Source organism: Stegodyphus dumicola, chromosome 10 (genome assembly GCF_044657685.1).
Source record: "Stegodyphus dumicola isolate Sdum_Otavi_A_Nest chromosome 10, ASM4465768v1".
NCBI classification, from domain to species: Eukaryota; Metazoa; Arthropoda; class Arachnida; order Araneae; family Eresidae; genus Stegodyphus; species Stegodyphus dumicola.
Window position 1 is genome coordinate 111,877,732 of NC_140777.1, and position 144,179 is coordinate 112,021,910.

General features: G+C 33.2%; 2 protein-coding genes across 5 annotated transcripts in view; one reads left to right on the top strand and one right to left on the bottom strand.

Annotated features, from left to right (window-relative positions):
• Window positions 1–4,643: 4,643 nt before the first annotated feature.
• On the bottom strand, window positions 4,644–78,879 carry Ada2a (Transcriptional adapter 2A). 3 transcript variants are annotated; one of them, XM_085825383.1, is made up of 11 exons: window positions 78,731–78,749; window positions 66,706–66,885; window positions 54,463–54,554; window positions 53,464–53,561; window positions 50,876–50,932; window positions 39,069–39,230; window positions 36,994–37,212; window positions 25,437–25,597; window positions 23,726–23,810; window positions 11,840–11,913; window positions 4,644–4,944 (listed from the first exon to the last, which is right to left on the bottom strand). In XM_085825383.1, exons 2-11 carry the CDS (start codon window positions 66,865–66,867, stop codon window positions 4,756–4,758), a joined length of 1,299 nt encoding a protein of 432 aa, XP_085681509.1. In that variant the 5' UTR covers window positions 66,868–66,885; window positions 78,731–78,749; the 3' UTR covers window positions 4,644–4,755. The 3 variants fall into 3 exon arrangements, with proteins under 3 accessions (XP_085681509.1, XP_035234127.2, XP_085681510.1); XM_035378236.2 differs by lacking the exon at window positions 78,731–78,749 and adding an exon at window positions 78,586–78,722; XM_085825384.1 differs by lacking the exon at window positions 4,644–4,944 and adding an exon at window positions 4,951–6,848 and having other exon boundaries at window positions 78,729–78,879.
• Window positions 78,880–95,732: 16,853 nt separating this feature from the next.
• Window positions 95,733–144,179, top strand: part of LOC118204163 (WD repeat-containing protein 3) — a 195,433-nt gene continuing 146,986 nt past the window's right edge. For both annotated transcript variants that reach the window (XM_085825385.1, XM_085825386.1), the window contains exons 1-4: window positions 95,733–95,954; window positions 96,113–96,322; window positions 113,683–113,801; window positions 141,762–141,840. In XM_085825385.1, the coding sequence (XP_085681511.1) occupies window positions 95,787–95,954; window positions 96,113–96,322; window positions 113,683–113,801; window positions 141,762–141,840 (576 nt within the window). In that variant the 5' untranslated portion in view covers window positions 95,733–95,786. The remainder of the gene's footprint in view (window positions 95,955–96,112; window positions 96,323–113,682; window positions 113,802–141,761; window positions 141,841–144,179) is intronic.

The following is a 144,179-nucleotide window of genomic DNA, read 5'->3' on the forward strand; positions in this document are numbered from 1 at the left end:
TCTGACGAGTCCAGGTTTAGCTTGAAGTCTGATTCTCGCCGGACTTTCATATGGAGAGCTCCAGGTACCCGTTACCACCAAGAAAACATCATTGAACGACACCGTTACGATGGTGTAGGAGTGCTCGTTTGGGGTGGAATTATTCTGGGTTCCAGAACTGACCTGCATGTTCAAACTGGAACCATGACAAGCCAAATCTATCGGGACGTCATTCTGGAACAACATGTACGTTTGTTTTGGGGCGCCATGGGCGCACAATTTGTGTTTATGGATGACAACGCCCGTCCTCACCGTGCAAACATCGTAAGCGAATGCCTTCAATCGGAGGATATCACCCGTATGGACTGGCCAGCATTCTCACCGGACTTGAATCCAGTAGAGCACGTGTGGGATATGCTTGGCCGACGAGTCGCAGCCCATCACCCTCTTCCTACATGTCTACCGGAACTTCGGAGAGCATTGCTTTTTGAGTGGTGTAATATCCCCCAAGATCAGATCGATAATTTGATACTCAGCATGCCTAGGCGTTGTACGGACTGTATTGCATCGTCTGGGAGACATACAATGTATTAACAATCATACCAACCATGTAATATTGGTTTTTTGTAAATAGGTTTTTTTTTGTAATTTGCTTCAGGGAGAAAAAATCGCTAATTTTTTTAATAATATCAAACTTATAGCATCTTTTTTTGCTTGTTACCTTTTGTTTAATAAATAAGCTTTACAAATAAGTCAAATTTGTTTTGCTTCTAACCCTTCCTTTGCTTGATTTTGCATTATCCTTAATTTATGGACATGAGTGTATATGAAATGATATATGGTAAGGGCCGATTATAGAGCCGGTGTAGCAGAATTTTTAGAATTTAGTGACACACCGAGCAACAAAATCTAGAAAAAGGCAAAATTTTAGAATTTAAGATCCACGGAGTTTGCATCAGATAGGAAAATGCGTAGCGCCAGCCCTGCATATGATGCATTGAGACATATAAGATGAATCTTTTAAATTGTTAATTTTCAATTTCTTTATTGATAGCAAAAGTCCTTTCTATAAATGCCTGTCCATGTGATAAGATTAGAAGCATTTTTGATATTTTCTGTGCTTGTGTCTAGTGGAAAGTAGAGGAAACAAAAGGAAGATAAATATGCTAAAAAAAAAAAAAAAAAAAAAAAAAGACTTCTATTATCAGAAGTAAAATATTCAAATATTATGTTTTCATTGTTCTGAAAATTCTCCAAAAAGTAAAATTTCATCACAAACTTTCTATAAAATACATTCATTACGTGCTAATACCATGAACACATTTTTATGGAATCTTCTAGTTTTGTGGGTACATCTTGCCTTCAAATCTTTCTAAACTTTCCAAGTGTCAATGTCCGAAATTCTAAAGAAAAATTACCCCTACCAATTCTTTAACAGCAAAACGCCAGAAATATATTGAAAAAGAAATCAGAGGAAAAATGTTAAAAATTAACTTTATGGAGAAAACTGATGCATATTGAGACAATTAAATGAGAAAAACTCTAACCATGAAAAAATTAAAATGTAATATTTTTAATTAATTACTTAGCTATTTTTTTTGCCAAGAATTGTTTTGTAAACTGTGATAAAGCACAATTTAAGCATTATTGCCTTATTGTTTATTTTCTAGATTCAAAATATTCTATCACTAAAATGGAAAGTAATGTCACTTTATAATATGATAGCGAAAAATAAAAATGTTTCATTTTAATCTTATTTCTTGAATACAGTTTCAATATAAAAAAAACTCAGTGGCGTAACAGCCCTAATGGGCCAAAACCTGCAGTACCCGAAATCTGCTTTCTTGACTGTGGGCCCCGAGGTGCATAAGCATATGGCCCTGAGCAAGTGGTCAGCTTAAAAATCGCAGGACCCCCAGTGTTTAGTCCCCAAGCGAACTTGGTACTCATTTTATCGACCCAAGTGATGGAAATCAAGGGATGAAAGGCTGAGTTAACCTTGCCTAGCCCGGGACCTGTGGTGGTTCTGGGCTAGCCACCAGGCCTTCAAAATATTGTATCGCCTAAATGGAAAGTAATGTCAGTTTATAATATGATAGCGAAAAATAAAAATGTTTCATTTTAATGTTATTTCTTGAATACAGTTTCAATAAACTAGCATTATTTTAATGAAACTGATCAATGTTATAATGTTTAAAAAAAATATCGTAAAAAAATTCCTAGATTTCCAAATTAAAAATTTTCTATAGAAACTGATCTTAAAATTGTTGATAAGTCGCCAAACGTGGAACCGTTTAATAAAGAATTCACATTCTCAAAACCGCTTAATAAAAAATTCACATTCTCAAAAGCGAAAAGTTGTTTAAGAGCTCTTCATTAGAAAAAAATTAAATAATTTCAAAATGCTTATGTTTCACTTCTCAGAAACCTGAGTATTCAATTTTATAAACAGGAACAAATTATAATCTATGAACTTATCCACCCATTCAAAAAATAACTATATTTGTCAATAAATTGCTAAAAATATTTGCCCCAAATGCTAATTCACATTCAAAATGCCAGTCTTAAAAAAATACAGAAATTTTAGATGATTAAAATTAAGCACCTCCTGCCAAATTTGGTCGAAACTAAGGACTTTTAAGGAGCAAAAATAGATTTAAAAAAAAAAAAAAACTAAGGACTCTTAAGGACCGTACAAACCCTGTATTAAAATAATTTTTCAGTGACAGTTAATTATACAAATGTTAAAAAAAGGGGGGAAGGAAAGGAATTTGTTAAGTAATATAACCATTTTGAGAAGCATCTGGTCTCAGAAAGTAATATAAAATAAGTATTACATATGTACAAAAGTGCAAAATATTTATCACAATTCTTAGAAACAGTTTCATAGTATGCAGAAAGATGAATTTTAAGTAAAATGGTTACATTCTCCACACAGATATAAAAATAATCTGCATGTTTGCTAGGATAAATTAAATTTTCACAATTACATATGCAGATCCCCATTCTGCAGCAATTACTTTTGCAACATACGACAAACTATGACAGGATTTTTATGTTTTCTTCCCCCCCTTCCGCAACAGTTTTATATGTTATTATGTGAAAACAATATTACCTCTTTCAAGAAGTAAAAGAGAAATCCACACGGAGGATTATAATCTTTACATAAGTGCAAAATTTCTTCACCACTATTCAGTTTTGTCCATTTGCAGTATTAAGAAAGCAAATGATAGTATACAAAAGGAATAGGTAACAAGTTTGCAAATGACCTCTTACAGTATATAAGAAATACATCCTTTTACAATATTCACAGTGTGAAATAACATTTGCAGCAAAGTGCTGTTTAGAAGTCCAAATAAAATGGTATTTAAAAATGGCTACCTCAATGCTATATTGAGAAAGGTTGCTTTTATAATATCAAAGATAAATGAAATTTCTGTGTCACTAATTAGCAACAACTATTTACACAATGTCATATGATACAACATTAATAGCTCAAGCTCTACGCATGATTTGGTGACATTCCGTAGCTGACGCTTTGCAACAGAACTAGAAGTAAATGGTGGTTCTAATCTGACAATGTGATAGTTCCATTTCAGATACCTTACACTTAAAGATAATATTTTTTTTACAAATTTCACAAGACTGTATTCTAAGACAAGTCTCTTTCATTCAAATGCCAAAAATTGTTTGAAAAAATCTGATTAAGCAAGGCAACGTGAACTTTTTTGCAGCGATGAGAAACTTTTGTTAAAACCCAATATAATACACTAAAAATAATAGCACATATTCAAGGTATTAAAAAAGTTAAAACAATGCTTTTAAGGTTTGTTAGCATTAGCACTTTTTTACTACAACAGTAGAAACTTTTCATATAGATTTAAAAAGAGACTTACTCAATGATAGAAACAGTATACAAATATTTTTACTTAATTTGGTATGGTTGATATCTATCATGCTCAATATACTCTCCTTGGTGTAAAATAACACTATTCTATTATTTATTATTAATTCGAGGCATATTTGAAATTCTTGTCGGCAGATATCATAATTATGATTTCTAAAACAATCGCAATTGCTGTTTTGTACCCAAAATGCTTATCATTTAATTCAAACCAAAAAGCAAATGGAACTATAGGCGAGATACTTAATTTTCTCATTTACATAACTTTGCTGCTACTTGATACATGTAATTTTGCATTACTCTGGTAAAGCTTCCATTGATTTTTCTAAAAGTTTTTCTTTTTTTTTATTTAATGGGAGGAGGAAAAATCCTTTATCAGTGATTATGGTTACAAGTTTTATGACCTGTTCAATTAAAACATTGACAGAAGCAGGTATCCACTACACACTTCATAAAAACTAAATATGCAAAGCAGCCCCCCAAAAAAAGTTATGCATACTGGATTCAGATAACACAATTTTGTAATCTTTCTTATGCTAACCTGTTCCTTCTCAAAATGCACTTAAAAATATACTGTACCAACAGTATTTTTTCAAGGAAAGCACTGCAATTTTCTGGATTGAACAACCTGTGCATTTTTGCTCTTAAAATAAATTTTCTTTTTTGAATGGAATTTATAGAAATTCTAATATTAAGTAATAAAGCAATGTCATGTTATTGAAAATAATGAAAACCACCAAAAATTAAACACAGCCATTCATGGTTTTGAATCATATTTAATACATGAAAAATTTATAAATACACAACAAATTTTTATACAATGATGCACACACATCTAAACAGAAAAAAAGTAAACACATGAGTGTTTTTTCTCAGCTGCTTTTACTAACAAGGCCTTCTTCTAAAAGAAGATCATAAATTTTACGTGTTTTATTCACATCAATTTTAATCACAGTCCTAGCATTTGCTAGCCGTAAACTTCCCAGTTTCCTGTATTCATTTATTAATGTGTCTTTATAATTTAAAAAAGAATTAGGGAAAAGTCTCAAGTTCGCACACAGCTGAAAAAATATAAAATAAAGGATTATTTAAATTTCATATTAAAAAAACTGAAAGATTAAAAGAAATACAAAATAAAATGATTATTTAAATTTCATGTTTAAAAACTGAAAGTCTAAAAAAATATAATATCTATAAAATACAAGACCAATTACAAATTTTCACAATCTAATGTGAAACTCAAGATGCAAATAAGTTAACAATTTTTGGATGATGTAAACCTTGGATATTATCAGCATTTTAATTAAATTCTATAAAAAAGTTAGTTTATGTTGTGTACCGAAGCATACTCATACTTAAACACACTTAACACCAGCTGTAACATGATTCATCAGGATAAAAAGATAAGATACTGAAAATATTCCCATTAAAATACTCAATTTTTTTATTTATAAAGGAGTTTTAATTAATTTGTTTTAAATAATTTTGAATTGTCAAAGTTCACTAGCCTAAAAAATTTTTGAAAGTTTCTTACCATTACATGATACAGACTCTTAAAATATCATTAATCTGTACTTTATATTTTGCTTACATATTTTGCTGAATGAGAAATACAAAGCATCCTTAAAAACAGAGCACCTTAAAAACATCCATTTGTAAGGAAGTTTTTAAGGTTTAAAGCATCCTTTAAAACAGAGCACATTTAACACATAAGACAGATAAGATCTTTGAGAGGCAATATTTTTCTCATACATAGGGAAAATTTATTAAATGGATGAGAAACAAGCAATAACAACATTGGAAATATCTTAAAATTAAATTTCTAGAATTAAAAAAAAAAAAATCCATCAGTTAACATCAATTTGATTGCATTTTATGCATGACCAATTTGCATTTTAAATCACATTATTATTTAAAAAAAGTAATAATTAATTACCCATAACAATTATTCATTATACTGATGTCATTTAACAGCTTAAATAGTTCATAAGAATATTGCAAAAATAGATTTGTTAACAAGTAGTAACTGCACTGAACTAACAAATTATAAGGTTAGAAAATAATGCAGTTTAAAATGTAATAAAAAAAAAGCAATCTTAAAAAGCTTAAGCTTTAAAATCATCATCAAACAAACAATTTTACTGCTACTAGAATTTTACTGCTTTTACTACTGATTTAGCAATATCTTGACAAAGCTTCTCTTGATTCACCTATAATTTAAAGGTCTTATGCCTTTTGGGGGGGGAGAGAACAGGATCATGGTCTTTAATCAGTAATAATGGTTTCAACATTTATGACACATTCAATTCAAAACATATAAAATGGTAAAAAATAAATATGTTATTTAACATTGCTCAGTAAAAGATAAGCATGCTGGCTTTTGATGAAATGATTTTACAATACTGTTCAATTCTTGTTCAAAATGCAATTTCAGTTGTACAAAAGCAGCAATATTATTTCATAGAAAGCACTATCATTCTTTGGTGAACAACCAGTTTATTAACTTTTTTTTATATATTACAAGAAGCACATATTGATTTAATAGTGCAGTAAAATAATTTTTTTTGAATGTGATATAACAATATTTGTATTATTAAGTAATAAATTAATGTCATCTGAAGAAAGTATTGAAAATCATCAACAATTAAATATGTGCAATCAGTGACTCATATATTTAATAAATAAATAATTCTATAATACAGCATAAAATTTTTGTGCAGTAATGCAGGCAATATAAATAGAAATAAATACACTATAGGTATATGAATTTTTCTTCTCAGCTGTTCTTACTAACAAGGCCTTCTTCTAAAAGAAGGTCATAAATTCTACGTGTTTTATTTACATCAATTTTAATAACAGTCCTAGCATTTGCTAAACGTAAACTTCCCAGTTTTCTATATTCATTTATCAGTATTGCTTTATAATTTAAAAATAGTTCAGGAAAAACTCTCAAGTTTGCACATAGCTAAAAAGACATAAAATTATCATTTAAATTCCAAATTTAAAAAATGAAAGCTACAAAAGTTATATACATATAAAAACAAACAACCACTATACATTTTATATAAATCTCAAATAAAAATTCAGGAGCTAATAACCAAATTTTAGGATAATATAAACCTTGAATATTAACTGCACTTAAATTAAATTCTGCAAAGATGATAACTTATGTCATATTTCATGGCATACTATTACTTAAATATTCTTAACATGAGTTACAACATGGTTCATCAGGAGAAATAAATCTATCTAAAAGTACATACCTAAAAGGTTGAACATATATTGTAAGAAATTAGAGCTTTGAAATATATGGAAAATGTTCTCTGAAAATATTTGATTTTATCAATTCATAAAAGGATTTATATTTCCTTATAACTTTGTTGCCCAAATTCACATACCTCAAAAATTCAGCCTTGTTATGATTATGCTGTACAGATCTTTACAATCCTGTTAATCCACATTAATTGCTCAGCATTCCTTGAATGACAGATTTGAGTTCTCTTATGCTTGTGAAAGTTTGATACTGTCAGTATGTGTTACAGAGACATTTAATGACTTTTAATTTTCAATCGTAACAAAACAAAATACTTCAACTTCACAAATATTTACATGAAATTGTAAGGCGTATTAACCAGTGGTTGGTATTTCAGGCAATTTTGATCATAAAATTTTAATCACCCTCTACATAAAATTCTTAAAAATTAATCATTATAAATAATCAAAAAGATAACTCAATTTTATGCAGCTTTAAAAAATTATGTTGTATTTGTAATTGCAGGTGTCCCTTGCTTTACATATGTTTGCTTTTAAAAATAATACCTAAATTAATACATTTTTCAGTTCATGAAGGAAACCAGACAATGGGTTTCATATTAAATAGAATGACAAGAGGTGAAAGTATGGTTTATTATTTGCTTAACCTTTTAACTGTCATGCCCTAAATAATCTTGGGCACAGCATTGGTATTCCAAAATGTCACGCTCGAGAATTACTTGAGGTCATTTCTTTCTTTTTTCTTTGAGTGCATCGTATTGTTATAACTGAATATATATTGTGGGAAGTTTATTTCTACATCAATTTAACAGATGGCAGCACTTTACTGAAGGTTTCAAAGGATACAGGTTTATGTTAAAAGTGTGCGGCAATTTTTTTGATTGAGCGGCAAACATTTCATTAATTTGATTGAGCGGCAATTAAAAAAAAAATCGACAATTTATGCACCCAAATCATCAAAATAACTTGACAGTTAAAGGGTTGAAGTAATGATTGTAGAAAAATAAGATTAATTATGATGTAGTTTCCAGTGTAATGCAGTTTTTGCTTGCATATGAAGAACTGTACAGCAGGAAAAAATGTTTCAAACATAACAGCTGAGTATATAAACTTAACTTCAAGCCTTTTACATATCCCAAAGAACAATAAATTTTAATTTTTGACGTAAATGGGCACAGACAGTGTACACAAAATGATATGACAGGTACAAATAATATACACCACTGGCTCACTGCACCATTGCCACTGTCAGTATATTTAAGATTTCCTGTGTGTTTGTGCTTGTTTCAAACTTGAAACTATATTCTACATATGTTATTTCCATTTATATAATATATACAATTTTATATCATTATTTCTTTTACTTATTTGAATAATTACTTGCTATGATTTGAAAAGTTTTTCTTGAGACCTTGAAACAAAAACTTTTCCCATATCAAGAATCATAACTATTTCTGTGCTTTAATGCTACTTTGGCTTTAAGAAGGTTTTACTGGAACACTTTACATTGACGACACAAGGGAAAAGAGGAAGATCTGTATACTGACAATCACTTACATGAACAACAGCTTTTTTAAAACAATATTTTTTAATATTTGCCTGTTATAATGTTACAAACATCTTGGTAAAAATAAATAAATACTTTGCTTAAAAACAGTTTGTTTACTTATATATAGTATATATAAAATAGAAAACTTTTCAAGTCAGTTCACAATAAGGTATGACTAATCAAAATAGTGCAATGTGTATATAAACAGGGTTCATAGCCACATTTTAGTTAAAAAAATAAGCACCTATAAGCACTTTTCAAGCACATTTTAAGAAAAAAAATAAGCACCTGTCTAATTACATCATACACAACTGCATAACCTTAAAAATTAGAATTGTAATTTAAAATATGAGAAATGAAGTACTTATTAAGAGAGAATAAGCATTACCTAAACCATGGAAAATAGTTACTTTTTTTTTTTTTTTTTTTTTTTTTTTTTTTAAATTTTAAATAATAGTTCAATTTACAGAACTAGTTTACAATAAGAGGAAAAAAAAAACTATGAAGAACTAAACTATATTACAAGATTTAATGATGAAATTTCAGTTCAAAATAGAGAAAATAAATAATAATAAGGCATATTTATTGTATTTGCTTGGATCCTAATAAAAAATACAATTTATTTTCCCACTCATATTGATATTTAAATAATTTAAATCTAAATTCTGAACATTTTCTAAATTTTCATTGTATATCAGTTTTTCTCTTAACAGAAATTGCAAGCAAAGTAATTTAAGTAAAAAAGAGGAACATTTCTGAAATCAGAAGACAGAAATTTGCTTCATGCAGCCATCTTTAAGAGTAAAAAAGCTTAACTAACCCGCAAACTTGGAATTGGCGAATATTCGGACAGTCGAGCATAACTTGAAGGAGCGGAGGGTAGACTGTAGCCACTCTTTAGATTTTTCCGCTAATAAATGCTTTTGACATTTCAATATGTGCATCATATAAAAATAAACCAACGGAACTAAAAAATATTCTGCTTAGCAAGCACAGTAAAACTCTTTCAGTTAGTAAGTGTTCATAAACAAATCTCGGACTGAACATCAAAATTAATTATCTCTGCAAAATATCGCAAACGTTATTGCGCAATATGTGCGCCGTAATTCTTCCCTACGTGATATTATGCAATCGGAATCAACAACTGCCAGTATTGGGAGAATAAAGAATTAAATAACTGGGGTGTTTTTCATTCTAATTTTCAACAGACAGCGTTAAATTTCCGGAATAGAATCATTCTTCGCTTGGGTCTTTGACCAATAGAATGATGGGCACCTGTCTGTACTCTTCGTGCACACCAAAGGTTATGTTAATGCAGAGAAAGGGGGAAAAGCTATTTCCGGGAGTATGACTCACCATCTGACATTCCATATTAGGAAGAAAAGTTGTTTATTTAGTTTCGGCTTTGGTACGGGGAAAAATAGCGCGTTCATTAAAAAAAAAAAAAGACCTAAAAGCAAAAAATAAGCACTAAAAACAAACAAAAAAAAAAAAATAAGGACTTTAAAGAAAACATAAGCACCTATAAGGGCCTTTATATTTTATTTTCAAATATAAGGACTTATAAGCACTTATAAGGACCGCTACGAACCCTGATAAAATATAGAGCTTCAAATCAAAAGAAGCTAGTTTTCTCCTTAGGAAAGCTAAGATTTTACACTTGCCAATTTTTAGTCTTACACCCAATAAATCTACAAACAATTAAAAAGCACAAGTGCTAACCAAGCACAAAACAGAAAATTATAGTTTCATCTCATCTCTTACTAAAATATAATAGAGCTTTTCAATTATAACCTGTAGAATGTTCAAATATTCCCAATGAATGCAACTGTACTGAAATAATTCAGAAAGTGAAAGATAATAAAATGAATATCAGCTAAAGTGATGTAATGGTGTAACGTTAAAGTGAAAATAAACACAAGTTTAAAAATCACTAAAGAAATAATCAAAAACTGAAACTTTAATTGCACATAATGCCTTTATATGTGCATTATTTGGCATGTGACCTATGAAATTTTTTTGGTAATGATGCAGTATGTGATCTATGAATTTATTTCAAGATTAACAGTTCAACATTTTAAAGCAAAATAGGATCCTTTCGTATATCTGCCATGGTATCTTTGGTTCATGATGTTTTCTGCAATTAAAATTGTCTTAAGACAACCCCACAACTAATTCATCTCCAAGCAGCAAGCAACACTTGTTCTATTTCACCTTTCCCATAGAAGTTTTAGTGCCTGGTCCTCCAACACTGTAATCCCAAAAAGAGGGAGCGCCTTCTAGGTTGAAAAAGGGTGAGTTGGAGACTGGCTTTCGGTGGGAGAGGCCGAATGCTCAGTATGATCATTTTATAAATTTAAACAATTCTATCAATTGACGTATTTCTATTTGTACAAACTGTATATAATCTACATTTTGTGTTGTAAATAAATAAGAAGGTTAATCTGAGTTAATTAATTGCAGACAAGACTCCAACACCGGCCACGGTTGGATCGTACAGAACTGATTCATCAGAGTGTAATAGGTGCCCAGGGCCACCGCATGGTTGTCACTCATCACACATTTTTATGTAAACATAATGACATAAATTCTACCATTCACATACAGTACTATTTATTTTTGGCTGTAAGAATCTAGATAGTCACTTGGGCAGTACTGTAGCTCCAGTAATATATTAGTTAAATTTAACAAGTTATTAAACTAATTAATGGAATCATTTTCATTCATGTATTCTTAATTATTTATATTTATTTGCATATTTAAAAACAGTATAATAGTGATATCATCTATGAAATAAATAACCAACTAAAAGCAACAGATCACATACTGCATAAGTATTCATTATTCTTTAACTAGCTCATTTGACCATTATTCACAAAATTTACAACTAACTTCTTCAATTAAATTTTAATGGTATACATCTGATTAAAAAAAATTGTTTTGCATACAGGGAAGAAAGACACTTTAAATCAATTCTTAAAACTTAACTAAATTTTCCTTATATTATATTAAATGAAATTTGTGTTCTATAACAATCTGTAACTTTTTCATTTTTCTGGATGCGTAATGAAATTTATTATTTACACAAAACAATACTTGAAATGCAATGCTAACTTTAGGAAATTAGCAATTACCTCTCTTTCCTTGGTAGTCAATTTCTCATAACCAGGCATGCCTATAATATTAAGAGGTGGGGCTGAACGACGACCTGAAACATCAATGAATTCGTTATGGATAAAATCTGACATTAACATTCATAAAACAGGTCTGAAAACTGGTGCTGATAAAACCTAAAATACAAACCAAATAACTCGTTATTATTATTTTAATGTTAAAGTTTTATCTGCTTTTTGAGGAAGGAGGCATTTTGCACGAGATTTATAAGAGATATTTGCAGTACTATACTGCACATGATGAAAAATAACCCAACACTGCAGGAGATATATCTATTGCAATATTCAAGTTAACAGATTAATGAATTGTTCAGGCAAGCATGATCAGCATAATATGACATTTTAAGACTCATAACATCTAAATTTACTGCATTACTTGTAACAGCAGCTATAACAAAACTATTAAAATAAAGGACAGTATGTAATACCCTTGATTTTAAAAAGGCATGATTTATCCTTTCCTTTGATTACATTTCTTTTATGATCAACAGCTAAATCTGCGAATGTTAGATTCTAACATCTTGATTCATCTAGTATAAGTATTTTCTTAAGTATTTTATGCCCTTATGACATATGTAACTTTTAAAAGCTTTACATATAAGGTTATTCAAAATGATCTATGGTACTTTAAAAGGACTGCAAAAAATTCATTTTCAAACATAGACATATCAGAATGGATTTAAAAGGAAGGAAACCTCAATTTTTTTCTTTTCCTCGCAGCGTGTATTTAGTACAGATGGAGTGGTGGCACTGCAATCACTAGAAAGAAAAACACCACCTCGGGAAGAGAAAGCATTTTGCATTTTGCGAAGTCGGAATTTAATTTTGGTCAGCATGCCTTTCATAGATTATATGGGAAAGATAGTCTGACTGACAAAAGCATTCAAAAGTGACATTACGATTTTGAAGAAATAGACCGTCTTTCTAAAGGCATGCATGACCAATTTATACAATCAATACAGGAAGACAACGTGTTAGTAGTGAGGATGTAGAAAATATTAGAGCAATGTTTCTACACAGCCCAAAGTAATCAATTAACTTAATTGAGTTACGAACTGTAACTTCCACAAGCAAGGATGTGGTATGTTTTAAAAATATGATTGCAAATGAAACCTTACAGACTGCAGATGATTCAAGGTTTACTTCCTACAGACAAGGACCAAAGAATGGAGTTTTGTATGACCAAGCAGGATAAATCTAACCATGAGACTGTTCTTTTTTGTCCCCTAATATTCAGTGATGAGGCAACGTTCCATATAGAATAGTTAACCAGCATAATGTGCAAATCTGGGAGACAGAAAAACCTCAATGTATGGTGAAGCATGAATGAGATTCCACTAAAGTGAATGTTTTATGCTATTTCGGGAACCAAGTTGTAAAGGCCATCCTTTTTCATAAAACACAGTGAATGGCAACATATATCTTGATATGTTAGAAAAGAATTACAGGAAGATCTTTTACCAGAATTACAGGAAGAATAAAAAATTTCATCTTTCAGCAGAATGATGGGCCTCCATGCTGGAGGTGTGTGAGTTCCTCAACAAAATGATTCCCAATAGTTGGATTGGCTGCACCTGAGCAAATGATAAAATGTATTTCCTTGACCTTTCCCCCATATCACCTGATATTACCATATGCAAACTTTTCTTGTAGGCCTTTGTGAAAGACAAAATGTTATGTGCCATTACTGCCATGCAACTTGAAAGACTTATGAACATACATGGGTAATGTTCTGAGTTTAGTAACACAAGACATGCTCAAACGACTGAGGGAAGAAATGGACTATTGTCTGGATGTTGTCCGTGTGACTCAAGGAACTCATATTGAACATGTATAATGTTATAAAATAAAATTATTTGAGTTCTGCTAAGTGTTTGTTGATAACTGACAGTTATACTAATATGCTAAACTACCATACATAATTTTGAATAGTCTTGTGCGTTGATAGTTGATTATGAGAAATGTTTAACTATTCTGTGTTCTTTTTAAATTGCATATCTTTCTAAGCAAATATCAAAACTGAATTATGTAATTAATTTTAAAACATTAACAGATTTCAAATTTAAAGTTTTCATCCCATTATTCTATAAAAGTATAGTAATTTAATCTGTTTTATAAATAATAACTACCAGTGCTCTCTTATGATGTCACAATTAGCATACTGAACCAACTAACTGACAATCCTAAGTAGTGGATGATAACTGTTTAAAATTTTAATCAGGTAACTGGGAAACACCCCATCTCTTCCCATTTGCTTTTAGGTGAGAAGGAATTCAAGTTATTACAATTTTCCTTTCATACACTCTTGCATTATAACAGTCAAAATATATAGCTAGTTATCTGAAGATTCTAAGTTTAACACAAGGAAAAACAGACTGAATTTTTCAGACTTCTAACTCCCCAAATCCATCTTTGCAATTTTGGAAAGCATTTCCAGATTTAATGATACAGACTTCAAACTTTTAAACTGCTAAAATTTATAAAAGAAAGGGAATATAAATTATTACTGCAAAGTAAAACTTTCCAATTATTCTCAATAAACACTTTACAAGAAAAGTGTGCATTTTCATCCACACAGAAATGTATGACACTCTGCTCAAATACTGCGAATGAAATTCAATGATGATGTGCAAAATGCAGAATGTTGCAACTGCTCCAAATAACACAGAATGTAAATTTTTATTGGAATATGCAGACATGAACACAGGAAAGCACAATCCAATCAAATTTCAAAGCTTGCTATTGATTTATGACTACACTTGAACATTATAAAAAACATCTTGTAAGATAATAAATAATAGTACATATCATTGAAGAGGAAAGGGTTTCATTTTATTTCCACGGGAATTCATTTTACATAGCACAGAAGAGAACACAGTATTCAACACTACTAGACTAATATAAAAATTATTTCTTTGTAAAATGACCTTTAATTTTACATATGGAAAAAGCAACATAACCTGTGATGAAATCACCTATATTGACAATGCCTTCATATATTGCATAGCTTTTATTATTAGTGCACTGGGAACTTGATAGGAAGCTGCATGTATGTTTTAAAAATACCATGGAAATTTGGAAAACATGTCTTACAAGACCTTCAGAAACATAAATCACCAAATACAGTTCCAGTGATAAAAGATTTATCCAGCATATAATTTCTTGGATGAGGAATGTTTAAAAATTCAAAGTACAAGGGCATTTCTTTCTGTTACTTGATTTGTTGTAAATGAAACAAGACATGCCTATTCTACCAGCTCAAGCTTTTCTTGATTGTAGCACAGATATGCAAAGATAATGCAATTTAGCTAGCCCCAGACATTTATTATTTACAACATAAATTATTCACAAGGCAACTAAAAGAACGCATCAGATATCAGGCAGATAGTCAGGTGAACATTCATGACAGAATTTGCATTGTAAAGCTTTTTTCCCATACATAACCAATTATCATGCCCAAAACACTAACCAATAATGCACTACACTTAGCAATGGTCAGGCTACCTCACTGACATTATACTATTTTCATTTCAAAACATGTTGGATATTAACTTTGTAGCATGTACACTGCTCAAAAAAAAAAAAAAAAAAAAAAAAAAAAAAGGGGACAGTCCTATATCTCCCGATCTACTGGGTCGATTGACAAAATTCAAATTGCGTTCTTCATGTCTCGAAAGCGCGACTTAGGATATATATTAGATTTATATATAGCACTATTCTAACATAGGTATTTTGACACAAAATCGGACTTTTTCTGAAATAACATACCAATATTTTTACATATTTCGATTCTATGACTCAAATTACGCCTAAATATGAAATTTTGTAAAATTTGGAGCAAAATTTACGGAGAAATTCACAAATTTATGTTGGCACTTTTTTGTCAGTTTGCGCCAAGAATAGTTCACTTGGCGAACTTCTTAATATATGGCAACCTAGTTTCCTTTCCTGTGAGAGGGAAAAAAGTCACCATCGTACCTTTTTTCCAAATAATATTCTTTATATTATATTTTTAATTATAACTTATTATTTTAAGTAATTTTTTCTTTTTCGAATTTCATTTTAATTGTTTTAGTTGCATGATTTTTTTTCGAATAACTGTTTTAAAAATTTCTACTTACCTATTCGAACTGCGTAAATAAAGGTGCAGCGTTTATTTTTTTTTTTTTTTTCAAATAGTTCTCTTTATATATATTTTTTGTCATAGTTATTATTTTAGGTAATTTTTAAATTCTTAACTTTTATTTTAATTGTTTGTGTTGCATTGTCTCTTCAGATAACTGTTTTAAAATTTTCTATTTATTCCTTCGAATTGAGCATTTTAAATATATTTATTAATATAAATTTTCCAGAATTTGATTTTATTTATTTGAATTGCGTTTCTTTCGGAGGAATGCTTTGTAACCCAGACTACGATGCGTTTGAAAACTGCATATATTAAAAGAGAAAATATAGTAAAGCACAGTTAACACGCCTTTCACTGTTCTGTTCAGAAAAGATATATATAAATAAGAGAGAAATTTAACTTAGGATTGCGACATTTTAACTTAGGATGACTTGCACACTGCTTTAAACAGTTTTATCATTGTGCCCATTGCTTTACACAATTTTATCCTACATGTGGCTTCTTAAATGTTATTCATATTTTAGTCAAATATTTTATTTTTGAAATCGTAAGAATCAAATATCATAATATTAAAAAGTTTTAAATTTAAAAAAAAATACAAATACTAAATTTTACCATAAAATTAATTTTTTCTTCTCTTTTTCTTCAGGCAGTCTACTTTATTCTTGCTCTTTTTCTTTAGGCATTCCGCAAGTATATTAAAAAACATTCAAATTTTCGAAATATCTTGATATTTCTGACAATCATTTTAAATAAAGTTATCGCCTTCCATTTCATAAAGGCCCACAAACGGCCGAGAGGTAAAGTCGCTGAACACTGATAGTTCACTCCAGGGTTCGAATCCCGGTAAACGGGCTGATTGCATGGGCGTTTTCGTGGATTTTCTCATGTGTACCGTGTATGCCAGCTGATTTTCCTTAGAAAGTTCTTCACAAAGGCATCCTTCCTTTTAGGCAGATAGCCCTGCTTTGACGTAACTTAATAATTCAATTCAATCCATTCAGAGCCTTTATCAGTCTTTAGAGGCTAAACATTTTGAAGGTATGAGATGAAAGGAAAGACTGGCTTTATCAAGAGGTTTTGGTTTTTTTAATTATGACAAAGCACACTAGGGCTATCTGCCTAAGGAGAGGGATGCCTTCGTGGAGGACTTTCTAAGGGAAACTGGCTCGCATACACGTTACACATGGGGAAAACCACGAAAATGCCCATGCAGCCAGCCCGTTTGCGGGATTCGGACCTCAGACAGAACTACCAACGTTCAGCGACTTTATCGCTCGGCCGCTGTTTCATCAGGAGGAAAAAAAAATATCTTTAGGTGACATCCACATACATCACTGGATAAACTCCTGAATCTTCAAATAATTCGAATGAGAAAATCATACGATTCTCCATTTATAATACGATATGATGTTCTATAACGTAATTTAAATTTATACAACCATATAGTCGCTCTTCACTTTAATCTGCAATGATATCGTTTTTGTCTTTTCTGTTAACCAAAAGCTCAATTGATGGTATTTGCTGGTGTACACGTCCAAGTGTTTTTTCTTTGAACACCTAAATTCTTTGAAGTATCCTGAAAGTATATTCAAAAGCGTCCAACTTTTTGAAACATCTTGGTAAGTCTGACAGCCAAATTTTCCCTGCAAATTTTTGCTTACTTTTCTCCCTAATTTTCTTCTTTCCTTCTACAGTTATTTTCAGTGCACACACAAGAAAATTAAATTTTTCGATTGCTAGACTTCCATAAATTTTGCATTCTTGTCAATTTCTTAAAATATCAATTACATGAATTGCGTTTCAGCTGAAGACAGCTTTTCATTTTCTAGTCATTTTAACTATAAATAAAGTTTAATGCGAAGTCCAAAGGATAAATATTTTAATTAAAAGATTTTTGCTAAATGACAAAGAAATAACACAGTCCAGCAAGGTTTATTCTCTACCACCGAGTGACCCGATTCTTATATCGGCTGAAACAATCTAAATCATATTAAAGATCATGTTTTTTATAAAATCTAAAACGCGAGAGAATAATTAGCTTCTTAAAACATTCTTTCTAAGAGGATTAATATAAGAGATTATATTTATATATATATTTTTAAAGCTGGGACTTGAACCAAACTTTAAAATTTTTAAAGTTTAATTTACATGGTGGTTATAATTAAAGTTCTAATTTGAAATGGTCATGAAAGGAAAACTACCGTACCAAATGTTATCAAACTTGGGAATCATGTAAAGGAGGTTATGGGAATTTGTTTTCCGTGGAAAAAAAAAAAAAAAAAAGAGTTCAAAAACTCACCACCAGGAAAAATTGCGGTGTATACAAGATTGTTAAATGAAATAAGACACGAAAACATCTGTTGAAAATGTGTTTAATATTTTCCGATAATTTATAATTAAAGTTCCAATTTGAAATGGTCATAAAAGGAAAACTACCGTACCAAATGTTATCAAACTTGGGAATCGTGTAAAGGAGGTTATGAGAATTTATTTTCAGCGAGGAAAAAAATAGTTAAAAAAACTCATCACCAGGGGGAAAATGACGCTGTATACAAGATTCTTAAATGAAATAAGACACGAAAACATCTGTTTAAAATGTGTTTAATACTTTCCGAAACGTGTTACAAAGCATGTTCAATGTAGCGTCTAGCATTTTCCGAAAGCAAGTTAAATCCTGTTACTGCATTCTCAACAGCAGCTCTTAGCATATCGGGAGGAATGTTACGGACATGTCAGTGTTTAACATTTTTCATTTCTGCCAAATTGTTTAGATTATCACCATAAACAGTGCTTTTGAGAAAACCCCATAGCTAAAAGTCACAGAGGTTGAGGTCTGGTGGGAAGAGGGGAAATGTTGGCCTATAAGACATTCATTCGTGAAATGTTGCCTAAATAACTGTGCGACACACGTGAGGTGGGGCCCAGCCCTGCATAAAAATCGTAGTATCTAAAATGCCACGTTACTGCAGTTCATGTATCACGAAACATTTTAACATTGACTCTAAGTGAGCTGCAATCACAGTGGTCCAGCTGTCGACTGCTCTTCAGAGAAAAATGGTTCAGTTATAAAACTAGCTGTCTTCAACACTAAACGGTGGGAAATGACTGCTATGCAATCGAATGCAGTAGGAGAATGCAATGGAACTAGATAGATAACATGAGAGATTTCTTTGGCCCAAATCGATTAAAAGCGTTTTGAATCAGTATCTTCATGTTTTAGGGCCGAATTCAGGCTTCAAAAATTACAAATTAGCGATCTGTAAGAAAACAATTTCCAGATTGTACTTGTGCGAGTGATTTGCGATCTCACATTTTCTAATCGCTAATTCGTGGTTTCACGGACGAATTTCTCACTTACACGGATGGCGCACTCGACGTTTATTGAATTTAACGCCTTTAAATGGTAATTTGCTTACTTCAAAATTTCTTAAGGGTATACAACATATTAAACCCATGTAACAAAAGGTTAAGTTAAATTCCGACCCATATTTCGTTTAAAATTATTGCATACAGCACCATTTCCCCCCTGGTGGTGAGGTATGGAACTTCCTTTTTTTCGCGGAAAATAAATTCCTATGACCTCCTTTACACGATTACCAGGTTTGATAACATTTGATCCAGTAGTTTTCGTTTTATGACCGTTTCAATGTGGAACTTTAATTATAACCACTCCGTATATTATTAAATTTTCATTTGAAGCTATGCGTTATATGTATACCAAACGTAAATTTTTCGCTATTATGAAAAAATAAAGAATCGAAGCAAATATACTTAGGATAATGGAACAAAACTGAAAAAAATTTCCCCTCCCTTCGAAAATAAAATATTGAAATTCGACCTTGAATTTATTGGGTTATCGAAATATTTAATTTGACTTATCTTCTAAGTCCTAGTTCCGACAACAATTCCATCAAAAATCCCGAATTACTTAAGCTGAAGTAAAAGATTTAGTATACATTTACTGTATGTTAATAAAGTAATCAGAGTGTAACAAAAATAGATTATAGAATTTACACTGATGCAACTTTTTGTCTGACTGCACAACATGTGATGGAAGAGAAGGCTTGTAGAGATCTGTTTTTGACATGCCTCTAAAAGTAGATGTCATACTCCTTTTGTCTCTTCAATATCAAAAAACTTTCCTTTGAGAGGCAACTTTAGTTTTTGGGAAAGAAAAAAAAACCCACAAGAAGACAAATTTGAAAAACATGCAGGACGGTTGAGTACACATACCTATTTTCGGAACACAAGCGGTTCTCCGACTGGTTATTGAATAATGAAAAGATGCATTATCATGCAATACGAAACATTTGGAATATGTTGTCTGACTGAAAACGTAAGATTAAAAGTCATCTGCTTAATTCACCACCATTTACAAGTCAACTACTGGGGCAATTGCAGAATCATTTTAATCCTGAGCTTGTAAGACAAACCTTATATCACTGGATTTAAACACTTCTTTAATCTTCCGAGAACGTTCCTTCTTTAGCTCATATTCCAAGAATATTAAGTGAATACAATCATTGCAAAAGAAATTGAATATTCATTTGCACTTCGGCTTAGTAGTTTACTAACGAGTTAACAAAACTTAAATTCTGCTTTTTGTGTCTAAGTATACAACAATATTTTAAATATTTACAAATAAAATATTAAATTAGAGATTTAATTGGAGCCTCACCAGTTGCCTAGCATTTGAAGATTGTTAAATACTAATTGTGTGTTGCAAATTCTAACCCAGGCTGCATGGTTGGTTTTCGTAGTTTTTTAGGTTCTCCATGAAAGCATCTTAACCAAATAGCTCCCATGTTCTTTCTACGTTCAAATAACCAACTAACCTAGTTTAGGCGCGATTTCCAAATGAAGTTACTAGCAAAACCCGAATACTCATTAAAAATCATGTAGCTTGCCAATTGGGAGTAACATGAAAGATACGGCGGCAATAATTAAACTGCTGTTACGGTACGCTGTTTCTAAATTTAGATGGTCATTCCTTAATTAAATAGCCCACCAGCAGCCGAGCGGTAAAGACGCTGAGCACTGGTAGTTCGGTCTGAGGTTCGAATCCCGCGAACGGGCTGGCTGCATGGGCGGTTTCGTGGTTTTTCCCATGTGTAATGTGTATACGAGCCAGTTTACCTTAGAACGTCCTCCACAAAGGCATCCCTCCCTTTAAGCAGATAGCCCTCATGTGCTTTGCCATATTTAAATAATCCAATCCAATCCTTAATTAAATATAATTGATTTGTAAATTCTACTAGAGCTGACGGTAAAAATTGAAGTGCAAATAAATAATATCGTGTGCAATCTTGATTAATATAAAATTAAAAATTTTGCATAGAAAATATTTGCATTCATACATAAAGTTTTTTGAAATATTTGCAATTACTTTATAAGAAGGATTTATTAATAACCGTAATAATTACTTATTATATTATTGATAATTAGGATTCAGTTCTTGACAATTACATTCTAATTAGAATTTTAAGGATATAACGAAAATACGCTACGCACAAAAATACATTTTAGGATAAAAATGAGTTGATTTTTTATGTTTTAAAACTTCTTAAATTCGTTTAATAAACATCGTATCCTCGTTGTTAATTGAATCCAGAATGTTGTGTGTTGTTTATATAATTATTCCTACTTGTCCACAGAAGCTGCTGACTTATCCAGCCATTAAGTAGCTGCAAATCATTTCTACATAACCATTGAACTTCCACTAATTCAGTCTCTAGATGGTTGTATGTTTATATCATAATTTGACTTATATAAATGATTATTCTAAATCTTAGGTTTCTATAAAAATATACTGTGCTTTAAAAATATGGATGATAGTATCTGCCGCTCTTTCAGCCACTTCAAAAGCAACAGTTTGTTTAGAAATAAATTATGCAGTTGATGTCATAAAATATTTTCATAAAATTCAAATAAACATTAAACGAAAATTCTCAGTTTTAGACAATTCGATTTAAACGAAGTAAAGTTGCAGACGATAAAACGCCGAAGGTAAAAATTTACTCTTAGAAAAATGTACTCTTATTTTTTTTAAAAAAAAGGAAGAAAGAGAAAAATTAAAAAACATTGCTAAAATTTGAATAATATCATCTATAATTAAAAAAAAAATAGCTTTTCATATAGTATTAATAAATATTTATTACGCCTTATCGAGGGAAAATATTTCATATAATTAATTCGCGGTGAAATTTTACTTGAAATTTAAGGTTAAAAATAGCTGTGGCAATTCAGTGTAACAAAAATCCATAGACCACATTTGGCGTTATTATCGCTCAAAAAAAAAAGATGCTAAATTTCAAAACGCGAAAATATGTAAATTCGTGTATATCTTAGAAAATTTTGAATAAAAAAGTCTAATTTTTTGCAGATATACTTAAAAATACACCTACTTTATGATGATGGTAAAAATTTTATAGGTTATAATTCAAAATTTTTTTCGAAAAATTTATAAAAATTATTTAAAAATAGAAATTTAAAAAATAAAACACAAAAAATGGGTAAATTTTATTTGGAATGAACCTAAATTTCGAAATGTGAGAGAAAAAATCAAAAAAGTTTAATAAAAAAAGAGATATTAATAAATATTTGCCAAATTCAATTAACACTGAGGAGCTAAAAGTTTGAGAGCTAATATTTTAAAAACTAGTCGTACGATTTTTACAAAACTTGGTATTCTGGCAGATTTTGAGTCGTAGAATCGAAATATGGAAAAATATTTGTATGTTATTTCAGAAAAAGTCCGATTTTGTGTCAAAATACCTATGTTAGAATAGTGCTATATATAAATCTAATATATATCCTAAGTCGCGCTTTCGAGACATGAAAAACGCAGTTTGAATTTTGTCAATCGGCCCAGTAGAACAGGAGATATAGCACTGTCCCATTTTTTTTTTTTTTTTTTTTTTTTTTGAGCAGTGTACATATTGCAAAGAAATAAAAATAAGATGTGATGGCAAGCAAAAGTCAGGCCATCTTACGGACAACTTTCTACTTACATTTCAAAATGTGCTGGATATTAATTTGCAGTATGCACAAATTGTGATGAAACAAGATGTGATGATAATGTGTTTCTCATATGAACCTGGTACAAATACAACTAATGCATTCAGCACTTTATTCATTGATTACATTATCATAACATAAAGTGAAAATAATTGTGATTCTTGCTGCTTGAGTTCATAAAAATATATAATTAGAAACCACAGGATTGACCTGAGAATATACCATATATGTATTATGGTCACTAATTTTTTTATACCAATAAATAAGTTCATTGTTTATTATTATTTTTCATTTCTCTAGCTGCATATATCATATTTATCATTGATATCCCACATCTTTTTACTCTAATGATTTTCTGAAAAATTAGAAGTATCCAATATGTGTAGGCATGCAAACTTCCCAAAGATCTCTGTTAAGATATTGCTGATTTTTTATTATTAGGGTGACAGCAAAATCCACACTTTGCAGATCATCATTGCACTTCAGCTGCAATAGATGTCAGGAGGCGTGCATTTCTGTACAGGTCAAATCATGTGACTTCTTTGTTAGATAAAAAATGAAGTAAATGGTCTATGCATCACAAAGGTGGGAGCAAGGGGACTTAAAAAATACTTCTAAATACAAACCAGAAAATGAAATAAAGTAACTTGTATTCAAATAAAAATGGCATGACTAAATTTGTGAATGTAATCTATTCTTACCAACTCCTGCCATAGCATCAGAAACGCCTTGACTACTTTCTTTTAAAAACTGCCTTCGGATGAATTGATGACATGACGCTTCATCCTAAAAACACAGAAAAGAACCTATAAAAATCTAATGAAAACAGCTTAGAAGAGAGGCAAATTACAAAATTAAAAAGGAATAATTAATAATGTGACACACAGAAAGCAAAGAATGACATGTGTAAATTAACGATTTGGCATGTATAATTCAGGTGCTATAAAGCTTCCTTTATTGTATATAACTGAGATAAATTACTTTATAAGTGACCAAATGCATGGTTCCCGGAACCACTCGATTGTTCCCATTCTTAGTTCCATTCCTGCATACCAATCTCAATTCTCTATTTATTCCTAATCTTATTCACCAAGGTTATTTTTAGTGAGTGGTAGTGCCACAAAAAAGAAACAATTCAGTTCAGCGATCAAACGATTCTGATCAAATTCCTCAAAAGAGCAATTTTGCCCACTTGACAATGGTTCTATCAAATGAGCAAATCTAACAAAGGCTGCATCATTGTTTTTCGAAAATAGGTCAAACTTTACCAACAAACCGTCCAGGAGGAAGGTTGAATGACGACACAATCAAATAATACTATTACACTTTGGTTCCTACCAAGATGTCTGTAACTGACATGTGAACATATGCAGATCAGGGTTGGCAGAATCTTAGAAGGATATTATAACAATAAGAGCTACCATAATAAATACATTGATAACTTTGCTATCAGCTAATTTAGAATAGCTTACTCATGTCGCTTAAGACTGCAGTGTCATGATGTATTGTTGCAAAGCTTAAGAGGTTGGGCACCACTGCAACTTCTACCTCTAGCTCTTTGGGCATCATAACAATGCTTACTCTTGTGTTGCACTCACAAAGTGTAGAATGCATTAAACTGGACTAATAACTGCTCACTCAGTGATGAATCATGGTTTCTGCTTGACATGGATGACTGCAGGCATTAACGTGCTGAAAAAGTCTGGTCAATTCATTTTGTTTCTTTTTGTGGAGATGCATGACTTCTTCACTTTTCCTAAAGTTCTAAATTTGTTTTACTGGTTCTCAATTTTTAATTTTAGATTTTTGTAATATTTTTGAGGGTATCTTAGTATTAATTATAATCTTATTACAATATATATAATTATGATATAATAATTTAATAATTATATAAAATATCAAAGTTAACAGCCTAACTGGAAAAAAATACAAAAGAGGTGAACCAACTCATAATTATTCCAATACAATATAATAATAAAAATATAGTACAACAAAACAGATAGTTAAATAGTCTATCATTTTTTTCATAAGCAGAAAAGTATTTTTATTTAGTACTCATTATTTTTTCATGCAACACAAATTTAGCAGTTTTAACTATTAAATAACGAAGGAAAAAGTTATAATCGCTAGAATACTTTTTCTCAAAAATTAATTTTACTCATTACATACCATTATAGTTAAATTTTTGTTTTTATTAATTTTTTTTAAAAAGATTAAATAATACTCTATATATAAAACTATATAAACACTGCTGCATATTTTTATTAAGAAAAAGTGTTAGTTTAAATAAAAACAGATTTTACTGAGTTGCTCCAATAGCAAACTTAATCAGCCATAATTATCTAATATTATAGACAAGACACAAGAAAAATTCAATAAAATATTAGAAAAGAGGGAATAAAAGCATCTTGCCTTGATTTGCCCTAATACTTCATCCAGAGCAGTCTTGTATCTTCGCCGTTCTTCTCTCCGCCTTTTTAACTTCATATATGTTCCAATACTGTGCAAATGTGTTATTCCAGCATTACGACAATCCTGAAGCATTCTAATTCTCTGTTTCGTTTTTTGTTCCCCTATGGTATCCAATACATAGCAGACGCAATTAAGTAGGTTAGCATATGATGGAAAAACAAGATGTCAACATATTGGATAATAATAATACATTCAAAATTACTCTTCTGAAATGACTCTTAATTCTTAATGAATTAAGAATGAATTCTTAATGAAACATTAAAACAGCACATTATTTCAAAATAAACATAAACAAAAATTTTGATTCTTTATAAAATTAAAAAAAACTTTGATAAAAATACATATTATAAAAACACATTTTAAAATAATTCATAATGAATGCTGTGTAAAGAGAATTAAGAATTACTATTCCAGAATTTGAGCTTTCCAGGTTGGCACAGTATTAGGTTCTAAAATTAAAGGTAAGAATTTTCTTTAAGCTTTCAGTATCATACCAACTTTCTGATATAGAACTACTCAGTAGATCTTTGCTACGCACAGTTACAGTTTGCAGATGAATTAATTCAACAAAATCTTTAAAAAAATGTACAGTCTTATAAATAATTGCACCTCAAACAAAAGCTGAGTCACGAACTACTAAAATAATTTTTAAAGTCTGATAAATGTTGATAAATACTGAAGTAAGTAGCATACAGAAATATCTTCTGAAGCCAAGGATTTTAATTTATGAGATCACTAACAGAAAAATTCTCTTAAGAAAATTCGAACCCTGAAAAGAATTCACTAGCAACACACTACATGGTAAAAAATAGGTAACCAATAACATCAGCAAAATTAATTTATGTGGCAACTCAGGTATGCATGCATGTACAGTAGATGAATGGCCTGTTTGACCTTCAAACTTGAAAGCCACAACTGCTTGTTTTGTTACAGAATGAATTTTTTGTTTGTAAGGAATATAATCGGACTGTGGAGTTTCCTGGCTGACAAAAGAGAAAAAGAGAAAGAGCTATCTTTAGAAATATGGAATTTTACCCAACAATTAGGGAATGCAAGAATTCAGATTCCATGCAGTTCATAAATGATAGAATGTTATGGATCAAAATTTGTGCAATTTTCTGATTTTTTTTTAAAGCTAAAGTAGATCACTGTGTATATGGGAAGAACAATGTACACACACACACACACACACAAACACACACAAAAAAAAAAAAAAAAAAAAAAAAAAAAAGTGTTTTATTACGCATGCTTCTTGTGTTTTTAATTTTGTTAATTAGTTGCTGTTTTCTGTAATTCTTAATGCACCACCATTTTTGAAAATGGCTGTTGTTTTTGGGAAAAAATTAATAGCCAGTGGTTGGCAACTGTTATCAGAATTAGGGTTTATAATCAGAAACTATCAACAATTTAACATTAACACTTTGATTGGGAATAAATGGCAAATCTCCCATAACAGCCAGTGAAAATACACGTTGTTTCTGAGCAACTGTGCCAAGTAAAAAGGTAAAGGATCATCAGATCTTACTTACAAAATAAGGTAAACTGAAATTTAATTTTTTTTCTTTTTGGAAAGATCTATAAAAATTAACCTAAGCAAGTTCGTTTCACAGAAATATGATATATTTGACTAACTTTTTTTTTCCCCCTCTACTGTTGAATTTGCTACTATTTAGAAAGCAATTTAATACAGCAATGATAAAAATGACAATATAATGTTTGTATATTGTGAAACTATGCTAGTGAGAAGTATGGGGGAAAAATAAAGAGTTATTATTTCCATTAAAACAGCATGGCTAAGTTAGATAGATCACTGCTAATGAAGTCCCTCTAAATTCCTACCTCCCAAAAAAGATAGTTTTTCCCACAGTAATTAGATTATATAAAAAGAAAGAAAGAAAAATTTTTTGATGATTTTCATAACTTGATCAGTATTTTGGGGCAACTACAGCCATTAAATACTGAGAGTAAATGATGGAAATGTGCTGAAAGTATATTTCTAATATAACAGGTATGATTTTTTTTAAATCAAGGATATATCAATGAGATATTGTATGGCAATACAAATTTTAAAATGGTTCAAATGTATTTAGAAATATTTAGATAATTTATTGTGTACTCATGTTACTGATTAATATTGAAAGGATTTTAAAATATTCTGGTTATTGATGCAAGACTACGTGTGGTTGAAAAAACGATGTGAGAGCAATATACTAAATGTACCTATCTTAAAATGTAATGCATTATGGCATAACACTGGAGTGGTTAAAAACAATTTGTGTGTGTGTGCTAATGGAAATAATAACAAGGTTAAAAAGGTGGGCATTAGTTCTATCTAGATTCCAGATGACTGTAGTGCATAAACCAGAAGTAAAAAACTCAGATGCATTGGGGGGTGGAAGGGAGTGTACCATGAGATAAAATGTTAACTGTTGAAATGTCAAGGAACTATATTGGTATTATAATGCTTGTTTAGTATTATGTAACTCTAGAAAAGGACATTTTGGTATGTGCAGTTTTATGTTTTGCATATGGTTTTTTTTGGGGGGGAACGGGGGTACTGTTATTTTTTGATTCTCAATATGAAATCTTCTTAAGCTCTCTGATTTTAGTTCCCCCCCTAAACCTCTTCTAGGTAAGTTTCTTTTTTCAAATTTCTGACCGCTAAAAAAGCACTTTTTGTTTAATTGCTGAAAATTAATATATATTTTATCCTAAATTTGAAAATACTAAATTAAAAAAAAAATATATATATATATTATACTATATTTATTAACGCTCTCACTGCATATGTTTTTTTTTTTTTTTTATCAAAATAGGTTCAAAAATTGTGTATTTCAAAAATTGCGTAATATATTTTAGAGTTAAAATATACAAAAATTTTTTGTAAAAGAGTTTTTTTTCAATATAGAATTAGATCATAGAAAATGATTGTCAGAATCCTGAAATTGAAGAATAATGATATAAAAGGAAAAGTCAGAGTCGCTACAACTATTTTCAATATACTTGAAGTTAGAGTCAAAACTACTATCAGTGTTGAAAATATCATCAGGAATATAAGTTATATCACTCGCGAAACGCTTCCTACCAGACATCTTTGAATTCTGAAAAGCACGTGCAAAATGCTATATATATATATATATCTACATAAAAATAATTATTGAAATTATGTAAAAAAATGCTTCAGAAAATAGTTCTCAACCTTACCATTAAAACAGCTTTACAATCTGCCTGGGACATCAGAGCATAAAAACCACATTTATCACACACATACAAAAAAAAAAAAAAAAAAAAAAAAACCTAACTGATATAACACCTGCATGTCACATCACACTTACTGAGCTCATATCATCATCGTCTTCTGTTTCACTAGAGTCTGAAAAAATAGTATCTCCAGAGCCATCATCTTCGGGCTCAGAGATATTACATTCACTAACCTAAGATTCACTCTCTGAATCCATCATGAAAGCTTTGATACACAAAAACAACACTAATGAAAGTGTAATTACAGAAAGTACAAAATGATTTCAATTTCAAGGTGGGAAATCTCCCAGAGAAAATTGTGAAGATACAAGGACCAGTCGTGCCATCTCTTAGCAATAGTCAGGAATACAAAACTAATTGTGACAAATTCAGTTGCAGTAATGGAATTTTTCACTTCATCAAATCACTTTCAATTCATCACTTCATGCAACAGCGATCTTACAGGCACAAAAACGGTGAACATATGAGATGTAATGCTGACCTAGAAGGGGGTTTAATGCTGTGCCCAAGAGGAGAGGGATTTCCTTGATGGTTTCAGTTTTTTGACAAGAGTCAACTAATTATAAACTAGAGGAGATGTAAAATTTCCTTTAAGGGGAAGGGGAAAAAAAAAACTTTTTACAACTTTTTCTTTAGTGAGACAAAAGTGAAGAAAGTGATGTAGCATTTGTAAAAACTGGTCATGACGACTGGTGGGTTGAGTGAATATGGAGGGGAAGAGAAGAGGATGACTGGCTTGTTTGCCGCTGTCTGAGTATAGCTGAAAAAAGGGGTTTTCACATGCACAGCATATAAAAAAACTATGCTAGTGTTTTTATTTGTTTAGTGGTAATAAAGATATAAATTAAATTCCAAAGAGGTATTTGGCATTTCCATTGAAAAGAACTAGACTCCGAGTACGAGTCACACTGCTCATAACAAAGTTCAGTCATTTATTTCATTAAAAATTTCTCCACCCAAAATTTCTTTTTACAAAATCTAATGATGATCATAATATAAAATCTGAAAGCCTTCACATTTTATATTTTGCATATGCATCTTGTTCTATGAGGTTTCTTCCTTGTGCTACAAAATGTACACTGCCTGGATTTTCTAAATTTTACTGGTGTATGTCCAGTGTGATTTAGTTTCTTTTCATCCGGCACATGAAATTTGTGGTTTTTTGTGTTAATGGGGGGGGGGGGGCTCGGTCTTTTTGGCTTTGGTACGGATCATTTGTTTCCCATTTATATTTATTTTATTCGTATTTCATCCCAAAATATTTAGAAAATATTTTTTAATTTAAATAAAACTTTTACGCTATTTCTATTTTTAATTATAGCAAAGTATATTTACATTAAATTTAAACCACACCAAATAATTTATAAAATCACAATACTAGCTTGGGAAGCAAGTGTGTTGAGGTCAGAGAAAATCTCTGGTAAAGAAAGACCTTTTCACTGGGCAGGTGCGTGTATTCCTTAGTAATAAAATAACTCTATGTTTTCCAAACCCCTTATCAATTCCAGGTAAAAATAAACATTCCTATTTGAAAAGCAAGCAAACGGCATCATGAAGAGCAGTGGTTTCAAGGCGCGACCACCGAGCCTCTAGAGGATAGTGAGCATTGTGGCACAATGCTCTAGTGGTGCAGTGGTTGCACCCTGAAACCACAAAGCAAATGCCATAAATATAGATAGATTTTTTTTATATATATGAAGTTTAATTATTGTAATTTTTTATTGTTCACAATAGAAATCATGATGTGCAATTTAACTTTTGAAATTTAAAGTTCTTTATCTTAATAAAAGGAAGTTATATTGTCTCATTGAAAACGAATTTTAAAAGGCATTCGATTTGAAGTACTAAGACTTAAAACATGTATGATTCTGCAGCCATTTTGTGTTATTTAGAGGTCAAAGATCAGTAATCAATTGATTTTCACTCAGAAATTTCAGAAAGAGGGAAAAAAATTCGAAAATTGGTGGTTTCAGGGTGCAACCACCGTGCGTCAATGGGTTAACACCTTTAGAGTTTTTAGGTTTTCAAGTATCTAAACAGGGTTTAATACCTTTACCTGACAGGATGGACACCATTCAAAAACTTTCTAAACCAAACACCTTAATTCAGCTATCTCAGCATATTTAACTTTTATAGATGTTTTGTCCCAAGAACTTTGCATGTGTTAGTTCCCTTGAATAGGTTATTGGAAGGCTGAATTAATAACAAGAAACCTTCACAACGAAGCAAAATAAAAGAATGCCCTTTCGAATGGGAAAAAGAGGCAATTGTTGAGGCAACCCTTCTCAGACACCCAATTTCTGGTGCTCCTTGAAACTTTGTACTGATTGATTTGATGCTGTGGTCGGTAGCTAATTAATGCAATTGCATAATTAAGTTTGGGAATCCATTGCATTTCTATCTGTTAAACTCAGCAAAAGTCAAAGGAAATGATGAACTTACGACTGAGAACTATTGGCTATATATTTGTGCATTAGGAAATTCTGGCAGATGCTTGAAGGCAGGGCCTCTACAATCTAAACAGATCAAAAGCCCTTAATATATGCTTTTAAGCAAAAGCTCGAAAGTGTTCTATGTGACAACTTCGTCATCTTGATTTTATAGGCCAATTTTCTACTGACATACGATACATCAAAGGTAGTGACAATATCATTGCTGATGCCTTATCCATGGTATAAATAGATGCAGTATCTGATAATCAACACATTGATTACAAAAAATTATCTGAAGCACAGATTCAGGACTCCAAAATTTAAAATTCTTAATCTCAATCTTCACCAGTTTTTATATTGGAGAAACATTATTTTCTTTTAGAAGATGTTACTCTTTACTGCAATATGGACACAGGTATACAGATAGAGAACAAAATAATATGTTCGCAAACACCTGTGAAATAATGGAAAATCTTTATTAATAGGGGGTTGGGCCACCCTTTGACTGAAGAACAGATTGAATGTGACAAGTGATAGATGCATAAGGGTCATGGACAATATTTAAAGGAATCTTAAGCCATTCCTCCCGCAGAGCAGTCTCTAATTTCGAAAGTCCAGTTGGAGGTAGAAATCGGGAACGAAGTTTGGACTTCAACTATGCCCATGAATGTTCAATAATATTCAAGTTGGGTGACTAAGAGGGCCAAGCAAGATGTTCCATTGCATCATCATGCTCTTCGAACCATTCTTGGATACACCTAGCAGTGTGGACAGGGGTGTTGTTGTCTTGAAAAAGCGGTCGCTTACCAGGGAATGCAGTCTGGATAAAAGGGTGGACATAATCCCCTAGAATGCTTAGATAGTGATCCTCCCATGCAGAATAACAAGTGGCCCAAGACCACGCCAAAATATCGCACCCCATACCATAATGGCACACCCCCATGCTTCACAGTCGGCAAGAGGAAGTCAGGATGAAACGCTTCTTTGGGCATTCTCCAGACATAAACGCTTCTGGTCATCTGAATTAGGGCAAATGACAATTTATCTGACCATATTTCCTGTTGCCACTGCTGCGGCGGCCAGCCTTTATGATCTTTGCACCACTGGCATCACTTGAAGGCATTAGTTGCTGTCACCAAAGGTGTACGAATTGCCACTCTGCCATAAATGTTCGCAGCATGAAGTTCCCTTTTGACTGTTTTTGTTGAAACAGAGTCCTGGAGATGACTATTCATTTTGGATGTTATATCAGATAAAGATTGCTTGTGCTTTGGGGCTACTACGCGCTTCAAGACTCGCCTATCCCTATCAGCCAACTTTGACTTTCGCCCACTGTTGTGCTTTGAAGATGTCGTTTTCCCCTCTTTCGTGTATACTGGCATAACGGCTGATACCCTTCTCCTTGCACCCCCCCCCACAAAGTTTGCTCTTTCCATAACCGATGCTCCACTTAAACACACCCCAACTATCATTCCTCTTTGGAACTCTGACAGGTCTGACATTTCAACTTCTCACAGGCAGTTCGATCGAAGCATGCAACGCAGGTGACTGCTGTTGAGAGACTGACACCTTCCTCTTCATGCTCACTAGATGGCAAACTTCTGTTGCAGGTGTGAAATATGTCATACTTTTTCACAGGTGTTCCCATTATTTTGTCCTTCATCTGTACCTCGTCCATTCATTCCTGAATCTTTTCGCTATAACGTTTTTCCAGCAGATTTACTGTCTTTCTCATGCTGGTATTTCAACCTCAACAAAACTAATCGCTAAGCGATATTTTTAGCCTAATATGAAGAAATTTATTAAAATTGCTGTTTAAGCTTGCCTACAGTGTCAATGTTCTAAAATTCATAGACATTCAAAATCACCTTTGGCTACTTTTTCTTTGCTTGATGCAAGATTTACTCATATCCATATTGATTTTATAAGTCCTCTTCCACCATCTGAAGGTAACCTTTATTGCATGACAATTATTGACAGGTTTACCAGATGTCCAGAAGTTATACCTACTGCCGACAAGTCAGCTCAAACTACTTGTGAAGTATAACTGGATAACTAGAATAATGTATAACTGGATAGCTAGAATAGGCTGTATGGTATCAATAACAAATGATCAAGGTAAGAATTTTCAATTTCATTTATTTAAGAATTTAATGAAGATTTTTGGTACACATCGCATTAGAACTACTGCTTATCATTCTTAGTCTAATGGGCTAATTGAGAGATTTCATAGGCAACTTAAAAGTTCAATAATGGCTCATAACAATCTAAAATGGTCCGGAATTCTGCCTATAGTTCTATTGGGTATCAGATCTGCCATTAAAAAAGATATAAATGCTACTTGTGCTGAACTTATTTACGGTACAACACTCAGATTATCCTCAGATATGCTGAATGTTATTAACTTTGTACCTCCTTCTGAATCTTATGTGTCACAGCTTCGATCAGTCATGCATTCAGTTAGACCAATTCTAAACTCTAAATATGTTCAACCATCAATTTATGTATACCCAGCACTTCAAACCTGTTCTCATATATTTCTGCATATCGATTCTATTAAACCTCCTCTAACTCCACCTTACACTGGTCCTCATGCCATTGTTAAATGAATAGACAAAAATTTTATTATTGAGGTAAATAACAAAAAGACCACAGTTTCAATCGATCGCTTAAAACCAGCATATGTATTGTCAGAACCTATAGATTCACCTGTAATTCCTCAGATTTCACATAAAAAATTGTTCAAAAACAAGTAGTTACTAACAATGGACGTAGTGCTCATTTCCCTGATAAACTTATCACTGTAATACAATTAAAGTTTTTCTCTTGTGGTCTGCTGGAAAAAGTTATAGTACACACAAAGTCCAAAATCCGGACGTCCATTATCCGGAATGATCTAAAATCTGGGCCTCAAAGCCACAAACTTTATTTTTTGGTATGCTTTACGCATGCACATTTGATTTTTCCTTCCATAATGAAACATGCGGAGATTTTCACTTAAAAATTCCGATTCTTAATTTCACTTAGGCACTAAATAAAATACATCGTTATGAAAAACCAATCATGTAAGCATAAATTTGTGAGATTCACAATTTGGCTCCATAGCTGAGTGTCTGCTTGGCATTACATCTCAAACCGAAACATTCACTATTTTATATCCATGATGCCAACCTGGCGAGTCATTAGTTATTATATTTTGCTTTCATCACCACATGTTTATCAATACATGACAGCTTCAGTAGTAACTCATGCAGTGATGTCTAAACTTTTTTTTATATTAGTAATTGAATAACAAGAGTAAGGCAACTTTTTCTGCTAACTGCTTGCTGCTTGGCGATAATTATAGATTTTTTAAATGCTCTAAGAAATGTTGACGAGGAAAAATTCAATAAAAATTTCTTTTCATATGCTAAAAGTAGATTTTGTTAATGAAACTCATAGACTAAAAGATTACATTTAGTGCTATTTTAATTGAGAATAACTGATATGTTATTCACCATAAACCCAGAAGTGGCGGAAGAATATGGCCGCATCAGACGGCAGAATTTAGCGAAGACACAATTTTTGGAATTTGGAGAAGTACCGAGCAGCAAAATTAAGGGATGAGAAGTTTTTCATAATTTAGGGGGGAAAGCACTGGGATCCAAACTTTAGGCACGGCAAAAATTTAGAACTTAGGAAGGCCCTTTGTAGCAGAATTTAGAGACTGCACCCGGCAGTATCTAGCGCCAGCCCTAGATAAAGCCTTATGTATATGTGGGAGTTTATTTATTCAGGACTCAGATTAGTTTTAAGCATGTGCAAAAAATAAATTTAGGTATAGTAAATAACTAATACAGTTCAGGCTTAATTCAGTACGCAATAGGAGCAAGACAATATTTAGCAGAACAACTTGACTTTCATCGCCAATCTTGTGATACACAGCCAATAATGTATAACAGACGCTATTAAGCTAGGCTAAAATTATCTTAACTAATTCTAAGGTATTTCAGTTAATGTAGCGGACTGCGCTGCTCCTTAATCTTCTAATTTGATCCAGCTTATTATTTTTTGCAGACTGTTATTATTACAGCAAGTTCATAAAAATAAAGCTTGAACTTTTGATTACATCGAAAAGAGTATCCAGTTCTGGAGCTGCCAAAGGATCTACAAAACGAAACCATGTTTCGATGTCCATTAAACAAAAAGTGGAATTGCTGCAAAAAATGGATAAAGGCATATCCATCTCAAAATTATGTGAGGAGTATGGCACTGGAAAATCAACTGTCTATGACATACGAAAAAGGAACTTTTTGAATTTTTTATGTAAGCGACTTAAACAACTTACATTGAAAGAAATGTTTAATAAAGCAAACAAATATTAAGCTTTTTTTTTGTTGTAAATTTTGATACCCTTTATAATTGTTCTTTATTTCATAAATTATAATTTCATATTTTTAATTGTATAATTTCTGCATGCCATCTTACCAGATTTAAACTGATGATCTATTATCCGGAAAAATCCCAAACCCGAAATTGCCGAAGTCTCGACGAGTGTACGGATTTAGGACTTTGTACTGTGTGTATATATATATGTGTAAGAAAAATAAAGATTAAATTAGGATGTAAAAGATTAAATTAGCAGAGAAAATTAATTCCCTTCTGTTTTCTAAAAATAGTAACCTATTTGCACTGCGTCATTTTCAGAAAAATATAATTCTGATGATGTAAATGGAACTGAAACCCAAAATTTAACCAATTACAGTTTAGCTGTACTTTGTGCACCAATCTTGTATAAATAGCTAATAACTGCGTAGTTTCTATCTTTTTCGCCTCTTCGGCTGCGTGCTGACAGCTTGTCCCTCAGCCTCTACTAGCTATTCGTCATTATATAAAATGTAATTGCATAACTAAAGTTATGGGGCACGTTTAGCACCCCTAGTCTTCTACAGTTATGTATTAAGCCATTTGTCATTTCCAAGAATAAATGATGTTTAGTTATCAAGCTGGTCGTGCTTCTACAAATTCCATGCGATCATTCACTACAGCGTGATGTCCAGTCATCTACAAAACAGTTTTTCGGCCATGACTAAGTGAATTGTTTTCATCTTCCGCCAAAAAGTATGATTATTACATATATATACTCGATTAATTTCTTTTGCATACATTTGAGAGTTGCTCAAAATTCTTATTGTATTGTTATATGTTTCAATTATAATTTAAGTGTATTATTACTTGTATATTACTATTCATATATTTCGTATTTCTCCTTTTTTGCACATACATTTTAAAGTATAACTTTTATTTGAATGTATATATCTTAAATTGGAATTTTGCAATCAACCCATTTTGTATCATGACTGTGTCACTGGGGGGGATACTCTGAGAGTGAACATCTAAATGTCAAATTCATTTGTAAGTAGTAGAAATGAAGATAGCAACTAACTAATTAAAACCCATCTTGGAAATTATTCTCTAAATTAAGCTGCTTAAAAATATATAAAAAATATTAATAGCATTTTATTGTTAATCCTAATATGGGTAATTCCTCTTTCCTGTGGTTTTTTTAATTCTGTTGGATTAATAATTATTTTGATTAATCATAGATGTTGTCTTTGGTATTACCCCCTGTAAATGGGAGTCTAGTGTGTATAAAAAAGTCACTTAAGACAAATCTAAGGGGGGGGGGACTAAAGCACCTAAATTATTTAGTAATCCAATTTTTCTCTGTAAAACAGATCTTATTCAAAAAATATCCCAAATATCAACAGTGATTACTCAAGTTTTTAATTTTAAAAGAACTTTTAAATTTTAAAACAACTTACATAGGACACCTTCCAGAAATTTATAAAAGTCATCTGGAGCCAAAAGACGCATAAATGTTTTCATCTTATCAAGTATTGTTTTCCCCAGAATTGAGTACCTTTTCCAGTCTTCTAGATTGCGTTTCATGCTGATTAATCCATATGTCATAATAATCCACTTTTTTCGAGCTCGCTCCTTTAATCTTGATTGATAGATACTTAAAACTGCACTCTGCATTTCTGAAAAAGCATTTAATATCAAAATTCACATTAAAAAAAGGGGGGGACGACGTTAAAAAGAAGATTATCACATACATATATATATCAAATTACTCTTTCTTGTGTTGCTTTCAAATAATTAAACTATGTGCATTTATTCAACTCATATTCTAAGTAAAATTATACACTTTACAAGTAAGAAGACAATAACGTTTTGCGAAAAAAATCATATACAAACAGCTTTTATTATTCAGAATTTAAGTTCAAGATCAAAATGCAGTTAAAGAATGATATTTCTTTATAAATATTCATGTTTAATGGATCATGAGATTTCTTTTAAAGACAGTTAAAAATGCTCATTGCCCAGTCTTATGATTATCATTCGGGCACTCTGAGAAATAACCTACGTTTTAAAATTTTAGTCGCTCTGCCAATGGTTTGTTTCCAAAGAAAAAAATTGTACATATATTTATTTCTTGTAAAGTAGATATTAATTTAAGTTTATTTCTATTTGCTCCTATTGTGATATAATTTAGATAGTAAGTTAAGTAAAAGCTATTGTTTCACAACAGCAGTGAATTGGCTATTTATTACAGATCTGTTCTGTCTCACTATAATCACTGTTTTGTTGAGCATTGCAAATTTATATTATTTTAATGCCATAAAAAATAAAACTAAAGATTTCAGATTTTATAGTTATCCTCTGTTAAAAATCTTAGAAAATACATCAAGAAAAAGATCAGAAATATATTTTACACCATTTGAAATCACAGACAACACAGAGAGAGAATTCTATTAGTTTATAATTTAAATTTGTAGGATATTTTCAAAAGGTCAAATGACTCATTACTATGTCTTAATGTACAGTTTTAATTTTAATATAACCAAACAGTTTAAAACCTTTACTCAGAATTACATAACTTAATATTTGCAACAAAAATCACCCAAAATACTTGTTTTATAATAGTAATTAAAAGAGATAAAAGGCCAAATTAATTAAAAAGAATGACATTTCAGATATTGCAGAATTAATACCTTAATCATGGGATGGAAAAATTACACTTTTCTTAAATAAAAAGAATAAAGGAAGATTTTAGAGAATAAATTACAGTTGCATAAGTTACATAATTAGAGACAAAAACCTGTAATTAAGTAGCTTATAACAAAGTCACCTCTGCTGAAAAAGGAAAAGATGATACATTAATTTCCTCCTCAGGTGAATGCATTACTAAAGAAACTTCCCAAAGTGAAGTCCATTATTATATATGTAAGTCCACACAGGTGATTCATGGAATTTTTCAAACTTGAAAAAGGAGTCTTTTCAATCAGCCATTTTGTTAACTTGAATTTTTTAAAAGATATTACTTATTTTTATGGGAGTCTTCACAAACTGATCTGCATAGAATTCAGGGTATTTTCCTTCCCGGATTTTCATTAGGGCCTCTTATATTCCCATTTACTACTTAAATTAGACCGATATAGATTTCACAGAAATGTGTAGAAATTTTCTAATCCCAGACTGACAGATTCAATACAAGAAATAAAATTTTAAAAGATTATTAAAATGCTTCTAAAGAAAAGTTTAATTTTTTTTTTCAGTAAAACTAATAAAAAGTTATAACTAATCAGACAGCCTCAAATAGAATTAATTAAGATGCCTTAAAAAGTGTTAAAAACACTAAGGAGAAAGTCTACAAATTTTACATTCAATTCATAAAAGTAAGATCACCAAACTTTTGCTTTCTCAACCAAACATGAAAATATTTTTAATACTTATGTTGCAATATAATTATTTTTTTAACATATATTTCTTTTGTATTATATGTCAACAGTGCCATATTTCTGAAGATAAAGGTTTTAGTGACAGAAAGTCTTACCATTCCAAAATGGATCATCCTTTTCGTAACTCAAATCCTTGATATCTAATTCAGCATAATCATCATATTCTGATGAAAAATCACCCCGAGCAGGCATATAACCAGCCATTTCTTGATACATAGCTGAACCAATGACTGGACGAGGTGGATCTTGAGAAAAAGCTAAAACAAAAATTATTCAGTATATTTTTAATTTTATTAAGCCAAATTTCAGCATAAGAGATAACATTCAAAACTCAGATTCTACTTTGGTTATCTCTAGCATTGTACTGTAATAGTTTTAGTACAGCTACGCCTGGTTTAGGTAATATTTATTTATATAAATCAGTTTCTTATTTTCATTTTGATAATAAGTATGAACTTAAAAAAAAGGGGGAAAACTCAGTTAAACATTAGTAAGTTAGGCATATTTTAAGAAAACTGTTTGAAAAAGAATGTATCATGACTTCAAAAATAGATAAAGTTAAATAATCAATTACAAAACTAGGCAACTTTCCTAAACAGATCTTAATCTTTGGGGGGGGGGCAATGTATATTTCAACAAATAATTTGAGGTAAGTCTGTTTCTCTTTAAGTAGAGCTGTATTCAGCATATTCTGTATTTAAAAATAAACACCAGTCAGCATATGGTACAACCTACCCAAGAAAATCACAAAGGAGGAAGAGAAGATAAAGAACAAAAGCAAAACACCATGCATGCTACAGTTAAAGACCCATAAAGGCCAAGCATTGGATATGTGAAAATTCCAGTTTAACATATTAACCTTCTGACCAGCACAGGTTTTTGCTAACAAAGCCCAAATTTTCCAAAACTACTGTGAGAAAGAGGTATTTCCTTCATTTTAATGGCAAACTGCCCCTAATACTTTATACCCAGATTTATGTATTTTTAATATACTGCCTTAATTTTTGGACATAGTTCATGATGCACATATATATACTTTCCTAAAACTGGCAGCAAAAGTATTTTAGATAAAAACAATATGGCACTATATATATATATATATAAAACCCTGCCAGTCAGAGAGTAAAAAAATGCAAATGAAGGTAGAAATGCCAAATGAAAGGAAAAATAAATTTCTGGTCTAAAATTATAAAAAGTGTCATTTGTTTTCAACTTGAACATCAAAAGCTTACATTTAAATTATGTGAAATTAAACAGAGAAAAAAAAAAAAAAAAAAAAAAAAAAAGGCGCAATTTAGACATAAAAGCCAATGTATTGTTATGAAAATAAAACATCTTATCCAATCACAAAATTCCGTCCACCACGAAAACTGGCAGAGATCACACCAATTTGCATCAAGCATTCTGGCTTAGTTAGGTAATCAATATATACAAGTTAACATAACATAAGTATAGGCTGCCCTGCCTCATGAACTTAATCACATTACAGGTCCACTCCCCCTTTGGGGCACATCATAGAGGTTCAAATTCCACTATTACTCCTTCAGAAGAGCGACGCACCACCTGGAAATATTTTAATCTCCAGGCAGCACTGGTCGTCAATTGCTACCTGCCAGTCGCTTAAGTTACAAATATGACATATAAAAAACTTAAATTGCTTGTCATAATTTTTCACTCTGCACAGCCAGTGTTTATCGATTTTCAAATACAGTGGCTTATCATGCCCATTAACATACAATTTTCTCGATGCCAGGATCTCATAATTTTTTAAATATATTACGTGCTGTTCCATTGAAAGCAGGTCCTAAGTTTCAATCACTTTTTTTTTTTTTCCAATATGCTACGGGAGGGAGGGGAAAAAAAAAAAAAAGCAGTTAACGTACTTTGTTCTTTACAAAAATTAAATCAACTTCTAAAATATTAATTGCATTTACATAAAACCAAGGTGAAAATATGATTATGTCATGCTTATCCAAAACTGATAGTAAATCACACAGTTTGGCAAAAGTTTTTATTAGCTCTGCATTGTAGTCAATGCAGAGCTTCACAAGTTTCTTATTTGCTGTGACAAGAAACAGCTTCACAAGTTTCTTATTGGCTTAATTTTTAGTCAATTTTGGTGCTTAATTTTTAATTTCTAAAATTTGAAAATACTGTTTCTGCTCTCATATTCCCCTCCTCTAACTTTGGAATTTTATAATACAAAAACTGAGAGGAGAAAATTATGCAATTAATTAATTTTCCAAAGAATACAGTAGCAGTAAGAACAAAACAAATGAAAAGTATTCATGAATAAACTATCGGCAACTATCACAATATTATTTATTTAAAAAAAAACCTGCATTCTAATAAGAATAATATTAATTTTGTAACATTTAATGATATATCTTCATTTCTACTTCTCTGTATCTTGAATCCAGTCCTTTCTTATTGTTGTTCACTGCTAATTCCTAGGCTTTAAATCATTTAATGCTGCTCGAAGTGCTGTCATATGCTACAGCTTGCAAGTTGTTGCAAATGCATTCAAATTCCATGAGTAAATCAATTAGCAAGATGAAAAAAAAAAAAAAAAATCGCTATGTGGGAAAATCCATTTTAAAGTTTAGATAAGCTCGCTTTCTGAACACCTTGAGAAAGGAAAAAAATAATGTGACTACTTAATACTCATGTAAATATACCTACTTTATCCACCCCTTTCTCTTGAATAAATATCAGAATCAATTTTTTTGAGCCTTAGATATATGCATTTTAATAACAGAGTCTGATTCTGACTGTCTTATTTATACTATTGCATAACCTTCTCAGATTTTGGGAGCATTCCTGCTGTAGTATATAAATTTCCACTATTATTTTCTAAAAATATGATGAACTCTGAAGCTAATAAATATTATTTTCAGAGGCATTTATATGGGAAAAAAAGAACATCTTAGAATCTGAAAAATGTATTTACAAGAGAAAAAAATCACAAGTTTTAGCATTTGTTTCTCACTAACTGTTATATAGGTACTATTGTCAATAAATACCATTATAAAAAATTGAATATTTTTCTGCCATACTTCAGCATTTTATTTTCATAGAATCAGTATCTTCCTCCTACTGAAAGTGATGAAATTAAGAGCTCAGTCTCACAGTTGCTGACATCTTAAATTCGTATCATGCTATGGAATGCATAAATTAACAGGACACTTCTCCTAGACCCGATTTGTAAAGTAAATTTTGATATGCAACGGTTTATTTTAAGATAAAAAATACTGCTTGTTATGGGTGGCTAAGCTAATCAAAGACAAGGTACATGAATGGCTAAGAGTTCTCTTCCGATTCCATTTGAATGTGGCTCACACTAATGATTGAAAACAAACATTAGCTTAAATCATATATAATCTAGTTACAAAGTAGAATTCTTGGAAATGATCCATTTGAAGGAGCACTGCATGAATTTGAATTTTAGTCTGATGCAGACCTTGAATCAAAAGAAATCTACAATATCTTTAAAATTGTGCTAAGGGAGAAAAATAAATTCCACTTCATCCATTTTTGGTATCCTGTCAACTGAGAAATGGTCATTAAGCAGTTTGTTTTCAAAGTTATGGAATTCTACCATCAAAGAAAGAATGCATTAATGGATACAATATAGTACTTTATTTGAAAACGGATTAAAAAATGGTAATGTAACATTCATAATTGCATTCCAGTTCATTTACAACTAGTTGAGAGAATTAATATATGTTAAATAGGGAAAAGAACAGCTGACTGGCCAACAAAACAGCAATAGATTGAAGCAATTACCCGCACAAGGTTAGTACTGATAGCGTTCTGTTGCGTATTGAAGTGAACTGAGGTTAGGGTAAAGTGACATCAGCTTCTAGAACGTATGAGAATCACAGGTAGTCTTTAGTTGGGAATGTGAAAGAATCTTAGTCATCGTGTCTGTTCTTGTATGCATTTCATGGACTTCAATAGAGTGTTTCATGTTTTATGGAATGACTTTTATACTCCCAGACTTTCCAAAACACTCTGCATTGTACAGATGCAACTCATGAATTAAATTTTGGCTTTTCGTTCTTAATGTAAGAAAGTGATACCCACTATCCATACAGTGGGATGGGTGTTTTTAAATCTAGCACTTTGAAGCTAGAATTATTTCCTGGAGTTGGATTTGAATGTATTAAAAGCATGAATGAAGGGACTGAGAATGTCATTTACTTTCAGTCTGAAGAAAATTGAAACTTAGCTTGTTAAAGATAAAAATGACGTTTTCATTTTAAAGCTGCGGCCTATTGATAATTTCCAGAGATAATTTGAAGGCTTTCAGTCACTAATTGCTGAAAAAAAAAATTTACTGAAGACCGTAGAAAACTGAATACAAATGGTTCTGAAGAAGCTTAAATGTACAGAGATGAAAGAAAATTTAATTTATCAAAAACTGAGCTGAAGAAATTTTCAGTGGCCCAAAAGATTACTTTTCCTTCTGCAGACTATTTCAGAAGATTAATGAAGACAAGTATCTACCTGATAAAGGTACGATGCAAGGTCTAGGGCAGTCTGGGGAGCCAAAATTGAAAGCTGAGTTATCTTATTCACAGTTTTCTGATGAGTGGAAAATTACTTAAAGGTCATTGAACAGTTAAAAGAATGATCCGGAAGGGATGATTTGGTTGTCCAGATGTACATTTGTGATTTATTAAGCATGGTTATGAAGAACGGCATGACTGGATGAACCAAGACCAATTTGGAAGCTTTATATGATGGACTGGAAGCTAAACTGAGAGCTTTGAATACCTTAGGAAGAATGAAAGAAAAGACTGGAGATTTTCTAATTCCATAAGGAAAGCCACCTCCCATAAGGAGTTCTGCTTATATGGGTAAGAAGAAATTCTTTAAAATTTCCAAATTTCTTTAAAACTGATGAATTTTCTTTTCCAAATTTCAAGGCAAAGAAATATTGTCACTAGCAAGAACTCGGTTTAGTTCTCACCTTAACTTTGAAAGGAAGAGCTCTGTTTCTGAAAAAACAAAGCAAACTGAACTTGAGATGGTTCCTGCATAAAACCTTGACAAAAATACAGGTATGCAACCTAACTGCATATTTTGCGGTAAGTTCCATCCCAGTGAAAGATGTTTTAAAGAAAGAAAAATGACATTAAGTGATTTTAAAATGTTATTATTAAAGGAAGGTGATGTTTTTCATGGCTTTAAAAAGCAGGTCATTTAAGCAAATTTTATTACGTTAAAAATCAAAAAAACTGTTCTTCATGTAATAATTCTCATTCTGATACTATGTGTATTAAACAAGGAAAAAACAATGCATTTAATACAGAGAATTCCCACTCTAATTGCTGTAGAAGCAAAACTGTTTACTTGCAAACTCTTCGCGTAGTCATTTGGCTCAAGAATGTGATTTTGCTACCAAAAATAGTAACATAAGCAAAAGAATTATGGCATTACTGACTGTTCCTCCAATTATGAATGAAACTATAATACACATGTTGTTTGGGGTAATGAAACAAAATTGAGGATCATAAGGTATTTTATACCAAAGTCAGTGATTTAAAAAAAGTCATATATTTGTAGTTTTTAAGTTTCTAAAGAGAAAACGATATGCAGATTTATTCCAAAAACTAAGGATATGAAATAAAATAAAGTAGATTTAACAGATTTTCTGCAAGGAAACTGAGATTGACTTTTTCATTGGAGCTGATGCTTTGGGAAAATTGCTGATTGAGAACTTCTTTGAGTTAGATTCAGGTCTAAGAGCTGCAAAAACTAAACTTGGGCAGATGGTAATTGGAAAACAGAAATCATGTACAAGTGACAGCAGTTTAAATACTTTGTCTACGGATGTTAGGAATATTCCTTTACATGCATTATGGGAATTTGGAAATTTTAGGAATAGTCAGTTTGTCACAACTGCTGAGAAAGATAATTTGAAGGAAAAAAAAATTCCGATTGGAGAACTAGAATTGCCATAGAAATGCTATTCCATGCATTTATCTGATAATGAAGAACTAACCTGGAAAAGATATGAAAAAATGATAAACAAGTTGAAATAAGGTAAAATTTTATATTATCATCAAAAGTTATTCCAGGAATGGAAAAATGCAAGTATCATTGAATGTGCACTGAAAACTCAATTGAATAACAAATGATACTATTTACATCATAGGCTAATGATTAAATTAAATAATAAAATTTCAAAACTTTCTCCAGCTTTTGATGCTTCTAGCTTTAAGAGAAGGAAACTTTCTTTAATTGATAACTTATTTAAAGGAGTTAATCTCATAGAAATGATACTGATATTTTTTATAAGTTTAGAAAGTATTCAATTGGCATAAGTGCTGACATTGAAAAAACCTTTTTAAACCTTTTTTAATGTTATTTTTTGCAACCAAAGACAGAAATTTTCTTAAGATTTGCTCCCCGTGTATATGAAGGGCAAGAAATTTATAGATATTGCCGAGTTGCATTTGGAGTTTGCTCTAGCCCTTATTTGTTGAATACATTTTTCAGAACACTACTCTCTACCATATGATAAAACTGCTCAAAAATTGAAAAACTCATTGTATATAGACAATTGTGAACTGGAGATTTTATCTTTAACAAATAAAATCACTTTACAGAACAAGCAAAATCCATCATATCTAGAGACTGTTTTAATCTATCTGCATTGCTTTGAAAGCAATGTTGCTTGTAAAAATGCTAACAAGTATTCTAAGGAAACCTTTGTTTTGGGGACTAAACTGAGACTTAAATAATAACTCTATAAGAAGTTGTACTAATTTAAAGCCATTGGCATGGGAAATAAAAATAACCAAAAAATTAATTTTGTCAAAAGTATAAAAGATTTGTCTATCCTCCAACAACAATACTACCAAAGCTACTGTTACAAGATTTGTGTCTGTTACAAGTCAAAAATAACTTGGGATTGTTAATCACCATTAGATATGTGAATAAATTCTCAAAATGGCATAAAAATGTACATGAACTAAAAAATGAAACTTTGCCTCATTAATTGGGAATTAATTTATTTTTTGGATTGCATGTTCTTGCTGATACTAGCAAAGGGACATATGCTGCGTAAATTCTTTGCTCAATCAACAGTTAATTCTGACATGAAGATAGTCCACATTAAATTAAAGTCTAAAATATCTCCTCTCAAACCCATGAGTATGTCATGACTGGGGCTAATGGCTTGTAGTATAATTGCTAGGCCTGCGAATTCTAATATCAAAGCATTCTACTAGGTCTTAAAATAATGCTTTGGCCTGATTCTATTACAGCCATTTCATAAATAAAAGAACTGAGAAACTGGTCAGTTTTCATGACCAACAGAGTTCCAGAAATTCAATAGTTGACAAATCCTCAAGCATGAAAACATGTTCTCAGAAGTATGAATGCTGGTGATTTACTGTCACATGGCTGTTCTGCTTGGGGCATGATTGCTTCCCGGTTGTGGCAGGGACCTTTGTGGTTAAAGGAAAATTATGAATCTTGGCAGGTTGGCAAAACTAATACAGTCAAAAGTCGTTAATCCGGACTCGTCAGGACTTCTGCGATTCCGGATTATTGATTTTTCCGGATTATAGATCATCAGTTTAAATCTCGTAAGATGGCATGCAAAAATTCTAAAATTAAAAATATGAAATCGTAATTTATGAAATAAAGAACAATTATAATCTAAAGGGTATCAAAATTTACAAAAAAAAAAAAAAAAAAAAAAAAAGTTTAATATTTATTTGTTTACTTTATTAAACATTTCTTTCAATGTAAGTTGTTTAAGTTGCTTCGTTTTATGTGATAATACTTTCTCTTTAATTCTATAAACAGACATGATTTCTTGTTCAGTTACAAAGTTCCGCTGTTCAAGTCCCGTTAATTGCTGTGCCGAGAATACCGACTAACTTGTCAATCGAAATTTTTTTGTTTTCACTAACCTCTCTGTCACATTCTTCATGTCTTTATCCATTTTTTGCAGCAATTCCACTTTTTGTTTGATGGACATCGAAACATACTTTCGTTTTGTACGATCCTTTGGGGAGCTCCAGAATCGGAAATTCTATTTGACATAATCGAAAGTTCAAGTTTACTTTTATAAAATTGCTCTTACAGTCTGCAAAAAATAATAAGCCAGATCCAATTCGAAGATTAAGGAACAACGCAATCATCAACATTAACTGAAATAGATAATTAGATAATTTTCGCTTATACCGTCTGTTATACATAAAACGCACACGCGAAAACGTTTTCTGCACCTGCGCACACGCATATGCGCAGTTGTAAAAGATCTTACGTGCACGCGTAAATGCCTATGCGCATGTGTCAACGCGGCGCATGCGCAGAAAGATTTTAGCTTTGAGGTCTGGATTATAGATCATTCTGGATTATGGGTGTCCGAATTAACGACTTTTGACTGTACTATAGGAAAGACAGTCAGTTTGAAAACCTAGCAAGCACCGGCAAAACTAATAGCCAGACTAAACTAATAGACACAGAAAAAATATTAAAATGACAACTATTTATTTGGTGAAAGATGCACCCCCTTTGGCATCTAAACAACATATTAGATTATAATAAATTAATTTAAGTGTTTACTTGGGTTTTAAGATTTATAAATAATTGCCAGCAAACTTGTATCAAGTGTAGAACTGATCGTATATACCTTGAACTTCCTTTTCCCAAATTTGAAAATTCTGAAAAGTAGTGTCTGATTGAGTTTTGTTATGTTTAAAGACAAGGATAATATTTTAAGAATAAGAATTATGATAGTTCAATAGGTTGATGAAGAATCCTTCCTATATCCAATATTTTTACTACACAAATGAGAAAATGAGAATTTATTACGTAACTGATCTAATTCGTACGAAAAATTGCCATGCTGAAATTCAAATAATGTGAAATCTATTTACAAGAAAGACTTTGGATAATTAAAGCTAGAAAAACAATTAAGAATGCTTTATATAACTGAATGACATATAAACAATTTTAAAGTTAAATTTATGTGAAGCAAACCTACATCTTTGCCACCTGACTGAGTTACAGATTGTGTAGCTATTTCAGAAAAAATCAATCTTTACTACAGATTCTACACAGCTGCGTCAGTTATGCCTGCAGTCCAGACAATTTAATGGACTCTAGTTTTCTTCCATCAGTGTGTGATGTGAATGAGTAAAAATTCATGATGGCTACATGTGGAAAGTATAAACTGTAACTTTGGAGACAAAAGTAGACATTTTAAAGAAGGTAGAGAATAGCGAATGCAAAACAAAGTTAGCAGCTGACTATGGAATTAAAAAAATAGCTTGTAAACTTATTTGAAAAACAAGGAATCGATTTTAGATTCATGGGGAAAATCTAAATTTGCTACAGGAAAGAAATGCGTGAGAAATGCATCCCCAAGAAGATATAGAAAATCTATAAATCTCTACTGCTATGGTTCCAGAAGGCTAGATCTCGAAATTTTCCAATAAATGGACCTCTACTACAGGCAAAGGTTGATGAATAGGTGAGTCGAATGGGGACTGAAGATTTCAAATGCAGTGATGGATGGCACAATTTTCTTATCATACTGTATAAGGCCTGATGTAAACGATGACATATATACTAATTTCTTTCCTATATACTAATTTCTGCAAGGGCTTTCTCTTCTTACCTACTGAATGATATTTTTGACACAGATGAAACTGCATGTTTTTATAAACTCTACCCAAACAAGACATTACATTTTAAAGGGGATGTTTGTGTAGGAGGTAAAAGCAGTAAACAGATGATTAGAGCCTTAGTTTGGGCTAATATGGATGGAAGTGAAATGCTTAAATTATTAGTAACTAGAAAGTTCAAGAATCCACTGTGTTTTAAAGCAATTCGAAAATTGCCAATTGATTATGTATCCAATACAAAAGCATGGATGATACAAGACATCTTCAGTAACTGGTTAAAAGGAATAGATAAGCAGTTTTCAGGAAAACATCATAAAATTATCTTATTTGTAGAAAATGCAACCTGCCACAATAGCCTTCCAGAGCTGAGTTCCATACAGGTTGCATATTTACCATCAAACAAAACTTCGAAGCTAAAACCAATGGATCAAGGAATCATCCAGAATCTTAAAACAAATTACCATAAGACACTCTTCCAACAAAGAATTTTTTCTTTAGATCATGGTGAAAACTATGCTATTACTCTGCTGACAGCTATAAATGAACTATATGCTGCATGGGATGCTGTTAAAGAAAGCAAAATCAGTAACTGCTTTCATCATGCTAAATTCATGCACGGCGAGGAGAACAACCATATCAAAGAATGTGACAATATTGATACAGCTTTTCCTGAATTAAAAAAATTTAAATATGATAATGTTACTTTTTCTGATTACGTAATGGTATATGGAGACTTCAAAGTCTGTGGAAAACTGAGCAATGACGACAGAATAAAAACTGTCTGAGAAGATGAAAAAGAAGAGACCTTATCGAATTCAGAAGAGAATGTACAGACTGTTAAATGTCCTAATGATCAAGCTGCAATGGACTCTATAAAAACTGAAAGCATTAATTCAGATTGAATCTTTCTCTGAAAATGAAATGTTTACTTCAAATCGAGAAGCTGGCTGAAAAATGTAGGCATAATAAACAAAAGCAAACGTGCATTCTACAGCTTTTCTCAAAAGCATAATTCATATTTTTAATTAAATTTTACTTTACTTACTGCATATCTTTTGCTTCATTTTATGATTAAGGTAAGTCTTTATTGCTTTTTAATGTTTAATTTTAGACAGCCTAGTATAATACATTTTCTACGATTATACATACAAGGAGATTTTTTTTTTTTTTCAATGATATACTTTTCTTTTAACAATGAATAATTTGCACTCTTTTCTAAGAAACTTTGAATTTGAATTAATGAGTGTTCAATGTATAAAGTGGCTGACTTTCTAAGTAAAAATAATTGTAAAAAATAAACATGAAAGGGGAAATATAATATTAATAGACAAGTAATTTATTTAATTACCAAAATGAACAAGATTTAGAAGGACATGAGGTGGAAGACCAGATGGCATAATTTGATTAATTTTAAAACTAAAATTAAATCTACTGCATATAACTAAAATGTCATCAAAAGGAAAGAAATTATGAAAGTGCTTCAAAAATTAGCTAAAAGGCATGATTGATACAATTTATAATTAATCAAATACTTTTGTAAAATTTTTCCTAGCATCACAAACTATGAAAGTTTTATTAATAAAGCAAATCCAGAATGAAAGAAAAAATTGTAACTTATTTTTAAAACAACACATGAGAAAAAACCTTAAGTGTAACATTTTTGGTACCTAAACTTAACTACCAACACTCTGATGTCTCATACCTTCCAGATATTAAAGCATACAAGATGGACAGTACTATCCCCACTGATAAATACTAAATACTAGTCTAAATCAGAATAGACAGAACAACAGGTAGAATCAGATTAGCAATTAAAAAATAGACAGCAGTTTATAAAATGAGTTAGAATATATGAAGAATGAATCAATAGATTTGAGTAAAATGAGAAGCTGAAGAACTATAAAATATTCAGATCTTTGTTATATGAATTTAATTATAATTAAATAAGTGTCTTATCTTTCTGTTAACTTGGTATAATGCAAATAAAGTTTAGTTTCACAGCAATAGTGTTAGATATGTGCGAGTGTATACACATATATTGCTAAGATACACATGGCTATATCATAAAAGCGCAAGTTTGAGAAGACTAAAATAAATAAATAACCAACACCCTATGAAATGAATAGTAAACTGCTTTGAATATTACTAAAAAAAATAAATAACATTGTTACTCAAAATAAATTAATAAAAAATATTTAAAAAAGAAAGAAAGCTAAACAATTTAACAAAGCTTTATAAAAGTTACATACTTGTACATGCTACTGGAGTTGAGTGAATATTACTTTCAATTTCAGGTTCAGGAATTTCTGTAAGAAAATTGAAAATAAATTCTTCAGTATTTAACATAACATCATTATCACAAACAAATTTTCAGAATATTAATGATTTAAAATACAAATGGATTTATTGAATGTGTATTTTTGATAGTTATAATAATAAATTTAAATGAAAAGCATTAAATTATGCATTATTTATATAAACCCATACAAAATAGCATTTTCAGACAATATGCAGTTTTTACATAAAATTTATTAAAATTTAAAAGCAATAATAATACTTTAAAGGAAATATAATAATTTTCAGAAATTAAGGAAGGCCACCTGACAAATGATCTGGCAAATATTAAACCTTTTTATGCAGCTGACAAATTTTCTGTGCCGAGGTATATAATTAGAAATAGCTTTTATTAATTATAACAATGGTGTAAAATGTTTACAAAAATTTTCAGTTATGTTCATTATAAATAAACCAAGATAAATTATATCAATTAGAGATATTACTAAATAACAATATAAAGACATAAATTACAATGAAATATGCATATTGTTTTTAAATCACTTATTTAATTAAATACAACATACAATTTTAATGTGAAAAATAAACATTTTCTTGCCACTTCAATTAGCAACACCACAAAGAATTGGCAATTTGTCAAGTCATATATATGGTAAATGTCCTCATAGCAAAATATAATGATACTTGAAAATTCAATACTAAGCTAAACACACTTCTAATGTTCAATAAAAAAACAAATTATTAAGAGATGCATTGATTGCTTTTAAGTTGTTCAGTTAATTAAGCAATCTATGTTTTAAATTTGAAATACAAATTAAAGATTTTATGCTACATTGAATTACAATACCTTTAAACATTTAAAAAACAGGAAGTTTGCCAAATTGCATTAAGATACATAACCCGGCAAAAAAAAAGTGATATAAAAAATTCTAAGATATAGGTATTTGTAACATCAATCAATCAATAATAATAATAAATCATTTTCTATAACATAACAATTATTGTAACAGCAGCAGATACAATATATATACATTGCTGTCATCATAACAGCAACACCATGAAAAAAGCAGCGTTTGTTGGAATCATGCCTTATCTTAGTGTCTCAATATTAGCAGTTGTCGCAAGCTGTGCAACTAGGTATGAAACCCACTCACACCGAGTAATGCATATCTGGCACTCTGCCAGTTCAATAATACAGCTGTTTAAGAGGAGTGCTTCTCTAATTTTTTTGACAAGTATGTTACGTAGAAAGGTTTTACTATCACTGTAGAATTTCCTGGAGCCCTTTGATAGTACTATTTTATTATAATAACAGATGAAAGTTTTATTCATGCTGTTTAATGTACTCTAACACATTGACTGCTGTGGGGTTCCCTGGTGGCCAGCACTCAACTTGGCTGCAGCGCCATGGGAGCCACCAGCAAAATGACCAATAGTAAAAATACGTAGAGTAATTCTAATTATTGAACTGAATAAGACTAAGAAATCAGAGTAATTGCTTAGCAACTGAAGCACAACAGTTTGAAATAAATGATAACTGCAAAAATGGTTTACAGTGGCTCGTGGGTCACTGGTGACCACCACCACGAAAAATACATTAAAGACAATTATATAACTCACCTTGTCTTCTGTAGATAATATTTCAACATAACATACATCGCAAAATAAAAACGTTCATGTTGGTGCTATGGGCAAACCATGTAAAATCTGCATGGCAGTCAATGTGTTAATATAAACACATGCAGGAAGATGCATACTAGAGGTTAAACAAGCATGCTGGAGATTAAATTGCATACATGTTGCTAGTCCAAAAAATTTTGCTGCTTTTATTATCAATGAAACATTCTATGCTATCTACTGAGCACTTACTTTTCATATATTAATCAAACAATTCACTTTTGAAGTTAGAATTTTCTGACCTTATGAACACCTTATATTTGTATTTGTAGAAAATATTTTGTCTCTATTCTTCTTGGATTTTCATAAAAATATTAAAAAATATTATTATTAAAAATGTTTTTATGAGAGCCATGCTAACATATTTGAATACATTAAAGTGAATCTCACAACTGTAACCCATAAATAATTTTTCATTACCTTCATATTAATATTTATTATAATAAAATTTTGCACTCATTTTTTTAATGAAGTTTTGCCAACATTTTTTTTTCCTTGAGCTAGAAACTTCACAGACTCTATTCTCAGTATCGCTATCTTTTTATATCTATTTTTTAAATATAATAACCAACAATATTTAGAAATATAAAAAATATAATATTTTAAGGAGAATACAACTAATAACTTGATTCTGATATTCAAAACATATTCTGATATTCCAAATGACCAACAACTAAGAACTTGATTCTGATATTTAAAACATATTCTGATATTCCAAATGACCAAAACAAAGACAGTAACGTTTATAAAATATTTAACATTTTAAACTGATTTATAATTATGCAACTTTTTGGATATTAAGCCCCCATCCCTTTATTGGGGTGAAAAAACATCCCAAAGGTTAGAAAATGAATAATTTACATACTTGGCAATGGTGGTACAGGATTATAAACATAGTATTTAAAATAATGTTCTTCACATTCTGTTTTACTTTTTGTACCAACATCTTTAGCAATATCAGACCTGCAACAGAAAATAAAATCTTCATTCTTTTAATCTTTAAATGATTACATTAAGACTCAATTTATAAAATTTAATTTTTAGAGGTCAAAGAATGGTTCTCCAATTCACGATTTTAAAATCAAAATTCCTTTTAATACTACCATATAAATTAATAGCAAATGAAAGCTAGCTTGATAGCAAAAAACTGCATTATTTAAAAGATACAGATACTAAATTTACTTACTTTCAATAAACATCTTTTAAGAAATGGAATTTTTTGAAAAAAAAAAAAAAAAAGAAGAGGATTCTTTATGCAAAATTGTAATTTTACTAAAAAAATTTAATTTTATCATAGAAAAAGCTGATCTTTATTATCATGTATATAATACTTCAGTAGCTGGCAGATTACATTGCTAATTAGCCATCTTAAATATAATTTGCCAAATAATTTCTACATGACAAAATCAAACTTTTTTTCATAAATTTAAAACATGGAAATAAGGTGAGAATAACATAAATATATAATTAAAATTGAAGAAATAGCTAAAAGATGAAGTAGCATAAACATACAAGATTAAAACTAAAACAGAAGAAACACCTAACAAGTTCCTGTCTTAATCACTTAATTTTTTTATTTAAAACTTATACAGTTATTTGGCATTCTTCCATTTTATTACAGAATAAAAAAGTATAATAAAATTAATTATACTCAGTATTGAATAGTATCGAATATACTAAATTTATGAAAATTTAAAAGCTTTAAAGAAGTACATGAAACACATCAAAATGTTGAACCCCTACTAGAACTTAAATCAGTTACTATATAAAAATTACTTTAACTGAATAACACACAAAAAAGGCAAACACAATAGGATTCTAGGACCATGCATCTTAGATCATACAACAGCAAAGTAATGTTTACCAGTTTCCAATTCCCCGCTCTGCTATTGCATCAAGAAGCTTCAATTCTTCAGATGCCATCCATTCAGGATTAAAAAGTGTAAAATTATTTCTCTAATAAAGAAAATGTATATAAGTAAACATATAAAAAATTGTGCCGTTAGAAATCACAGTTCGCAGGCTTTCTAAAGAGCAGATTATATATGCTTCCATTTTTAAAAAATATGAAAGCATGCATCTAAAAGAAGAATACATAATTTTTATGAAGCACATATTCTACACATTAGCTGATTACCATTAAGAAATATGAACAAATAACAAAATGCTTAAAATATCAGTTTTTCTCAAGGTACTACGCATAATTATGGAGATATTTTTTGAAAGTCTTGTACATAAATGTGACATCTACACAGAAAAATATTAAACCTAATATTGTACTATAATATTGATGAATATTAACCTCAATGGTTGGGATGGAGCATTTTTCAGGACTATATGATATTGCTCCAATAAGCAACTTTTTTGTTTTATTTTTCCTTATCTTCTTTTTCCACATGCTGAAAATACATGTATCATTTTGCATTATAAAGAATGTACCAAATATATGCTGATTTTTATTTTTTCAATCAATGCCAATTCTTTCAAAAAATATTTCTGTTCCTTAGCAATTGTTAAGTAATATATATACAGAATGTTTCAGCTAAATGTATATAAACTTCCAGGAGGAATAGGATATAAAAAGATAAATCAGAATCATACAAAATTGGAAATACTAGGAAGAGGGTCAGAAATACCTTCGGATATACAAGGTCAGAAACAAAATCTTTATGTATCAAATGTACACAGATGATAAGACATGAAACAGCAGAAAGTAAGGGAACAAAACACATTACTAAAAAAAAAAAAAAAGAAGAAGAAGAAGAAGAAAAAGAAAAGAAAACACACTGAGGTTACAAAACGTGTTCAAAGTTCCAATCATCATAAACTGCAGCAAATACTTGACCTTATGATACACAGAATCATTTATGGTTTGGAAAATACCTGGTGAGTCTACAAAATGATCAAGGTCCTCATCACTTTTATGAGGCACCAGTCTTTTCTGGTGTAATGCAGAAGTGATCAAGGCATGTTTACTTGAACTGTCTTGTAGGCCAACAAACAATCAACAATGAATTTTCTTATATTCATATGCCATATTTAATTCATGATAAATGCACAGAAATGACATTTTTGATCATGCATTGCTTACCATGCTTACAATACATGGATTATGATATATCATTCTAATTAGTTTTTGTGCAACTTAGCCCTTCAGAAGTCTGCATATTGCATGTGCTTAGCTAAATTAGCCTGAAAATATAAAGAAAGAGATAGAAGGAATATATATGGGAATGTTCTTTGCCCAAGATCTTTTGTGCCAGCCCAGCTTCATAGCTACATAAACCCAAACCTAAATTTTTCCTGAAAGCAAAATAAACAATTTCATAAAGGCACTTCAGATTTCCTTTATTAATAAAAAAATGTACAAATGAACACGGGTGTCCTAAGATATTCAGTGCCCATAGGCTGCTAACAATAATACACTTCTCTTCATAACAAAATACATAGAAGGGGTAATGAAAGTAGGATAACCAGCAAATCAAAATTAGAAAAAGTCCATTTATTACCATTATGCAAAGTAAAAATATAAAGTTCATATTTTTTTTAAAAAAAACCTATATGAATAAAAACAAACTACATTTTTTTTAAAAAAAAAAAAGTAGCTTATATCTTTATTCTCCTAGCCTTTTTTTTTTTTTTCCCTTGTGTAAATTTGTTGAAAATATCACTCATTATATAAGTTATTAAAAAACTCACGCTCAGTGCATAAAATTCTCAAATCATTTAATTTGCTCTGTCCCATAAAAGAAATGTAAATAATTATTTATTCCTTACAATGCTGAAAAAAGACCTTTCACTGCTATAATTTGTAATGGCTATACTTAATGAACATTGCTGTGGCCACATTAGGAAATATACATTCAATTTCCAATGCAATTATTGCCTTTAACCCCTTCCCTGTTTTGCCCGTACTCGAGCCTTTACCGTACGGGCAATCTGATTTCTATTTCGCTTGCACTGTTTCGGCCATATTTTTTCCAATTTTAGTAACAAATTATTCGTATAGATGGCGATAGTTGTCCAGTAAATGATAGTTTGCAGTTTATTGTCTGATTGGTTCAAAAGCGCGGGTTTTTTCGCATGTTTTGTATCAGAAGACGAATTGTTGTCTTTCAGTGTATAGCTTTCTGGTTATATTTTACTAACCGCCTGATAATTTTATTCAATTATTATTAATTGATTGAATAATATATTTTTACTTTTAAATAATGGATAATTCAGAGCGTATGGAGCTAATTTCTTGTAATTCGAACTGTGACTTGGAATCAGAAACTGAATTATCTGTAAATGATAGTAGCGAAAGTTTACTAGAGGACCTGGATAGTAGTGACTCTGATAGTAATACAGACGGAATCAGTCAAGCAAGACAATTTTTTTAAATTAGTTGTGATAATCCTTCGGATCCGCCTCCCAGATTTGCTTTCACTGGAATTCCAAAAATTAACTTGGATATCGATGAGACTAAAGGTAAATCGATGAGACTAAAGGTTAAGTTCTATGATGCTTTCATAGACGATTATTTGCTTGACCTGATTGTTTTTGAAACAAATAGATATGCTGAGCAATGCATAAAAAACAGTACACTTCGTAGGCATTCCAAGAGCAAAAAATGGACGCCAACATTGAAAGATGAATTACATGTATTTTTTGCTTTGAATATTCTGCAAGGTGTTGTAAAAAAGCCAGTTGTTGAGCAGTATTGGAGCAAGAGGCATTCAGCATCCACGCCATTTTTTTTCCAAAAGTGATGTCATATCGCCGCTTTAAATTAATTTACAGTTATTTGCATTTTTCAGATAATGTCAATTTTGACATAAATTCTCATAAGTGTCCAAAATTATCAAAAATATGGCCCGTGCTAAAGCATTTAAAATCTCGTTTCAAAGAAATGATCATCACTGAACATGATGTTACCATAGACGAGAGTCTTATATTGTTCAAAGGAAGGCTAAGTTGGAAACAGTATATTCCTCTAAAGCGATCACGCTTCGGAATAAAATTGTACATGCTTTGTGAGTCGAAGTCTGGATATGTATGGTCTATGATAATATACACCGGAAAAGGAACTGTGTTTGATGAAAGTTACAAACATTTGAGCAAATCTTCGCAGGTAGTTATTACACTTATGCAACCACTTTTACATAAAAGATATTGTCTGACAACTGACAACTTTTATTCATCTCCTGAAATAGCAGATATCCTCATTAGTTACTGTACAGATATGTACGGAACATCAAAACTTCAAAGAAAGGAAGTTCCTAAAGCACTGTTGACAAAAAAACTTCAAAAAAGGGAAAGTGCTTGCTTACCAGAGGGGAAAAGTGTGCATTATGAAATGGATGGACAAAAAAGCCGTGTCTCTCATATCTACAATACATAATTCGGAAATGGTTCAAGTATCCAGTTCGACGAATGAAATTAAACAAAAACCTAAAGTAGTTATGGAGTATAATAACACAATGGGTGGTGTAGATCGAATGAACCAGAACCTAAGTAATTATCCTGTAATAAAGAAGCGAAGCAAGAAATACTACAAAAAATATTTTTTCATCTTCTAGACATCTGTTTATGGAATGCTTATGTTTTGTATAAAAAGCACGGTGGTAAAGATACGAATTTACAGTTTCGATTGGAAATTATTGATCTACTTATTGAAAGGCATGCAGCAATAGAAGAAAAAAAAGGCCGTCCTGGATATTCACCAACTCCACTAAGACTAACAGAAAGACATTTTTAGAGGTTATTCCACCTACAGAGAAAAAACTAAGACCCGCAAGACAGTGTTATGTGTATTCGTTGAAAAAAAATGACAATGGCAAAAGAATTAGAAAAGAGACAAGGTATTTTTGCCCAGACTGTGATGTTGGACTGTGCCTGTCGCCTTGCTTTAAGATATATCACACTAAATCAGATCTTTAAAAAAGAAGGGTAAGTATGTTTTGTATCAAAACATAACAGTAAATGTAACTGAATTGTAATCGAAAATATCTGTTAAATAATTGTACTATTTTAATTGTAAATGTAACTTCCCTGTTTTGCATTCATGTAGGAAAAAAAACAACTTGCAGGGAAAATTGATTATTTTCATTAAAGAAAAAAGTTGTAATAAATGCTTAAAAATATTAGAAATGTTAATTTTAATAACACATCTTTACTTAAAAAAGTAAAATGAACGAAAAAATGCAATAAAAAAATGTGACTTTTTTTTGACCGAATTCTGGAAAAAAATGAAACTGTCAAAGGGTTAACTAAGTTCCTCACTAGATATATTTTTTTTTCAAATAAATCCCATTTTTAAAATAAAGGTACTTTTTAATAAAATTGTTTTCTAAATTGTCCATAAGCAATTGGCTACTTCTTTCTAATAAGTCTTAATTTAATTTTTTTTAGATTGGGCAGAAACAAAAATTTAGAGTAAATGTCACCACACTTTCCTTTTTGTACTTCTGATAGAAATTTGTTAATAATAGCATAATATGTATTTATGAGGAATATATGAATAGCCTCAATGATGATCAGCTTCTAAGAGCCATATATATGAAAAAATACAAAGTAAAAAGCAGTTCAAAGCCTAATCCCATTGGGCATTGAAAGCAGTAACAAGTGGTGGCAATTGTGCAAAATAAAACAATACATTTAAAATTCATCCCACATTCACATTCAGTTCGGAACAAACTACATGCAATATCAGAAGCACAGTGGCAAACTACAATAAAACTGCAACAAATACACATATTTGACTGATATTTATTTCAAATTGCAATCACTATAATTAACAATAGGTTACTTATGTATTATCATAACCACCTTAGTAGAAGCTGCCAAACTCTGGCAACCATGCATACAACAGTTCTTTAGGTAGTATCCATTGTAAGTTGCAAATTAAATTCACAAAATCACCTTTATTTCTGTAAAAAATTGCAAAACTGCACCAAGGTGGTTGTGCTAACACACAAGTATTAATAATAAAACAAATGAAAGTGATACTAATATTGTAAGGATCTTAAGTTTTACTAACGTTTATTTTATTTTAAATCTTTACTATCACTTCTTATTTTCTACTTCCGGCCAGAATTATAAGCGTGAAGGTTTTTATGCAAAGTTTGTCTGGCGAACGCCAAGTATTTAAGTGTGGCCTTTTTGCCAAGCGAAAGAGAGGAAGCAGTGAGTTCGAAGCAGGCCGCTTACCTTAGAAGTTACGCAGTTGCTATTTGCCTTCCAGGCCAGAGGTTTTAATCCTCTTGATAAATTAAACGTATTGTAGTGTTCACAGTCTCTGTGCTACATACGCTTCCTGTTATTATAAGGCCAATCTTCCACGTGTATTATTCTAAAGTTAAATTAGAGTTTAGTTTTATTTTTTATACTTTTTTACATTAGACCCCGAGTGGCGGGTCATTGTATTCCGAAGTACGGAAGTCATTGTATATAGAGAAAAATAAAGGGTTTTGTATACCCTTCGTCTGTATCCTGTCTACTTACTACAATTAGTGAACATAGCTTTAGTAAGCTCTCTGTTCCTAGTCAGGTCCTTGTATGTTCCCGAAGAAGGTTAGAAGGAACATTGAACCTGAGAGTGGCGCCCAACGAAGAAGAATAACCATGGCCGAGTTTCAAGAAGAACCTGTGCTGCCTGCAGAAACGGCTCAGAATCCAGAAATGCCAGCTGCCGCCATGGAAGGATTCGGTTACATCGTCCAGACCATGCGCACTTCGATGAAACCAGAAGCAACGTTTAATGGAAACTCACCGGTAACCAGTTTTTTGGAAAAATTGGATGACCACTTCATGCTCTACCCTGTGCACGAGTTTCAAAAAGTTACCTTAGCTACCAGCGCTTTGAGGGGCCAAGCGCTTAACTGGTTCAAATGTATCGGCAGAAGTCTCTTGGGTCAAGCAGGAAGTCCCACCTATACTTACGAAAATTTCAAGACTGCCCTACTAAAAGCCTTCCCTGTTATAAGGGATCGTGCGAAATTAGAAACCAAACTTTTTAGTATATATCAACAAAGAATCGAAAACCTCTCGAGCTTTATTTTAAGAAAAATTCACGTTTTCAAGCTCTTGTATGGAAACCGTCCGGATCCTGAAATAATTCAAGTGATTTTGCCGAGGTTACTACCCCAAGTGCAAGACTTTATTGAATTAAGAAATCCGACTACACTGGAAAAGTTATTTGAGCTAGCAATCCAGTTTGAAAGTAGAAGAACGGCGGACGTCGAAAGAAGACGCCAATATCAACAGCGAAACCAATTTGGTACACCAAGACTACAGCAAACTCAAGCATACGGCTACGGAGAAAAAGCGAATCAGTGGGCAAGGAAACCCGAGCATTCAAAAACAGCCGGCGAACGTCGACAGTTCAATAGCAACCCAGGAAAAAAGTCTCAAGGCCAGGGGAAAAAGAAGGAAAGCACGGAAAGGAAAAATAATTTAAACTAAAACGGATTTCTGCTCGCGAGAGGGTGCGGAAATCCGAAGGCCACGAAAACCCCTCTTCCTACAAGTTAAATACAGTAATGGTGAAAAATTTGACTCTTCCGAAGATTGAAGTCTTGGTGAATAATATCCCGGCCACCGCACTCCTGGATACAGGCGCGCAGTGTTCCTGTGTGGCAAGATTTTTTTAGGAAGTATTTTCGTAAATATCGCATATATAATTCGGATAATACGACAGTGTTAGCTGCGCAAGGAGAAAGATGTAAGTGCATAGGTAAATTACCGCTATACATCCGTATCAAGGACGAACAAGTAAAGGTTATGTTTTTTATAGTAAAGAATCTGCAAGCACATTTGATCTTAGGAATAGACTTTCTTTCAGGCGCACAAGCTACACTGGATTTTAATGAAGCAACCCTTAAGCTGACAATGAAACCAGTGCGTGTAGAAAAGGTTGAACCGCCAAGGTTAAATCTTGACCACCTGCCTAATGACGAGCAAGATAGAATCCGACAAGTGGTAAGTGAATTTGCTTCGTTATTTAGTGATATTCCAGGATTTACTCAGGTTACTAACCATAGTATTGACACCGGAGATGCATTGCCAGTTCGTCAAAAACCATACCGGTATGATAAGAATAAGGAAAAAATTATAAAATGGCATATTACCGATATGCTACGTAAAAAGATCATAACGCCCATCTCAAGTAGTTATGCTAGCCCGGTGGTTTTATGTAAGAAAAATAATGATTATCCTTTGGAGCATCCAAAAAGGTGGAGATTCGCTATTGATTACCGTAAATTAAATTCCATAATGAAATATCCGGTATATCCGTTGCCGATCATAGAAGAAATTTTAAGGAACATAAAATCAACCAAATTTATGACGACTTTAGACGTAACGACTGGTTATTTTCAAATAGGGGTGAGGCCTGAGGACGTGCCTAAGACTGCTTTTATAACCAAGTCTGGCACTTATGCATTTTTGCGTATGCCGTTTGGCCTTTCAGGGGCCCCAGCAACATTTCAGCGATGCATGGACATTGTGTTAAGACCTGTTCTTGGAAAGTCCACATTTATCTATTTAGATGATATCATTATTACTAGTGATAATCTAGACCAACATGTACAGGATTTAAGACAGGTGTTTTCTTTATTAAATGAGGCCGGTCTAAAAGTTAATGTCGAAAAGTGCAAATTTGCAGCCCCTGAATTAAAATATTTAGGTTACAAAATATCTCAAAAAGGGATCGAGACAGATGAATCAAAAATAATCGCTGTACAAAAGTATCCGACTCCAAACACGGCAAAGAAGCTCTCTTCTTTTCTAGGACTTTGTTCATATTATAGGTCCTTTATAAAAGATTTTGCAGCTATCGCTGAGCCATTGTTAAAATTAAAAAGGAAAAAGGCAAGATTCTTGTGGATGGCCGAAGCCAATAGTGCTTTCGAAAAATTAAAACAAGCATTAACGCAAGCCCCTGTGTTAAAATTTCCTGAAAAGGATGAAAATTTAGAAATTTCAGCGGATGCTTCGGATTATGCGGTAGGAGCGGTACTTTCGCAAAATCAGCAGCCCGTGGCATTTTTTAGCTGAACTTTAAATCAAACACAAAGAAACTATTCCGCGACCGAGAGAGAGGCACTTGCAGTTCTGTTAGCAGTGCAAAAGTTCCGAGTCTATTTTGGAAAGGCGCCGATAACAGTATACTCTGATCATGCAGCGGTAACTAGATTGTACTCAGGAAAAAATTTATCCCCAAGGTTAATAAGATGGGCACTCAAGCTGCAAGAATATAATCTGGTAATCAAGCATACTCCCGGAAAGGAAAATATCGTAGCAGATGCCCTATCACGAATTAAATTAGACGAACAGGGTAATACCAAAAAAGTTGCAATGCTTACAGCGTGTACAATAAATTCCCGAGAAACTGTAATAACAGAACTGGGTAAGGATCCTGAGTTTGGAAGTATTTATGAGTATTTAAAGGATCCTGAAAATTTTAGCCACCAAGATATTGTGGCGATAAGAAATAGGGCGGCCCATTACGAACTAATACATGGTCTATTATTCTACACAAAAACTACGAATTCCAACAACGAATTTCGACCTGTTATCCCAGCTAGTCTTAGATTAAATATCCTTCATGAGCTCCATGACAGCCCTTTAGCTTCTCATGCTGGTATTCGAAAAACTATCCAACGCGTACACGAGGCAGTCTACTTTCCTGAACTGCAAAAGTTAACAAGGGCGTATGTCCAGTCCTGCCCAACATGTCAAGCCGTTAATTATATTAATTTCCACCCGGCTGGGTTTCTAAATAGTATTAAATCCGAATTTCCAAATGAAATAATTGGCATCGATTTATTGGGCCCTTTCCCAAAAAGTCAGTTAAATAAAAGTCGCTATCTCCTTGTTATGGTTGATCATTTTAGTAAATGGACCGAAATTGTTCCCTTAAAATGAGCCTCCGCGAAATTGGTTACCGATTCTATTTTAAATAAATATATTTTAAAATACGGGGCGCCCCTAAAAGTTATATCGGATAATGGTCCTCAATTTGTAAGTAATATATTTGAAGACATGTGCCAAAAACTGGGCATACGTCATTTAAAAATGGTCCCGTATCGGCCGCAATCAAATATAGCAGAACGGGTCAACAGAAATATAGTGAAAATTATCCGTAGTTATGTTAAAAATTTTCATAAAAGCTGGGATAACTATGTCAATGAATTTGCTTTCGCCCTTAGGACCGCAAAACATGATACAACGGGCAAAACTCCTGCTGAGTTATTTCTAGGCAGAAAGATTATAACACCGTTAGATAAACTATTTTATGTGCAACAAAGAGCCCCAGAATTTAAAATGGGTGATATAGAAAAACTAATAAAAGAAGCAAAAAAGAATACGGAAGTAGCACAAAGAAAACAGAAATTATATTATGATTTGAAACGACGGGGAGTAACTTATAAAGTAGGGGATGAAGTTTTAAAAATTAAGCATTCACTTTCTTCAGAACCAGAAGATAAAACTGCCAAATTTTTTCCACGATTTGAAGGACCATATGTTATAGAAAAAATAACTCACGCTGTTGTAGTGTTAAAAGCGAGAAATGGTGAAACCTGTTCCGCAAACATTGATCAAATCAAGCCCTACTTCGATCGTAATAAAATGCAAATCTTTTCAGATCTTTTGCAGGATCTGGCACGGCAGACACCGCAGGTACAAGTTCCAGAGGTGAAAAAACGACAAGTACAAGGGCAAGCCAATGAGAGACAGAAGCAAGTGAAAAGAAAATTGCCCCGCGGAAAAATGGAAGGTAACAAGAAAAAGAAGCCGATCCACCGTCCAGAAAACAGAGTTCACGAACACCCCCAGAATGAAGAAGGGAGAAGGACGACGTATGTGAAGAGGACCAGGAGAAATGACGGCAACTATAACCCGGCTTTAAAACGGAAGATCTACTCATCCGACAGAACTCTCCGCAGCAAAAGTCGCCGAACTGCGGAAGGGCCATCAGCGGCGGAGGAAAAAGTACAAGAAAAATTTGAACGGCCAACAACGAGGTCCAAGCAGGATCACGACAGAAGTTTCCCAGTTCCGCCAAGACCAGCTGCCATCAAACGGCAAAGACCACAAGCAGAGGAGAAAAGGAAAGTATTCAAGGGTGGCCGTACTGGTGAAAAAAGGAAGCTTCCAGAGGAAAGCACTGAAGGGCGAGCCCGTACAAGAAGGAGGATAAACCAAGCTACTATCTGCAGTAACTTTAAAGACTGGGCCCAGAAAAGGATGTCCGAATATTACAAAGATAAGTAAAATTTTATGTTACCTTGCAAACTTAAGTTAATCTTTCATTCTTACTGCAAGTGGCAGATTTCAAGAAGTTTTACCTCATGCGAGGTCTACCTTTATCGCCAAAAGGGCGAGAAATGAGTTGTGACCGATTTTCGTATTATGTTTTTAAATTACTCGTGCGTAAAACTAAAGTTGATGTATAATAGCGTTGTGTAAAGACTTAAATATTGTAAAAAATTATTGTATAAATTTTATTTAAAACATTCTAGCAAGAAAGAAGTTTTAGTCTGAAAGACTTTTTGAAATGTAGTATTATTTCAATGTAGAAAGAATTGGCACTTGCTTTGAAAAGAATAGAAGTTAACAATGTACTACTAATGTATGTTTTCAAATGTGTAAAATTAACGGCATGTTGATATGTTCTTATATACATGTGAACTGTTATTTTAAATGTTAAGAAATACCGTGATATGGTAAAAGTGAAAGTAATGTTAAAAATTTGTTATTCGTGTGACTGTAAAGATTAAACCAGGGCGAATATGTGTTAAAGGTTGAATGATGTAGTTAGGCTCTCTGACGCTACACTTTAGAGTTAGCCACTTTTAGAATAGTATCTCAGGATTTAGAGTTGAAAGTAGGGTGTGTTAAGAGGTCTCGTTATGTTGAATTTTAACACGTTAGTAGTGTTTTGATTGTAGGAGGAAGTGTGGCACACGTATACATAAACACATTCGTGTTTGGTGTTCTTTTACAACACATGTCAGAGAGCACGGGGAGAGATAATTAAAATAGTCATGAATGAAATAAGAATGTTAAGAGAAATATAAATATGCATGTTACTTGCCATTTCATTGTGTAACATTTCATTAAACTAGTTTTCCTTCCAGATCTCTGGAAGGAACCAGATTTGAATAAAAGCTCCTGTTTAGATGCAGTACGGATGAAAAATTGGTGGTCCATGGAGCTGCTATTGTAAAACAAATTTTTTTTTTAATTTCTAGTTTCTAGTGAGAAATGTTTGTAAAAGATTGGCCTCGCGTTAGATTCTAGAGCTAAAAGTTTTCAACAAGGTCGTTTTAGACCTCAGTTTCAAACTAATTAACTCTGGCGGGAAGTATGTAAGGATCTTAAGTTTTACTAACGTTTATTTTATTTTAAATCTTTACTATCACTTCTTATTTTCTACTTCCGGCCAGAATTATAAGCGTGAAGGTTTTTATGCAAAGTTTGTCTGGCGAACACCAAGTATTTAAGTGTGGCCTTTTTGCCAAGCGAAAGAGAGGAAGCAGTGAATTCGAAGCAGGCAGCTTACCTTAGAAGTTACGCAGTTGCTATTTGCCTTCCAGGCCAGAGGTTTTAATCCTCTTGATAAATTAAATGTATTGTAGTGTTCACAGTCTCTGTGCTACATACGCTTCCTGTTATTATAAGGCCAATCTTCCACGTGTATTATTCTAAAGTTAAATTAGAGTTTAGTTTTATTTTTTATACTTTTTTACGTTAGACCCCGAGTGGAGGGTCATTGTATTCCAAAGTACGGAAGTCATTGTATATAGAGAAAAATAAAGGGTTTTGTATACCCTTCGTCTGTATCCTGTCTACTTACTACAATTAGTGAACATAGCTTTAGTAAGCTCTCTGTTCCGAGTCAGGTCCTTGTATGTTCCCGAAGAAGGTTAGAAGGAACATTGAACCTGATAATATAAAATATCTGAAACCACAAAATAAAAAAAAAATAATAATAAAAAAACAACTCAGAAGCATGTTTCGATGTTATTACTCATTAAAAACGCAAATACGCTGCAATGAAAATAGAAAGCAAAAACTAGGAAAAAGATAAATTATCAATACACATCAAGCACATACTTACCACTATAGTATATGGATGATTATTTCGATGACTTTCATATTCACGTCCTTTGGCAAAACACTGGAGGCAAAAGGAACGAGTTGGATTCTTGCATTTTGCACATCGCACATATGGTTCAATTAAAAAAATTCCACATATAGGACAAGCCAGTGCTTCTCCCATAATGATGATTAAAAGTAACTGAAATATAATTAAAATTAATGAAGCATGATAAAGCAGAATAAAAAAAAACCCTAACAACAGTTAAAACTTATTATAGTTTAAAAAAAAAGGCCTTTAACTTCTTAAAGAGTGCTTATTTTTTATGAAAACATTCTTAATTCCTCCTGAAAAATGTAACTTAATTAAGTTTCTAAATCAAATATGAGATAGCAACCACATACATAAGGGTATCTAGCTACTATTTGATTCACCTAATATTATTTAAAACATCAGAAACCCTGTATTTTCCATGATATACAGGTTGAGCTTTATATTATTCAGCACCTGTTTCAGTTTAAGAATAACATGGGCATAAGAATTAATAAGCAATAATTCAATCCACCATATGCATGGGGGCCAGCAGTAAAGACTTGAAAAATGTTAAACCCTTGCAGCTTCGAAAAACCTAAAGGATCTCACATTATTATACACCATTCACACTTGTTACTACTTAAAGGAAATGAAATTTCTTCTACTTTTTAATTTTTCATTTCAAACATATCTACTTATGGTTTTTTTAAATTAATTAATTAATATAGTGGCAATTCATGTTAACATGAAAGAAATGTGCCCTTTGCAGATTTTTTTAAACTTGAGTTAAGTTTGATTCAGCCTTTTTCTCAGTTCCAAAATCTAAAGCACATTATTCAAGAGCTCATGTAAGAGCGCACATGCTATGCAGAAATCCTTAGATCATGATCTGAATTATAAACAGTGAACAATATAGCAGATTGCTATCATGAAATAGGCAATCAGGAGAAGCACATGTTCTGTTACTGTATCCAAAACAGAACAGTACACCAGAAAAAGTAAAAGATAAAATAATAAAAAAATATAAATAACACCAAGTTGAAGGAAGGAGTTGAAGATGCTAAGAAAATTAGCAAGGGAGGATTGCTCTTAGAAGTAACCAAAAAAGATGACCTGACAATACTACAGGAAACGATTTAAGAAAACAAGCAACAAAAGGACGTGGTAGAAATGAAATATTCAGAGAAATTGGATCCAAGAGTAATTATATATAACATGAATAAAGGCACTGGCAAGGATGATGTAAAAAGATATACTAGTTAAAACCCAAAGAATGAAAGCCAAATACGGACAACACTAGGGAACATGAGTGGATTCAGTAACATTAAAAAAGCTAATGAAAAACTGGAGCCAACTTACAACTTTTACTTTATAGAATACTTAAGGAGTATCTGACGATCCCACAATGCATCAAATGTTTAGGCTACAACCACACCACTAAATATTGTAGGGCATGGTTCAGATAAACGCAAATCAGCAGAATGTAATGAGGAAACTAAAAAATGCATAAACGGCACAAAAGCAAACTAAAGACTTAGTACAGGCATAATCCATATCATGACACTAGGAGTGAACAATGTCCACGCTATATAAGGAAGATAAATCTATTTCAGCAACGCATCAATCATGGATAAAATCTCATTAATTCAAACCAATACACATGAATAATGTAGAAGCAAAACCAGAAGAAAATGGTACTATCAAATTAGATGCATTCAAGAGCCCTATTATTTAGTTAAAAACAAACTACAGTCAAAAGTCTTTAGTCTGGACTTGTCAGGGCTTCAACGATTCCGGATTATAGATCATCAGTTTAAATCTGGTAAGATGGCATGCAGAAATTACAAAATTAAAAATATGAAACCATAATTTATAAAATAAAGAGCAATTATGATCTAAAGGGTATCAAAATTTACAAAAAAAAAAAAAAAAAAAAAAAAAAAAAGCTTCATATTTATTTGTTTACCTTATTAAACATTTCTTTCCCGTGCGCATGCGTAAAGCATACATTACGCATAGTCGAAATTAGAAAATTGCAACCAGAAAATTATTTGATGTGTATTTGTGATATTTATAATGAAGAGGAATTTGATTTAAATCATATCATCAACTACGGAGTACATCGAGATGAAATACTACATTTAGTGAGGAATTATAAGCCAAATAAAATAAAAACATCTGCCCTGAAGATAAGGATAGTGCTGACAGATCAACTTCCAGTTCATTGCGTGCCGCGACATTCCCCCCTCCCCTGCAGAGCAGCGGGAAATTGATAAACAGATTTCGGAATGTTTAAAGAAACAAAGGATATGCCTTTATCCATTTTTTGCAGCAATTCCACTTTTTCTTTGTTGGACATCGAAACATGCTTTGGCTTTGTAGATCCTTTGGCAGCTACAGAATCGGAAATTCTTTTTGACATAATCGAAAGTTTAAGCTTACTTTAATAAAATTGCTCTAACAGTAAGCCAGATCCAATTAAAAGATTAAGGAGCAACACAATCTTCAACATTAACTGAAATAGATAATTAGATAATTTTAGCTTAGCTTATACTGTCCGTTATGCATCACACGAGCATGCGTAAACACATTAGGCATGTGCAAACAGTTTGTAGCTTTGAGGTCCGGATTATAGATCATTCCGGATTATGGATGTCCGGATTAAAGACTTTTGACTGAATATGGTTTCCCATAAAATATCATAAATACTATCGCTCAACGGACACAAAAACATGAATAATCATTTCTGATTCACTGCTTTCAGTTATTTAAGTGCTTATACTTTTTATCACAAGAATATTGCAGCCTTTTTTTTGAAAATGACACATCACAAATTTGTCTTCAGTTCATCAACAATTTACAATTATTTCACAATGCTGTGAAAATTATTGAAGGGGACAAAATTTCAATTACAGAAGTATTAAATGAAATCAATAATTTAAAAACAAAACTGCAAGAAAGAATTGATAACAATTACGTTCCTTAGTTATTCGAAAGGACATCACTAGGCTGGAAGAACAAGGTATCATATTATCCTATGAAAACCCTATTATGATGTAATTGGTTGTGTGATTACGGTAAATTTGAATGATGAGACGAATTTCAGTACACTGCTATTTTGTGGTTTACACGGTAAAATTGTTGAATGTTGTAATATTAATTTGAAGTTTCTGTATGATTTCGAATGAAAGGGAAAAAAGCATTAACTGAGTGATGTGTAACTAAAAGGTTTACTTAGTTGCCATTATAAGTGTCCTGTTTGTAGGAAGGAAATACATATGGTCAAACATTACAGTGCACCTACACTATAGAGGATATTTTTAACTTTTAGTTTTATGAATTTACGTGGCAATGCCAGTATACAGATTCTAGTTCAGATAGTTTTAGGAAGTTTTTAGATGCTGTTAAGGAATTTTATTTGACTGAAGACAGGGAAATTTGTAAATAAGGTAAATGTATATTCACAGATTCTCCAGAAATTCAATTTTCAAGTCGGTTTCTCCCCTATTAATAAAATTCCCCCTTCGATTCTAAAATATTGCGTTTCTGTCTTGAATTCTTGGAGAATTTATAGTATATCGTGTCTCTGTGGTTTAAGATATATTGGCCAAAAAAAAAGAGCGTTAAAGTTTTGTATCAGGGAACATGAATCTTATGTCAGAAAAGGCAAAATTAACAAATCTTCAATAGCGTATCATAGTTGGACATTTAACCATAATTTTGACTTTGGGTCTGCAAAAATTATCCAAAAGGCTTCTTCCATAGGTGAATTGGATTGTTTGAGGCTTTTCATATTCACAAAGATTTAGCATGTTTAGTTAATGATTTTAAGTCCAATCCAGTTCTTCCTAATGGCTTTAAAATTCTACTATCTTAATTCAGTTATTTTTGCCGATAGATGGCGTTACCTCTTCGCGTTTGGTACTACCAGAGGGTATAAAAATCCGTTCAATGGTTGCTTTCCATTATTCGAAGTTCAGATTTTGAGCGTGAAGGTGCATTTGCCCCTCGCTCCCTATTTTTAACTTCGCCATTTTTCTTGTCCTTTGTGTTACATGTTTGATCAGATAGCCTGGCTCAGTAAAAGTAGGTGGCCAGTGCAACTCTGATTAAAAATCCGGTTACAACCACGTGCAGTGCTGATAAGGACCATGTGTTTCTAAGACTCCTTCCCCTTTATTTTTCTTCTTTCTAGGTATTTCTTTCTCCTGATGAGGAGGGACTTTTAGCGACCCTCGAAATCGATTGAGTGTTTCCATATACTTACGCTAAATACAAGGTTGTTTTTACAATTTTGAAGGTAAATGTATATTTCCTTTGTGTAATGCTGAGATGAATTTCCTTTTTTTTTTTTTTTTTTTTTAATGGGTACTACTCCGTTTTGAGGACCGTAAAAAAATTGCAGCAAAAATGTATGTGCAAAAGCGCCCATTTAAAAGCGCGCCAAATCTAGCATACACGCTGATTTCAAATTGCGTAAGTCTAAATAGTTCTATATTTCTTAGGGAATAGGCTAGCACGAAAAGTCTGCAAAAGAATTTTTCCAAAGAAAAGGCATCATTCATTATAGAAAATTATCTTTGAACAACCAACGAGATGAAATTATGCTTTAGCGATAACTCGGTAGCGAAATAGCTATACAGGAATCCTTCAAATATGTTTAGTCTTTTTTTATATAAATTATAATAATGATCTTTTGGTGGTCGTGTGCTTAATGCATGATATAATTAAAGAAAATAAGAGTAGACAATCTCCTATAACAAAAGAACATATTAAGTACTAAATTACAATTTAAATTACATTGCAGAGATCAACACAGAGCTCGGAACACAGTTCATGCTACCGCCGCGTACAGTTGTCTCTTGAGAAGTCTGAGTGAGTAATGACGTCGCTTTGCTGCTCCGATTAAGAACTGGATTTTACACGTGGCGCCATCTCATGAATAGAAGTTGAAGTATCTGTCAGAACACCACAGTACTCCCCCCCCAAGTACCATCGGTACGTTATAAGTACTTTGGGTTAAATTTAACCTTTCTTCCAGATCTGGTAGTTTTAGGTTGCTTTTTAACGGGATGTAAGCTTTCTTCCGGGAGTGATGTTGATGAGGAAGTCGTTGGATCTTGCATTAGAAATGCTGGTTTGAGACGATCGATTCCAATCACTGATTGTTTGCCATTACAGATGATGGTGAAATGTTTCGGTGTTCGTTTGACAACTTTGAATGGACCATCATATGAAGGTGTTAAAGTTGGCTTAATTGCATCGTTGCGCACGAATACGTGCGAAGATGTCTCAAGCGCAGGATGTACAAAATAGCTTGGCTGGTTATGCGAAGATGCTGGGGTTGGCGAGATATTGCTCATGGTCTCACGTAAATGTTGAAGGAATGTTGGAGGGTCGATAACTGGAGTAGATTCTGGGTGAAAGAATTCACCTGGCAGACGGAGGGTTGCACCATATAACATTTCAGCACAAGTGCTACCAATGTCTTCTTTGAATGCTGTGCGAAGACCAAGCAAGACTAGGGGTAAGGCTTCTGTCCAGTTGTGCTACTGTGGCACTTTAGACCTTGTTTGAGAGATCGGTGAAAGCGTTCCACCATCCCATTTCCAGATGGATGGTATGGTGTTGTGCGAATATGGCGAATGCCAAGAAGAGAGGTGAGGGATGCGAACAAGTGACATTGAAATTGTCGGCCTTGGTCAGTAGTGATGGTGGTAGGCATGCCAAATCTTGAAAGCCACTGGGAGATGAATGCTCGAGATACAGTTTCGGCGGATATATTTTCAATAGGAATGGCTTCAGGCCATCTTGTGTACGGATCAATACAAGTGAGGAGGTAAGTGTAACCATTTGAAGGAGGCAATGGGCCAACCAAGTCTAAGTGCACATGATCAAAGCGTCTTGCTGGAAGGTTAAGTTGTTGAATGGGGCTGTGAGTGTGACAGGATACTTTACACCGTTGACATCTAATACATGGACGAGTCCATTCTGTGATGTCTTGATTCATTGCTGGCCAGACAAATCTGTCTGCGATCAGCTTTTTGGTGGCACGGATTCCCGGATGTGCCAAATTGTGCAAGGCATTAAACACTTCACGTCTAAAATTGACAGGAATATAGGGACGTATTCTATTGTTCTCTATGTCACAGTAAATTTTAAGCATTGGATCAATGTGCAGCGGTTGTAACTGAAGGGAGGTTTGTGGATTTGAGATTAGGTTCTTGAGTTCCTCATCATGCAATTGAGCTTTTGCAATTTCAGAGAAATCTGGGGTAGTGAGGTTGATATTGTTTACCAGAGACAAAGCATCAGCGACACAATTTTCAGTACCAGAGACATATCTGATATCTGTACTAAACTGGGCGATGAAATCCAGATGTCGAAGCTGACGAGGAGAACATGAGTCAGAGTTTTTTCTAAAAGCGAAGGTTAATGGTCGATGATCGGTGAAAATGATGAAGTCGTGTCCTTTCAAGTTGTGCCAGAAGTATTTAACAGCACAGTACACAGCAAGTAGCTCCCTGTCATATGTGCTGTATTTCCTTTCTGCAGTAGTAAGTTTTCTGGAGAAGAATGCCATTGGGGAAAGTCCTTTAGTGGTATGGGCTTGAAGCACTGCTCCTATGGCCGTGTCAGATGCATCTACCATTATAGAGAGCTGATCACTAGATGAGTGATAAGAAAGTGTGGCTGCATTTGCCAGATCGTGTTTGCATTGCACGAATGCTGCAGATGCAGATTCAGTCCAAGGGACAGCTCGTTGATTGTTTTTTTTTTTTTTTTTTTGCTATTCTTCAGAAACTTATGTAGGCAGGCTTGTGTTTTTGCGCCATTTGGCAGAAAGCGTCGGTAGAAATTTAACATTGCTAGAAAACGCTTCAATTCAGAGATGGTTTTGGGCTGAGGTAGGTCGTTAATTGCTTTGACTCTTTCCGGTAAAGGTTTGACTCCATTCTGGGTGATAAGACATCCAAGAAAGGAAACTGAGGGTTGACCAAGTACACATTTGGATGGATTTAGTTTTAATCCATGATCTTTAAGGCGAGTGAAAATCTGATGCAGATGTTAAAAATGTTCTTCCGCATCTGTAGATGCAACCAGGATATCATCAAAATATGGGATGCAGAAATCGAGGCCAGACAGTACTTGGTGTATGAAACGCTGAAATGTTTGGCCAGCATTGCGAAGGCCAAATGGCATATATAAGTACCTAAAGAGACCAAATGGTGTAGTCACTGCAGTCTTGGGCACATCTTCAGCATGCACTGGGATCTGATGATATGCTCTGGCAAGATCGAGGGTAGAAAATATGTTTGTTCCATGAAAAAGATGGGTACAGTCTTGGATATGTGGGACTGGATATCTGTCAGGGACTGTGACGGCATTAAGTCGACGATAATCTCCACAAGGCCGCCAGTCACCATTAGACTTTTTAACCATGTGAAGTGGACTGGCCCATGGACTTTTAGATGGGCGAATGGTTCCCTGTGCTAGCATGAATTCAAATTCTTTGCGAGCAGTTTTTAGCATCTCTGGAAAAAGACGACGAGGCTTGGAAAATACAGGTGGGCCATGTGTTTCAATGTGATGATAAGAGTTCTGGCTAATGAGTATGCTGCCCTGATTTGGATGGGTTTAAAATGTCAGGGAATTCTGCTAATAGCCGATGAAACCGTGTGCTGCCCGATACAACACTTATGTTGGTAGGTACGTTCGATATGTGAGAAGCTTGGCCCTGTGATGTCAGCTGAGTTGTGGCATCAATTAAGCAATTATTCTTGACATCCACTAGAAGGTGGAAATGTGTCACGAAGTCGACACCAATAATTGCTTGAGTTACATCCGCAATAATAAAAGGCCAGTTGAAAGTCCGGCGCAAGTTTAAATCAAGTGTCAATAGTTTGGTGCCGTAGGCTGCAATTTGGGTACCATTGGCTGCATACAGTACAAGTTTATTAAGTTGGTGAACATTTATTTTAGTTCTCGGGAGCACTGATATGTCAGCTCCAGTATCTACTAGAAAACATAACTGAGTTGAACGATCAGCCAGTACTATTCTGTCAATGTGGCGGACATTCTGTTGGCCAGCAGAAGACTGCCCATTTAGTTTCCCGCTTGTTCAAAAGTGCATGGAGGGGCACACTTGCGAGCTTGAGCGCCAAAATTCATATGATAAAAACATATGCCATTTGTGGGTTCTTTGTACTGTGTTCGAGTATTGTGACGAGATCGACTCCTGCTTCGGGCACGAAATTTATTACGTGGGCTCTGATTTGATCGATTGTATCTCCGTGAAGCATGAAGACTTGTAGAGAGTTCAGATACTTTTTTGGTCAATTCAGCCACTTGTTGTTCGAGGGATGAACTGGAAGGTGCAGCATTAGCAGCACTGACATAAGCTGGAGTAACAAGTTCATTAATTTTGTCAGCCATTGCTGCTAACCGGGTTAGATCTTCATTGGAAGCAGCAAGAATTATTTGTATGTTATTAGGGAAACGCGAAAGCCATAGTGACTTCAACAAGTCGTCACTAAAATGGCTTCCTGCCAGATCACGCATTCGTGACAGCAAGTATGAAGGTCGCTGATCTTCAAGTTCAAGTACTTGTAGTAAAGTACGTATTTTTGAAGATTCACTTTCTGAATAGATTTCAATGAGCCACTGTTTCAGTTTGGAGTATTTATCACAATCAGGTGGTTTGAAAATTAAGTCATGCACTGAATTCAGAATATCAGACTCAATTGCTGCAACTACATGGTTGAATTTTGTAGAATCCTCACTAAAGCGAGCGATAGAAAATTGTGCTTCGATCTGAGCGAACCACACTGAAGGATTATTTTTCCAGAAAGGCGGTGGCTTCACCGCAAGGCGTGTGATTTGTGGCTCTGGTGGAATATCGTCGGGCATACTGATAGATAATTTTCACTTTAATTAATAAACACTTAACAGCACAAATATTGTAGCAAAAGGATACACTATTGATATTTTGCCATGATAACAATAAATATTTTAACCATGCAGAAAAAATTTACATAACGATACACACACCAATGATACAGGGTCAGCAATTACACACACAAATAATATTTTACCGAAATGCATTTGAAAAGAAACCCCTATTTGAGAAAAAAAATGATGCATTCATTTTGTATTGCGCACACACAAAATCACCACTTCACACTGCTAAGGCACTTTTTTAAGGAAAAAAGGAAATCACTCCTGTAGCAGATGGGAAAAAAATTCACTACTTTCGAACACTGAGGGAAGAATTTTGCCGTAGCACGTTGCAGAAAAATTACTGATGTAGCACATTTAGCGAAAATCCCTATTGTATCACATTTGTCACAAAATTTGAATGATCGAAGAATTATTGCACGACTGGCGAAGTCAGCGGAATGGAACAGATCACATTGATGATTTGCTGAAGCTCCTTGCGATGATATGCACGACTTTGAAAAAAACACAAGCAATATATATCAATACTTCTAGAAATAATTGAAGGGGTACGCTGTAGCATACGTTTAATGTCCATATTCGTTGTTATTTTTAGTCAGTTCTTCAGAATGCCTTGGATGCACGTGGCTTAGGGTCGTTGAAAATCCATTCTCAGTAGCGTGCTCAGTCAAAAGGTCACCACTTTTGGTGGTCGTGTGCTTAATGCATGATATAATTAAAGAAAATAAGAGTAGACAATCTCCTATAACAAAAGAACATATTTAAGTACTAAATTACAATTTAAATTACATTGCAGAGATCAACACAGAGCTCGGAACACAGTTCATGCTACCGCCGTGTACAGTTGTCTCTCGAGAAGTCTGAGTGAGTAATGACGTCGCTTTGCTGCTCCAATTAAGAACTGGATTTTACACATGGCGCCATCTCATGAATAGAAGTTGAAGTATCTGTCGGAACGCCACAATCTAAAATAGTTATTTACTCTTATGCTTCCATTCAGTTATGTTTAGCCTTTTTTATATAAATTATTATAATAAAAAAGTAATATATGAAATTAACCTTTCATCTAAATAAAAACAATAAAATCTTAGATAGTCATTTACTATTATACTTCCTTCTTTGCATTAGAGTTGCCGCAATTATTTTTAGCAGCACTGGCATCAACAATAGTTTGGCGATTTTTAAGGTCCTCAAAACGGAATAGTAACTTTTTAGATTATTTCATCGTTTGATTTAAAATGTAGTTTATTGTGATTACATATTTTTTGTTGCCTGCTCCTTTGACTTTTTAAGTGAATATAGATTGAGGGTTTTCATCCGCAGAGAACCCGTTGGCGCCGTTGCATTTTTACTTGCCAAGCTCACCTCGATGAGGCGAGCCGTAAACGTGGTTTTTAGTGTATGTAAATTCAAGTTAGCAGACAATGGTAGTAAAAATTCACAGATAATAAGTATGTAGATGTAAAACTAACAGGTTAAACGTGATATACGAAAATAAATTTGTATTAAATTCAAGTTAGCACAGAAAACATGGTATTAAGCATAACGGGATGTAGAAATTCATTTAGAAAATAAAAATTGGTATTCTTATACTTACGTTTACATTATACTTATATGTATTTTCTCTAATTCATATAGAATACTAATATTTCTATTACAAGTGTCATTTTTCATTAAGTACTTTGCCTGTTGATTGATGCATTTTGGTAAGAGCCATGCCCATGTAATAAATTAATGAATGCATGACCTTTAATACATCCATTTTGCATAGTTTTCGGTATTTTTTTTTTTTTAAGTTACTTGCATACAGCTTAAAGCATTTTATGTTGAAACAAATACCTGTCCTTTTTCATAATATATTTCACAATACAAATAACCTTCAACAGTAATCAAATTTTCTTCAGTAGCATTGTTAATAAAACTAGAACTTTGTACATTTTAAAATTATTTTAGGATTTGGAAACCTCATGGCTCTGCATGCTTACAGCTGTTAATAATTAAGAACATAACATGAACAGCATGTCACAAATTAGCATTCACCCCTCCCGCCATATTGTCTTCCTTTGATCCCGAACTGATGAGCCGAGAACCGGCATCTTTCGACGAAAACTTCTTTAATTATGCAAAAATATTTCTATCTATTCATTGTTAAAAAATTCAGAAAAAATAACAATAAATAAGAGAAGAATAATATAAATCTCCAAATGCGAACAACGACAACCTTCGCACAAGCGAATAGGATGAATTAGCTAGGTTACCAGGTTTGAACTATTATCGCCAAAGTTGGCAATGTTTACATTTACCGGGTTCTCTGCGGAAGTGCTTCCTAGATCGATGTGTATAGGGTCAAATTCCAGGGAGTGCGCAATGCCTAGTTTGTGCAATGTTCTGATATTTTTTTAAGTGAAAATCGGTTGACTTGCTATTTTGGATTTGTGTAGATTGTTGCGCCAGAAATCGCCGTTACACAAAGCCAAAGTCACAAGTCAAAGAACTGCATAAACTCGGTGTCCATGTACCGCCAAAAATCGCCAAGGGGCACCCGTAAATATATTTTTACTTAGAACTCCCCCATTACAATTTCTCTAAGGTAGACGCTAGATGTTGAATCATCCGTTTATGCGGCCGGTAATGACGCGTGTCTCTTAACTTACGCTTGAATTTCCATTTTGCAATCTACGCTACTTAAATATGTCGTTAAACATTTACGTTCTTACACTGCGCTTTTTCGGGACAAATTCTGTAAGTTCGGGACCAAAAAACGAGTTGTAAAAAATCAGGACAAGGACTGAAAATTCGGTACTATCCCGGGAAATTCGGCATGTATGGTCACATTACACATGGGAAAAATCACAAAACTCCTCCACAACTATACTGTTCAACTACATATATCTAACCAGGGAAAAGTACCTATGCTATGTAGCTTTAGTCCTTTGACCTCTGGTAGAGCATTTTAAAAAGAATTACAAGGCGAAATTCATTTTCATTTAATAAAGTTATATATATTTATAATATTTAAGAAAATCTCTAAAAAATGTAATACTTATACACACACAGTTTCTGGTTCACCGCATTGGACGAAAGTAAACAAAATTAGTGTTGCCAAAAATAAAAAAGATATCGGAATTAGGATATGTATAACTGTTTATCAATTTCAATATTGACATAAGATTTTTGTCGACTAATCGGTATTTGAGAAGATAGTGGACGTGGCCTGAGTGTATAGTGTTTCGGAATTTGTGTTAAAGGAGAGAGTAGACGTGAGTGCTTTTGACAAGAAATAGTTTTTCGTTAGGCGATAAGTATTTTTGTTTTTATTTTCTACGGGTTTTCCAGTATTTCGAATGTAGTCTATTTTCAGAAGAATCGTTAGGGATTATGCCTAACGAACTCAAGCGGAAAACAGATAGTGATATGGACAGTGGCAGTAACAAAGAGAGGAAAACAAATGGGAACTTTTATAGTGCAGACATAACCCCTATTGACAAGATCAAATTAGCTCTTAAAAATGGCACAAAAGAGGTCAAAATTGTCCTGAAGGCAATTGAATCTGGTATCCCGATAGGTAAGTTGCTTAAAAAAGGATCTATTTTAAATGAAATTACTAATAAAGAAGATAATATATATATCACGAGAGGGAAAAAAATCATAATTTCCACGAAAAGAATTAAAACAATAGAAAATGTCTATAAAGTAAAATCCTTGGAAGGTGTAGAAGTAAAGGCCAATATAATTGAAGATACGTATACAACAAAACATATAGTTAAAAATGTGGATACACAACTTAGCCTAGAAGATATAGCAGCTGGCCTGGAAGAAAGCGAGATAAAATTTTCGTGTATCATAAGATTTACAAAGCCTAGGTCGGAAGAAAAAGTGCCAATAATTCTGATTAAGGAACTTGGTTCCTGTTATCGGCCTGATATCAAAATAGGTCGAATAAATTTTGCGGTAAGTAAATATATCGAAAATACTATAATATGCTACAAGTGCTGTAATATAGGCCACAAGTCGAAATTCTGCAAAAGCAAAGCAAGATGTGCGAACTGTGGTAAAAATGACTGCAACGACCCATGTAAAAACAACACCAGTTGTTTTAGATGTGGAGGTGAGCATAATGCTCTAGACAAATCTTGCCCAAAAATAAATATCAAAAAAGGGGAAGCGAACGGACAAAAGCGTGAACCTTCATCGAAAAAACTTATCCAGAATTCCAGTTATTGTTCCTGGGCAGAAGTTATCCAGAAAGAGGAAGAACAAAATTCTACTAACACAAATACAAATAAATATACTAAAGACGTGGTATCGGAGAAACCAGGGGAAAATGTTTTAAGTAAGATAGTCGCAAGATTAGAAAATCTCGAAAGGAAAATTGATTCTCTTTATGTAGATAATTTAAATTTTAAGGAAGTTAATAACAAACTTAAAACAGAAAATACAAAACTTGTATGAAAACTCCCTAAAACAAATCCAAAAATACAAGGAGGATCTTGAAAAGACCTGCCTTGCTTATGAAAATCTTCAAACAGAACATCTAAATTTGAACACTATTCAGGAGGTCACTCCTCTGATATCTTGGAATAATGGGCCAGACACGCTTCAAGAAGAGGAAATTCCTCAAATTGATGATGATACTTTCTAATTTCATGTGCTTTATCTTAAGTTGGAATTGTCGAAGCTTTGAGGCGAACTTGAGTTTCTTGTCTTCTTTTGTTTCTTGGTTAAAACCCTCAGTTGTGTGTCTCCAGGAGACCTGGAGTCGGAACCCTAGGGTTCCTTTCCTCACTGGATATAACAGTTTTTTAAAAGAAAGAATTTTCCCTAGTAAAGGCGGTGGCCTTGCCATTTTTGTGTTAAAAAATTTACCTGCTTCCAAACTTCCAGATACTGGAATTAAATCTGACATGGAAGTTCTAAGTATAAAAGTGCAAGCTTACGGTAAATTATTTACTATAGTAAATTGCTACAGGCCTTCCGGAAGTTTTAAACCAGAAGACTCAATGGTCCTGGATTCCTTTAATAATCCTTTTACGATTTTGGTTGGTGATTTTAACGCTCGCCATAGAAATTTTGGAGATGGTATTACATCGCCCAGCGGTCAAAAGTTCATGAATTGGCTAATTGACTCTAATATGATCATTCTAAATAATAAGAAACCTACTCATATTTATCGTGGCCAAGAAGGAGGAATCCTCGACCTTTGTATGGCAAATGTCAATATCGCGTCCAAGCTGTCGTTCCAGAGACTTGATGATACGGGTCAAAGTGATCATTTCCCTGTGTATTTTAAGTGTAATCAAAGTTTTAAGAAGAGACCTGAGAAAACTAAAAGCTATACAAATTGGCGAGATGTCAGTATATCTCTGTCACGTTTGCCTGTGAGCCACGCTGATAATATGGAGGATAAAGTTAACGCTTATACCACTGTAATTAACAGTACCATCAAGACACAATCCAGAGAAATCACCTACAAGGTCGAGCCAAAAAACCCATGGTTCAGTTTGGAGTGCGCCAAATTCAAACATCTTAGAGATAAGTTGAAAAGAAGGGCACTAAGATCACTTAATCCTAGCGACTGGGTGGAGTATAAGGGTGCAAACGCTAAATACAAAAGAGAGCTAATAAAAGCAAAACGGAAGTACTGGGCAAAGATTTCCTATGAAGCTTATTCTTGCAAGCAAGTCTATAGAAATGTAAAAAACCTTAAAAAATATCTATTGGTCTCTCCCTTGGAAGCTAATTTCGTGATCACTCACTCAAACGCAGATGTATTAGACAAGGCTACCCAGGCGGATATTTTCGTAGAATATTACAGCGCCAATGACAATACTAACCAGCCGGTTCCTATCGACCTTCCTTTGGCTAATATTGAGCCAATTTCCGCCAAAGAATTAATGAACGCACTAAAGAGTAAGAAAAACTCCTCCCCGGGTCCTGATGGAATTACTTACAAAAGTCTGAGGGTCGCCGCCAAATATACACAGAAAGCCCTTCTTGAGATGTATAATGAAAGTTTGCAATCAAGTAATATTCCTACAATCTGGAAAACTTCCTGGGTTGTTCCGATTTTAAAACCGAATAAAAACGGGAAACAGATTGCAAATTACAGGCCAATTTCTTTAACGTCTGTCATTGGGAAAACCCTTGAAAAAATAATCCTGCGCCGCCTAGAGTGGTGGGCTGACACAGAAAAAATTTTTCCCTCAATTATTTATGGCTTTAGAAAAGGCATTTGCGTAACTGACTGTCTTAGAGACATTTATGATTCTGTCTGGTCAGCCAGAAACAAGAATTTGGATAATTACTTAATTTGCTTAGATATCAAAGGAGCTTACGATAATGTGCAACATGAGATTTTGATTGAAAGGCTTGAAAAGATGGGTATGAACACTACCCTGGTGCGTTGGATCTACAATTTTATTACCAATCGCACTATTTCTGTAAAGTGGAGATCTATCCTATCAACAGATGAGCTCATGTCTAAGGGTCTTCCTCAAGGAGCCATTTTATCGCCTTTTCTCTACAATTGCTTTATGTTGGATCTTTGTAAACTGAATAATAGGAGCACCAAGTTTTTCATTTACGCTGATGATATCTACGTGCATGTTACTGTTAGGAAGGACAACCGGTATTCCTGCTTACAAGACACTCTCAAAAAGATCATTAGTTGGTCTGCTGAAAATAAGGTTGCTTTCTCCTTTGAGAAATCAACACTGATTGACTTTTCAAGAGGAAGAAAGAAATACTCTTCCCCCATCAGAATAGGTAATCTCAGTATTGGATGGAAAAAAGAGCATAAAATACTTGGCGTTATTTTCGAACACAATCTCAGTTGGCGTGCACACGAAGCTTATCTACTTAAAAGATTAAATAACACTTTAAACTTGATCAAAATCCTCTCCCACCCAACTCAAGGAATGAGAACGAAAAACTTACTAAAAATCATCCAGCAAATCATGATTCCCCAACTCATATACGGATGTGAAATCAGATGGGGAGAATATATCTCCTCCCAAAATAAGTACGATATATACATCAATAAAGCGATTAGAAAAGCCTTAGGGGTAAGTCATTTTGCTCCCAACGATGTTATTAGGAGAATTGCAGCAATTCCGCATTACAATAAGATAAAAAAATGGAAAAGAATATTATCTGTCATAAATAAAAAATTTCAGGGAGCCGATTATTTTTTCCCCGCCACTAGAGGCGGAAGGTTTAAGAAAGAAAGTAAGGATTTAAGAGCTGATCTTGACAGCTATGAATCTAAATGGATTTTAGAAAAGAACGTTGTCCGGCAAAAGAAACGGATTCCGCCTTGGATAGACTTTAGTAAATTGTGTAACATCGATTTAAAGAATCTCCATGATTTTGTCACTGATTACGCTCCTTTTATTAAAAATTTGACTGCAGGTGTTAAAGCAGAAAACGTATGGGGCTCAGACGGTTCCAAAAATTTGGACGGAACTGGTTTTGGAATAACCAATCTAAAAAATACCGTTAACAGAGCCATCAAGATTGAAAGAAATGCTTCTATATACACCGCGGAAATTTCAGCAATTTGGTACATTTTGAAATATCTAGCTAACCTTTCCGAAGCGACGATAATTTTCACTGACAGTCTTGCGGCAGTGGAAGCTATTGCCTCCTTCGAAGATTCAAATAACAACATAATTGAGAATATTCGATATGAAATTTACAAAAACATGCCAAATAGTAAGATAATAATTTGTTGGATACCGGGTCACAAAGGCATTGAGATCAACGAAAGGGCAGATTTTTTGGCTAAACAGGCGGTAAATTCACGCAATACTCCAATCCTCCCAATATATACATGGCAGGATATCAAAAACGAAATTAGGGAAGACAGGGAGAAGGAAATTGAGACCACCTGGCAGAACACGAAGTATTATTGTTCTTTTAAAAATGTTTTAAATACTAAATACTTGAATATTAATTGGCCTGACTCAAGGAAAATGGAAAGTAAAATCAACAAAATCCTCACTCGAAGTATCCTCACGAACTACCTTAAATTCAAGTTAAAACTTTCAAGTACTCCTTTATGCATAAATTGCAAAGTACGTGATGATTTTGAGCACAGACTGAATGAATGTAAAAAAACATTCATCTAAGGAACTATATCGCCAAATACTGCGATAAAGAAAACATTCAATACATTCTTCCTGCAGAATTAGTTAACAATTTCAATCTAAGAATTCCGAAGTTGGGGCGTTTACTCGCCAACTTCTTCTAACTTTCCTGGGCCTCACGGACTGGTTTTACGGCGATCGCCAGAATACGAAGTAAAATTGTTAAAAAAAAAAAAGTATTAAAATTCCATTCACCTGAAGTTAAATTGGCCCGACTCAAGACTGAAAAGTAAAATTTAACAATTTCCTCACTCGAAGTCTCCTCACGTACTACCTTTAATTCAAGTTATTCCTTTCAAGAAGTCCTTTTGCGCAAGTGGCTATGTACGAGAAAATTTTGAGCACAGACTGAATGAGTAGTTAAAAATTCCATTCTAAGAACTCCGAAGTTGCGTTGTTTACTCGCCAACTTCTAACTTACTGCGCCTCACGGACTGGAGGAAACGGCGTTCGCCAAAGTCCTCACCTCCTTTCTTCTTGCTCAAAAGCAAGATTGCTACAGATTGCTACAGAAGATTTTTGTCTAAGAACAGAAGCTTTGGAGGGGATATCAAGTAAAACTTAATTAATAAAGTTTCCTTTTCGTAAGAAAATTCTTAGGTGTAAATATATACTACAACTTTAGCCGGCAAAGTGATTTTAATGATTCTTTTTCTAAGTTCCAATTAATAAGTAATAAATACTTATATTCTAATTAAAATGCAGATGGTTTTAATATTATATTCCCGAAGCTGATGTCAAATATATATTTATAATGTCGTGGTTATTCACATTTCGAGATTGATAGGGCTAAATTATTAGAAACAGCATTTTCAAAGACGTTTTGGTGCCATAAGTGGAAAACACTGGGAATAAAAGTGGGTTAAAGATTATAGATAAATACAATTTGAATGATAGCATATTTTGCAATTACTGGTTGTAGTACTTTGAGTACATAGAACGAAAAGACTGGGTTTACCAGACGCCCCGATTTTTGATGAAAGCATTCACTATCCGGAAATAGCGTTTGAGGACATCAGTTGTACCTGTTTTCCACACTCAAATGAATGAGATAGATTCTGTGTTCTTGCATTAGTTGAAAACCTGTTTCCTTCCCAAATTCTGCCCTAGTTGGAAGCAATTTTCAATTTATCTGTCTAACAATTTGCTGTGAGAATGTTTTCTTGTGCAGAATGGTTTGCAATTTTCCAAGACGTTCTTATGCAGTCAATGTGATTATTATGTTGCCTCTGCCCGTCCATTCCTCTAGGAGAGGAAAGGAAGGGCTCTCGTTTTCCTGAAGTATAATTACAAGTTGAATATCATAGTAAATGCATATGTGATAGTTACTTTTATATTTATTAGTGGCAACCTTTGGATTGATTTAAAGTAGGTCTCTTCAAAGTTTAGAAGAGATAATCCGATGCAGCAAAATAATATTCTTGAGATATTTTAAGAGGATATGAGAATATTATAAGAAAATTTCAGAATCTGTCTATTAGAATATGTTTCATTAGCAGCCAAGTGGTAAGACTTTGAATGCTAGGAGTTTGATGTGAACAGACTGCATGGTTGTTTTTTATAGTGTTTCCCATATATTAACATTAACACAAGCCAGCTTCTTTTAGAAATACCTCAATGAAAACACAATTTTTCTTAAGCAAATAGTGTTGTTCCATTTCAAATATTGTTATTTACTAGATACCGGTGAACTATCACAGTTACATCTGTTTTCATTCTCTCAGAAATATCCAAGGGATATTTTCTGAAATTCTAGAAAGCAAATCTTTAAGCTTGTCACTATCTAACTGAAAGATTTTTTTTAATGGCATTTCTATGAAATATATCTGGAATGTTTCAAGCATATTCTTTTCAGCAGTTTAAAATAATATTACAAACTGGAACATTATTTAAAAATCATAATATTCTGCACGTATACACCAAATAACTTGCACTGTAGGATGATAATGTATGAGACACAGCACAAATTATTTTGTGTTAGGCAAAAGTATAAAACATGTCATTACCACATTTACTTGAAAATAAGACCCCTTTGAACGAAAGACCACTTACACGTTTAGGACAAATTTCAAGGCAGGGGTTCTCAACCAAAGATGGAATAAGACACCACCTGGTTTTTGTTGTGTGATGTTAAAATATAATCTGAATTTAAATAAAGGTGCAAGTAGGTATTTTTCGAATTTTGAAAAGGGAAGGAGATGTTCCTATAGCAATGGTGATACTGTATTTCTAAAAGAAACTGGCTTGTGTTAGTGTTCATACATGGGAAGAATGCAACAGAACAGATTGAGAGCTACTGTTTTAAGAAGTAAAAGTGTGAATGAATATTTGATGATAACATGGTTCTGGTTAGAGTGAAAATTAAACTACCAAATTAAATACAGTATTTTACTACATTATGGAAGGAAGAATTATGAAAAGTTTATGATACATTATTTTATTTGTTTTCAAGTATACCAGTGACCAGTGTAGTGAATACTTGACTAAAATGAAACTGCTTAGCTAGATGTGACTATTATTGTTAGGTGGTAGTTATGCATTTTATATATGCTAATTACCTGTATGATTTATTTAGCGTTTAAATACTGTATTTATTCTACATAGTATGTAATTAAACTAATTATTCTTATTCTGTAATTTTATTTATTAAAATACCTCTTAAGATTCTTTCTAGTTTAAGAACAAAAGTGGGAAAAAAAAATTCAAGTAAACATAGCTACAGTTATAGTGTTAAAAAGGCAGTGAAATTAACACCATAAAATATTACTACATCATAATTTTCTTACTAATTTTGAAGATAAAGCATAATTTTTTTATTAATATTCTTTTTGATAATAAAAAGATGCATATCTCAATTTGACAGGCAGATTTAAAACACATGTTTCAGTTTGTCATTCAGAAACACGGTAGCTCCAATAACACCAGAATTAACGTAGAGATTACAAAGATATTTAGAGTATGTGTGTGTGTGATTATGGCAAAGCCTCGACATCTATCTGCCTAAGGGGAGGGATGTCTTCGTGGAGGACTTTCTAAGGGAACTGGCTCGTATACACGTTACACATGGGGAAAACTCAGAAAATGCCCATGCAGCCAGCCTGTTCACGGGATTTGAACCTCGGACCGAAATACCAGTGTTCAGTAACTTTACCGCTTGGCCGCTGGTGGGCCAAATATATTTAGAGAAAACCTTACAGTGTAAACAGTAAATATTTCTTCCCTTGTTTAATTCAAGAATAGCAAAATTAAACTGAAAGTAATTTCACTGATGGAAATAATCAATTTTCTTTTAACATAAAATATTTGATGCATTTTTATTAGCTATTTATTTCCTTTTTTATTTATGCTATTTTATCTGGTATTATTTTCTTCATAAAGTTCCACTTCAAAAACATAAGTTTTGTTTTTGGAAAATCTTGATTAGATAATTCTTAAAATGCATGCTTTGATATCTATATGTGCAAGCAATCCAAATTTAATACAAAATTTGAATGGAAGAAATGAAAACTTGACTGAAAAATATATAACTCTTGGTACCAAGCTACCAGCATTATAGGAATTCAATCATACACTTGTGTATAGAGTAGAGTCTCTATTATTTTGGAACTACAGTTTTGTTGGTACAACATTACCATGTGTATCTAGGGGCTTTGCAAAAAATAATCATTCTCAGATATAACATAATGTACAAGATTTTAATTACGATTACGTTGATGTCATTTATCAGAAATCTCATCATTATATGTTTTAATTGATTACTTATGTTTTGAAACTTTTAGAAGCACAGTTCACAGCTAATTTCTTTAACCTGTATAGCTTAAACACTAGGCACTTTTTTTAACATAATTTTTTAGCCCAAACGGGAAATTTGCTCAGAAGGGGTTATTAATTTTGTTTCAGCATTTTGCGTCGATTTACTATTAACGGTGAATCACTTTTTAAATTGTTGCCACAAAATATTAGAGCCCTGTGTTATATTTAAAGAAATTAAATAATGAAGAATCTGCATAAATGTATGTATGTTTATCTCATTATGATAAAACAACTATACATAGAGCCATCGAATTTTGAATGATGTAATCCTCCTATGAATATGGGCATGTGGAAGACCAAACTTGAAATTTGTTTTATTATCGATTTCATTTTTTGTAAAACCTTAATGAATTTTTGATTAACAAACTCCAGAATTTCAAAGCGAGCGATGGCAATGTTTTACGGAAAAAACATTTTTATCTCTGGCGCACAAGTCTCTTTATCGGAAATTCTAAAGATATGCTCATTTTAAAACTATTTTTCGATACTGCTGTTGAACTGAATTTGATGGTTTAAATGTGAAGAACGTAATATTTAATAAATAAAGGTAACACACAAAATGTTAAAAAACTGGGCCTTTGGGCATAATATAAAATCTGAAACCTTCCAGATTTTTTTTCCCCTATTAAAACAAAACAGTAATGTGAGATCAAGGATGTACAACATCCCATGAATTAAACACGGTAATAAAAATAAATTTTACAATGCTTTTCAAGAATAAGTATTTTGAGGTAAATATAATATGTCTAATCCATTTTAAAATAAATAATTTTTAAGAAATTATTGTATTGATGAAGATACAGATTTTGGTTTATGGTAGAATGTAAGAGGAAAAGGAAAAATATAAATTTAAAAGTGATACAAAAAATGCATGCTATTACAATTGAAAGAATATATATCAAACATAAATAATGAATTTTACCCATTCATGTACTTTTTGAAAAATAATTTCACAACTGATGGACCAATTTTTTAACATATTCAAAAAATATTTCTTTCTTTATTACATTAATTGAGAGTTTATTTAAATATACAATGGATAAAGTAGTTAAATTTTCAAACTCGTAGATGGCAATGATATTCTTAAGATGAATGACTCAGCCTTTGCATTCCATTTAATGAATGTTATACAATGTATATTGGAACTGTATTACTTGATTTTAATATGTTTTAAATTAAAGTTAAATAATTATACAGTTATAATAATTGCATATAAATTATTTTATGCACTAATATTCCTGCAACAGACAAAAATCACAGTTTTTACATTAAAAAGAACAGATTTTAAAACATACTGTCCATATTTGCAATAAAAAGTAAGCACACAATAATTCAATTTAAACCTAGACTGCTCGATTCTATTATGCTCCAAAATAATCCATAAATTACAGATTTTAAAGAGTTAATTATATCAAAAATATATTTTTGATTCAATTTTTTTAAGCTACAGATATAAAATTATATAATTAATCCTTTTGCACAAAGCAGCCTTAAATCTAAAATATCATCTTCTGAATGTCATTAATAAATTACAACTAAATAAAATTTAAAATTGTTATAAACATTTGAGAAAATGTTTAAAGCTGAATTTATAATTTCTTATATTTCATACCAATTAAAAATATTCACTTTTACAGTATTTATAGCAAAAGTGTAGAATTACCCACTGCTTGGCATGTTTTTAAGAATTGCCCAAACTCGGTATCTACGTACATATCGACCTATTTTCACTTAAAAAAACATCAGAAAATTGTACAAACTCGGCATTGCGTACTCCCTTGACTTTGTACACATCATCTATTTTCACTTAAAAAGTCAAATGAAATTGACAAAAATCCAATTGTTCTTACTCTTGTAAAAAGCATCAAACAAAATGCGCCAAATAAGTGGGTGATTCTGCACCTCGCCTGTATTCATTTATAAATTTCTTAACAGACATTTTCAAGACTATGAAAAAGTATTTAAAGCTGAATTTGTTTCTTATATTTCATATTAATTAAAAATATTTAATCTTCAGAATGCAACTCGAAGAGTTTTGCAATTTCTGTTACATCTTCAAATTTAAACGATTCATTTATAATTTTCCTAGCAACAGATATTTTCAAGAAAACATTCCAGAGTACAATGCCTACTATTACATCGTCCTTCAAGTAAAATATAATACCTTTTCTATAAATGTCATCAGCTTTAAGGGTGTTTTGAATGTGCTTTTCTCCTAATTCACTTTTATTTACAATTTTTTGCTCAGAATTAGATTGAATGCTTTGTCCATTGGTATCAACAGATTCAAGGGTATCAGTTTCTGTTCCTTTAGTAAATATACCAACTGTTGGCAAAGTTGAATCTACAATACCAATTGCTTCATAACCAATTTCTGGTCCTAAATCAGACCAGAATATTGACTGATATAAATATGGTTTACCACTCCTTGTCATATTTTCTCCAGCCAAACGGCCACTTACAAATGCATGATCATGATGCTCTACTCTGCGTCTCCCAAATTTTGCATCATAAAAACACGATACATCTCCAGCTACCCAAAGATATTTTCCTACCTTCCAGTTCTGCATTTACTACAAAACCACCATGAGTTTTATCAATTTCAAGACCAGAATCTTTAGCAATCTCAGTATTAGGTTCAGCTCCTACAGCTACAACAACATGATCAGTAACAATTACTTCATTATTACTTAAATGTAAGAGTATTTTTGATCCTTCATGTGATACAGATTTAACAGTAACTTCAGGTATAATTTTTATACCTTCATTCTGTAAAAATTTAGATGTCCATTTACTCAAATATTCAGGTAATATTTTTGCCATATTTCCACACTCTGGGAATAGTTGAACTACTTTTAAACCTCTACTAGTACCTCTTTTAGCAAGTCCATAAACTAATTCACTTCCTAAAAATCCACCTCCCACAACAACAATTGCATTTATTTTCCTAGAAATTCTGTCTAACTTTTTAAAATCGTCAGCAGTTCTAAATAACGTTATATGTTTTTTTATGGAATCCTCAACCTTTTCAAAAACAGGAAGATTTTTTGGTTTTGAACCAGTAGCAATAAGACATTTCTCATACGAAATTTTTCCACCATTTTCTAAATAAACTATTTGTGACATAGGGTCTATTTTAACAACTTTCACACCGCACATAACAGATACACCACCATTTTTATTTTCAAGTAATTCTTTAACAGTGAAATAATAATCTGGAGGTTCAAAAAATAAACTACGTTCTTTTCCATTCCATCGATATGACAGCATCTGAGCCATATCTGGATTGTCACCATACCACATTTCTTTAGATAGAGGTGGTCGCATATATGGAAAAAAAGGCTCTTCTCCTATCATTAATACTTTGGCTGTCGGATCATTAATGCGTATGGACCTAAAAGCTGTGAATGATGCACTTCCGGCTCCGATTAATAAATATGGAATTCGTCCAAAATTATTTAACAATGCGAGATCTTCATTTAAACTTTCATTGACGAAAGGTGTACCGACTTCATCAACATCATCAGAATCCCTGCTTGAATTATCATTTGATGGACGATTTGTGAAACGGTAATATGAATATATAGCCACTCCACTAACACCTGCTACACCCAATATAAGAGGAATTTTTTTCTGATGCCCAGTTTTGTTGCTCTGATATCTAATAAATGGGCGACATTTAATTATCTCTGCGGAACGCTTTAATAAATAATGATGTGATCTAAAATTTGTAACTTTGCAATTACGGTGGTAGCTTAGAGATGTGATGAGAATTTCTATATTTTCCTTGATAAATATCTGATGTAATCTAATCTAATTGGTATCTTTTACAAAATTGGCCTTGGCTACAAAGAACCTTAATCCAATCGGTTTTGATCATGCCATTCGGCCAGTTGGTAAGAGAGAGTAGTAGTGCATACGCACCCGCACAGAGGCGAAAAATTTATAGGAGATAATCCTGCGATTATAGCTGTACATGTGATAAGCAATTTGGCATTAGCAATTATTACGGCAGTGGTCTCAGTTCTCGTGCAGTCAGGCGGCATGGCGGTCAGATCGGAAAGCAATCCTTCAACCTCGGCATCCACTCCCTGAATGAGAGAGGAGCACTTAGAATTCTAAGCAACAAGTGAAACCCACGTGATGTGGGTCACCCAATCAGAGAAGAACTTAGTTCGCAAAGTTCTATTTGACCAGAGTGGTCACATGATTGATTCAATTGAATGGAAATTAAAATAATAGAAATAAACTTGAATAAATGAGATCTTGGGTAAATGGAAAAGATATATACACTATTTACATATTTACAATCACCATCTAGGATTGTGATGTATTGTGCGCGGTCTTTTTACCGTATGTTCAATAGTTGGATCATAATCAATGATGTTTTTGATTGCTTGGTACTCGCTATTCCTAGCTTTCTCAAAGAAATTGTGAGATATGGTGAGGATGTGATCCATAAGATCAGGAATTTTGAGGTCTTTCTGGATATCTTTATTCCTGATAAACCAGGGAGCGTTTGTGATTGATCGTAATATTTTATTTTGTAAAATACCAATCTTTTTCCTTTCATTTTTATTGCCAATAGCCCAAGCAGGGGCGGCATATGTAAGGATCGGTCTAATGAGAGAAGTATAGAGAATCTTTTTTGTATGTAAGTTAAGTTTGGAGTTACGTCCAATAAGTGGATAGATAGCCATATAAGCAGAATTCCCTTTATTGGCAATGTATTGAAGGTGGGTTTTGAAGTTCAGCTGTTTATCGATATAGACACCCAGATATTTGTAAGCATCATTATGTGGGATAAGAGTGCTATTGATTTTAATTTCAGTGTTGACATTCTGAAGTTTTTTATAACGTCTATAGAGAACAGTATTGCATTTGTGAGCGTTGAGATTTATTTTCCAAATTGTGCACCAGTGTGCAATATTGTTAACATACATTTGGAGGTTGTTAATGGCCAGTTGAGGTTGAATAGATTCAGAGAGTACAACAGCATCATCTGCATATTTGAGTACTTTGGAGTTAAGTGGTTGAGGAAGATCGTTAATATAAATATTAAAAAGTTTTGGGCTCAAAACACTGCCTTGAGCGACGCCACAAAACATCCTTTTCTTTTTGGAGAAGGTATTACCTATTCTGACTTGGAAAGTTCTGTTACATAGAAAAGAGAAGATAATTTTAATTAAATTTTTAGGAATTTCGAGATCAATGAGTTTTAGAATTAGACCAGCATGCCACACTCGATCAAAAGCTTTCTCAAAATCGAGGTAGCATGCGGCAACTGCACTTTTTTTCTGAAACGCAAGAGCTATTGTTTCCACAAGATTTAAGACTTGGTGAGTGGTCGAGTGACCTTTTCTAAATCCAAATTGTAAGTTATCAATAATGTCATTATTTTCTAGGAAGTTTGTGAGTCTATTGTTAAGGATTTTCTCATAAATTTTGCCCATAGCCGGCAAAAGACTGATAGGTCGATAGCTATTGACATCTTTTGGGTTTTTTCCCGGTTTGGGAATAAAAATTACGATAGAGTGCTTCCATTGTTGGGGGAAGTATGACTGTCTAATACAACCATTGATAATATTGCAGAGATTGATAATGCATCTATTTGGCAGGGCTTTAAGTGCTTTATTGTTAAGTTGGTCGTAACCTTTCGCTTTTCTTGGCTTAAGGTTTTTAATAATGTTTTTCACCTCTTTAGGAGAACTAAACTGTATGTGCCTTTGAGGCGTAAAATTGCGTATGTAGTTGACTGCTTCTTGAGCTTCGTTTTCAGTTTCCGAGTTATTAGACGGGAGGGGTTTAGAGATATTTTCTTGTACTTCTGCCATGAGGTCAGCAATGTCTTGGTCCGAATAATATTTAGTACCAGAGTGTTCAATTGCGTGCTGGGTATAACTGTTATTATTTTTGAGGGAGCGCGCGATTCTCCAAACATTTTCATGGTTCGGCTCCAAATTTTCAAGTAGATGGTCCCATTGTTGATTCCTGTATTCTTGAATTTCAGTCTTGATTTTTCGGTTTAGGTAATTGAGGTGCCGTTTATCATTTGGGTTTCTAGACTGATGCCAGGTCTTAATGGCTGCGTTTCTGAACTTGATAGTATTTTTAATCTGGGTGGGAAGAGTTTGAGATTTATTTTCTTTTATGGAGTAAGTAGCAGTGGAAATAGCGTTTTGAATGGTAGTAGTAAATTTATGGATTTCGTTCTCTATTGCAAAGCTATGTGGGTAACTATTATTGCAGGTATAATTTTGCAGAAGACTATTGACTAGATTCCAGTTGGTCTTGGTAAGATGTTTTTTCAAAGGATGATAGAATCCATAGAAGTCAAAGGTGACTGGCAGGTGGTCAGTATTAAGGTCATAAGTGACTTCTAGAGAAGGAGTTTGGTTGATATTTTTGAGTAATAGAACATCAAGGATGTCTCCGGCGCCATCATGATGAATTCTAGTGGGGGAGAAAGGTGCGACAATTTTTAGATCTTGATTTAGTAGGTAGTTGTTCAAGAAATTTCCATTTGTATTGTTGGATCTTGAATTCCAAGCTTGATTTTTAGCGTTAAGATCACCCGCAATTAAAGTAGGAAAATTAGCAGCGGTGAGATTATTTAGATCATTATTGTTTAGTCTATTGCCAGGTGGGTTGTAGACTGAAATGAATAAATAGGCTTCATTCATTCCACTATAAATTATTGCAGCTGTTTTTTCTATATTGCCAGTGTTAGGTAATTCATATTTGGCGAAACGAAGGTAGTTTTTAATAATTATTGCAGTACCTCCACCTCTGTTATGAATTCTGTCGTCTCGGATTGTCCGGTATCCAGGGAAATTTATCCGATGTGACTTCCTTAGATGTGTTTCGTTGAGCAGCATGATGTCTATGTTATGGGTGATGAGGAAGTTTTTAATTTCCTCCTTTTGCTTATGAACACCGTTAGCATTGAAGAAAGTGACTTTAAGAAAGCACTTGCTAGTGGTTATGATCTTGTGTTCATTACTTAAAGGACTAGAAATCATAGTTTAGAGATGAAAAATATTCTATGGCTGCCATAACAACCTCGATTTTGTTCATAATATTTTTAGCTTCTTTGAAGCTTTTTAGAAATTCTTTAGCTTTTGTCAGCTGCAATTTAATCCACTCGCAGAAGGAGGGAGGTTCCGGTTCTTGATTCTGTTTCTGGGTTGGAGGAGCGGATACAGCCGCTTGCGTGCTGGTATTTTGTGCTGCCGCTGGTAGAGCAGGGAAATCTTCTTGATTGAGTTGGAATGTAGGTTGAGGTGGTTGAGCATTTTCCGTTTTACGAGTTTCTATTGCTTTTTTGATATTGTTAGGGTGGAATTTACACAGTTTTGAAGAGCTTACGTGGTCTAAACCACATAAGGCACATTTTGCGGAGTGTAAGATTTTGTCCTGTTTGCATGTATACCCTTCGTGAGGGCCTGCGCATTTTTGGCATCTTGGTTTGTAATTGCACTTTTCCTTAATATGCCCGTATCTTTGGCATTTATGACATTGAACTGGTCCTGGGCGACTTTTATACGTGCATACCAGAACATCAAGTCCACGTAGTGAAGTGATGTTAAATATCTTTTTCCCCTCGTTGTTTCTTTTGGTTTCCACGAGGAAAACCGGTAATTTAATAATTTTGCCGTCTTCAAATTTTTCAATTTGTTTTATTTTTGTGATGGGGATGCCCATACTGGCGATTTCTTCTTTTATGATCTCCGGGTTTGAGGTTCTTGGGAGTTTTTTGATAATGGCCTTTAAAGGTTTTTCGCTTTTAAGTTTATACGTATTCCATTAAAAACTTGTCTTTGATTAGCACATGTACGTAACTCACACGCCGCCGAAATAAAACAAACACAATCGCAGGTGCTGCCAAATATAACATTATATTTTTAATTCAGAATATAAAAATAAACAGTATCATCAACAAGTCTTCTAAATTTTGTACAGAATGTTTTCGTTTGCCATACGACTTATCAACATAGTATTAAATACCTACTATTGCGTATCTCATATTTTTCCAGACAAATCCCAGCAATTATAATTTTGAGTGATAGCCCGAATTTCCTTTTTAACTGTAATCGTGCAGATGAAATTTGTAAATAGACCGGCACGTGTTTTCTTTTGCTGAATGTTGAAATGACGACCAAACAATATTTACAATTTTCGCGAGGCCCAGTATTTGGAATTATTGCTAGTGCTAGTGGTAAAATATTACAGGTTAATCAAAGAAACAATAAAGATGATTTCGTAGCAGTGCCGGCTTGTGAAAACATATTAATATGGAATTTGCAAACCAAAGAAAAGGTTGATATATTTTGATAAAGAAATAAATTTAAATATTCTGATAGTTAAGTGATTATTTAAATTTTCATTTTCTGTGCCCTTATAAATATGCATTTTAGGGATAGTTTAGTATATTTATTGTTTTTGATTGTAAACTATGCAGTTTGTTTTATTTTTAGCATATGGTTCTAAATGGAGAAGCGAGTGCTGTTACTTCCCTGGTTACTGACCATAATCATAGAAATATTGCCGTTGGTTACGCCGATGGAATGATTCGTATCTTTGATCTACAGTTAAATAATTGTTTAGTGTCATTTATTGGTCATAAATCCGCTGTCTCGTGTTTGGCTTATGAAAGTGAAGGCTCAAATTTAGCATCTGGCGGCAAGGTATGTCGTAATATTATGATATAAATAGTCTTGAATCCTAAATTCGTATCTATATGTGGTTATAGTATTGTTAATAGGTCATTAAAATCTTAATATTTATTCATTATCTAATGTAAATGGTTTATAGCCTCTGGTTATGACATTAATGAAAAGAAAACCATTAGCAGTAAATTTTACTGAAAATTAAAAATACACTTACAATATTATGAAGGACTATCTGTTTTGTCTGCACAATTTGTTTACTTTGTTATAATACTCAATTAGAGTTGCCAGACATGCATAGTAATGAAGAATTCATTTATTTAATTTGTTATTTAATTATAATTTTCCTTGGTATGTTTATTTGTGAGATATATAAAACAGTCCTTTGTTAAAGAGAAAGTTAATTGCCAAATTTTTCAACTTAAATTTGTAGAACATTTATACACTAAAGATTGGGCTAAAATTCCATAAGCGGGGTATGTTGGTGCCAAACTATTTTGGCCTTCAAAATTTGGCAAATTTTTTAGGAGCACTAAATGAAAGCACTAAAACATGATTTTTAAACGTAAACAGAATAGTAACTTTTAAGTTTTGCAGTAGTGAAACACCGTTATTTTATGTAAACAGAATAGTAAAATGAAATGATAAAATACTAGATGAGTAAAACAAAGTCCAACAGCTTTGCAAGTAAAAGCAAAGTCCAATATACCGTATTTGACGGCATATATAGCACTTTTTTTCCTAAATTTGGTCTCAAAAAAAAGTTACCTGCATCCTATACGTGAAGGACACAGTTTTATATGTGAAGGTAATTGCATTCAATAATTGTTTATTTGGCTTTTACAAAACGTGAGAACTAAAAGAAACCACGCTATTGAAACTTTTTTTCTTGTGTGTGGCCGTCTAAACAAGGGTGCGTCTTATATGCAGTCAAATATGGTACAGTCAAAAGTCAATAATCTGGACTCGTCGGGACTTCGGCGATTCCGGATTACAGATCATCAGTTTAAATCTGGTAAGATGGCATGCAGAAATTACAAAATTAAAAATATGAAACCATAATTTATGAAATAAAGAACAATTATGATCTAAAGGGTATCAAAATTTACAAAAAGAAAAAGCTTAATATTTATTTGTTTACTTTATTAAACATTTCTTTCAATGTAAGTTGTTTAAGTTGCTTCGTTTCATGTGATAATACTTTCTCTTTAATTCTATTAAACAGACATTATTTCTTGTTTAGTTACAAATTTCTGCTGTTCAAGTCCTATAATTGCTGTGTTGAGAATACCGACTAATTTGTCAATCGAAATGTTTTCGTCTTAAATAACCTCTGGGTCACTTTCTTCACTATCAGAAGCGAATTATAATGACGAGGAACTTGATTTAAATCATATGAAAGACGGAGTACATTGAGATGAAATACTACTTTTAGAAGGGAATTATAAGCCAAATAAAATAAAAACATCTGCCGTGAAGATAAGGATAGTGCTGACAGATCAACTTCCAATTCATTGCGCGCCGCGGCGTGTAATTGATAAACAGATTTCGGATTTCGAAACATACTTTTGCTTTGTAGATCCTTTACATATTAGTAAATATATATCGAAAATTCTGTTTGACATAATCGAAAGTTCAAGCTTACTTTTATAAAATTGCTCTAACAGTCTGCAAAAAATAATAAGCCGGATCCAATTCGAAGATTAAGGAACAATGCAATCTACAACATTAACTGAATTAGATAATTTTAGCTCAGCTTATACTGTCTGTTACACATCAAACGCGCATGCGCACACGCATATTCGCAGCTGTAAAGGTCTTACGCACACTCGTAAGCAGAAAGTTTGTAGCTTTGAGGTCCAGATTATAGATCATTCCGGATTATGGGTGTCCGAATTAACGACTTTTGACCGTATATGTAATTCATCATAATATAGTAGAATGAACAATTATTGAGTAAATAAATTTATACACTTATCAGATCAGAGCACTGCGAAGTCAGTTTTAAACGTAAACAGAATAGCAAATTATGCATATTCAGCATCATAAACTAAGGAAAATATTCAAGTTACTATCATTATGAAATTCAACACACTAAACGACTTTTGTTCAAAGCTTTAAATATTCCACATCTTTCGATTGCCACATGCAAGAAACAAAACTAAAAAAAAAAAAAAAAAAAAAAAATAATAAAATTAAATGAAAACATTCATAAATTATAAATTTCATGTCATATGAAATCCAACATTCTCCCACCAACAACAGCTTAACCTTCCGCAAATATTTATATAAATATAATATTAAACATATATATAACAATAATATTAAACAGTAAAACTTTTAAAAACAAACACAGTATTTCAAAATTAAATTTAAAAAAAAATCTGGCTACACTAAATTCGCACTCATAGTTATCGAAATAAAGCTCTAGGTTTGCCACAAGAGAACATACAGCCGGAAACCACAACCAAATTTAAATCGCACCAAATAAAAAACTCTCGCCAAGCTTGGCGCTCACCCCAATTATGGAATTTTAACGAAAGATTGTGACAATGCAGCAGTTTTCTTATTGTGTGACTAGCTCACCAGCGGCCGAGCGGTAAAGTCGCTGAACACTGGTAGTTCGGTCCGAGGTTTGAATCCCGTGAACAGGCTGGCTGCAAGAGTGTTTTCGTGGTTTTCCCCATGTGTAACATGTATACGAGCCAGTTCCCCTTAGAATGTCCTCCACAAAGGCATCCCTCCCCCTAGGCAGAAGCCCTCTTGGCTTTGCCGTAATTAAATAACCTAGCCTAACCTAACCTTATTGTGTGACTCGCCATCTTATTAAACTTGGGGCTAATCTTTGGAATATGGTAACAGGTAGTTTGGCGACATTTTGGTAAGGCGATAAAGGTTACCAGGTAGGACTTAAGCAATAATCAGAGAAGTACACAGTTCGAATCACATATTATTTTCTCTCAGAGAAATGAGAGATCATGAGACGTGTCATGTGACATTTTCCAGAAAATTCTGATCGTGATTTTAGCTAATATGCACTTAAAAACAATTTCGCTGTTAAAGTGCAGAATCGCCCATGTATTTGTTTGGCGCTTTTTACAAGAGTAAGAAGAATTGGATTTTTGTCAATTTTCTTTGACTTTTTAAGTGAAAATAGGTCGATGAGTACATGGATAAAGTCAAGTGTGTGTGCAATGCTATTTTTGTGCAATTCTAGGATTTTTGGTTGATCTTTACATTATGGTAACTCGGCAATTTTTTTGCGAAAATTTGACGACCAACTCTCCTACAGCAACCCTCTATTTTTTTTTTCCCGCCGCCATTTTGTCTTCACGAAGTAAAGACATGTTTCTTTTCTTTTTATCTACTGAACACTTCTTCCAACAATCTACTAGCCAAATTACACTTATGCTAGAAATTTTATCTAACAAAACTGCTTAATCATGACAAATATTCACTGCAAAATTGGGAAAAAGTGCACAATACCATACTCCTTATGCGTTTTTCAAAATAACACATACACATAAACCATGTACACACCGACTTATTTTTACTTAAAAAAACATCCCAGAATTGCACAAAAATGGCATTGCGCACACTCTTCACTATATCCATGTACACTGCTTTTTTCTCATAAATTAGAAAAATTTCACGAAAATACATGACAATTTTCTGAATCTTTAAACCCGGTAAAAAAAACATATATGAAATTACCTGATCGCGAAAAAGTATATACCCTTTCCAAATATGAACATTTCCATATATAAAATAAATAAAATATCCAAAAACTTTTACCTCTAAATCATCTATTATATTATAAACGTCACCAACGAATTCATACCGCAAGCATTACAAATACTTAGTGTCAAATATTTAAATTATTTCCATGCACGTTTACTTCAACTAAAACGTATACCAAATTCCTACAAACATAAAATTCACAAAATAACTATCATTTAATTAAAATATCACTAAACCATGTACACGTCGACTTATTTTTACTTAAAAAAAAAAAAAAATCCCAGAATTGCACAAAAATGGCATTGTGCACACTCTTCACCATATCCATGTACACTGCTTTTTTCTCATAAATTAGAAAATTTCACGAAAATGCATGACAATTTTCTGAATCTTTAAAGCCGTTAAAAAGAACATATATGAAATTACCTAATAATGAAAAAGTACATATGCCCTTTACAAATATGAACATTTCCACGTATAAAATATATAAAATATCCAAAAACTTTTACCTTTAAATTATCTATTATATTATAAACGTCACCAACGAATTCATACCTCAAACATTACAAATGGTTACAAATACTTAGTGTCAAATATTTAAATTATTTCCATGCACCTTTACTTCCACTGAAACGCATACCAAATTCCTACAAACATATAATTGACAAAATGACTATCATTTAATTAAAATATAATTAAATTCAAAAGCACTACTTAAATATAAATAAGCACATACATTAAATTAATAAAAATTAGCTCACAATCCTAATTACTTTAAACTAAATCATTGCTAATAACAATTTTCCAATAATACCATAAAAATAATATCCTCAAATAATTAAAAATACTAACTTACCTAATCTTCTTCGGGATCTTGATTACGTGGCCGATAAACTTTTCTTATTTCTTCCGCTAAATAAAAAGCAAGCGTATGTGCGCCTGTTTCAGGATCTTTAAAATCATACTTATAGTTGTTCACAGCAAGGTACCAGGTAAAATAAATAACTTAATAAAACATCTTTACTTCTATATCGCACAACCTTAAAAAAACACTTATTACTACCCCTTTTAATCCCACTAAATACCCATTTCGAATTCACTTTAGTTAGGGCCATGGGATCCAAAAATTAACCAACACTGTTTCACACAACACAGAATAAAGCTAAATACAAAATTTCCAGATTTCCCCCCTTTTCCGATTAAAGAACCGTATTTCGTCCATTAATATCACATGACATATCCCATGATCTCTCATTTCCCTCACACAAAATAATGCGTAGTCGGAACTGAGTACTGCTCACATTATTACCAAAGTCACAGGTAGTAACCTTTATCGCCTCCAAAATGTCGCCAAACTACCAGTTACCATATTCTAAAGATCAGCTGGATTTTTTTTTTTTAAGTGACAATAGATCGACATGTACATGGATACCGCGTATGTGCAATTCTTAAAAATGCGCAAAGCAGTGGGCAATTCTGCACTTTCTCCCAATTTCGCACCTAATCTTCATCATGATTAAGCGCTTTTGTTTTATAAAAGTTCTATCATAAGCGTAATTCAGCTAGCAGATTGTTGAGAAAAATGTTGAGTAAAAAAAAAAAAAAAAGTTTTTACTTTGTGAAAACAAAATGGCATCCAGAAAAAAAAACTAGCAGGTTGCTGTAGCAGGGTTGGTTGCCAAAGTTTCGCCAAAAAATCGCGAAGTTACCATAATCCGAATATTCCAGTTCAAAATATTATCTAAAAAATTCTCTAGCAGAACTATGATTAAAAAAAAATTGTAAAGAGTTAAGCTGCTAAATCAAAATGAATACAGTCAAAAGTCGTTAATTCGGACATCCATAATCCGGACCTCAAAGCTAAAATCTTTCTGCGCATGAGCATAGGCGTTTTACGCGTGCGTGCAAGACATTTACGACTGCGCATATGCGTCTGCGCAAGCGCAGAATACGTTTTCGCATGCGCGTTTAATGTATAACGGACGGTATAAGCTAAAATTATCTAATTATCTATTTCAGTGAATGTTGATGATTGCGTTGTTCCTTAATCTTCGAATTGGATCCGGCTTATTATTTTTTGCAGACTATAAGAGCAATTTTATAAAAGTAAGCTTGAACTTTCGATTATGTGAAATAGAATTTACGATGCTGGAGCTCCCAAAGGATCTAGAAAATGAAAGTATGGGTACTATTCCGTTTTGAGGACCGTCAAAAAATTGCAGCGAAATTGTATGCTCAAAAGCGCCAAATTTAGCAAACGCACATTTAACAGCGTGCCAAATGTAGCGTACGCGCTGGTTTCAAATTGCGTAAGTTTAGAAAGTTCTATATTTCTTAAGGCGCCATTGAAATACTAGTTGAATTTTTAAATTCTTTTTTTGATTTAAAATCCTTTTTGGATATCCTATGGATTTAATTTGGGAACTGTCCAGGACGAAAAGTCTGCAATAGAATTTTTTCAAAGAAAAGGCATCATTCATTATAGAAAATTATGTTTGAACAACCAACAAGATGAAAATATGCTTTAGCGATAACTCGGTAGCGAAAAAGCGATGCAGGAATCAATTCAGTTATGTTTAGCCTTTTCTTTATATAAATTATAATAATGATCTGAAACAGTTATTTACTCTTATGCTTCCATTCAGGTATGTTTAACTTTTTTTATATAAATTATAATAATAAAAAGGTATTACATGAAATTAACCTTTCATCTAAATTAAAACAATAATCTTAGTTATTTACTATTATCCCCTCAGGGGGCTCACTTCTGTGAGTACGGGTGTGGCAATCCTGAGGTACCCTAGCCCTTCAGGGGATCATCTTCTTGGTGAGACGGGTGTCACGATCCTGGAGCCAAGTTATCTATCCTCTTTTCCGTCTCCTCTCCTCTTTGCTGGAACTTTTTCCCTTCTCTTCTCCCTCGTGGTTTCTCTCTATGGAGTTTGGGGCTCGTCACGAGAGACTGGAACAGACCTTGTCTCTAGTTCTCGAGTGGCGAGAAAACTGCCCACGTGTTTGCCGTGCGTGGAGACCCGTGTCGCTGGAAAGGAGGGTCCTGGTAGTTGAGGGGCGAGGTACTGTCCCCAACACACTACTTTGGCCTCTGCTTCAGCTAAACGGGAGGCACCTTAGTCGTCCTCACGGGTGTCAATCGGCTGGTCACTAGTCCTTGTGTCAGTGGCTTGGGGTCAAGCTCTCGGGAGTACCTGCTTTCGGGAAAGCCGATTGTGGGGCTTCAGTTTGCGTATAGGTCCGGCTAGCCCTAACACAGGAATCTGTGTTCCCTTGTTGGGCTCCGTGGTGGGCGGGGCCGTCGGACCCGAATCTTTTCTATTTTCAATATGGCAAATACACATATTTTTTTATTAAAAAACTTTGAAGTCACTCCAGTCTCTCAACCTAGTTCTGAAACATCTACTACTAAACCAATCATTCAACCTAGTTCTGAAACATCTCCTACTAAACCAGTCACTCAACCTAGTTCTGAAACATCTACTAATAAACCAATCATTCAACCTAGTTCTGAAACGTCTCCTACTAAACCAGTCACTCAACCTGTCGCTCAACCTAGTTCTGAAAATTCTGCAAAAAAATTACGGACAGATGCAAATAAAAAAAATCATAACAATAGTCCCCGTTTCCTAGTAATCTCTAGTCCTTCTGGCGAAATGCATAAGATGTCTCCTTTCGTAATAAACAAATACATCCAGTTTTGTATTGGTGAGCTGAGAAATATAAAGCGTCTCCGCTCCGGAGACTTGCTTATTGATACAAACTCAGCCACCCAGTCTGCTTTTTTACTTCAGATAACTAAACTTGGGCAAGCGAATGTCACTGTAACACCACATAAGTCACTCAACTATTGTCGGGGTGTAATCTCAGAATTCGACCTTCTTTATGTTTCTGAAGAAGAGATCGCTTCTGAGCTATCCGACCAAAATGTCTGCGGTGCAAGGCGGATCAAGATGCGTAAAGAAGGTAAGTTGATAGACACGAAACACGTGATCCTTACCTTCAACACGCCTGATCTGCCTAAGAATATTAAGGCCGGATATCTAAATATTCCTGTAAGACCTTATATTCCAAACCCTATGCGATGTTTCCAATGCCAGCGTTTCGGCCATTCTAAGACGTCTTGTCGTGGCAGCCTCACATGCGCCCGATGCTCACAGATTGGCCACGATTCCGATAATTGTACCGCTGCGCCTTTGTGTATAAATTGCAAGGGTGACCACCCAGCATTTTCTCGCTTGTGCCCAAAGTGGAAATCGGAAAAAGAAATCCAGACTACAAAAGTTACAAGGAACATCTCTTACGCCGAAGCCAGAAGACTAGTTCAGAGCACACAGCTTCGACCAAATACATCATACGCCAGTGCTGTTAAATCATCTCGTACAGTTGCCACCCAAACATCAATAGGCATACAGACCCTATCAAATAAAACCCAACCGCCTACATCCAATAAGAAAAAAGAAAATGCAACACATATAGTACAAAAAAAAGAAACAGTTATTCAAAGTAAGCCCAAAATTGCCACACAAAGAACATCAAATAAAAATAGAAGTCGCAGCAATAGCTCTCTCGATGAGATGATTTCTGAATCTGCGGATTCAGACTTTATGGAAGTGGAAGAGGGTCTGGAAGTTCCCGGGCATCTACTTCCACGAAAAACAAAAGAACAGCACAGGAAAAACAAAAACAATACATAATGGCCACCCTCATGTCATGGAACTGTCGCGGTTTCCACCGAAATTTCCTCGACATCAAAGCCATAATTAATGCTTATCATCCTGTATGCTTCGCAATACAGGAAACAAATCTAAAACCAGAACAGCAGGCAAAACTTCGGAGGTTTTCTTTCGTCAGGAAAGATAACATTGCAGGTGAGCGTGCCAGTGGAGGTGTAGGTCTCCTCACCTCACTGGATTATCCCTCAAATGTGCTTTCTTTGACAACATCCCTCCAAGTTGTCGCTATTCAAACAAATTTTGATATTGTTGTTACAGTTGTTTCTCTGTATTTGCCTCCAAATGAGCATATTGATCAGCAAGATTTAAATGGTCTTTTAGAGCAGCTGCCTGAGCCTTTCATCATAATAGGAGATTTTAATGGCCATAGTCCACTCTGGGGTAGTAAAGATACAAATTGCCGTGGAAGACAAATTGAGCAGATGATCGAAGATCATAGCCTTTGTCTCCTGAATAATGGGCAGAATACTTACTTCCACGAGCCTTCAAGGACATTCCATGCTCTCGACCTTGCCATCTGTTCACCATCTCTGCTGCCATTTTGCACGTTTAGTGTGGGAAATTATCTTTACAACAGCGATCACTATCCCATTTTTATATCTCTTGCACGAAGAGGAGCAAACCCCATGTCGAGATCCCCTCGATTCATGCTCGATAGGGCAGACTGGGAACTCTTCTCTTCCTCTGCAGAGCTGACAGAGGAAATGATAGAAGATGTGCATATCGATGACGCTGTGGAAGCTTTTACTAATACTATTATTCAGGCAGCTATGCTTTCGATTCCTAGAACATCAGGAAAAATACTAAAATATTCGAAACCGTGGTGGAATCGCGACTGTCATGAAGCACTGAAAAAACAGAAAAAAGCATGGGGTATTTTTCGTAGATATCCTACTCTGCGAAACCTCATAGCCTTTAAAAGAGCCAAAGCAAATGCACGCAAAGTAAGAAGGCAGAGCCAAAGGAATTCTTGGATTTCATATGTGTCGTCAATAACATCCTCCACGCCTAGTAAGCGGGTTTGGGAAAGAGTTCGAAAAGCATGCGGCATATATAAAGACCACTCAGTTTCCTTTTTGGAAAAAGATGGCCGAGTGATAAGCTCCATAGAAGAAATTGCGAATACTATTGGTGAGACATTTGCTGCCGTTTCTTCCAGCAGAAACTATTCACCTGCATTTCTATCTATCAAGCAACACTCTGAAATAAGTCCCATCGCATTCAACTCTACCAAATCTGAGCCTTACAATAGAGCATTTACTATGCTGGAATTAAAGAGAGCTTTATTGCAGACACATACGTCTTCTCCGGGTTTTGATGGCATAAATTACGAAATGCTAAAGCATCTGTCCTATAAGTCACTGACTGCCCTTCTCACTCTTTACAATAAAGTGTGGAAGGAGCGTATTTTTCCCAGTGCATGGAGGAGAGCTGTTGTCATTCCCATTGCCAAGCCAGGGAAAGATCCAAGGAATCCCTCCAACTATCGACCAATTGCCCTTACGAGTTGCCTCTGCAAACTCTTTGAAAAGATGGTAAACAGCCGCCTAGTCTACTTCTTGGAAAAGAATAATATTATATCGCCTTATCAAAGTGGTTTTCGAAAGGGGAGAACAACCGTGGATAACATGCTCCTCCTAGAGACTTCCATTCGGAAAGCATTTGTAAGAAGAAGCCACCTTGTCTCGATTTTCTTCGACATTGAAAAAGCTTATGATAAGGCATGGAGATACGGTATACTCCGGGATCTTCACGAGAGTGGCTTGCGCGGCAACCTACCAATTTTCATTCAGAATTTCTTAAACAGTAGAACTTTTCAAGTAAGGATTGGCTCTGTTTTTTCGGATGTTTTCCTACAGGAAGAGGGTGTGCCTCAAGGCTGTGTGCTTAGTGTAACGCTGTTCAGTTTAAAAATAAATTCTGTATTAAAAGAACTTCCTCCTACCATCTTGGGATCACTATATGTAGATGATTTACAGATTAGCTATCGAGGAGCAGACATGAGATACATAGAGAGGCAATTGCAGATGGCTCTGAATAAGATCCAAGAATGGTCAGACAAACAGGGATTTACATTTTCGAAACAGAAAACTGTGTGCGTACACTTTTGTAGGAAGCGTGGTCTCCATCCTGAACCTGAGTTATATTTGAATGGTACAATTATTCCAGTTGCGCCCGAAGTGAAATTTTTAGGAGCAACGTTCGACCAGAAATTGACTTTCCTTTCTCATGTTTTAAACTTGAGAAAGAAATGTCTCAAAACACTAAATATTTTAAAAGTGTTGGCGAACACCTCCTGGGGTGCAGAGCGTTGCTCCATGCTTCGCATTTACAGAGCGCTTATCCGCTCTAGACTGGACTATGGCTCAGTGGTTTATGGATCTGCTCGCTCATCTGTTTTGTTAAAACTGGATCCTGTTCACCATCAAGGTTTGCGGATTTGTTCAGGAGCTTTCAGGACTTCTCCTGTACAGAGCCTATATGTTGACTCTAACGAACCATCCCTTTATCTGAGGCGTGAGCAATTGTCCCTTTTGCAATATTTTAATATTCTCTCCCAACCTGAACATCCCAATAAGCTGTGCTTACACGATAATGAGTGTAACACATTATATGAAACACGTCCATCCTGTGTTCCTACTTTTCCTTTAAGAGTTCGCCCTGTCATTGAGGAACTTTCCCTCTCTGATATGTGCCCTCAAGCAGTACAGAATTTTGAAATTCCACCTTGGGAAAATGCACGTATCCAGCTTCTCGATATTTTCAAACATCACGTAAAGGCGAGCACTAACGAGATCGTTTACAGACAACTCTTCGCTGAGCACAGGCACAAATATAGCAGTTATCATCCGATATACACAGATGGATCAAAGTCAAATGATCATGTCGGGATGGCTTTTGTATTTCAAGATTACATTGAGGGCCGATGCCTGCACCATGCTTTCTCAGTCCTAACATCTGAACTAACTGCAATATATTACGGTCTTTTGTACATCTCAAAGCTCTGCCACAAAAAGTTCATAGTTTATACAGACTCGTATAGTGCTCTTAAATCCTTGGAAGCTTTTCCCAGCATGCAGAATCCTGTGGTAGTGGATGTTCTCAAAATTCATAGAAATTTAACAATTCGAGGATATGAAGTTCTGTACTGCTGGGTCCCTGGACATGCAGGAATAAAGGGAAATGAGCTTGCAGACATCGCAGCCAAATATGCTGTTGAACCGTCCACTCGCCTTATTCCTTTTAGAGACATCTGCTGTGTAATCAAGGGGAAGATGCGGAAAAAATGGCAGCAAATTTGGGATGGTCAGTATCACAACAAGTTGAGAAATGTCAAGCCTAGAATTGAACATTGGGATTTTGCTGGAAATCGTAAGGAGGACGTTCTTTTGACTCGCCTCAGAATAGGTCACACTAGAGTCACACATAACTATCTTCTCAAAGCTGAAAATGAGCCTGCTTGTTTTAATTGTAATGTTTGTTTATCTGTTCGTCATATTTTAATTGAATGTCCATGTTTTAATAATCTTCGCCAGAAATATTTTAATAGCTGTGACTTACCTCTCGACCGTTTAATCGGAAGAGAGGTCAATTGTAATTTATTTTATTATTTAAAAGAAACTGGCTTTTATTACCAAATGTAATTTGTTTTGAAAACTCTGTCTTGAATTTTAATATGTGCTTTTAACTTGTGTTTATATGACTTCATCCTCTGGATTTGGTAAATTTATCTACTTGTTTTTATTTATTGAATTTTAATGACATCAATTGTAATCATCCCACCTTGTGTTTGGCGCATCGTAATCATCTCTGGTTTTGCGCCATAATCACTCACTCACTATTTACTATTATACTTCCTTTCTTGCTTTAGGGTTGCCGGATTTATTTTTGGCAGCATTGGCATCAACAATAGTTAGACGATTTTTTACAGTCCTCAAAACGGAATAGTACCAAAGTATGTTTCGATGTCCATCAAACAAAAGATGAATTGCTACAAAAAATGGATAAAGGCATATCCTTTGTTTATCTAACTGTTCCGAAATCTGTTTATCAATTTCACGCTGCTCTGCGCCCGGGGGGGGGGGGGTGCGTCGCGGCGCGCAATGAACTGGAAGTTGATCTGTCAGCACTATCGTTATCTTCAGGGCAGATGTTTTTATTTTATTCGGCTTATAATTCCTTACTAAATGTAGTATTTAATCTCGATGTACTCCGTCTTTGATATGATTTAAATCAAATTCCTCGTCATTATAAAAATCATGAATACAAATCAAATAGTTTTCTGGTTGCAATTTTCTAATTTCGGCTATGCGTAAGGTATTCTTTACGCATGCGCGCATTGAAAGAAATGTTTAATAAAGTAAACAAAGAAATATTAAGCTTCTTTTTTTTGTAAATTTTGATACCCTTTAGATCATAATTGCTCATTATTTTATAAATTACGGTTTCGTATTTTTAATTTTATAATTTCAGCATGCCATCTTACCAGATTTAAACTGATGATGTATAATCTGGAAAAATCGATAATCCGGAATCGCCGAAGTCCCGACGAGTCTGGATTAAAGACTTTTGACTGTATATATAAAGTATACTGCTTTTTTGGGGGGGGGGTGGGGCTGTTAAATTTGCATTATTCCTTGGTGAGAAATTTTAGTGATACCAAGGTAACTTTGGGAATGATTTGAATATAGCAAATCCTTGCCAAACAGAGGAGTTATGTCATTAGTGCATTGTACGTGTAGCAAAACTGCTCTCTGCAATGTTAACTTTCTGTAGAAAAAATGCCTTAGATATATCTTGGATTAAGTATGCATAATGTATACAAATCTAAATATTATTATAATTATAAAGAATGAAACAAATGTTAATTGAAAGTTTTCCTGTCATTAATAAGCTTAATAATTGGGTACGTGTGCTTAATAAGTTGGTACATGATATAATTATTATTTTTAATTGCTAGTGATCTTTGTTTGGAACATTATCTGATGTAATTTGTTAAATGTTTTGTGATAAAGAATGCAGAGTTTATCAATATCTCTCATAAAGTATCCTCTTCATTCTTCATTTGGTTCAATCTCTGTTATAAAATCAGACAGCTCCTGTGCCTTTTTTAACTGTTCATTTATTTCTTGTGCTTTAAAGGCTCTTTTTCTTCATTATCATTGCTTTCACCATCAGTTGGTGTTAAAAGGTCATCCAGTTCTTCATTTGTCATTTCATGATAATCATTCTTGACTAACTCTTTGATTTCTACTTCTTTTATATCTGAATGTTCCTCACCGTCTATTGCTTTTAGAATTTGGGAACTACTATGATAAGCGCCCTCAAGTCGACAAATTTCTCGCCAACCATTTTTGGCGAGAAATCCACGCTGCCATATTACTATCTAAATTTTTGTCTACATTTCGAACTTTAAGTCTAAAATGTCTCCAAAAACGCGGTTTTCGCACATGCAAAACCCACGTTTTGAACACACAATTTAAGCTAAAAATCCAAAACAAAAACAAAAAATTTGGATAGCAAAATTGTAAAGTGTCTAACCAAAAATATTTGACAAGAATCTATGTACACAGCGATATGTTTTAACTTGAAAAAACTTCTACGAATTGCAAAATATAGGCAGCGAAGGAATCTACAAACTACGCACACCTTGCTTTAATAAATTAACATAACAACAATAAATTTCAAAGAATACCATGTACACAGCATCCTGTTTAAACTTTAAAATAAAATCTACAAATTGCACAGTTTAGGCAACGAATGAATCTACGAACTACTCACACCTCGCTTTAATAAATTAACATAACAACAATAAATTTCAAAGAATACCATGTACACAGCGTTCTGTTTCAACTTTAAAAAACATCTGCGAATTGCACAATCTAGTTACACTATGCACTAATCAACAAAATAACTAAAATAAATTTCAAACAATTCAAAAAGACGACAATAACGGCAGAAATTCATACTAAAAAAACAATGAACATAACATTCTACAAAATAAGAATAAGAATAAAATAAAACGCACTTACCATGAATTAATACTTTTTCGAACAGCAGAACTACCAATTTACCTTTAACATGCCGCTACGTAATGACTATCGTATTTATATGACAGCCAGACACACTATCCAGAAAATTCATACTATGGTTCACAAATAAATAAAACCACAAATAATCAAAAATCGCTACTTCTATCATGCACAATCACTAAAAATAATCTTCCAGACCTTCTTTCCATTCCTCCAAATACCCACTGCTCCTCAACAGGATGGCCACAATGTTATTTCCTTTTGCCGAACTTCAACAACTTCCACCATATTATCTTTCCCGACTATCTTCTCAGACACAGACGTGAACCAACGAACTCCAGCGAAAGATTTTTCAACGTCAACAGGGTTGCCATACAACACGCAATTGTGCCAAAAACCAGTGCAGAGCACATATCGCCACATTTGGTGAAATTAGGGCGTATATCAGAGTTGTACCGTAATTCGTTTTCAAATCGTTTTTTAAATTGCAAAAGAAATAGATGGTGCTATTGCATAACTGCAATAGTAACAGATGGTGCAATTGCATAATTGCAACAGCAATTATGCAATATCTTTGGCTTAATTTTCAGTCGATATAAATCCTTTAAAAGTGTTGACAACTTCTAGCCACCACTGATGCCAACAAGCTTTCATTGTTGATGAATTCACTTGTTCCCATGTGAGTTTAAACATGTGTGTGCAGTGTCTGAAATTGCTTCAAAAATGTCCAAAATGTCTTAAGTTTCTTCCAAATAATTTCTATGCAGCATTGAATTGCTTCCAAAATACCATCAGTGTGTTGTACTCTCAACTAGTGCTTTATTTACAGAGATGTAAACATGCCTGTCTTTGAATATTTTTATGATTCATTGATCCAGTAATTGGATAAAGAAAGTGGTGTTCAGTGGAAGGACTGAAACCTCTACATTTGTATGCAGTGTTGTAAGGGATTCAGTACCACGCCCAGAAACATTGTCAATAATGAGGAGAAGCTCAGGTTTTGCTATTTTACATTATATTTGACTTCTTTAATGAATGGTGTTTCAAACTAGTCATTAAAGAGTAGTGTTATAATGTAATCTATGCTCTGCAGTGAATGACATATGTACGTTTGAAATTCTTGCAATGGACAAATTAAATGGAGACAGTTAAGATAATACAGTGGAACCTCGACGTACAAGTTTAATTTGTTCCAGCATTGAGCTCATATAGTGAATTTCTCGTATCTAGAAATAAACTTCCTCATTAAAAATAATGGAAATCCAGTTAATCCGTTTCGCACCCCCAAAAATATCAACATAATAAATTTTTCTAATAAACATTGGTAAATAATATAACTGTAGTTTACCTTTGTGATAGCTTCTGATGCCGAATCGCCTTTTAACTACTTCTCATAAAAGATGTTGAGAAACTGCCAACAACAGTTTCTCAATATCTTCTAGGAGTTTTGAACAGTGCTTGGAAGTAATGATAACTCCTTTGGCCACATCAAATTTCTTAATTTCTTTCTTCTTCTTCAGAATAGTGCAGATTGTCAATGTCGAACATAAGTATTCGCCAGTTCCGTCACTCTTGCACCACGCTTATGTTTATCTATGATGTCTTTCCTAATTTCAACGGCCATGGCTTACTTCTTTTTATTTGCAGCACTATTTGAGGCAAAAATCTCCGTGGGAGGCATCGTCAAATAATTATTTTCACATTAAATGTAAAAAACAATTAACTCACAAGCACACAAACACGTAGATCAGAGAACACTAAGTGATATGATGAGGGGATTTCCCGAATCAAGCTGGATTGGGAAATAGCGCCATGCATACCAGCAGCCTTGCTTATTGCTTGTTACTCGAGTCAGTGCTCATATTTAGAGACGAATTTTTCATTCATAGTTTTCTCATATCTTGAATTTCTCGTATGTAGAGGTTCCACTGTATATGCAAAATCGCATTCTGCAAGTTCATGTTCGGCTAGGATTTACTGTATTAGAAACTTCAGTTGTGTTTGGCTTCTAGGTTTGTCTACTCTTCTTTTTATTTCAGAAATGTAAATGACTCGATGGTATTATTCCATGATGTGATATCTTTATCTGCTATGTGCAATTAATTTTTGCAGGATTTAACGGATGTTAACTCTTTGCAGTAGTAGTAGTAACTTTATTGTGTGGCTGTCTGAAATGCAATTTGTCTTCCTTGAAACAAGTTTTCTATTACTGTTTGTTTGTCTTGTGGTTAGTGATGTTGATTGCTGTAACACTGAACCCAGGTTTGAATCCCAGAGAAGGCATGGATATTTGTAAGCATGTAGTATGTGTGCCATATCTGAACACTTAAAATATTAGTAAATGGAAAGTTTTTTCAGGTGGTTTAGTGGTAGGAGAAGAAAGGTTAGAGACCTTTGGATCTGTCTCTATGGGACTTTTGGATATGTGTTTCTCAAATACTGAGTGTCCATTGTACTTCGACCTGACCTTGATGTTCTTCATCAAGATTTGGATGGAGTTGCACAGTTAGTATCGTGGGATTATGCTTGAATGATCCATGGTGAAATATTTAATGAAAATTAAAATATAATGATTTTTGTTGCAACATTCTTTGATTTCAAGAAGGTCATACATAGACTTTGGCTTCTTGTATCCTGGAGACTCATGAATTAAGTAATGTGTAGAACATCCCAGTTGTAAGGATGTAGATATTTACTGGCAATTATGCAATGTTTACTGTGTGTATGAATGCAATATTTACTGGATGCAAATAATCTTTTTTGATGCTAAATTAATTTCGTGGTAAGTATTCAACTTTTCAAGAGAACATCAGGCTAAAAAATTTATTTTCATTATTATTATTATTTTTAATTTTAGGACTCTGAAATAGTAATTTGGAATGTAACTGATCAAGCTGGTTTGTACAGGTTAAAAGGCCATAAAGGTCCTATAAGCAAAGTCCATTTTTTCCAACAAGAAAATATTTTAATTTCAAGGTAAGTAAATTATGCATTTTTTAATGCAATGTCTGTACTGATTGTGTTTCTAAGACATTTATGTATGCTGAATTGATTATTTTTTAAGAGTATTATTGGTTATACTGTAATGAAATTGTGGCTTGACGTGAATTTTAAACATTTACCATATTATTGGAAAAATGGCATGTGCATTTTGACCAACAAGTTATAATGTAGTTTATGATATAAGTATGTTGCTATTTTGAGAAGCCTTTCTGTGTTATTAACAGTATTGCCATTTTACATTTTTAATAAATTTGAGATTCTGAGTGAGGTGAGTAAATTTATTAAAAAAAAGAATGATCTTTAAATGTTGTTATGATGATTTTATTTATTTATTTTACAACATATTGAAAAGATGAATATCCCTTATTGAAAATTGTAATTTTACTCATTTTACTTATTATTCAATCAAATACAGTCAAAAGTCGTTAATTCGGACACCCATAATCCGGAATGATCTATAATCCGGACCTCAAAGCTACAAACTTTCTGCGCATGCGTCGCGTTCACGCATGCGCACAGGCGTTTACGAGAGCGCATAAGACCCTTACAGCTGTGTAACGGAGTTATACGCTAAGCTAATTTAATTTTTTAATTTTATGTTTTGTGACGAAATCATGTCAATTTGAGACATAATGGGCTATAGGAAAGCGAGATTTTACTCTACACACTCTATTTTCACATCTTTATGAAACGTAGGCACTTAGTTATTTTACGAACTTAAAATGAATTTCGTGTTTCAATAAATCGATTAAATATGAATTTATTTAACAAAGTGAGCTTAACACCGTTTCAATAGGTTTTTTTCTAAAAAAGTTTATTTTTTAAAATGTGCAGTTTATTTTTCTTTGTTTTTTGGACAGGTTAAACTTTCATCTTTGCGACTGCTTTTACAAAAAGAATTTTAGAAAAATGATAATATTTTGTGTATTAACATTTCTTTAAATGAAGCTTCCGAGTACACTTCTCACATCTTTAAAAATGTGATTTTGGCAAAAAATTTTCTTTCTTATTGTTGTCGATAGATTTTTGATAAAATCGCATCATTTTGAATAGTTTCATTCTTTTAGAAATAAGGGTTTGGCAACAATTTTTCATCGTATTTCTTATGTCACTATTTTTAAGAGGTTGGCATATTGTTTAGGAAACAAAGTTCTTAACCTCATTTATACCAATTCAGAAGTCATATCAAAAACATATTCGGGACGGGATTCAAGACGGAATATTTATTTGCCGTGTTATTGTGTCTTAATTACTGATTTATACCATTTGAGTTCTTAAGATTTTGCAAAGGGAAGTTGGTTAATTTATTTAATAGGATAATTAATACAGTCAAAAGTCGTTAATTTGGACACCCATAATCCGGATCTCAAAGCTACAAACTTTCTGCGCATGCCCCGCTATAACGCATGCGCGTAAGACCTTTACGGCTGCGAATATGCTTGTGCGTGTGCGCAAAATACGTTTACGAGTGCGTGTTTAATGTATAACAGACAGCATAAACTAAGATAAAATTATCTAATTATCTATTTCAGTTAATGTTGCAGATTGCGTTGTTTCTTAATCTTCGAATTGGATCCGGCTTATTATTTTTTGCAGACTGTTAGAGCAATTTTATAAAAGTAAACTTGAACTTTCGATTATGTCAAATAGAATTTCTGATATATATTTATTAATATGTAAAGGATCTACGAAGTGAAAGTATATTTCGAAGTTCATTAAACAAAAGGTGGAATTTCTGCAAAAAATGGATAAAGGCATAGCCTTTGTTTATCTAAACTTTAACGTTTGTTTATCTAAACTTTGTTTATCTTTAATGCTGCGGCGGCGTGCAATGAATTGGAAGTTGATCTGTTAGCACTATCCTTATCTTCAGGGCAGATGTTTTTATTTTATTTGGCTTATAATTCTTTACTAAATGTAGTATTTCATCTCGTTGTACTCCGTCTTTGATATGATTTAAATCAAATTCCTCATCATTATAATTCGCTTCCGATAGCAAAGAAAGTGACAGAGGTTATTGTAAACGAAAAAATTTCAGTTGACAAATTAGTCGGTAGACACAGCAATTATAGGACTTGAACAGCGGAACTTTGTAACTGAACAAGAAATTATGTCTGTTTATAGAATTAAAGAGAATGTATTATCACATAAAAAACAAAGCAACTTAAACAACTTACATTGAAAGAAATGTTTAATAAAGTAAACAAATAAATATGAAGCTTTTTTTTTTTTTTTTTTTGTAAATTTTGATACCCTTTAGATCATAATTGTTCTTTATTTCATAAATTACGGTTTCATATTTTTAATTTTATAATTTCTGCATGCCATCATACCAGATTTAAACTGATGATCTATAATCCGAAAAAATCGATAATCCGGAATCGCCGAAGTACCGACGAGTCCGTATTAACGACTTTTGACTGTGTTTGTATTAAGGGATATTGCTTATTTCATTGTAATTTTGTTATACGTAAGAACGTTTTTGGTTGATCTTTGGATTATGGTAACTTGGCGATTTTTTGGCGAGAAGTTGGCGAACAACTCTGCTACACCAACCCTCTATTTTTTTTTCGCCGCCATTTTGTCTTCACGAAGTAAAGACGTGTTTCTTTTCTTTTTATTTACTGAACACTTTTTCCAACAATCTACTAGCCGAATTACACTGATGCTAGAAATTTTATGTAACAAAACTGCTTAATCATAACAAATATTAACTGCAAAATTGGGAAAAAGTGCAGATTCGCAAACTCCTTGTGCGTTTTTCAGAATAGCACATACACATAAACCATTTACATGTCGACTTATTTTTACTTAAAAAAAAACATCCCAGAATTGCACATAAATGGCATTGCACACACTCTTAACTTTATCCATCTACACTGCTATTTTCTCTTAAATTACAAAAATTTGCACGAAAATGCAGGAAAATTTTCTTAATCTTTAAACTCGATAAAAAGCACATATATGAAGTTACCTGATCACGAAAAAGTACATACCCTTTCCAAGGATGAACATTTCCACATATAAAATAAATAAAATATCCAAAAGCTTTTACCTCTAAATTATCTATTATATTATAAACGTAAGCAACGAATTTATACGCAAACATTAAAAATAGTTACAAATACGTAGTGTCAAATATTTAAATTATTTCCATACACGTTTACTTAAACTGAAACGTATACCAAATTCCTACAAACATAAAATTCACAAAATATCTATCATTTAATTTAAATATCACTAAACTATGTACACGTCGACTTATTTTTACTTAAAAAAAACATCCCAGAATTACACAAAAATGGCATTGTGCACACTCTTCACTATATCCATGTACAGTGCTTTTTTGTCATAAATTAGAAAAATTTCACAAAAATGCATGAAAATTTTGTGAATCTTTAAATCCAGTAAAAAGAACATATACAGTCAAAAGTCGTTAATACGGACTCGTCGGGACTTCGGCGATTCCGGATTATCGATTTTTCCAGATTATAGATCATCAAAATCTCGTAACATGGCATGCAGAAATTCTAAAATTAAAAATACGAAACCGTAATTTATGAAATAAAGAACAATTATGATCTAAAGGGTATCAAAATTTGCAAAAAGAAAAAGCTTAATATTTATTTGTTTACTTTATTAAACATTTCTTTCAATGTAAGTTGTTTAAGTTTTGCTTCGTTTCATGTGATAATACTTTCTCTTTAATTCTATTAAACAGACATAATTTCTTGTTCAGTTACAAAGTTCCGCTGTTCAAGTCCTATAATTGCTGTGTCGAGAACACCGACTAATTTGTCAATCGAAATTTTTTCGTTTTCACTAACCTCTGTCACTTTCTTCGCTATCGGAAGTGAATTATAATGACGAGGAACTTGTTTTAAATCAAATCAAAGATGGAGCACATCGAGATGAAATACTAATTTGGTAAGGAATTATAAGCCAAATAAAATAAAAACATCTGCTCTGAAGATAAGGATAGTGCTGACAGATCAACTTCCAATTCTTTACGTGCTCGCTGCGGCGTTCCCCCCGCCGAGCAGCGTGAAATTGATAAACAGATTTCGGATTTCAAAACATACTTTCGCTTTAGATCCTTTACATATTAACAAATATATATCGGAAATTCTATTTGATATAATCGAAAGTTTAAGCTTACTTTTATAAAATTGCTCTTACAGTCTGCAAAAAATAATAAGCCGGATCCAATTTGAAAATTAAGGAACAACGCAATCATCAACATTAACTGAAATAGATAATTAGATAATTTTAGCTTATACGTCCATTATACATAAAACGTATTCTGCACTTGCGCACACTCATATGCACAGTTGTAAAAGGTCTTACGCGCACGCGTAAACGCCTATACGCATGTGTCAACGCGGCGCATGCGCAGAAAGTTTTTAATTTTGAGGTCCGGATTATAGATCATTCCGAATTATGGGTGTCCGAATTAACGACTTTTGACTGTATGAAATTACCTCATCGCGAAAAAGTATATACCCTTTCCAAGGATGAACATTTCCACGTATAAAATAAATAAAATATCCAAAATCTTTTACCACTAAATTATCTATTATATTATAAACGTCAGCAACGAATTTATACGCAAACATTAAAAATAGTTACAAATACTTAGTGTCAAACATTTAAATTATTTCCATACACGTTTACTTCAACTAAAACGTATACCAAATTCCTACAAACATAAAATTCACAAAATAAATATCATTTAATTAAAATATCACTAAACCATGTACATGTCGACTTATTTTTACTTAAAAAAAAATCCCAGAATTGCACAAAAATGGCATTGTGCACACTCTTCACTATATCCATGTACACTGCTTTTTTCTCATAAATTAGAAAAATTTCACGAAAATGCATGAAAATACTCGACGTATACTACTCAAAATACTACAAATATATAACTCACAAAATCAAGATCATTAAATTAAAAAACACTACTTAAAATATAAATAAGCACATACATTAAATTAATAAAAATTAGATTGCAATCCTAATTACTTTAAACTAAATCATTGCTAATAACAATTTTCCAATAATACCACATTAATTTATTTACTCCTTACATTTAGAACAATGCATAAAAATAATATCCTCAAAATGATTAAAAATACTAACTTACCTAATCTTCATTACGTGGCTGCAGTACTACTGCTAATTTCTAAATCCTAAATCCAGTAGTCAACTGGAAGTCTATTCACCAAGTAATAAGAAATTAATAAAATTTCACCTATACTCAAACTACTTTCAGCAAACCACGTACCCTTCCTTACACTCCTTTTCACAAAATCTCCATTTTCACCATATTTCTTGCACCGCCATTTAAACTTAACTGTAATATCCTTCCTTTCACACAATCTCAACTTATTATTATTATCAGATAAATGCATTAAAAATTTAGAATTCACTTTACATAGTCCCATGCAATCCGAAAATTAATCAACACTATTTCACACAACACACAATGAAGCTTTTCCAAATTAACCCCCTTTTCCGATTAAAGAACTGTAATTCGTCCATTAATGTCACTTTTCACACAACACAGAATATAGCTAAAAACGAAATTTCCACATTTTTTTCCAGATTTCCCCCCTTTTCCGATTAAACAACTGTAATTCATCCATTAATGTCACATTACATATCTCATGATCTCTCATTTCCCTCACACAAAATAATGCGTAATTGGAACTGAGTGCTTCTCACATTATTACGTAGGTAGTCCTAGGTAGTAACCTTTATCGCCTCCAAAATGTCGCCAAACTACCAGTTACCATATTCCAAAGATCAGCCACTTTTTTTATGAAGTTCTGCAGAGTAAAATTCTACGCAGTTTTTTAATTTAACGTTTGGTGTTTGTTCCCTTCAGCCATTTTGTCATTTTTTTATATATTTTGAGTTTCTTTCATGTTATTTTTTGCTTATTTCACTGTTTGTAAGACATTGAAAAGTTTTGCATGATTTTTTTTCTTCAACGAAAAGTAGGTTATTTTTTTTTATCTCTACATATAATAAAAGAAAGAGTCTGTCTGTGTGTCAGTGTGTGTGTCTTTTGTTCGCGCTGCGCGTAAGCTAATAGACCCACGGCTACGAAATTTGGTACATAGGTGAATCTAGACAAGAGCCAATGTACCTCGAAGCGATTTTTTCGAAATTCGAATTCGAATTTTTTAAAAATTTTTGTGACAATATCGTGTTATTTTGAGACATAATGGGCTATAGGAAAGCGAGATTTTTTTCTACACACTCCATTTTCACATCATCATGAAACATAGGCAACAAAAACTGCAACATAAAGCAATGATTATTTATATATTCATTTATTTTTTACCTCTACAATTATAATGGGCTATAGGAAAGTGAGATTTTACTCTACGCACTCCATTTTCACATCATCATGAAACGTAGCACTTAGCTATTTTACGAACTTAAAATAAGTTTCGTGTTTCAATAAATCGATTAAAGACAAATTTATTTAACAAAGTAAGCTTAACACCTTTTCAACGGGATTTTTTTCTAAAAAAATTTCTTTTTAAAAATGTGCAGTTTATTTTTCTTTGATTTTTGAACACGTTAAACTTTCATCCTTGCAACTGCTTTTACAAAAAGAATTTTGGAAAAATGATAATATTTTGTATTTAAAAAAAAAAAATTAAATGAAGCTTCTGAGTACACTTCTCACATCTCACATCTTTAAAAATGTGATTTTGGCAATAATTTTCCTGTCTTATTGTTGTTGATAGATTTTTGATGAAATCGCATCATTTTTAAAGTTTTATTCTTTTAGAAATATGGGTTTGGCAACAATTTTTCATCGTATTTCTTATGTCACTGTTTTTAAGAGATTGGCATATTTCATTGTCGTTTTTTTATATATATAATACATTTTTATTGATTTTTTTTTATAAAATTGTTCTGCAGAGTAAAATTCTGCACGGAATGTTTTGTTTTTTGAGTTTCTTTCATGTTATTTTTTGCTTTTTTCACTATTTGTAAGATATTGAAAAGTTTTGCACGATTTTTTTTTCTTCAACGGAAAGTTGGTTAATTTTTTTATTAGGATAATTAATATTTGTTTTAAGGGATATAACTTATTTCATTTTAATTTTTTCTCTTGAAAATATAAGATAAAATATCATTAATTATACTTTGCTTTTCAGAATTTTTTGTTTTTTGTATTTTATGTTACTTATTGCTCATTTCACTGTCTTTAAGATATTGAAAAGTTTGAGTGATTTTTTTAGGAAACAAAGTTCTTAACCTCCTTTATACCATTTGAGTTCTTAAGATTTTGCAAAAGGAAGTTGGTTAATTTATTTATTAGGATAATTAATATTTGTATTAAGGGATATTGCTTATTTCATTATAATTTTGTTATACGTAATAACTTTTTTTTATGAAGTTGTTCTGCAGTGCAGTGAGTAAAATTCTACACAGTTTTTTAATTTAACATTTGGTGTTGCCTTCAGCCATTTTTCTGGTACATTTAAAAGCCAGACGAAGGCTGGCAGTGAAGCTGCTAGTCATTTAATATATAATATATTGTTATGTGTGTACAGGGTTGTAATAAATTGAATGCACACAGAATTGATAATAGCTTGATAAATTTTATTTTACCAAAAGAAACACTTCCCAGTTCTGGAACTTTCCAAAAAAAAAAAAAAAAAAAAAATGCGTATAGCTTTTCACAGAGTGCAGTCAGTAGTTACACTTCAAACTACTAAGAACATTAAACACAAAGTAATGCAAAGGGCATCTGAAAGGTGAAGTTCTCATGGATATCTCAATACTCTGAAGACAGCTCTGAACTAAAAATGGAGACCTGATGCTCTCTCTGTGCTTATGTAGTTTTCCCATCAGTGGCTGAGAAATAGTATACCTAGTACCTTCCGTTTCTTGAAATTATTATTTATAAGTTATATATAAGGGCCTGATATGGTTACAGTTACATATACAGATTAATTCTATTTATTTAACCGTAGTACCAGTTACAGTTATATATAGATTAAACCATAATGTCACCAAGTGTGTTAACTTTTTTTTGAATTCTCATCAAATTTGGCGTTAAAAATCAGTCACCAAAACTGTTCAAGGTTTGTAATATTTCTCCAATTTACTGAGATAGCCATTTACTCAATGCTAAATAGATCTGTCCCTGTATTTCTTACTTTCCCAGTAAAGCTTCACTTCTTTAGATTTTCATGTTGGATTATGTCCCTCTGGGAGGGGAAAAAAAAAAAAAAAAACTACAACTTCACATATAATTTCACTAAAATTACCTAAATATGTAAAAAATCCATAACATTGCTCCCTTCCCACCAACTGCACACCCCGAGCAGTACAGTTCCTGGAAAGGAGGCTGTACTTACAACTAAAGAAAACCAGTGCAGTATTAAAACGATAATAAATAACAAATCAAAACACTAAGTGAACAAATAAATACATAAATTTACTTATTTGTATGCAGATAGGGTCATGGTCTTAGTATATTATTTACATTATATACAAACTAATGGGACTAATCACTATGGTCATAGTAAGTAGCTAGCCTCTTTTCATAAATGACTCTGGGCTTAGAATGTGATGATTTGCAAATTTGAACTACGACAGTGTTCAGCCTGTGTAGGAGTGTGTAAGGACCATCCCAAGGTGACTAAAATTTAGGAGAAAGTCCTTTCCATCAAAACAGATTCCATAACCACATCTTGTCACCTTTGTTGAATTGATGTCCTGTAGCTTTCATATCATATTGGGTCTTCTTCATCTTCTCCATTGCCAATTTGACTTGTTCTTGTGTAAAACTGTGTATAACTTCAACCATGCCTGGAGACCTTGACTGTACTCCTTAGGCGATGAAGCCATATCCAAAGGGTGACCAAATAACAGATAGCAATGCAGGCGAAGGTCACGACAGAAGAGCATCTGGGATGACAAATAGCCAGTAGTCTCGTGGACAGCACTGCATTAGGTCAGTAAGAATAGTGGTAACTTCTTGCCCAGTCTGTTGGTTTCTAGAAACTAACAGTGAGAGGTTATTAAGGATGGTTTGATTAAACCTCTCTACCATGCTGTCTAACTGGGGATATAAAAATCTGATTTGAGTTTTTGTTGATGCTGAGTAGCTTGCAGAATTCTTTAATTACAGCTGATACAAAATTTCTTTCTTGATCAGAACGTAACGAAGCGACACTCCAAACCTGGAAGTCCAATGTTATATCATTACCTCTGCTACGTAACAACCTCTTGATCAGGAACAGGATATGATTTGAGCCACTTAGTGAAGTAATTAATGACAATTAGGATGTATTTGTTGCCATCAGCAGTTCGTGACAGAGGTCCCAGAATGTCAAAGGCAATGTGTTTAAAAGGTGCTCCTACATCGTAGCATTGCAGTTTCCCTCCTCTGCATTTCTTTGGTCCTTTTTGATCCACACAGGCATCGCAAGATTGGCACTTTTGTACATCAACCCTTGCATTACTCTAGTAGAAGAGTTCTTGAACTATTCCAATCATTTGATTCAAACTTATGCTACAAGATGGTGTTTCAGATACTGAGTGAGGCTCAAAGAGCCCAGTGTTGTTGTAGGACTATTGATTGAATTGTCCTGCCAGGTAGATTTCCTATTTGAAGACTGTATGGGTTTAATGTTGCTGTCTTTCAACTGGCCTTTTTAACTTCTTCGTCATTCCATGGGTCTGGGTCAGACGATGGCAAGTTGTAATTTGATGTGTGATCAGATTAACCAGTGCATATTTTGGAACAATATTGGCAGCTTCCTGGGCATGATCTTCTGTACTGGACGTGGGCATTTCCATGTGATGTATTATATTCATAGGAGTCTCTATATCCACCTGGCTATTTCACCTTTGGGATTCTTGAAATTTAAAAGCTAGGTCCAAGATGCATGATCTGTGTGTAGCAGGAATTTTCTGCTTTAAAGACAATAGTGGAAATGTTTTACGGCTTTAACTGTAGTGAGCAACTCTTTCCTGGTGACACAGTAATTCTTGTCTGGCTTAGATAGACACTTGCTCCAGTATGCTATGACACTTTCTTGACTGTTTATTTCTTGGGAAAAAATAGCACCAATGCTTTCATTGCACATATCTGTGTCAAGAATAAATGGTGTCTAGACTTGTGGATACGTCTGGATTGTTGTAGATATTAAAGTTTCTTTCAATTTGTTAAGTGCATCCTCAGATGCAAGAACTTTTGCTTGCTCTCTGGCACCTTATGAAGGGGTCTTGTGATGGAAGAAAAGTTCTTCATATATCTCCTATAATAGGTGCAGAGCCCCAGTACTCTCAGCTGATGGACATTTTTTGGGCAACACCACTCTTTAACTGCTGACACATTTTCTGGATCTGTACACACACCTTCTATAGAGTTAACATGTCTGAGGTAAGTCAATTCTTGTGTGAGAAGCTTGAATTTGGAGGACTTATTTTAGATTGGCTTCCTCCAATTTCTGAAGAACCTTCCTAATTTTTTCCAAATATTCTTTCCATTGATAATCATGTCATCCAGGTATATCAAACAGGCTTTGTAGGAGAAACCTTTTAGCACGTTCTCCATGATACATTCAAATGTTGCTGGCGTATTAAATAAGCCAAACAGCATTACCTTTATCTACCAAATAGCTTTATCAGGTTCAATGTTCCTTCTCTTCTTCTTCGGGAACATGCAAGGACCTGACTCGGAACAGAGAGCTTACTAAAGCTATGTTCAAAACTGTGGGAAGTAAACAGGATACACAAGAAGGGTATACAAAACCCTTTATTTTTCTCTATTTACAATGACTTCCGTACTTCGGAATACACCGACCCGCTACTTGGGGTCAAAACGTAAAAGTATAAAAATAAAACTAAACTCTAATTTAACTTTAGAATAATAAACATGGAAGATTGGCCTTATATTAACAGGAAGGCATATGTAGTACAGATAACTGCGAACACTATGATACGTTTAAAAATTTATCAAGAGGATTAAAACCTCTGGCCTGGAAGGCAACAAGCAACTGCGTAACTTCTAAGGAAAGCGGCCTGCTTCGACTAACTGCTTCGTCTCTCTCGCTTGGCAAAAAGCCACAACTTAAATACTTGGCGTTCGCCAGACAAACTTTGCATAAAAACCTTAACGCTTATAATTCTGGCCGGAAGTAGAAAATAAGAAGTGATAGTAAAGATTTAAAATAAAATAAACGTTAGTAAAACTTAAGATCCTTACATACTTCCCGCCAGAGTTAATTAGTTTGAAACTGAGGTCTAAAACGACCTTGTTGAAAACTTTTAGCTCTAGAATCTAACGCGAGGCCAATCTTTTACAAATATTTTTCGCTAGAAACTAGAAATTTAAAAGAAAGAAATTTGTTTTTACAATAGCAGCTCCCAGGACACACAATTTTTTTCATCTGTACTGCATCTAAACAGGACCTTTTATTCAAATCTGGTTCCTTCCAGTAGTTTAATGAAATGTTACACAATGAAATGGCAAGTAACATGTATAATTATATTTCTCTTAACATTCTTATTTCATTCATGACTATTTTAGTTATCTCTCCCCATGCTCTCTGACATGTGTTGTAAAAGAACACCAAACACGAATGTGTTTATGTCTATGTGTTCAACACTTCCTCCTACAATCAAAACACTAACGTGTTAAAATTCAACATACCAAGACCTCGTAACACACCCTAATTTCAACTCTAAACCCTGAGGTACTATTCTGAAAGTGGCTAACTCTGAAGTGTAGCGTCAGAGAGCCTAACTACATCATTCAACCTTTAACACATATTCACCATGATTTAGTCTTTTTACAGTCACACGAATAAAAAAAAATTTAACATTACTTTCACTTTTACCATATCACGGTATTTCTTAACATTTAAAATAACAGTTCACATTGTATGTAAGAACATATCAACATGCCGTTAATTTTACACATTTGAAAACATACATTTGTAGTACATTGTTAACTTCTATTCTTTTCAAAGCAAGTGCCAATTCTTTCTACATTGAAATACTACATTTCAAAAAGTCTTTCAGACTAAAACTTCTTTCTTGCTAGAATGTTTTAAATAAAATTTATACAATAACTTTTTACAATATTTAAGTCTTTACACAACGCTATTATACATCAACTTTAGTTTTACGCGCGAGTAATTGAAAAACATAATACCAAAATCGGTAACAACTCATTTCTCGCCCTTTTGGCGATAAAGGTAGACCTCGCATGAGGTAAAACTTCTTGAAATCTGCCACTTGCAGTAAGAACGAAAGATTAACTTAAGTTTGCAAAGTAACATAAAATTTTACTTATCTTTGTGATATTCGGACATCCTTTTCTGGGCCCAGTCCTTAAAGGTATTGCAGATAGTTGTTTGATTTATCCTCCTTCTTGTACAGGCTCGCCCTTCAGTGCCTTCCTCTGGAAGCTTCCTTTTTTCACCAGTTCGGTCACCCTTGAATACCTTCTTCTTCTCCTCTGCTTGTGGTCTTGGCCGTTTGATGGCAGCTGGTCTTGGCGGAACCGGGAAACTTCTGTCGTGTTCCTGCTTGGACCTCGTTGCTGGCCGTTCAAATTTTCCTTGTAACTTTTCCTCCGCCGCTGATGGCCCTACCGCAGTTCGGCGACATTTGCTGTGGAGAGTCCTGTCGGATGAGTAGATCTTCCGTTTTAGAGCCGGGTTATAGTTGCCGTCATTTCTCCGGGTTCTCTTCACATACGTCGTCCTTCTCCCTTCTTCATTCTGGGGGTGTTCGTGAACTCTCTTTTCTGGACGGTGGAACGGCTTCTTTTTCTTGCTACCTTCAATTTTTCCGCGGGGAAATTTTCTTTTCACTTGCTCCTGCCTCTTAATGGCTTCCCCTTGTACTTGTCGTTTTTCCACCTCTGGAGCTTGTGCCTGCGGTGTCTGCCGTGCCGGATCCTGCAAAAGATCTGAAAACATTTGCATTTTATTACGATCGAAGTAGGGTTTGATTTGATCAATGTTTGCGGAGCAGGTTTCACCATTTCTGGCTTTTAACACTACTACAGCGTGAGTTATTTTTTCTATAACATATGGTCCTTCAAATCGTGGAAAAAATTTGGCAGTCTTATCTTCTGGTGCTGAAGAAAGTGAATGCTTAATTTTTAAAACTTCATCCCCTACTTTATAAGTTACTCTCCGTCGTTTCAAGTCGTAATATAATTTTTGTTTTCTCTGTGCTACTTCAGTATTCTTCTTTGCTTCCTTAATTAGTTTTTCTATATCACCCATTTTAAATTCTGGGGCTCTTTGTTGCATATAAAATAATTTATCTAACGGCATTATAATCTTTCTGCCTAGAAATAACTCAGGAGTTTTGCCCGTTGTATCATGTTTTGCGGTCCTAAGGGCGAAAGCAAATTCATTGACATAGTTATCCCAGCTTTTATGAAAATTTTTAACATAACTACGGATAATTTTCACTATATTTCTATTGACCCGTTCCGCTATATTTGATTGCGGCTGATACGGGACCATTTTTAAATGACGTATGCCCAGTTTTTGGCACATGTCTTCAAATATATTACTTACAAATTGAGGACCATTATCCGATATAACTTTTAGGGGCGCCCCGTATTTTAAAATATATTTATTTAAAATAGAATCAGTAACTAATTTCGCGGAGGCTCGTTTTAAGGGAACAATTTCGGTCCACTTACTAAAATGATCAACCATAAGATATAGGAGATACCGTCTTTTATTTAACTGACTTTTTGGGAAAGGGCCCAATAAATCGATGCCAATTATTTCATTTGGAAATTCGGATTTAATACTATTTAGAAACCCAGCCCGGCGGAAATTAATATAATTAACTACTTGACATGTTGGGCAGGACTGGACATACGCCCTTGTTAACTTTTGCAGTTCAGGAAAATAGACTGCCTCGCGTACGCGTTGGATAGTTTTTCGAATACCAGCATGAGAAGCGAAAGGGCTGTCATGGAGCTCCTGCAGGATATTTAATCTAAGACTAGCTGGGATAACAGGTCGAAATTCGTTGTTGGAATTCGTAGTTTTTGTATAGAATAATAGATCATCTATTAGTTCGTAATGGGCCGCCCTATTTCTTATCGCCACAATATCTTGGTGGCTAAAATTTTCAGGATCCTTTAAATACTCATAAATGCTTCCAAACTCAGGATCCTTACCCAGTTCGGTTATTACAGTTTCTCGGGAATTTATTGTACATGCTGTGAGCATTGCCACCTTTACGGTATTACCTTGTTCATCTATTTTAATTCTTGATAGGGCATCTGCTATGATATTTTCCTTTCCGGGGGTATGCTTGATTACCAGATTATATTCTTGCAGCTTGAGTGCCCATCTTATTAACCTTGGGGATAAATTTTTCCCTGAGTACAATCTAGTTACCGCCGCATGATGAGAGTACACTGTTATCGGCGCCTTTCCAAAATAGACTCGGAACTTTTGCACTGCTAACAGAACTGCAAGTGCCTCTCTCTCGGTCGCGGAATAGTTTCCTTGTGTTTGATTTAAAGTTCGGCTAAAAAATGCCACGGGCTGCTGATTTTGCGAAAGTACCGCTCCTACCGCATACTCCGAAGCATCCGCTGAAATTTCTAAATTCTCATCCTTTTCAGGAAATTTCAACACAGGGGCTTGCGTTAATGCTTGTTTTAATTTTTCGAAAGCACTATTGGCTTCGGCCGTCCACGAGAATCTTGCCTTTTTCCTTTTTAATTTTAACAATGGCTCAGCGATAGCTGCAAAATCTTTTATAAAGGACGTATAATATGAACAAAGTCCTAGAAAAGAAGAGAGCTTCTTTGCCGTGTTTGGAGTCGGATACTTTTGTACAGCAATTATTTTTGATTCGTGTGTCTCTATTCCTTTCTGAGATATCTTGTAACCTAAATATTTTAATTCAGGGGCTGCAAATTTGCACTTTTCGACATTAACTTTTAGACCAGCCTCATTTAATAAAGAAAACACCTGTCTTAAATCCTGTACATGTTGGTCGAGATTATCACTAGTAATAATGATATCGTCTAAATAGATAAATGTGGACTTTCCAAGAACAGGTCTTAACACAATGTCCATGCATCGCTGAAATGTTGCCGGGGCCCCTGAAAGGCCAAACGACATACGCAAAAATGCATAAGTGCCAGACTTGGTTATAAAAGCAGTCTTAGGCACGTCCTCAGGCCTAACCCCTATTTGAAAATAACCAGTCGTTAAGTCTAAAGTCGTCATAAATTTGGTTGATTTTATGTTCCTTAGAATTTCTTCAATGATCGGTAACGGATATACCGGATATTTAGTTATGGAGTTTAATTTACGGTAATCAGTAGCGAATCTCCAACTTTTTGGATGCGTCAAAGGATAGTCATTATTTTTCTTACATAAAACCACCGGGCTAGCATAACTACTTGAGATGGGCGTTATGATCTTTTTACGTAGCATATCGGTAATATGCCATTCTATAATTTTTTCCTTATTCTTATCATACCGGTATGGTTTATGGCGAACTGGCATTGCATCTCCGGTGTCAATACTATGGTTAGTAACCTGAGTAAATCCTGGAATATCACTAAATAACGAAGCAAATTCACTTACCACTTGTCGGATTCTTCCTTGCTCGTCATTAGGGAGGTGGTCAAGTTTTAACATCGGCGGTTCAGCCTTTTCTGCACGAACTGGTTTCATTGTCAGCTTAAGGGACGCTTCATTAAAATCCAGTGTTGCTTGTGCGTCTGAAAGAAAATCTATTCCTAAGATTATATGTGCTTGCAGATTCTTTACTATAAAAAACATCACCTTTACTTGTTCGTTCTTGATATGGATATACAGAGGTACTTTACCTATGCACTTACATCTTTCTCCTTGCGCAGCTAACACTGTCGTATTATCCGAATTATATATGCGATATTTACGAAAATACTTCCTAAAAAAATCTTCTGCCACACAGGAACACTGCGCGCCTGTATCCAGGAGTGTGGTGGCTGGGATATTATTCACCAACACTTCAATCTTCGGAAGAGTCAAATTTTTCACCATTACTGTATTTAACTTGAAGGAAGAGGGGTTTTCGTGGCCTTCGGATTTCCGCACCCTCCCGTCAGCAGAAATCCGTTTTAGTTTAAATCCTTGGCGCACCAAATTGGTTTCGCTGTGGATATTGGCGTCTTCTTTCGACGTCCGCCGTTCTTCTACTTTCAAACTGGATTGCTAGCTCAAATAACTTTTCCAGTGTAGTCGGATTTCTTAATTCAATAAAGTCTTGCACTTGGGACAGTAACCTCGGCAAAATCACTTGAATTATTTCAGGATCCGGACGGTTTCTATACAAGAGTTTGAAGACGTGAATTTTTCTTAAAATAAAGCTTGAGAGGTTTTCGATTCTTTTTTGATATATACTGAAAAGTTCTGTTTCTAATTTCGCACGATCCCTTACAACAGGGAAGGCTTTTAGTAGGGCAGTCTTGAAATTTTCGTAAATATAGGAGGGACTTCCTGCTTGACCCAAGAGACTTCTGCCTATACATTTTAACCAGTTAAGCGCTTGGCCCCTCAAAGCGCTGGTAGCTAAGGTAACTTTTTGAAACTCGTGCATGGGGTAGAGCATAAAGTGGTCATCTAATTTTTCCAAAAAACTGGTTACCGGCGAGTTTCCATTAAATGTTGCTTCTGGTTTCATCGAAGCGCGCATGGTCTGGACGATGTAACCAAATCCTTCCAGGGCGGCAGCTGGCATTTCTGGATTCTGAGCCGTTTCTGCAGGCAGCACAGGTTCTTCTTGAAACTCGGCTATGGTTATTCTTCTTCGTTGGGCGCCACTATCAGGTTCAATGTTCCGTCTTACTTTCTTCGGGAACATGCAAGGACCTGACCCGGAACAGAGAGCTTACTTAAGCTATGTTCAAAACTGTGGGAAGTAAACAGGATACACAAGAAGGGTATACAAAACCCTTTATTTTTCTCTATTTACAATGACTTCCATACTTCGGAATACACCGACCCGCTACTTGGGGTCAAAACGTAAAAGTATAAAAATAAAACTAAACTCTAATTTAACTTTAGAATAATAAACGTGGAAGATTGGCCTTATATTAACAGGAAGGCGTATGTAGTACAGATAACTGTGAACACTACGATACGTTTAAAAATTTATCAAGAGGATTAAAACCTCTGGCCTGGAAAGCAACAAGCAACTGCGTAACTTCTAAGGTAAGCGGCCTGCTTCGACTAACTGCTTCCTCTCTCTCTCTTGGCAAAAAGCCACAACTTAAATACTTGGCGTTCGCCAGACAAACTTTGCATAAAAACCTTAACGCTTATAATTCTGGCCGGAAGTAGAAAATAAGAAGTGATAGTAAAGATTTAAAATAAAATAAACGTTAGTAAAACTTAAGATCCTTACAGCTTGAACGGCAGTAAATGACGTCATTTCAGGGCAATCAGATTGTATTTCTACTTGCCAGTATCCACTCTTTAAAACAAGTGTTGAAAATACTTACTTCCAGAAAGAGTGTCCAGAATATCATCAATTCTGGGAATAGGGTAGCTGTCTTTCTTTGTAATCTTGTGGCAATAGTCAACACAAAAATCTAGTTGAACCAACTTTCTTTCTGGCTAGGATGATGAAAGAGGCCCATTGACATAATGAAGGCTTGATAACATTACTTTCTTGCATGTCCTTTAGAAGTTTTCTGGTTTCGTCATCAGTGGATGTGTTGATTGGTGGATCATCCCATGCATCAGTTCTGTGCTGTGTCAAACTGGTTCAGCCTATGTCAAAAGATGAGGAGAAATCCGCAAAGCTTAGGACCAGAGGTTATGTGGATTTTAGTATTTTGCAGATTTCAGGACAGAATAGATAAATCATAATATTCAGACTAAAAGTGCAAAATAAATAAAGCATATTAGATACATTTAATTAAATTATTATATACATTATTGCAATAATTTATTATATGCATTAAATTATTATTACATATATAAATTGATTATATTATTCATTGTATATTTGTACACAGCATTGAGGTTTGCCGATTTCGCCTCATGCAAAGATTTCCGGTTTCGGATTCTGGTGTTAGAATCACTGTTGCTTTAAAATTTCTACAGCTTTTCTTTATTTTTTCCGTATATCATACACAATTGTGTTGCAATTCCATACGATTCTGCTAGAAACTGAGGAGTAGCACCTGCCTCCATCTTTTGCAGAATTTCCACTTTTTGCATTGCCGTCAATGCAGCGTATTTACGTTTTTCAACGTTGCAAGCAGTAAAATCATGAGTGCGTTTCTTATCTGTAATTGTATTAAAAGGGCTGAAATTAAAAATATTCTTAATTTATCCACAAAATATCCAGATTAAAAAAAAAAAGCAGCACTAAATAATCTCCTGAAATAACTCAGAAAGCTCAGAAAATACAACAACGTGAATCGTGAACTTGAAGAGTGAATCGTCTGCTTTTTTACCTTGATGCAGATTAGAAGGGAAAAAACTTTTATCATGATGTCAATAATTTGGTATTTCAGTTATGACTCATTATTATTGGGTAGTTATGACGTCATTATTCGATAGGTATTTTTTCTTTGATATTTCATACTCAATGTTGCGTTTTCCCGAACCTATAAACTTAATGTTTATATTTTGAGAGGCAACATAGATTTTAGGAGTTGGTGGATTTCAGGTCGGTGGATTTTCGGTATTTGACTGTATTTCTCTTTTCGGTGATTAGTTGTTTATTCTGCAATAACTCCAATGTTAGGCTCTCCAAAGACACAGATTATGGAGGGTTACTGTTTTGTTTATTACAAGTCACTGGAGTACATACTACAACCATATCACTTTTTCTAATGACTTTCACCTTATCAGTTACATTGGCAACTCTCACTGGGATGGTGATGGCATCTATCAGTTGATAGGTCGACGAGTGCTGAGGCCACTAGTACTCCTTTTGGTCTCTTATTGTTCTTAGGATACTCCATTATCCTGTGCTAGAAACTTCAGCTATGTGTTTTCAGCTATGGATCCAGGTAGTAAAAATTCTGTTCTTTCTGGTACTGTGATAGAAATCCAGTGATATGCCCCATCGTGAAGAGTCCATTACTGCTGCCATTCATTGCAGATATCTGAAGTGCTTTAAAATGGGGTTTCTCATTATCTGGCAACCACCACTCCCCAAGATGGTCACTAATTAGTTTCCCTCTTTCTTGCTGGGAGCAGTCTTAGCTTTCATGCCTTGCAAGTTCTGTAGCCCTTTGTACATGGCCTTCAGCACTGCAGTTCCAGCACTTTAAGGCCAGTTTTCCTGTTCTACGTGAAGGCATTTACTTGCTTGCTTAAATCGTCTAGATGAGCAGTCAGCTGATGTACTGACTCCGATGTCCAGTGATCCACTTACTGGACATGAACAGCTCTGATTGGGAGAAAGCATCTATCAGTTGCTCATTGGGCTGTCTTGAATTTCATTTCAAATACTAAAGTGCTTTTTAGATCCTTGACATCTACCATTCGTAGGGCTTTCTGTATCTCAGATCCATCAATGAAGCATTGCAGGGACAGCATTTTCCTTGTTTTTGATGAGCATTCTGAAAAGGTGAGATGAGACAGCTGCTCTGTTGTGTTTTCATCGTATATTCAATTTATAAGAACTTTATTTATACAAAAAATATCCTCTCACTGCACACACAAAACAACTTTACACATACACATACAAAAAAATTTTGTACAGTCAAAAGTCGTTAATCCGGACTCGTCGGGACTTCGACGATTCCGGATTATCGATTTTTCCGGATTATAGATCATCAGTTTAAATCTGGTAAGATGGCATGCAGAAATTACAAAATTAAAAATATGGAACCGTAATTTATGAAATAAAGAACAATTATGATCTAAAGGGTATCAAAATTTACAAAAAGAAAAAGCTTAATATTTATTTGTTTACATTATTAAACATTTCTTTCAACGTAAGTTGCTTCGTTTCATGTGATAATACTTTCTCTTTAATTCTATTAAACAGACATAATTTCTTGTTTAGTTACAAAGTTCCGCTGTTCAAGTCCTATAATTGCTGTGTTGAGAATACCGACTAATTTGTCAATCGAAATGTTTTCGTTTTCAATAACCTCTGGGTCACTTTCTTCACCTTCGGAAGCGAATTATAATGTCGAGGAACTTGATTTAAATCATATCAAAGACGGAGTACATCGAAATGAAATACTACACTTAGTACGGAATTATAAACCAAATAAAATAAAATCATCTGCCCTGAAGATAAGGATAGTGCTGACAGATCAACTTCCAATCCGGGGCGTGAAATTGATAAACAGATTTCGGATTTCAAAACATACTTTCGCTTTGTAGATACAAATTACATATTAGTAAATATATATCGGAAATTCTATTTGACATAATCTTTCTAATCTATCATAATCTAATAATGACGTCTCTGCCGCAGAACAGCGTGAAATTGATAAACAGATTTCGGATTTCAAAACATACTTTCGCTTTGTAGTAAATAGATATCGGAAATTCTATTTGACATAATCGAAAGTTCAAGCTTACTTTTATAAAATTGCTCTAACAGTCTGCAAAAAATAATAAGCCGGATCCATTTCGAAGATTAAGGAACAACGCAATCTGCAACATTAACTGAATTAAATAACTTTAGCTTAGCGTATAACTCCGTTACACATTAAACGCGCATGCGCACAAACATATTCGCAGCCGTAAGGGTCTTACGCGCTCTCGTAAACGCCTGTGCACATGCGTAAACGCGACGCATGCGCAGAAAGTTTGTAGCTTTGAGGTCCGGATTATAGATCATTCCGGATTATGGGTGTCCGAATTAACGACTTTTGACTGTATAAATCAACTATCAAAACAACTATCAATAACATACAACTCCAAGACCGGTTTTCATGTTATCATTTCTGTGATGATGAGGATGTTTCCATGATGATGCTAATGATAATGCAGTGAGAGGATTTTTTTTGTTTTGTTTTTTGCCTTCTTTCTTTCCTCATTTTTAGCATTATAGCATGCTCGTTCAGTGTGCCCAACTTTCTTACAAAATTGGCAGATACTTGTCTTAAATTTTCAAGAATTTCTATCATTGTCAATCTCCGTGCATCACAGACAGATTTTACCTCTAGCACTCAAAGCTGAGAAATTTTGTTTTAGATTGACTGACTTAGATTTACCTTTATTCTTGGCACTACACTCCTTGATTTCTACTGGTTTTCCAATTGTTTCATTTGCACCTTTTAATACTTTCACCATTGCTGAAGCTATTTTTAAAGTATCATCTAATATAATATTACCCTGTGTAAAAATTCTGTCCAATGTAGCTCTGTCTCTTAGCCCACTAACAATGACATCCCGTAACACTGCATTTAGCATGTACTGATCGTAAGCACATAGTATGGCGAGTGATCATAACTGAGCCATATATACATTAATTGTTTCCCCCCTCATGTTATATTCAATTTAAAAATACATGGCTTCTCAGTATAATAAGTGGCTTAGGATTTAAATAGTTTCTTAGTGTTATTTTTTATACATCGTAATCTTTATCGGAAGGATTGTCAGAAGCCAGCAAGTATTTTAAAAGACTATACATACCTTCGGACAAACTGGAGATCAGAACTTTTCCACGTTTATTACATGAAACATTTTGCATTTCTAAATTACTTTTGAATCTTTCTAAAAATACATTAAATTATTCTTCATGTTCATTATATTTTTCAAACTGAATGGAAAGTTTCGAATTATCAATATGTGAAGTAATAATTATAATAAGTTTGTCCTCACAAGCTTTATTTTGTACTATCAGTTCAGTTACAAGCTGCTCCATGTTTTATTCTTCCAAAAGAAAATGATTGTAAAAGCTTTTCCTTGAGCTGTCTTTTGGAAATTTCCTATTCAAAAATGAAAGTGAATATCCGATACCTGAAAACTTCTATGTGTGCACTTTTCTTTTCATTACTTTATTTTTCTGAAGCCATCATCGCCGATTTGCTGTGTTTTCATCCTATATTCAATTCACAAGACACTTTATTCACTTTACATGACACTTTTTTTATACAGAAAATATCATAGGATCATTTCTGGTTCACATTCGCTTGGTGTGTGCCAGTTCTATGTTCGATTATGGTTAAGTCCTGTAATTTTGATACACCACACTTTCGACAGCCATGCCAAGCTCCTGGAGTGTTTTTGTGGGATTCTTTTGGTGAGATTTGAGCTGAAGCCTTGTCTTTTAAACACTTTTCTCCAAAGCACAGCTCCAATATGCTGGACAGATCTTTGAAGTCATTTGGTTTAGCATTAACATTTGGTTTTTCAGCAGAATTTGAAGGATATCTGCTGCGTCTGGCCTCACAGAAGTGGCGAGTTGGCAGGCTTTAACTTGGGAATCCCATCCATTTGTATCTGTTGCTACAGAGAGCTGAGTCGTATATACTTGTGAGGAGGCCTTTCCATCATAAGTAGATAGCTTTAGAGAGGACCAAGAAGACATGGGTAAAAATTTAAAACCATCAGAATTGCTTTCTGCTTTTTGTATGAATTTAAGCAGTCAACTTCTTTGGCAAGTGCAGAAAATATATAATACATTTGTTGTTCGACACTAGAAACTCTGTCTTTGATTTGTTGTTTTACAGTAGTAACTCTTTCTCCGATCTGTTGTTCGGCAGCAGAAACTCTTTCTTCAGTTCCCCAACTTTATTTTCAACCATATCTATTTCGCTTCCATAGACTCAAATTAGTTTTCTGTTATAGAGGTAATTTCTCTTTTCATTTTCTTTTGATCTACTTCCATATTTTCTTGAACAACCTTCATCTCTTCCTTAACAAATTCTTGTTCTGCTGTCATCATTTCTCGGTCTATTTCATCTCTTCTTTCAATGCTGCAAAGGCTGCCATGAGGTGCTGTAGTTATTCCTCCATCTATCTTCTCATCAGGATTCAATCCCCACATCAGACACCAAAAGTCGATACATATTTATGGGTTTGTAATAGATTGAATGCACACAGAACTGAAGATAACTTGATAAAATTAATTTTACCAAAAGAAATATTTCATAGTTCTGGAACTTTCCACAAAAATATTCATACAGCTCTTCATAATGTCACAGAGAACAATAAGTAGTTACTCTTCAAACTACTAAGAATGTTAACTCATTTGTAGCTGGTCTTGCATTGTGCAATGGTCAAAATAAAATTATACCTAACAAAGATGTTTTATACTAGCAGGTGATTTTGTGTAGGAAGTATTATGAAGATAATTTTTATAAAAAATATTTGACTTCAGTAATATTTTTTTTTATGATAATTAGTGATGAAAGTGATGATACGGTGAAACCAGAAATAATTTTATAATGCATCAAGAGGTGGTGTAGACAAAGTTGATGAAATGTCATCATTATATTCGACAGCTTGAAAAACCAACAGATGGCCGATGGTCATTTTTTATTATGCATTGAACGTCGCTGCAATAAATGCTGGAGTTGTCATATTGTCAACAAAGACCACTTCCTTACAATATAGAAATAGGAGAAAATTCCTGAAAAATGTGGCTATATCTCTGATACAGCCCCACATAGAGATAAGAAAATATATGCTAGTGCTTTCTAAAGTGCTTCGTTAAAGCATCAATAATGCCACTTCTAGTGGATCAGAAGAACGCCCATCAAAGAAACCAAAACTTGACAAAGGCTGATGTGCTTTGTGTCCAAAGTCAATAAAACTGCAATTTCTTGCAAAATTACATTCATCCAGTCCACATTTGATAATTTTCTATGCAAAATTCATTCTTCCTATGTTTGCCAGAAGTGTATGTTAGCTTTCGATTAGGTATGTAATTATTTTGAATGGAATTTTTTCTTAAAATTAAAATAAGTTAAGTTCAGAAATATAATTTCTTAATGAAATATTGCAATTATTGTGTATAATCAAATGGTTTCTATAAAATTTATAGCACATTTTCCTAATGAAACTGATTGGGGTGACCCAGTCACCTCATGGGATCTCCAAGGTCATTGTTTGGTGTGCACCTTCTGCCCGGTTAAACAAACCTGCTCCTGTATTCTAATTTTTCGAGAAAAGATTTGCTTCCTTAGATTTTACTGTTATAAGAAAAATACTATAATTTCACATATAATTTCATTCGAATTATTTATGTAAGTACAAAATTCATAACATTCATACTTTTGCAAATTTTTTAACATGTGAATATTTTTATCCTTAGGTTTATTTATTAGTTTCATATTTCAGTGACATGTTTCAGATATCTTAATTAAAAGTCTGTGTACTTTCTTATCCCATCAAAAAATATTGACGAAGCAATGTACTATGTTGCCAAAAAGTATTTATATTGCAACCTGAGTATGCACATTACAGACATGTATTTATATATATGTGGAATTGTATCTTGTTGGTGTGAAAGTTGCCAGCTGATGAAGATGAAACTTTATATTTTTTCTGCAATATGGCATTTTGCCTAATAATAGAGATTGCAAACATTTCTATTCTTTGAAGTTGTATTTCTTTAATGACAGAATTTTGTGGAAATACAATTTAAAAAACTGAAAGCAAAGGGTTAGAATGTGGGTCTAAATCGTGTTTGAAGAGAGTTTTGCATCTCATTTATAGCAGCTTTTCATTTTATTTATTTTTGGACTAAGGAATATACATCAATGAAATTTGTGAAAAATAACTAGGATTATCCCCAAATGCAAGTATGATAGGTGTACTTACACCTTCACGAAGTGTATATCTTCAGCAAACTTGTGCATTTAATCAACAAGGTATTTGTTTCAGATGACAATGATTTTAAGTTTTGTAACAGCATATGAAGCTGAAGAAGATTATCCTAATAGGGAATCATAACAAACAGTTATTTTAAAGTATCCATTTGTATTGATCACAAAAGAGTGATGAATCATTTAGCAATTTACGATCATCCAGTCTACATTAAAAAGGAAATTCAGACTAAAAGTATTTATGCTACTTATGTATTATCCCATCAACCATCAAATTGTTGCCAAGCAGCCAGTTGTAGATAAGCATAACATCACAACATACTCATAACATCTCCACTTTTATTTAATGTAACACTTATTGTTAGTGTTTTTATGAACAAAGATATAAATGAACTGTTATTCCTGTATTTTTTCTTGCATTTCGAACATTTTTTATAGAATCACATTTGTGATTCCACTTTCATGTATAACTGGTTGAGAGAATTAAGATTTATTAAATGGGAAAAGGAACATATGACTGACAAAGCAGTAATAGACTGGAACAATCACCTGTGAGAAATTTGCATGTATAATGTTCTAAATAGAGCTTCTGGTAAAATTGGAAGGTCTAAGAAAATGGTAGAAATCACTGAACACTTTTTTACAAAGTGAAAAAATGAAATACTTTCACAGCAGTGGTTGTTTGGTAGGTTATGTAGAGTGAGTGACAAATGTTTTATTGTAAGAGTTGCAGTAAAAGTGTGGCTGATAATTTCATGGGAATGATCGGTGCAGTCTTCGCCACTTCTGTAGACAACTGACGGGATAATACTTAAGTATCATATTTTTTAATCAGTAGAAAAAGTTAACTGTTTCTTTTCTTCTTAATTCTTATTCCTTCTAAAAGTAGGCACCATAATAAAAGTACTGTCATTAGAGTTTTCACCTTTATTGTTCACACTTTATTGCAGTTTCTTTCATATATAAATATATATTGAGAAGTTAATATAGAAAGCTTAAGGGGATGTGGTCCACCAAGTAGATCATGCTAACTCACATTTTAGGATATTTGTGATTCATCATCGAGTTTCATCATCTCGCAGAAGTACAACTTGTAATCCATTGGAGGATCATCCCAGAATTTTGAATTCTGCATTTTGTCTTCATTAATGTGTGGCATTATAGTTGAAAATTACAAGTATAACAGAACTCAATGCCCCCCCATAATTTTTTTTTAAGCATACTGTATAATGATATTTGAAGATCTCATATATATTTTCTCAGGCCTTTTCGAATCAACAGATTTTGTTGCTGCATGTATACAATCTTTGATGATTATGCACATGCAGTGGACGTAGACGTTAAAACTTTTATGGAGACATAATTCAGGCCCATAAAGGTATGTTATCCTCCACACACAGAATCCCAGAGCAAATTGTGAGTTAGATTCCCTTGGAACTTTTAATAATTGGCGTCCTTTCCTTGAAGGTTTCAGTATTCAATCCTTATTATATATAAATTTTTAAATATCTGATTTTTACTTTTATCATATTTACTTTGTTATTTATTTGATCTTTAATACATAAGATTTAATACACTTCTCTTTTTTATGTGTTTATTTCTAATCATTTTTACTTTTTATTTATTTATTTTTAAAGGAGATAAGAGGTTTATTTTTGATTTTTAAAATGTATGCGAGACTCACTTTTCCTTAAAATATCATAATGAACACAAGTTGTATATTGATTTTTGTAGTTTATTTATTATGTATAAAATGTATTCCAAAAGTTCCTGAATAATCCTTCCTTAGTAGAACATAAATGTGATTTCAAAGCAGTATCCAGTAGATGGCATTGAAGATTGGCAAGATTCTTCTCATTTTTCATATATTTTAATTGCAGTTAGTCATAGGGATCATACTATGCTGCTTTGTTTAAATACTTGTGTTGTCTCTGTAATTTTCAAACTGTATCAGATTCATAAATATTATTACGATCATATTATTATAAATTTTACGTTAAACTTAAGAAGAAATTTACACAGTCTTATAAAGTGCTGAAACAAGTTTATACAGATCACTGTTCAAGTTTTTTTCAGTGTTGTGGATGATTTAAGCATTTCGAAGATGACTGATAACCAGTCAGTGAAGATTTTTGTTCAGAGGGCCTATTAACCTCAACTGACAAAATAAATTCCTATGACTCTAATTTCTGTAAATTAACAAAAATGTGTGAAAAATCTTTGACAATTACATCATTTTAATTGGATCATGCTATCAGATTTTGACTGAAAATCTAAAAAGGTATTGAATTTCTGCAAAATTTATCCCTTATGTAGTGACTTAGGATGAGAAACACTGTTGCATTGCAATTTGCCAGAGACTTTCATGCAAATAATGATTAAACTTTTGGGAAAAGAATGATTATTGTTGTTGAAGTATAGGTTCATGGCTCTAATATTGAAACAACAGATGAATCTTCACAATGAACAAAAAAGTGTTCCCCAGGAGAAGAACAACAAAGTGCCACAGGTCAAATTGAATTATTTCAAGGTCAGATTGAGTCATTTTGATTATTAGTTAGTAGTATTAGTATTATTGCCATTGACAATATCATCCACCATAATTTTTTTCTGAAATGCAAACAGTAGATTATTCATATTATCATTAATTGTCGAGATAACTGAGAGAAAACATTCATAGAAAATGGTCTGAATCAAATGTCTTGATTTCCCTATTGCAATAATGCACCTGTACATAGATCTCTTATTTGTTCCTGATATTTGTGCCCATAAAAAAAAAAAAAACTGAAATTAAGAAAGTTCAACACAATCCATATGGTAAAATAAGGGAGAATTTATAGGAAATATAGACTTGGTTTCAAGACTTAAGTAACTTAAGTAAGATTATTGTATCTTAATTAGTAAAGTAGAACTATGTATTGAAAAAAGATTCTGATAAAAAAAATGGGGAAATTAGTATAAGCTTGCATTATATTTTTAATTAATTTTATTTTGAACCTGTGTAATATTGAAATACTTTCAAAACATTTTATAGATGTAAGTTCTTTTTGCACTGATTTATCCTTTCTCCAATTTATATAATTTGGGGCAGTGTTATTCATTAAGAAAAAAAAATTCTTTTTCTTAATAACCTGTGAATTTTTCAGTTCTAAAGACACCTACATAAAACTTTGGGATTTAGATACTCAACATTGTTTTCAGACCATTGTTGGAACTCGGCATGAGGTATGTAGCTATTTTATTTAAAACATATTGTATACAGTCAAAAGTCTTTAATCCAGACTTGTCGGGACTTCGGCGATTCCGGATTATCGATTTTTCCAGATTATACATCATCAGTTTAAATCTGGTAAGATGGCATGCAGAAATTAAAAAATTAAAAATACGAAACCGTAATTTATAAAATAATGAGCAATTATGATCTAAAGGGTATCAAAATTTACAAAAAAAAGAAGCTTAATATTTCTTTGTTTACTTTATTAAACATTTCTTTCAATGCGCGCATGCGTAAAGAATACCTTACGCATAGCCGAAATTAGAAAATTGCAACCAGAAAACTATTTGATTTGTATTCATGATTTTTATAATGATGAGGAATTTGATTTAAATCATATCAAAGACGGAGTACATCGAGATTAAATACTACATTTAGTAAGGAATTATAAGCCGAATAAAATAAAAACATCTGCCCTGAAGATAACGATAGTGCTGACAGATCAACTTCCAGTTCATTGCGCGCTGCGATGTCCCCCCCCCCCGCTCAGAGCAGCATGAAATTGATAAACAGATTTTGGAACGGTTAGATAAACAAAGGATATGCCTTTATCCATTTTTTGTAGCAATTCATTTTTTGTTTGATGGACATTGAAACATACTTTTGTTTTCTAGATCCTTTGGGAGCTCCAGCATCGGAAATTCTATTTGACATAATCGAAAGTTCAAGCTTACTTTTAGAAAATTGCTCTTACAGTCTGCAAAAAATAATAAGCCGGATCCAATTCGAAGATTAAGGAACAACGCAATCATCAACATTAACTGAAATAGATAATTAGATAATTTTAGCTTATACCGTCCGTTATACATTAAATGCGCATGCGAAAACGTATTCTGCGCTTGCGCAGACGCATATGCGCAGTCGTAAATGTCTTTCGCGCACGCGTAAAACGCCTATGCGCATGCGCAGAAAGATTTTAGCTTTGAGGTCCGGATTATAGATCATTCTGGATTATGGGTGTCCGAATTAACGACTTTTGACTGTAGTAATATTATATATAACAGAATTATGAGGTATGTAGCTATTTTATTTAAAGCATATTGTACAATAATATTATATATAACAAAATTAATAATAATTCAGTTTCATATTTCATTGTTTCTGTTTGAAATATATATACTATATATATTTAATTGACTATTGTTGAATATATGATGAAGCTGAATAAGCTGGCCTAGGTATTCTCTAATTATCATCCCGTAGAAAGTCACAAGTTCTTTGCAACATGAGAAAAAAAATTGTTTTGCTATTTTTATAGCTCTTGGATGTAGTACTTTTCATAAATAATATCAAAAAGAAACATTTAATGAACTCCATAGCCATATTATGATTAGACATGACCTCAGAAAATTCTCTTCACCGATCACTAAAATATCGATTAAATATAAAACAAGAAACTTCATATATACACTAGCATATGTATGATGTGAGCATATATGGATTGACTATTGTGATTTATTACTCAAAAATATGTCCAAAACATGATTTACCAAGTTTTGAAACCAGGTATGTGGATAATCAGAAAATACCATATGATACAATAACATAATAGGGTTGAAATATTGTGCAGATATTATATCAAGACTTGCAATTATGAGATCACACTTGGTGCAGTCACAAAGGGCCCTATGTTCCAGTGGATCCCCAGAAGTTTTGGCAGTTTGAGTCCCTCATTTCATAAACCTGCCATTAATTATATCATCTTTTTTCTACCAGTGAACCTGTATTTGATAATTTTTGGGATACTGTATATTAAAATTAATAAGATAAGGTTATTTTTAGAGAAATGACATAATCAGACATCACAGTGCTATTGAATATTTGACCAAGAAAGAGACAACACCAGAATGTACCTTAAACGTGTGAATAATGTATGTGGGAAACCTGTTGCATTTATGGTCAGAAAGTGGTGAAGAGGTGAGGGAAATGATTAAATTTTCTTTTTGGGTTGTGAAAAAATTTCTTTTCAGGGATCAGAGAGTTAACTTAAAGATATATTGAGTTAATTGAGTTCCAGAATTCAGAAAGTTAACTGACAGCCCATTGATGTTTTATGGGTACTGGGCAGGAAAACCATTAGAAAAATTCTCCAAAATGTTTTGTCACTATATTTTAAGCCTAAAATTAATTAATTCCTTGTAAAAAATAAAAAAAAAGTCACTATTAGGCATACTTCTGTATGTTATAGTTTTAGTTCTGTCCATAGCAATAAAATTACTTGTAAAATTATTTAGTCTCCCAATGTGTTTATAAGCAGCTACATGTAAAATTTATGCTTACATAGTTCATA

Bases quoted from the DNA above. Each gene is read 5' to 3' on its own strand.
- Ada2a (XM_085825383.1), bottom strand. From the start codon at position 66,867: ATGGGAGAAGCACTGGCTTGTCCTATATGTGGAATTTTTTTAATTGAA. The intron at 25,598-36,993 runs GTAAGTTGTTTT...TGGATACCATAG, and splicing joins ATTTCTGGAAGGTGTCCTAT to GGGAACAAAAAACGAAACAG. The intron at 23,811-25,436 runs GCAAGATGCTTT...CTGTGTTTTTAG, and splicing joins AAGTATTAGGGCAAATCAAG to GATGAAGCGTCATGTCATCA.